Here is a 144,179-nt window from a genome sequence, read left to right as displayed (position 1 = left end):
GGCTTTGAACTTGAGATCCTCCTGCCTCAGCCTCTTGCACTGCTGGGGTTATAGGCCTGCACCACTGCACCCTGCTGGTATAACAACTTAATCAAATTACCTATACATAAAGTACTAAACCCATACAATTGACATCCAGTAAACACTGCAGAAACAACTCATTTAACAATCCAGCAATTGAAAATAAAATACTAATTTATACCATCAACATATTAATAGTGGCTACTGAAACAATTAGTAGCAATAAACATTACTTATTGTATTTATTATTACCATCTAGAGGAGTGTTGTATCCCTAATGCAGGACAATCCACAGTAAGTTAGTCAGCTTACTCATCCTTATTTATAAACTGGATATGTTGATGGTTTTCTAGATTTTTATGCAAGCTGGTGATAAGAGCTGTATGTAAAAAGCATTTTGATATGGGTTATTATTTTTATTCCATGAAAGCAGCACCACTCAGAACCTTTAGTGAACCAAAGTATCACTTTGTTTTGCCTCAAACAGCAAGCGGTTCTAAATTACAACCCTGGGAAATAAAGATGATAGTAAATTATCGGGGCCATCCCCTGGCCTGGGGGACGCAGGGTTAGGGTTCAGGTAGTAAGTCCTGGTGTAAGTGGACGTTCAGCCTGGCTGCAGATTGATGAGTGCTGAGAGGAGCTGGTTATTTGATCCCCAGGAAATGTTTCTGGGCTCGGGTCACTGTTGCCAGCTTTTGAATCAATAAGGCAGCACCTCTCAGACCAGAAAGTTCAGTTCTATTTATCAAGGGAGAGAAGCAACATGTCTAATGAAAGCAGGGCACCCGCTGCTCCTACCGTCCTCCAGTGTAAAGGGAGGGACCAAGGCAAACCGCTACAGGCTCCAAGGGTCTTCCTCCTCCAGGCCTCCCTCCTCATTCAAGAGCTCCACCACTCAAACTCTCCAGGAGAGCCACAGGCACTAGCTTATTCCATAAACCTTAACTAAACACGTGCCAGCACCAAGCACTGTCCTAGGCATAGGGACTATTCATCCAGGCATCTGTTCAACAAATAAATATGGAACACTTACTCTGCCAGACCCTTGGATAAGTGCAACAAAAATGAAAAAGACACTGCCCTTCACCAGTGTTCCAGTCTAGAATAAACTCAGCAATTTTAGCATGATAAACAGTATAAAGGGAAGAAAGCCCAGAGAAGTCTGTCATCCAAGTCTGGACCAATCTAGGGTGGCTTCCGGAGGAGGCAAGACTTCAGCCAGGAATTTAGAAATGAGAAGTCAGCCATGTGTAAAGGGAGGAGGGGTCTTCAAGCTGAGGGAGCAGTAGGCGAAATCCATGATTGTTTTAGTCAATCTATGATTGTTGCTGCTGTCCCGACCAGAACAACTGCAGAGGGGGAAAAGTTTTTTTAAGGACTCAGTCCACGGATAGCAGGCTTCATTCCTCAGGGCTCAGATTGAAGCTGAACATTATGGTGGAATGTGTGGTAGAGGGTAGCAACTCACATGGTGATCAGGAAGGGGAGAGGGGGAGACAGGGAGACAGGGAAAGAGGGACAGGGGAGAGTGGGGGAGGGGGAGAGAAGAGAGAGGGAGAGAGAGGGACAGAGGGACAGAGGGACAGAGAAAGAGACTCTGTTTTCCATGTACAAAATAAATACCCCACAGCCATGTCCCCAATGAACCACTTCCTCCAGCCATACCTCACCTGCCTCCAGTTACCACTCAGTTAATCCCATCAGGGACTAATTCACTGAGTAGGTTATGGCTGTAGCCCAATCATTTCTCCTCCAAACCTTCTTGCATTGTCTCCCACCTGAGCTTTTGGGGGATATCACATCTAAACCATAACAATGATATTTTTGCAAAATGAAAAATAGTTCTAAAATGTATATGATGGGAATTGGCCAGAAAACATGGTTAAAAAGGTTGACTGGAACCTTGTATCACTCACATGCTCAAACTACCCTGTGATGTTCCCAAAATACCTTCAAGAATACTGGCATATGGTTGTGGGGAAAAGAAGACTTGTTGGGAATAGGACCTGTAACATGCCATATGTTCTAGGATTTTAGAGTCAAGAAATGGCAGAGGCTCAGTCCTGGATCCCTGCTACTGGGCAACCCATTTCTCCTTCCAAAGGCCTGACTTGGCTAGTTTCGGTCCTCTAAATCTAGAACAGGAATGCACAGTAAATAATGAGAAAGAAACAATCATCTCCAAACAGCTTCTCTCAGTAAACTGTACAACCCCAGCGTGAAATTCCCACACCCTTTCCACCCTCTCCCTCCTCTCATGTCCAGCAAGTGGACTTGGCTTTGAAGACACCACGAAGCCCCCTGAGGGGAAGGCCCCTAGAAGCAGGTTGACCCCATACCAAGAAAATGAATCAAGCTTTCACTTTTTTGTTATGCCTCATATCTTTGGAGTAACTTTCCCCATTTGCATGTCATTTGGCATCCGATGCTTTCCCTGGGTTCTCATCTAAGCTACTCCCTTGAGTCATTTCCAGTAAACTATTACCGAGATTTTTGAACAAGAGAGTACTTGTCATTCGCTGGGTCTGGGGCAGAGGGGAGGATACTCAGCATGCCAAGCAACATGGCATCCGAGGAGGGGTCCCAGATAGAGGCCCCTGCTCTCCCTTAGGAAGTGAGAAAGACCAGGGAAGAGGAGAAAGACACAGAGGAGCTGGCTTACAAGACTCTCCTGGGGAAACACATACTTATTTATATCTCGCTCCTTGACTGAGTGGTGCAGAACAATGCTTCTCAGATTCCTTCCACTGAACCACCTGGGGAGCTTGCTCAAAAGCACCATCTGATTTGGTGCACATGAGATGAGACTTGACATCTGCATTTCTAAGATGTTCACAGGTGTTGCTGTGTTTGTATCTATTGCGGCCTACCAAACTACTCCCAAACTTAGTAGTATAAACCAACAAATATGTATTAACTGACACAGTGTCTGAAGCAGCATAGCTGGAAGATTCTGGCCCTGGCTTTCTCATGAATTGACAGAAGTTGTCAGTCGGGCTCTGGTCTCTGAATAGGCTGGACTCTCCAGGCTCACTTAGGCCACCAAGGGCAGGAGGCTTCAGTGACTCACCTTTGGGCCTCTACAGGGGGCTTGGTAGGACATGGGTTTCCCTAAGATGAGAGCCATTGTCTTTTTTACACTGAGTGCCAGAAGTGACATGCCATCACTTCTGCCGGATTCTACTGGTAAGAAGGGAGGCATTAACTCCAACCCACAGAAGGAGAGAGAAATTAGGCTCCACCCTTTGAAAGGAGGACAATGAACAAATCTGTGTAAGTATTTTTAAAACCATCAAAGAGCCAGGTGCTGTGGTGCACACCTGTAATCCCAGCAACTCAGGAGGCTGAGACAGGAGGATCCCAAGTTCAAAGCCAGCAACTCAGGGAGCCCCTAAGCCACTTAGCAAGACCCTGTCTCAAAACAAAAATAAAAGGGATTGGGGATATAACTCAGTGGTAGAGTGACTCCGAGTTTAATCCCCAATACCAAGAAACAAAATAAAAAAGCCATCACACATGCCATTGCTCATGGTCCTCAGCTCACTGACACTTGCTACAAAGACACTTAACCTCTCAGAACTGTACCTAAGAACAGGAGGAACAATGACCCTCTTGTTCGTGTTGTAGCCTTATGAGATGCTACACTACTCCGATCAGCACAGTTCCTCACATACAGAACTACTCGAATTATTGTAACCATCATTATCATTATCTGTAATGGTATCACTTGAGAGGCTGGCCTGCTTCTCAGTGGCAGGCTCAGGGGGTTCCAGGATCTGCCCTTTTGCTACTTAGACCACGTCCTGCTCAGTGCAGGCTGCCTTCTGTTCCCTAAATCAGTAAAGTATGTTCTGAATTGCACCAGAATCCAGAGACACCCTACCTTTCCACTGCTCTCCAGTCTCCCACACAAGAGCTGGGCAGGTGGGTGGAGGTGAGAGGAGCAATGGCTAAACACCGTGGAACCAATGTTGGAGGGAGCAGAGACAGATTCAAAGTTATTGAAGGGTCATCTTGGAACAAGGTCCATGAATTAGAATCTCTGGAGATGGAGTCTAATTAGCTGCATTTATAACACACCCTCTACGATAATTCTTATGCACACTAGAGTTTGGGAAGCATTGCAGGCAGATGCGAGAGATTTATTTATTCACCTACCTCCCCCTTCCACCCCCAAAAGAATGGGAAGGCTTGACTTTGAGTTCCTGAGAACAATAATGAGCTGTCCTCCTGGGGCCCTGTCTGAGTCCGGAGCTGGCCTGGCCCTGGGGTTGACCCGGTGCAGAACTTCTGTCCTGGTGACTAATGAGCCAGCACGGCCCAGCCTGGCTGCGGTTTGTCTACAGGCCCCTTGACAGGCCCATCCACCCAGATAACCACAATCTTGCTTTGTGGGATCAAATACTGGCTCAGGATTTATGAGTCCAAGAAACGACATGGCTGTTCTGGGGCAAAGGGGGGGCTCTTCTCCCCAGAGCCTTGGCTGCCTTACCTAGCTTCAGACTGCAGGACAGGCCAAGAGGACAGGCTGCTGCCTATTTGGGGTAGGAACAGGGTCAGGGTACCGAAGAACAGCGTAGCAGCTGCTTCATGTCTCCACTCAACTTCTTCCACTGTGTCAGAGGGTAAAATCACTGCATGGTACATGCTGGTGCATTCTGTCATCCTAAAACTCAGGACGAAGTTAAAAAAAAAAAAAAAAATTTAAAAAAAAAAAAAAACAGCATTCTTACATTCTGTAATCAAGGAATGGAAAAGACGTTTGTCATTGTTATCCCCTTAACAACTGGAGTTAATGACTCGCTTAGGGCTGAGATGCTGCAGGCCTGAGTTGTAACTTCCAAATAGGCATCTTCCTGGATCTGTCCTTCCTTTAGGATCTTGAGCCTGCAGCTCATGGTAAGCTGTAGCCTTGAGAAATCAGAAAGCATGGGCAAACTCCAATCCAAGTTTCCAGGTGTTCAGGACAGCATGCACTTGTTATTTAACTGATTTTAATTAAGTGTTGGCCATGCACCTTTTAGATTACTGAGAATATAGCAACAGCCAGGGCCAATGATGAAGCTTACATTCCAAGAGGTGCTTGTGGAGACAAATAATAAACACAACAACACAAATCAAGATAATGTATAGTTGTGTTGAGGTAGGGTTGGAGAATTGCTAGCAGCATTTTTAAAAAAATCATTAAACTTTGCTATGGTTGGAGGAAGCAAAAAATTAGAAACTGATTAACAACGCAGACTTTAAGATCTTTTTATCCCTTTTCTCCTTCTAAAATGGTTTCCTGACAAAGGACTATCTTTTGCTCTATTTTCACTTTCTACTTTGTTTGATGGAACAGCATGCAGTCTTACAGCCCGGGGACCCCAGGAATAGCATGGTTGTTACTACAGAGATTTGTCCAGGTCAGATTTTATTGCTTTTGGCCCAAGGCTGCTGCAAAATTTACAGAGCAAAGAGAGGTACAATGTGGTCTACTGAGCAAGTTACTGAGTTTCTACGCTTGAAGATACTTAGCATTTAAAGGCAATTTCATAAAAGTCATCATTACGCTAATATATCACCATGGTAATTCAACAAGGATGTCTAAAAGTTTGCACTGTGATTTCAGAGCAGTAAGTACAAAAAAAAACCTTGCATACAAGGTTAGGGTGTTTTAGGTTATACATTTTGGGGGCGATGGAGTCCTCTGAGACCTGCAGAATGCTGTGAACCCTGGGAAACACACACATGTGCATTCACATAAAATTTCTGGGTCCATGAACTCCTGAAGTCCATCCATAGGTTCCCCTGGGAATCCATGGACCCCAGTTTCCTGCTCTAAAATTTATATTCATGAAAGTTATCCAAGTTAGTTTTAAGGGGAAAAAATAAATTGCAGGTAGTATACAGAGCATGATTCCATTTATCTTTTAAATGTTATGTATATGTATATATAAATGAACATTTGGTATCAGAGGGGAGTAAGATCAAGTGAAAGGATTACTTTTACCTTCTATTTTGTATACTTCACTTAGAACTATTTTATGTAGCAAATATTACTTTTATAATAATACTTTTCTTAAAAATTAAAATTTTAGCTAAGTAGGGTGATGCTTGCCTGTAATACCAGCAACTCCAAAGCCTGAGGTAGGATTGCAAATTCAAGGGCAGCATGGGCAAATTAGTGAAACCCTGTCTCAAAGATAAAAAGGGCTGGGGGTGTGGCTCAGTGGTAGAGTACTTATGTAGCATACATGAGGTCCTGGGTTCAATCCCCAGCATCACAAATTTTTTTTTAAAATAAGCCTTCAAAAAATCATGATAATGTGTGGATTAGAGGGTGGATTTATCATTTCTGGGCAACTACTCGACTTCAAGGAGGATGTGGTGTGGGTCAGAAACTGAGGGGCAGAATAGGAGATCATGTGGAAAACCTATCTCAGGGTGCTTTAGGTGTTTGTAGGGTTACTGGATTGAGAAGAATTCAAGTGAATAGTTGTGAAATACTTTGGAAATATATTTCTGACAGCATTTGTCTAAAATGAGAAAAGAAGGCAACAGCTTCAAAGAATGGTCTCTGTGAATAACTTTACATTAAATTGGAATCCCTGGAGGTGATAACTTTCAAATAGCTATTCTCCTGGATCTATCCCTCCTTTAGGAACCTTGGCCCATAGCTCATGTTAAGCCACAGCTTTTGGAAATCAAAACATAAAGCAAACATCTCTGTTCTTAGTGGTTGGTGCCAGAAGTAAACCAAGATGAGTTTCTGAAACAGGACGTAGTAGTGATCAGCCCATCCCCTACAGTTCTATACCTGGATATGGCTCACAGGGAAGTCTTGTATTTGGAGATTTTCAACCATGTACACATGAATCCTAGTAGAAAGGTGTATAAATCAAATATATCATATTCCAAAGCTTGACCCCCTTCCCACCTGACCCAGAGCTACTCCCCACTAAGATGGTAACTAGACCTTGTGAAATTACTAAATAAGGCACTTTGCATTCAGAAGTAATTTATCACTTTAGAGGTGAATTTTTGCAAAAAACTATACAGCTCAGCACATCACAGAGTATATTAAAGAGGGATCAGCTGTGCAAGGAAGAAAGCAACCATCTCTCCTCTGAATTAAGTCCTGGCCTGTCTCTGCTGCTTTCTTCCCACCATGAAGCCCAGAGCTGCTGAGAGGCAGACTAAGCCAGCTTTGCTCTGTTTCCCTCTGAACTTGGGAAATGGAGGTCAGTTACATGTACAGGAGTCATCCACCTCTGTGCACTTGGCCTGTCTTACTGAGCTTGAGTTGGACAGGGGTTAATCACCACACTCCAAAATGGCTACTCTGGAGGAGGCAAGACAATGATGTAATAAAGTTAATTACTACCAATGTGACCGTGGTGATGTAGGCAGAACTGTCCAAGACAAGGTTATCCCTTCAAAGATCTACCTGTCACCTGTGAGTTAGGGTGATGCTTCTGTGGCACTACCAGGGAGTAAAAGACATTAATGGGCTTAGGATCATTTGGATCTTTCCTAGCTTTCATTCCTAGTTCCTCCTTGGGATCAAGGCTGTTAGAAGGTATGGGGACAACTCATGAGAGCCAGAGTCCTCATGATTTAATTATCGGCAGCTATAAGTGCCACTACTTTACATAGACATACTGAACTCATGACATTTTGATTTTATGATGGTACAAAAGGACTCAGTAGAAACCATTCTTTGAATTTGGAATTTGGACCTTTTCCAGGCTGGTGATGCTGGGCTCTTGTCACATGATCATGAGGGGCAACAACAGATCCTCTACTGTGTGTTGTGTTGTTAAGCTATGAGGTTCGGCATGGTAGTATATTAAATGCATTATTGACTTAATGATATTTTCAACTTATGATGGGTTTTTCAGGATGTAATCCCCTCCTAAGTCAAGAAGCATCTATATGCATAAAGTCCTTTCCAGCCTACAGGGTGCAGACACATGTGTCATGAATAACTTACCTAACTTGATCCTCAGGAGACATTAGTGTGGTCTTGATGAGCATCTCCACTTGATAGATTAGGAAACTAAGGCTTAAGGAGGATAAGGGGTTTTTCCCAAGTCCACTAACCACATGGTGGAAGAGAAGGTACTTGAGATCAGGTCTTCTGACCCACGTCCAGTGCTCTTTCTTCTCCACTAGCTAGGAAGAGGCAAGTGACACAAGCAAAGCATGGTCTGACATCAAACCAGAAAGCGTCCCCGGGCATGATTCTGTGTTTATCTTGCACAGAGCCAGGAAAGCACTCCTTTATCCCAAAACAAAGATGCCAGCAGCCAGCTAACATTCTCTTGGTGCTTACTCTGTGCCAGGCGCTGCTCTAGATGCTTCACAACTTTATCCCTCCTGATCCTCACAACTACCCTAAATAAAAACTACCATTTTTGTCTTCTCATTATGTATGAGGAAGTTGGGGCTCAGAGACTTCTAGTAACTTATCCCAATCACAGACAAAAAGTGGAAGTGCCAGGATTTCATCCCGGCTGTGGGACTGCGGATGCAGAGGTCCTGACTCTTAACCACCACACACCTCCTTCTCCCAGTGGGCTTGTTCGTCATTCATTTATCAGCCAACCCCGCTGCAGGTCCCAAGGCCCTCAGGAGCTTGGCTTGGTAGCAGGTTACTTGATTGAGTCAAGCCGAATACTTCCACCTCATCCATTAACACGCCTTCAGCAATGGTGCATTAGGGGCCTAAGAGCCCTTAAACCAGCCTCACAAAATCCCCTCTTTCTGCAAAATTGCTCTTTCAGATGGCGGTCAAACTCCACGAGGACACAGAGACAGATTCCTCAAACCGAGTCTCACTCGGCAGCATAATTAATAAATGTCCTGAAGAGGGTCAGGGGAAAAGATTTGCTGCCGTTTCGTTGGGCATCTGGGGAGTGAAACACAAGCATTTCAAATACATTTTTTATTTCCACTTATTGCCTTTGTCAAGAACCTCCATATTCCTTAGGCCAGATGGATTAGTCGGGGTTTTTTTTCTTTTTTAAATAGTTCTGTTCCAGTGACATAAGACTCCCCCTTCTACCTCTACTAAATTAAGAGGAAAATCACATACAGAGGAAAAGAAGAGGTAAAAATCTAAACCTTTCTCTTGACAAACGCCAGGGAAGAAAATCCTTTTGTCCAATATAAATCTCGTTATCATGTTTCAGCAATTTTCCCCCTAAAGGAACTCAGCACAAAGTTAATACACTTTGGTGGAGCAAAACAAACTTGCAGTGGTTTGCCCCCACAAAAATGTGCTGATAATGAAGGCAGGATTTCAGATTTTGGAGGTGGTTCGTGCCAAAAAAGAGAAAGCAAACCCCCATTGCCTGTGACCTGGAAGTCTCAACCTTTCAAGCACCAGAGTTCAGCTTCGGGTTTTGGCCTTCCTCGTGGTGACTCCGGTTGATAGCCGGTGTCTCTGCGGATACAATTTGAGCTAATTCCCAGGATAATGACCCAGCCTCCCATGATTTACTAACCTCACCGCTCTGCAGTCGCTCTGTCAGGGCCGGTTAATCCTTTAATGGTCCCTGCAGTGTGTCCAGGGCTGCTCCAAAAATTCCACAGCCCTCCCTGGAACACTGAGGGGCATTGAATGCCCCTCTCCCCTCCCCCCTCTCCCCATCCCCCACCCCTTATCTTATCAGGTAGCTAATTCCCACAAATTATTGTGTGGTTCAGACAGAAAAAAATGAAATTGCTCTCAAATCATAAATTTGTCACTTTCTGGACAACTGCTAAGTCAAGAAAATCTGGACCAAAGTGGGGCTTAGTCACTGTTCTGAACAATTAAGACCCATAAGTGCAGTTGGCTCTCCCTCAAAGCAATATTTATCAATAGGAGGGAAGAAAACAGTTTACGTAGAGATTTAACATGCTATCCACTCTTAAGTGGAGCGTAATCCTTCATCGGGAGAATGTGGTTCCCAATGTACTCTCCCCGGCAAAATGTCTTTGTGGCCCATGGCACCCCATTCACTGTGGCCATCATCCTTGGGCTCAGCAGTTGCCTTAAAACAGGGAAATCCCAGGATTCCTAAATCCAGTCCTACTTGGAGCTGAGAGTATCTACTGGGGCTGCAGAAGGTTCATGGGGTCCCAAGAGTGCTGAGACTGGAAGAGGACAGAGGATTTCATTCCTCTCTTTCAGATTATATATCCAGAATCCGCCTACCTTCTCACCACCTCCACCACTATCAGCCTGATCAAGCCATCACTGCACCTTCTCAATACAGTCCTTTTAATTTCTTCTATTGAGGTAAGATTTACATAACACAGAATTGGACATTTAAAAGTGGCCTTTAGTGCATTTATAATGTGCAACCATTCCTTCCATCTAAACATTTTCATCTCCCCAAAAGGAAATCTGCACCCAGCAAGCAGTCATTTCTCAGCTTCCCCTTCCCTCATCCCTTGACAACCACTAATCTGCTTTTTCTCTCTGGGTTTTTTGATTCTGGGTGTTTCCTTTAAATGAAATCGTATGGCATGTGACCTTTGTGTCCAGCTTCTTTCACTTGGTGCATTTTTGAATTTCACCCAGAATAGCATATGATTCCTATATATGGCTGAATAATATTCTACTGTGTCACTATTTCACATTTTGTAATGGATATTGAATTGTTTCCAACTTTTGGCAATGGTGCACCGTGCTACTGGGAACATTTTTATTTCAATACCTGCTTTCAGTTCTTTTAGATATATAACTAAAAGGGGAATTGCTGGACCTTGATCTTCTTAATTTTTAACTTCAACATTGTTATTCTTCTGTTCAAAATTCTCCAATGGTTTCCCATCCAGAGTTCAAATAAAATACCTTATAACTCCCTACAAGATCAGTCTCTCATGATTTGGTTTCTGAAACCTCTTGAACTTCTCCATTATCATTCACTTGGCTTCCACCAACAGGCCTCCTTACTGGTCCTAAGGCATGCGGAGATGCCACCCCCAGACCTCAGCACTTGGCTCCTCTGCCTGAATGCTCTTCCATCCTCCCTTACTTCCTTCTGGTCTCTGCCCAAACGACAATTCCATTTAAAACAGAACACCACCCCATCCTCCCACCTCATTGTTTTTCACCTGACCTGATTAAATATTCATTTTATTTCATTGTTTTTGCTTTTGTCTATTTCTTCCAATAGAATGTAATCTCATGAAAGAATTTTTTTTCTATTTTGTTCATTAACATTTCCAATACCCAGAACAGAACATGTACAAAGTAATGACAACTAACACATAAGTACCTGACCCAACAGGGGTGCTTTTTATACCAAGTTATCACCTCTGTTATCTCCAATTACTATGGCAAGGGATGTTCATTTCATTGTACGTATACATAAGGCTTAAATAAAACAATTTAACAAAAAGTAAATTAGGTAGCAATCCAAACAGAACTATTCTACATATATTAACTTGAATAATCTTTATAGGAAGGCTTGATTTAAATATATAACACATAAACTTCTTGTAGAAAGGTTCAGTGACTTGCCCAATATTTCTCTCTTTTAGATTATGTATTAAGAGAGCAAATGACAGAGCAAGGATTTAAACCTAGTACAGTACTCTCTAGCAAGCACTGTGTTATTCAACCTTGCTGGCTGAGGGCATTGAACAAATGAGTGGACATACAAAAATATTAGACCATGAGATCTGAATTTCATTCCAAAAACCAAAGATATTCAACTTAAAGCGTTTGCAGTGGTTGGATTACTAAAACATGATTTCTTCACTTCAACAGCTAAGAAAGAGCTTTGAGTTGTGGCCAGATTTACTGATGTTGTAGCAGAGTTGACTTTTGCAGGTATGAGAAGGCAACAAGCTCAGAGAGCAAGCCCTGGGATCACTCCCCCATTCCACCAGTACAGGTGGGGGCTTCCATTTCAACCCATATGCTCAAGAGCATAAGGAATATCACTTTATTTTCCTAGAATGAAACTTAATTCCTATGTCAAATTCCCATGTCACTGAGGCCGAATCTCAGTCAAAGGTTCCAGTGAGTTTCAGGACAGTCACATATTGCCAAAGCCTAGAAAGTGGTCCTTCCCGTACTCCAGAGATCAGGTATTCGCTGAGATGCTTGTTAACCCTGGGCCATGCTGAGCATTAGTGGGGTCACCTACAACATCACCTAAGACATCACTCAGCCACCCCCTTCTGAGTCTTGCTGTCCCCACCCTATTTTCTTTTCACACCTTCTTCTGCCTGGAGGAATCTTCTGGTCTTCAGGAGAAATCCCTTCGTCTTTTAAATCTCAGGTGACTTCTCAGAGGCATTTCCTCTATGATTTATTTATTTTCATTTTTATTTATTTCCTTTTATTTTTTTGCTCAGTGGCAAATGCAAACACAGTCACACATCGCTTAACAGGGATATCTTCTGAGAAACGTGTCGGCAATTTCACCATTGTGTGAACGTCGCAGAATGCACTCACGCAAGCCTAGACTGTCTAGCTCAATCGTCCAAACGAGATGCAGAGAATACAAGATGCATGAGGCCCTGACAACATAACACACCATGCTGTTTACAGTGAGCACTTTTTTATATACAAGCAGAAGGACTACCTTCTAAAATAATGTAAAATGTATAGTAAATACATAAACTAGTAACATAATCATTTATTACCAAGTATTATGTGCTGTACTTTTATATGACTGGTAGTGCAGTGGGCTTATGGTGACCAGCGTCACTACAAATTTAGGACTAAGGTGCTATGTATCCCATATCATTAGGATGGCTATGACATAACTAGGCAATAGGAATATTTTTAGGTTCATTTATAATCTTATGACACCAATGTCATATATGCAGCATATCATTGATCACAATGTGTTATGTGATACATGACCGTACAAAAATGCATAAATAAAGAGGGAACAGCTGTCATTTCTTACCGTTTCTCTCCTCTGAGGAAAGAAATCAAGGGACTCAGTGCTAGAGTAAGAATGTGGAGAAGAGACTACTAGGAGAAAAACAGGTTCGTATTTCAAGAATAGTATCTTACTACATATTATTGAGCACATACTACAAGCCGGTCACTGTCCCGGTGCTAAGGATATAGAAAAGAGCAAAATTGACAAAGAGGATGTATTTGTTTCCTGTTGCTGCTATAACAAATTACCACATGGTTTAAAACAACAAAAATGCGTTGTGTTACAATTTGGGAGATGAGCAGTCCAATAAATTATAGTCCAGTGAAAAAATATACCGTCTTCTTATTAGATTCGGACTCTTGCTTCCCTCTTTTCCTCATAAGGACCCTCATTACATTTAGAATTCACCTCCCATTTTAAAATCTACCTAGCTTAATCACAGCAGCAAAGTCCCTTCTGCCTTGTAAGGTAGCATACTCCCAGGTTCTAGGGATCAGGACTGGAATTCTCTGGGGGTCATCATTCTCCCTGCCGTGGGGAGCTGGTCGAGAGCTGCGGCAGTGTTTTCACAGGAGAAATGCGGGTTGCAAGGGAGGTCACAGGAATATCAGATTTGGGGATCAGGAAAGGCTTCTCTGTTCAGGCTGAGATCTAGAAGATGAAAAAGGAGAATTTGGGAGAGGTGAGGAAGAGGAGGAAGGGATTCAGGTGAAATCTAGAACAAAGACTGAATGGTGACTGAGGATGAGAGACATCCTTGGAATCGTGAGCACTTGAGCAAGGCCGCAGGTAGAGGCTGAGTGTCAAGGGCCTGGTGAACCCCAGGAAACTTAGGCCTTGTCTTCAGGGGAAAATGAGTGGGGACAGTGAGTGGGAAGATATGGGGAAAAGTCTCAGGATGAGTCTCAGGATTAAAACCTGGAAGTTAATGGAGAAGACAACAATAGGCTCCATTTTGAACATGTTGGTACCTACGAGAGAGCCAAGTGGAGAGGCCTGGGAAGTAGTTGGCTCTGTCAGCCATGTCTGAGGATGAAATCCATGGGAAATATGTTGTCCAGTGGCTGAGACATAGTAAAGAGCTTAATAAATATGAGGTATTATTATTCTTTATTAGTTTTGTATTCGGGTCTGTGCTGTGTTTCATTCAATCATCCTGAGGGTCATTTGGGAAAAAAATTTAAAAAGGCAAATAATTGAGTGAGAGCAAGAATAAAAGCAGCTCCATAGCTGTGCATGTGTTCAGCTTCTCACTGAGTCCTCTGGTAACAGGGAAGGAGGGGACGATTTGCCTGCTGAACTGGGGGCATCAACTAGAATTAACCAAATTGAGTGGGGTCAGGCAGAAGCACCCTGAGTACACTTGCTTCTATAAACCAGGAAGAATCAGATGGTCCTGGGAAAGAAGTCTCCAAACCTCCCTGTAAAGTCAGGAGGGAAACTTGGGTTGATTTCTGGGATCACCTCCAGGCTAGTTTATTTTTCATGATTTTATTAGTGCATTATAGTTATAAATAATAGAGGGATTCATTTTGACATAATCATACATGCATGGAATTTCTATTTGCTCCATTTCAGTCCCCAGTACTTTCTCCTTCTCTCCCCTCCTTCCTTCTCTTGTTCCCCTTTTGCCACACCACTGGTCTTTCTTCTATTTAATTACCTTTTTTTTAATCAACTTTTGCTGATACATGGATAGAACCAGAGAACACCATGCTAAATGAAAGAAGCCAAACTCAGAAAGTCTTTATAGATCTATACAAAGATGGAATTCACTACAGTACATTCATGTATGGACATAGTATAATTCAGTTAATTTCATTTCACAGTTCCTCCATTTTCCCATCCCTCCTCCTTCCTCTTTAATCTCCTTCCTTTACTCCATTTATATCCATTCTGTTTTCATGGAATCCCCCCCCCCCCACACACACACACATTTTATCACCCTTTGTTTTTCTGCTAGCTTCCACATATGGTAGAAAACATTCAACCCTGGACTTTCTGAGTCTGGCTTATTTCACTTAGCCTGATTTCTCCAGTTCCATCCATTTACTAGCAAATGTCATGATTTCACTCTTATTTATGCATGAGTAAAACTCCATTGTGTATACATACCATATTTTCTATATCCATTCATCTGTTGATGAGCACCTGCGCTGATTCCATAACTTGGTTATTGTGAATTGTGCTGCTATAATCATTGATGTGCCTGTATCACTGTAACATACTGCTTTTAGTTCTTCTGGATAAAAACCAAGGAGTAGAATCGTTGGGTAATATGGTGGTTCCTTTCCTTTTGAGGAATATCCATACTGTTTTCCAAAGTGGTTGTGCTAATTTGCAGTCCACCAACAATGTAGAAGATGGAAAGACCTCAAGTGTTCTTGGACAGGCAGAATAAAGATTGTCAAAATGGCCATATTATATGGATTCAATGCAATTCTCATCAAAATACCAATGACATTCTTAACAGAGCTAGAAAAACCAGTCCTAAAACTCATTTGGAAGAATAAAAGACCCAGAGTAGCCAAAGTGAGACTCAGCAAGAAGAGCAATGTGGAAGTCATTACAATACCTGATCTCAAATTATACTGCAGAGCCACAGTAACCAAAACATGTTCTACTGGCATCAAAACAGACATGAAGAGCAATGAAATAGAAGACACAGACAGACCCACGTAGTTACAGTCATCTGCTACTCTACGAAGTGCCAGAAACATATTGAAGAAAAGATAGCCTTTCTAATATATGGTGGTGGGAAAACTGAATATATGTATGTAGAAAAATGGAGCTAAATCTTTATCTTTCACTCTGTACAAAAGTCAACTAAAGTGAATCAATGGCCTAGGAATTAGACCAGAAACTTTGCAACTGTTAGAAGCAAAGGTAGGTTCAAAACTCCAAAACATGGTGAGGATGTGGGGGAAAAGGTACACTTGTACATTGCTGGTGGGACTGCAAATTAGTGCAATCACTATGGAAAGCAGTATGGAAATTCCTCAAAACATTGGAATAGAATCATCATTTGACCCACTTATCCCACTCCTCAGCTTATACCCAAAGGACTTAAAATCAGTATACTATAGTGATGCGGCCACATCAATATTTATAGCAGCTCAATTCACAATAGCTAAGCTATGGAACAAACCTAGGTACCCTTCAACAGATGAATGGATAAAGAAAATGTGGTACATATGCACAAGGGAATATTACTCAGTCATAAAGAAGAATGAAATTGTGGCATATGCCAATAAATGAATGGAACTGGAGACTATTATACTAAGGGAAATAAGTCAATCCTCAAAAAACCAAAGGCTGAATGTTCTCTCCGATATATGGATGCTGACTTACAGTAGGTTGGAAGGAGTGGAGAGCCACTGAATTGGACATGGAGGAGTGGGAGGAAAGGAGGAGATATGGGAAAGGGAAAGATAGTAGAATGAATTGGACATCACTTTCCTATGTTCATATGTGAACACACAACCAGTGAAACTCCACATCATGTACAACCACAAGAATGGGAAGTTATAATCCATATATGTATAATATGTCAAAATACATTCTGCTGTCATGTATAACTAAAAAGAACAAATTAAAAATTTTTAAAAATCTTCAACACATTGGTGCAGGTACCAACTTTCTTAACAAGACCCATAAAACTCAAGAAATAAAACCAAGACTCAATAAGCAGGACAGCATCAAATTAAAAGTCTTCTGCAAAGCAAAGGAAATAATTAAGAGCAGAAAGTAAGAGCCTATAGAATGGAAGAAAATTTTTACCAGTTACTCCTCTGAGAGGGGATTAATGTCCAGAATGTATGAAGAACTCAAAAAACTTAACACTAGAAATAAACACACAATCAATACATGGGCAAAGGACTAAACAGACATTTCTCCAAAGAAGAAACACAAATGGCCAACGAATACATGAAAAAATGTTTAACATCCCTGGTAAATCAGGGAATTACAGACTGGTTTGTTTTTAAAGGGAGGCTGGGAGGTGTGATGGGTAAGGGAAGCCCTTTCTCAACATCAGCTATCCTTTGACTATTCTCTTCATTCTGATTTCTATCCCAGTATTATCATCAAAGAGAGTTCTTTGTCTACACAGCTGGGAACATAGGCACTTAGAAGAAGGGGGGGGGCAATTTCTCCTAGTTTAATATTAGTACTTGCCCCTCAGAGAAGAATTAATTTTCCTGGGCAAAAGTGCCATTTGGTAGAAAGGAAAGTTTTATGATTTATGAAGCTCCAGAGACAATTTATTTCCTTTAAATATTATCATTATGAAGAACAGAAACTTCGTAAGAGAAAAATGGAATTCAAGGAACATTAACTTCTAAATATTTACGGATTTCAAATCCCCATCCAGTCTTCACTGACAATAGATAACTTTGGAAGTTGTCAGCATATGGTCAGACAATGCAACAAGAACCCTCCAGAATCCAGTTGGTGTTGGGTTGGTTTAATATTGTTAATGTGTTGTGGGACTTCAAGACTAGAAAACATGAAAAGAATGTAGGATGCCATGAAATTTAAAGGTCCTTCAAAGGAGACCAGAGACATTTAAATATCTTTTAAAACAACACAGGACTGGGGTTGTGGCTCAATGATAGAGTGTTCGCCTAGCACATGTCGGGCACTGGGTTTGATCCTCAGCACCACATAAATAAATAAATAAAAAACAAACAAATAGAGGTATTGAGTCCATCTACAACAAAAAAAAATTAAATTAAATAGTTTTTAAAAATCTGCAAAATCCATTGAAGTGAAGTAGCAGATTGGGAGGTTGTAAAGACTTGGCTGTAAGACCACCCCCATTTGTAGGGGTTGAGATATAGAACCATAAATAGAACTCAGTGGGTCCCCTCAGTCTCAGGGACAGCTTTGTACCAGCACTCAGAACTAACCACCCAAAGGTAGGCCCAAAAGCTCCTGGGATACTGAATGCTTTCTCAGAGAGTGAAAGTGTCCTTGAATCTGGAACCTGGAGGACTTTTTAATGTAGAAGTATAGAAACAGCAAGAAAATTAGACAGAAATGTTAACATTTTTGTGTCATAATATGTGTAGCTTTAGGTATTTTAAGTGTAATGCTTAAAGAATTTAGTTTATTAGAGTTGATAGGTCAGTTTTGCAATTCTATTTTAAAATATAATGATAATGTATAATATTTAAATTGATTAAATTTCAATGAGTCGCTCTTCATAGAAGAATTAATTTTCCTGGGCAAAGAACTTGAGAAACACCTTTTTCATTACTTTAATTTACTATATTTAAAAGAGTTGATTAGGTTATTTGCTGAATCAGATAAAGTATTAAATATGTTAAATGTATAAATGCACTTTTAAATGTTAGGAAGAAAATCAATTTTTAAAATGAAATCAAACATTAATCAAAGAGTTATACATTGTTCTAATCTAGTAAATAAAATAGTAAGAGTTGGAAACAGAACTTAGACGCTCACGGAAGAACTAGATTTTTGTAACTTTACTAAATTAAACGTTTGTTTTCAAAAGAACAAAGTAAACTTTGGGGAAAACATGCCCTTGAAGTTACAAAAGCTAGGTCTAGGGATGCGACTCAGTGGTAGAATGCTTGCCAAGTATGCCTGAATCCTTGGGTTCTATGTTCAGCAATGCGAAAAGAAGGAGGAAAAGATATAAAAGATAATAACAGATTTATTTATTAGTGTGAATGAACATATTTCTCTATCACTATATGCAGTTTTAGCTTTTTTCACTTTCCATTATTTTATGTATGTATGTGTGTGTGTGTGTGTGTATATATATATATATATATATATATCCATTGTATCTGTTAAAATGGAAACTATAAACCTTAGCACATGAAATTCATATATGCATATGTGTATATAGTATTTCAGACACAATATACAAACACTATCCATGCTGATGAATTTTCTTATATGGGATTCATTTTCCCTAAGTCATTCTTGGGCACTTTCCTTAGATCAACTAGCTGTATACTTATGCAACCTACAAATAAGTGATACTCTAGATATAATTTCCCATTTATCTCCTTTGATGAAATGTTTGTTCAAAACTTTGGAATTTTTGTATTTTGTATTATGCTTTTATCTCTGGTTTCTCTCTCTCTCTCTCTCTCTCTCTCTCTCTCTCTCTCTCTCTCTCTCTCTCTCTCTCTCTCGTAAGGCATAAGACTTTATTGATAAATGCTTACAGGGAAGGTCCAATGGCAACAGGGTGAGCAGATAGCACATCTGTCCCTCAGTGCCTCCTCTCCCTTTTGGTATTATGTCTAGTGGGGGCTGGCTGACTGAGTGACATGTATCCTTTCCACAGTACCCTCAGTTCCATGCCTGTTCCCACTGAGAGAGGAGTTTTACATATTAGACTGCAGAAGCAATGACATCATCAACATTAGCTTGCTTAGTTTGCTTATAGGATGAGCATCCCAAGGAACAACCACCCTGGGTACACGCAGGAAACTAGTTTTCAACAGGAACACTAACCTTCCCTGGTTCCCAGTATACATAAAAGAAAGCCAGTGTCCTTCAAGATAACATGGATCTGGACTTTCAGGTTTGCCCTCATTGTTCCCTTAACTTGGCTAGGTTTTTGAGTAACAAAAGGGGGTATTCATGGAAAGGGTGTTTTACTGTTCTCCTTCGGTTTAAGGATGATACAACACAAAGCTGTATCCATCCCTATTCTTAGAGCTTGAAGTACATAGCATCTATTTACACAGCAGGTACCCTCCTCTGTCCTGTCTCTCCATAATTCCTATCACTGAAGGCTGATACCGAGCTCTTTCCTTCCGTCCTATTTTATCTGATGTCATTTTGGCAGACTGACTATTGACTCCCAAATGTATCCACAACCTAATATTTGGAACATATGAATCTGTCACCTTTCAAGTAAAAGGGGCTCTGCAGGTATCATTCAAAGATCTTGAGATGGGAACTTGTCCCTGATTATCTTGGTGAACCCAATGTCATCACAAGAGTCTTTAGAAGCAGAAGGTGAGAGAGTCTGTATGCTGTTATCCAATGATAGAAAAGATAGAGAAAATAAACCCTAGCATATTTCTTTTGCATTTTGTCCTTACTGTAACATGAAAAAAAAAAGATTTAGATATCCTTGAAGTTTCTATACAAGGCAAAACCCAAATGACTGACTCTTTGTCACAAATGAATTCCATATCGTCTGCAAATTTGAATTGTTCTTTAATCTGGTACAAACAGGAATATGCATCTCTCCTTGAATTAACCATATTTTCAGGGCCCCCATGAATTAATCTTCAGTACCAAAAGTTGCTGAGCAATGTCAACCATTTCTCTGTTTTAGGTGATTTTTCTCTCTTCTGCACTTTGGTTTTATAGGTTCCATCCATGGTCAGCTGATTTCATAGCTTTAGGTCCAAGGTGAGGCAAAACATCATGGCGGAAGGGTATAGTGGAGGAGTGCTGCCCACCTCAAGGTGGCCATGGTGTAAACAAAGCTTTTCTCTTGTTTCTATTTTCCTTGAGTAGTTTTTGCCAGCATTTTTAATCCCTATTAAATAGCAATGGGGACAACTAACAACCTCATTGCCTCCATTTGGAAGAATTGCTTTGGTTCTTCTACATTATTGAATGCTATTGGCTTTTTCATTTGACTCTCAAAAACTTTTTTTATAGAAATTGTCAACATTTATAAAGGTAGAGAGAACAGTGCACTAAACCCCATGTACTTAACACGTAGGCTTAATAATTTTTTAACATTTCTTCGTCCTTACTCTATTTATTAATTGAACTCCAAATTTTTTTCCCACCTCCTCCTCCTTTGTTTTTTGGCTTGGGTTGGTGATGAGACAGATTATTATTTTTTAACTGAGGAAAAGTTCAATAAAGTGTATAGATTTTAAGTGTCTAGTTTTGACTTCTGAGAAATGTATACACCCGAGTAAACAACACCCTAGTCAAGACACAGGACAATTCTGTTCCCTTAGAAAATTCTCCTGTATCCTCTTCCAATCCATCCCGTCTCCACGGCAACCACTCTACTTATTTCTATCATCATAGAAATTATGCCTTTTCTTGAACTTCACATAAAAGGCATCATGTTCTCCTTTTTATACATTCTTCTGGCAATAGACATTTGAGGTTTTCCCATTTTTAGCTCTTATGAATATAAAACATATTTTTTGTGCAATCCTATTATGAATGTACATTTTCATTTATCTTGATAAGATAATAAGGAGTGGAATTACTGGGTCCTGGGGTGCATAGATCTTTATCTTTATAAGAAACTGTCAAACAGTTTTCCAAAAGCGACTTTCCCATGGTACCCTCCCATCAGCAGTGTATGAGAACTCCAGGTGCTTCACATCCTTGCTGGTATTTGGGGTCATCGGTCCTTTCCATTATAGTCATTCTGATAAATATGAAATGCTATGTCATTGTTGTTTTCATTTTCCAGTTGAAATGGTCTAAATGTTTGCAACCCCCACCTCCAAATTCATATGTTGGAAGCCTCACCTTCAAATTGGGAGGTAGGACCCTTGGGGACAGAGTTCTCAGGAATGGGATTTGTGCTCTTATAGAAGAGGCCCAAGGGAGCTCATGCATCATTTCAGCCATGTGAAAACAGCAACCCATGAACCAGTGAGCAGGCTCTTACCAGGCACCAAAGCTGCTTGCATCTCGACCTTGGACTTCCCAGCCTCTAGAACTGTGAGGAATAAACTTGTAGTGCATACAAATCACCCAATATGTTGTTTTGTTATAGCAGCCTGAAGAGACTAAGACACAAGTATGATTGTGTGTGTCAAGAAATTCTATCAAAATTTGAAGAGTTTGATCAAGGAAAATGAGAAGATTGGTTTGTTGAAGGTGTTTTATGTGTATAAAGATCATTATTTTTTCCTGCTAAATAGGAAATTATTAATACTTCTGCAAATTACACCTTATAGTTCCAGAATAAACCCACATTCTCCTAATGGATATGTGTTTACTACGTTGTTTTTCTTCAATTTATGTAATCAGTTATGTGGTTTTTATTTCTTTTCCCATGTATGAATGGTTTAAATTAGATGGTGGTGGGAGAAGCATGGTGAATGTAGTACTGGGGCCTCGTCAGAGGTAAGGGTTAAAACCAAATTTGATTCCCATGGTACCTTCAATTGACAGGTCATTCCTCACTCCCAAACATTTTGGAAGAATTTATGTAATAAAAGGATCACTTATGATTTCAGAGCAGCAATCAGTCAACCATTCAGCAGTCTTAGGACCTGGCAAATTATTTCCTCTCTCTCGGGGCTTCACTGAGCAAATGAAAGGACACAGAGGACAGATAACTGATGAATCTGACTTCATATCAAAATTTCCATGAACTGAACCAAGCAACTGTGGGTGCACACCAGGCTTAGTATCTCCTGACTAACTGAATCATCGGGCATTTGTCTTTTCACGTTATGTGAGTTTCCCACAACTGGATAGCTTAAAACAATAGAAATGTATTCTCTTCCACTACCAGAGGCCAGATGTTCCCAAATCAACACATTGGCAGGATTAGATCTTTCTAGAGGGTTCAGAGAAAGAATCTGTTTATGCCCCTTTTGTAGCTTCTGGCAGTTACCAGCAATCCTTGGCATCCCTCGGCTTGCAGATGTATCCCTCTGATTCCTGCGTCCATCTTCCCACAGCATTCTCTGCGTCTTTATGCCTGTGTCTACTCTCCTCTTGTAAGGATACCGGGCTTGTTGTACTATGGACCCTCCCTGCTCCAGTATGACCTCATTCTTAACTAATTGCATCTGCAATGACCTAATTCCCAAATAAAGCCACACTTAAGGTTCTGGGCAGGACACAAAATTCTTTTGTGGGGAGACACTATCCAAACCAGTACATGCATCTATATGTGCACTTATCTTTGGAAACTTAATTTCAGGTTATAGAACATCTACCTCACTTGTTTGCAGACAGTTGATGTACTCAGAAGACCTGAATTCTAGTCCTTGTCCTACCTTGGATAGTCTACTTCACTTTCCTGGGTGTCATCTGAAGACTGGAAGTGGGACAGGTAGCCTTAAAGGACTCTTTGAATTTAGCCGTTCTTAATATTTTGGGATCCAGTGAAATGTCTTTCATGCGGGGAAATGTGGGAATGAATGATCAGGAAACAAGGGCAGGGACTGGGGAGAGGGTATCAATGGACACAAGTGGATGAGGGGTAGGACATTACTATGCTGTCAGAACAGCCCAGGCTGCAGCTCCCCAGAAAGCATTCCTAAAAGTGCTACTTGTTCATTGTCACGAGACAGAGAATCATACAAATGCATGTGGGATTGCTTTCATCTGTAGCTCTTTCAGGACATTCAGACTGTTCTTCAGAGCCAGTTTCTCATTGAACAGTGGGATTTACTGCCACATAAGTTAAAGACCCTAGTACACATTTTGAGAAATATGGATTGATAGCCCTACAGAAATCAGGAGAGCAGATTCCATTCGCTGGGATATTATCAGGCATTGTGCTAAGGGCCCTGCATGGCCTCTTTCATGTAATTCTCCAAACAACTCCAAGAAGTCACCTGTTAGTTAATGACCTTATTGCCTCTCTGCTCCAAGTTCACCCTTCAGTACCTGCTTTGCCATAATAGACTGGATTCTAAGCTAATCTATCCTTTATGGTGAGCACAATGCTAAACTTTTGTCAGTAGAGTGCGCTGGAGTGATGTCATGGAGGAAGACACCTCTTCCAGGTTCTCCGGTCAGCTGTTTTTCTTGCCCCTACTGCCTTAAACATCCTCTTCGGCATGCCCGTGGATGTCAGGTTGCACTCTGCCCTCCCACCCCGGGCTCACAGAGTGCCCAGTCCCCAGGCTACCTCACAGCTGTTCCTGGAGCCCTGGGGCGACCTTGCTGTGGCCTCCCTGCACACTCCAGGCCTTCCTGACAGGCCCCTAACCCACCCACCAGCTTCAACTTGCCTGTCCCCTGGAGGAATGTTTCCCATGGCCCTCCTAACACCAATACCATGATCTTAGGCCAGTGTCACCCTGCCAGGAAGCAGCCTGAACATCCTGACCCTCAGCCCACTCACCTTGCCCTCCGCCCCCCACTCTCCATACCTGACAACTGTGAACCAGGTATGGCTCTGCAACCCAGCAAACTTCTCTACCCTCTGTTGGGCTGCAGTCATGCCTTCCAAGGCCTCCGCATTCCAAGTTTGTCCTTCCCTGGGTACTTTCCCTGGGCCCTGAATTCCCCTTTAGAGTTCTTTTCACAACTTCATAGATAACTAATACAGTTCAATACATCTTTAGATTGCACTATCCCTGTTCAGATCCTGATTGGATCCAGACCAATACAGGAAGGTACTACTATTATTTCTATTTTCATATGAGATCTCAAGAAGCCAGGTGACTTACTGGAGATCTCATGAGTGTGGCAGAACTGGACACAAACCAGGGCAGCCTGGCTCTGAAGCTGTTCCTTTCCACCACTTGGTTATATTAACTAAAAGTTACTGTAGAGATACCATATAAGACAGAGGGGTTGGAGAGCCTTCTCCTGCCCCTCCTTTCTCAGGCTTATATGTGTCCTGGATGTTTCTGATTAAAACATGGGTTTAAAAAAAAATGCACAAAGGAGGCCAGCTCCCAAAGGAAGATTTGTAGTGGTCAAGAATGTCAATAGTCATCTCAAGACAAAGGCCAAAATAAATATACAGGAAAAGAAGAAGGGAGAAAAACACCCCACATATTTAAAAATTGTTTTTATATACTTTACATATGGTCAATATTCTGTTCCAAATACATTTATTTTGGAGCTATTTGATTTTTGCCAATTTCCCCAGCTTTGTCTTATCTGCTAAAATGCCTCTTTTTTGCTATAGAGAGAGCTGAAATCCCAGCTTTGGGTCTTGCCTGTTCTTGTATTTGGCTCAAGGCATCCAGATTTCTGGATGATGTATGTCCCATCAGCTCTAAGGGGCTCTGGTCCCCTTGGAGTTGCAATTGAGGCAGCATGTAACAGCTTCCATATTCCTGGAAATAAAGCCCCAGCCTCCTCTTACAGCTTATCCCCAGGGAAAAGCAGCAATGTGAGTCCTAATTAGCCTCAAAACAGCAAGCACCAATATTAATGATCTTTCTGAAGGACTGTTCTGGTTTTCCAGATTTCATAGGAGAGGAAGGAATCCAATATGAGGATTCACCATATCCTGCTGATTAGAACCAGTAAACTCTGAGCTAGGAGACCTGGATTTGAGTCCTGGCTTTACCACTAATTGTGTGGTCCTTGTGTCTCTGTGAACAAGAGGACTGGACACAGTTCAGTTCTAGTTCTGCAGTCCTTTGACTCTCAGGATCCTCTATTTAATTACAGCTAGGGAATCAGTAGTGGGTCCATCACTGAGAGCACACATTGTGCCAAGCAAATTGCTCGACACCTTCAATGTATTATCTCATCCGATTCTTACTACAAACCTATGAGGTAAGCACTAATCTTATCCATATTTTACATATTCAGAGAGCTTAGAGGATAGTGATAATAAAGTCAGACTGAGAGTCGCCTCCCGAGACGGGTTACTGACTAATTGCCCTAACCTGAAAAATATGCTCCAAAGGGATCTAATAAGAGAAAGGTAGGTATGTGCTATGATTTTATTGTCCCCACCAAAATTCATGCTGAAATTTAACCCCATTGTGAAATTGATATATGGTAGAAGCTTATTTTGACTGTTTTGGGAAGTGGGACCTCTGGGAGAATATCAAGGTTAAATGAGGACTTGAGTGTGGGTCCCTAATGAATGGCACTGTGGCATGGTAAGAGGAGGAAGAGGGACCTGAGCTGGGCTGTTGTCTTATCAAGTAATATCCTGTGCCACCTCAAGACTCTGCAGAGTCCCCATTAGCAAAAAGGACCTCACCAGATGCCGTCATCTGATGTGGAACTTCCCAACCTTCAGAACTGTAGACCAAATAAACCTTTGTTCTTTATAAATTCATCAGTCTTTGACAATCAGTTATAGCAGCAGAAAACAGACTAAAGCAGTAAATCCAAGATTGATTTTTTTTTTTTTTCAAGTCAGCATCTGCTGCTGCTAGTGGTAAGCAAAGATGAGAAATCGGTGGAAGTAGTCAGGGGTTGGATAGAGCTGAAGGGAAGGAAAGGATGTTAACTAGTAGAGTCACACGCTTTGTACACACAGACCTCTTAAATCCTTCCAGGGGTGATCCTCACCCTATAAAATGAGCTTATTATCCCATTACACAGACAAATGAAAGGAGATGCTGAGATAAGAGACTTCTCCACTCACCACCACTGGTCAACAGCCAAGCTGAGATTTGCACATTGCCTCCTCCTTTCACACTGCATTGGGACAACTGACTGCGTGTGGCCAGAGATTTCAGGGTCTGGGCAGCCACATACATTTATTAAGGCTGACTGGTTGAAGAACCATTTCTTTAGAGATGTTATGGTTTGGATATGCAGTTTCCCCCAAAAGCTCCTATTAATGTAGGAATATTCAGAGGTGAACTGATTAAATTATGAGAGCTGTAACGTAATCAGTCTATCCTGGTTTAAATGGACTAACTGGGTAGTAACTGTAGGTAGGTTGGGTGTGGCTCAGGAGATGGGTCACGGGGGTGTGCCCTGGAAGGAATGTATCTTCCATGTGGCACCTTCCCTCCCACCTCTCTCTGCTTCCTGGCCTCACCATGATGAGCGTCTTCCCTCTGCTGGGCCCTTCCCCCAGGATGTGCTGCCTCATCTTGGGCCCAGTGCAATGGAGTCAACCATCTATGGAGTGAGACCTCTGAGATCTTGAGTCCTAAATAAACTCTTCCTCCTCTAAGTTGTTCTTGTCAGATGTTTTGGTCACAGTGACACAAAAGCTGACTAAATGGAAGGACTAGCTTCTGTCCTGGGGGAGCTCTTCCTGCACAAGGACTATCCCCTACCCACCCTCTGGAAAAGAAGAACTTGAAGCCTGATCTCAACAAGAACTGACTGGTAGGTTGGGGTCCAAGGAGGATTCAGAGCAGCCTATTAGAGGAAGCACAGAACACACTGTGAAGTAGGAGCTAGACCTGCATCAGCCAAGCATCTTCAAAGATGGAAAGAATTGAGTGCTTTTTCTATTTCTCGTTTTGACTCCATCTTTGAAGACTACATGCTTAAGAAGAACCACATAGCTGGACCTTCCTAACAGAAGGAAATAATTACTTGAAGTACAAAGAGGCTTTGGAGCAGTAACAACACACCCACCAGCCCCAGGGCAGCCTCTCCTGCTATGCTGGTGAACTGGCTCTCTGGAATCAAAAGCAATCCTGCCTTGTAGCACTTGCCAATTTCCATGGTGTAAACTCTTCCACTTCAGGCTACTAATAGTTAAACTGGCTCTCAGGAGCCAACTGTTAAATATTCATAAGGTTGTGAGTCAGTTGTTAATGTTGATAACTTGACTACTATTTCAAACCAGTGGAAGCTGGCTCCATATAGCACCAGGGAGCCAGTACTGAGGGTAGATCATTGTCTTTTTGGACAATGGCCCAGTGTTCCTTCCCCAGTACAACTCCTGGCAGACCACAACAATATTCTCTGTACTTGTAATTTCTGTAGATCCTTATACCTGGAATGTTCTTCCCCTCCTTTTCCTTCTGAAAAACTCCTATACATCCTTCAAAACCCAGGATGGAAACATACTCTGTTACATCTTCCCTAGCCTCTTTAGGCAAGCCTCATTCTTTATCCTTTGCCCATGCCTGTATTGTCTATTTAAGTTTCTGATTCTCCCACTAGACTGTGAAACCCTCAGGAAGAGGGAAATCCCTGATTCATCTCTTGAATGAGGAGCCAGACTCTTAGGAATTTCACAATAAATGTCTGTTAAATGAATGAAATTAGAGACTTACCTCTGATCTCAAGTTAGGAAGTGAAGGCCATGGCTCCCTAACCATGTTTAAATAAGGTCAATAGAAGCAATTCCAATGGCAGTACTTGGGCAACGATGGCTAATGGGGTGTCTGCTATCCGACCATGATAGTTGACAACAGCAAGGGCCCGAGCTCCTCCTGGCCATTCACAGCTCTGGAAGGATGTCCTGGGAACACTTGGGGCACTACCATTGGTATTAACCTTCCTGGTGACCCAGAAAGGAGAGGGGCAGGGTCTAAGGCCAGAATCTGATCCAGCTCCTAAGTTCCCAGGACACCTGTGTGCACTTCACAGGGGAGCACGGAAGCAAGTCCTCCAGGGTGTCCCCTCGAGTCCTGCCATCAGAACCTGAGCATCAGCAGAAAGGCCGGACCAATTGCCTCCAAGAGACAAATGGTGGGATGGAAGGAAAAGGAGGGAAAGTGAGAAGGGAGCAAGAACGAGTGACTGCAGAGAGCAGTGACACTCTCCATAAACAGGTGATATTCCTCTTCTAATACTATAGCTTATATTTCAAGCTTCTGCTTGAAAACAAGTACAAGGTATAATATAATAAGATAATCCTAAAAAAAAAGGTGATAAAAGCTGATCACAGAAGTGACCAAATTCAGAAAATAAAAACACCACTCTGTAGATTTATAGATGAGCTAATATGGAGCTAAATGGGCAATAATGGGGGCTGATAAGATGCAACAGGGCCTCAGCCACATAAACACCCCAGCCACTTCCAGGCTTCCATGTATATTATAATGACACTGGTTGGTTGACACTACACCACCATCCTGACCCCAGGCACCCAGAGCAGTGCCTGATGCACAGGGAGGGGAGGGGGCTTGTGCAGGGTCAAGGCAGACAGGCAGCTTTTTCAGAAAGACAAGTTATCCTTGACTGGATGCAGATGGCCCAGTAAAAAATGGAATCTGCCAGCAGACGCTGCCTTTATCAGCTGCAGAAGTTCAGCAGGGACGAGACTTCCCCATCCCTGGCCCGCAGAGCGAGCCTCTGGTTTCAGCACCGTATCACAGACTGTCCTAATGAATGCTTCTGGGGTTGGAACCTACACATATCTTCTGGGAGTGCACCCTGGGAGTTTGGGGCATGGTACAGGGAGTGCCTGGGGTTTGCATGCTGCCCTATAGGGTTGGCAGGGAATGCAGGCAGTAGGGAAAGGAGGGTCAGCCCCACCAGGGCTACGTGCCTTCCTTCACAGGACCATCTTGCCAAATCCTGGGACACCCTCTTGGCTTGCAGCTGGGAGGTGCCCAGGAAAGGCCAAGGTTCCTCATAGCATGCCAAGCCAGATAACCAGTGGGTGTCCATGGTGTCAAATACAGCAGTCACAAGAGTGTTTCTGTTTACTAGCTTTCTTCTATCTGCCAAGCACTATACCAGGCACCTGGCCTCATTTAACCCACACAACTGCCCAATGAGATCAGTGCTGCAACCCCATCTTATAGATGAGCGAACTGAGCATTACATAAACCTGTCTGGAGTAATGATGCTGGTGTTTTCTGTTACTGTAACAAAATACCTGAGACTGGATATTGCATAAAGAAAATAAGTTCATTTGGTTCTTGGTTCTAGAGGCTGGGAGGTCTAAGATCATGGCTCTGGTATTTGCTTGGTATCTGTTGAGGGTCTTTCTGCTACATCATAACACAGCAGAGGGTATCACATGGCAATTTGGATCTCTCCTCCTCTTGTTATAAAGTCACTAACGCCATCATGGGGGACCCTCCCTCCTGACCTCGTCTAATCCTAATTATGTCACAAAGGCCCTAGCTCCAAATACCATTAACATGAATTTGGAGATTTGGTTTCCAAAACATGAACTTTGGGGGATACTATAATTTGGATCTTGAGTGTCTCCCAAAGGCTCATGTGTGGAAGGCTTGGTCCCCAGCCAGCAGCACTCAGGAGCCAGTGGAACCCTTAAGAGGCGGGATCTCGTGGGAGGAAGTTAGGTCATTAAGAGAATACCCTTGGAGGGGATAAGGGACCCTAGCCCCTTCCTGTTTCTCTCTGCTTCCTGGCCTCCATGAAATGAACAGTCCTTCTCTATCACTGGCTCCCACCATGATATTCTGTGCTGCCAAAGCAATCGGGCCAAGTAACCATGAACTGAAATCTCTGATATGATGAGCTAAAACAAACCTTCTTTTGTTTATTACCTCAGGTATTTTGTCATAGTGACAGAAAGCTGACTAACACAGGGGAACATATTTGAGCCATAGCAATTGGTAAGTGACAGATCCAGCTTCATCTATCTCCAGAGCCTATAATCTTCAAAGGACAAATATGGAGGAAAAATAGGCAAAGTAAAATTAAATATCTGGAGATTTGACATTAGATGGTGTACTGCGTCTGTTTTCTGCTGCTATGACGAGTACCTGAGACTGGATAATTTATAAAGAATATAAATTTTTGGGGTGCTGGGAAGTCCAAGATCAAGGGCTACATTGGTGAGGGCCTGCTTGCTGCATCACAATAGGGTAGAAGGCACCATGAGGCAAGAAAGAGCAAGAGAGTGAACTCAGTCTTGCCCTGTTATAGTCAGCATTAAACCATTCAGAGACCCCACCATCTATTCACCTCTCAGAGGTACCACTTCTTAACACTGCTACAATGGGGGTTAAGTTTCTAACATATGCTTCTGGGGGACACATTCAAACCATGGCAGATGGTCAGATAAATAAGACACTTCTCAGTTTTAGATATGATGCAGCAACATTGTGAAGATCACTATAAATTGAAAGATGACTCTACTATTGTGGATTTTTTTCTAAATCACTATACATTCATTTTGGAACCCAGTCCGGAAGTTTTTAATTACCACTGCCTTGGGTAATTCTGCTGGAACCAGCAATTTAAGAAGTCTCCCAGACTCCGAATCAGGCCATGAACTCATCCTAATTCCTTTATACCATCCCTTTTGCCAACTCAGTGCAGGTGGAAAGGTGTGCCTGTGCCAAGTCTTTCTTCATCACTTCCTATCTGCAAACTTGATAGCAGCGGAAGGCATATTGATGGGTTCCAGGAAGACCTTTATATGAAGAATTCTATAGGACCTTCAGGGCCTGAGCCTAACATCTGATGAGGGTGGATCCTAGCTGCTCCCACCTGACAGCACTGCCCACCTCTATTCTCGGCAGTGAAGGCAAAGTGAACATTCACTGGTAGGAGCAGCCCAGGGCCAGCACAGCCCAGGGCCAGGGGCCAGGTTCTACCTCAGTCCTTTCTCAGCAGTTGAGCCCTGCTCTGCACACGTGCCTGTGACCCAGAATAGGTGAGTTGAGCTCATGTGGCTTAATGGCTGTGTCATCCTCGCTGAATCTCTGAGGCTCTTTCTTGGGAGTGAATGACAGAGACTTGCAGGGACCTTCGTGCTTCCTGGAGGACATGCCACCCCATTGACTCAACAACTCTCATCCTTGGCTGCCCCTGGCAGAGGTGTGAGCAGAGGGACTGGTCAGAAGTTGGATCAGCGAACAAACCTTTTGTGTCTTGTTACTACTTGTTGGACCTTACTAGACACTGTGAGTTTTTGTTTTGCTTTTTTCCAAAATTCTCCTCAGCTGCTTCTCTCAGGGCCTGATAATCCCTGCTAAAAATGGTGGCAGCTTGTTTCCAGGTGACAACCTCAGAATCTCTCTCAGAACACACTTTGCATTGTCCACCCAGTGAATTCACAGGCATGTATTTCAGCAGGAAGTTCAAGAGACCTAAACTGCTTCAACCTGGTTTGGGGACAAAGGCAGATGCTGATCCCTTTAGCCCCTTTTGCTTTCTTCTTCTTCACCAGTCCCCCAGGTCTCCATAAGCTCTGACCTGGATCACTTGGCTTCTCCTTCTATGCTAGGGCAGAGGTTTCCTGGGGTCAAGGCTGGAAGACATGTTAAGCCCACATTGAGTGCTAAAGGCCACTGACGTGGGTGATTATATTTTTAGGGTACAGAAGACATCTCTGAAGACTCCCTGGCCTTCTTTGGATGATAAGGACTCCAACATGTCTTACAAAAATGGAGGCTGTTTGCTGAGAAGAGGGACAATCCTATCCACGAGGGGCACATCCACCCACCAGCACCAGGAACGGCTTCCTCCTGGGCCAGCTCCTTCTGACACAGAGCTCCTTGGGAAAGCAGGATGCTGCTTTTAAAAAGGAATCATTGACCTTGAACTTTTCAAATGTGTTTCTCAATTTTCCCCTTTTATCACTGTCCTGCTCATATTATGCTATGTCATCTCTGAGTTCCGGTATTTAATATAAAATACTGAATGAAAACATATTTTGCAAACAGGCTGTACAGCTGGATGTGGGGGAGGGAACATTTTGCCCGTGGTGCCTATCCTGTCTCTGGGCACTTAGCAGATGTCCCTAGTTTTCTAGCAGTGAGTGGCCAGGTCTGGCTGTGGCATTCTGGGTGGTCCCGTTCCTAGGATTTGGGGGCCAACAAGCCCTGGGATGGGGATAGTGTGGTACAGCGCAGGGGTTCAGAGTGTGGGCTCTAAGTCAGAGTTGGGTTAAAATCTCAGCTGTTGTGCCATCACACCAGCTGTATGGCCCTGGGCGAGGTGCTTCTGAGAGCCTCAGTTTCTTCACCTGTAAAATGGGCATCGCTCAGCAAGAGAATGCATGTATAATGGCACAGGTCTGCACACAGAGGCTTAATAAACGCCTTTTATCACTTGAGCATCTCCCACTTGGGGAAGTCCCACTGGGCGGGTGTGAACAGCGCCGGTGCAGGTTCACGCGGGGGTCAGGCCCTGACAGACAGAAGCCCCCTCTTCCTGTCAGACCTCCCTGACACCCGCACTTCATTCCTCATCTCGCTGGTCTTTGTTCCCCGACTTGCCTTCCTCTCTCCACCCCTCCTTCTTTCTGGTGGAGTCCAACCGCCCTTTCCGTGGGCCTCGGAGTCCCCCGCGTCAGGCCATCCTTCTCACCCACTGTCAGCATGGCCCGTGTCCTGGGACCTTGGGAGCGGGGAAGCCACTCATTCCGACCAGTGGCCTGCCTCCATTCATTTCAGCCCCATCCCCCACACCATCCTTCAAGCCTCCCCTGCTCCAGAAAACTCGCTCTCTCTTCAGCTCACATTGGCTAGTTCAGTCTGCTTTAGCTGCTCACATCTGCCATCTCTGCTGGAAGCTTCCGCTGTAAGTGCTGTGGACTGAACGTGCAGGTGTGGTCCCGCCACACTCCATCTTACCTGGTAAAGTCTCCCCTGCTTGTAAAAGTCACTGACGCAAAATGGGCTGTGTCTGAAAACTACTCTCCTCACAAATGGCTTCACCAGGGTAGTGCAGAGTTTCACTGACCAAATTCCACAGGAACATCCTGACCCATAACCACCGCAGGGCCACCTTCACGGCCATTCTCAAGGGCTAGCAGTGTTCCGCACCAACCCAAAGTTGTCAAGTGCAAATCTCATTTGTCACCTTTTAGTCAACAAGTATTTATTGAGCCCATCCTGTAGCTCCTTGCTACATAAGTGCTGTCCACAGCCCAGAATGGTGGGAATGTCGTGGAAGAGGGTCAGTAAGCAGATACTCAGGCCCTGCTTCAGAACTTCTGAATCAGAGTCTGCACCTTAGCAAACTCCCCAGGTGAGATCTACAGACATTGAAGTTGAGAAATGCTGAAGTAAATAACCCAGGAAAGGGACAAGATCTAGAAGCTTGTCCTACCTAGAAGCTTCCATGCTGGTTAGGAAGATGTAACATATCGTCAAAGGAACGAAATATAAGTCTACATCAAGCAAGTTTGGGCAGGAAACTTGGATAAAGAAGAACAAGACCAAGACCAGCCTCAATATCTTACTTCCCTTGAGCCTCAATGTCCTTATCTATAAAGTGGGCATAACATTCACCCCGTCTACTTTACAGGATTGTCCTAAGATTTAAAAAGATGGGCAAACACTACACAGACATAAAGCACTGTTATTAATCATATACATTCTGAATGCTTGAGAAATTCATATGAGAGAATAACTGGAAGTCTAAATGGGAAGAGCCAGCAGAGGGAACTGGAGAGGTTGGAAGTACAGAACCAGACACTGGAGTAAATCAAGAAGGAAAAACACACATTCTGACCGCCCCCGGTGCACCTTCCAACCGAGGCCACAGCAGGCTCCCACTGACCAATGCCCACCCACTGACTCCTGACAGTCTATGCAAGGCCCATCCCATGGGTCACAGAAACACACTCAGTGTTCATAGGGTGCTTTACAAATAACACAGAGCAAGCAGAGCTGGTCTCTGTGTGAGGCAGGCCAGGCTCCCAATTGCTGTAAATTTTCACTCTGGTTTGGGGGCTGGGGGCAGACTCTTTGTCATTTTGCAGAGCTACCCTGTGAAGATGATCCTAGACATTGCAAGCAGGGAGAGGGCGGAAAAAGAAGTTAGCAGGTAAATCAATGGCTAATAGTTTCCCTAGATAATTCTTACACAAGCCTTTGCTATGAACTAGATGTTTTCATACTTTTTCATTGAATCCTCAGGTGACCCTACCAATCAGGGGCTCCTGTCCCCACTTCATGAATGAGAAAACTGGGGACTTGGGATTTGAACCTCGCTTGCTCTCCTTTCCAAAGTCCATGACCTTCACTGCAAGGGTAGTCGGAATCTCTGGTCTCCCCAGAGTAGTGAAAGCAATGTGGCTGTACTTTTGTTGTGAAATCTCTCTGACTTGCTGACGTCTGCAGTGCTTCTCCTGAGCTTCTCCAGAGAAATGCTGTCTTCTGGCGGAAAAAGATAAAAACGGTTGATATACATGAGTCACCACACTCACTATAATTAACAGTGATGCAAGAGCGAGATGTACAATAAGAGGAGACTCTAGACCGGGCTTTCAGGTGGCCCGAACGTTGAACTGCATTTCAATGCTGTGAAAGGAGCATCCGTGGCTGAGCTCCTGTCTGCTCAAGACACATTTTAAACAAAGAAACGAAACTTGGAATACACGTAAGTGCTAAGATAATAGAGTCGAGAGGGGCCCACCAAATTAATCTTCTTGTTTACAACTGGAAAACCACACACCAGAACCATGAAGAGTTTATAGTTTATAGATAATACAGACCTTTGCTTTCACACTCAGCTGCCCAGGAATATCTAAGCAGTTTTACCTGCTGAGCTGATTTATAGCAACTACAGTTGTAAATTCAGTTGTACTCTGTGTTCAGCTTATGTCCTCCTGATCTCGGGAATGTCTCTGTGAACTTTTCAAAAAGATCAGTTATCATTAGCGCCTCTCTGTTTTCTTCTGCTGATCTGGAACAAGAAAGGGTGCAAAGAACTGGGTGCAGTGGCACACACCTGTAATCTCAGCTTCTGAGAGGGCTGAGGCAGGAGGATCACAAGTTTGAGGCCAGCCTGGGCAACTTAGTAAAATTTCTGTCTCAAAATAAAATGATATAATGGCTAGGAATATAGCTCAATGGTAGAGCGCTTCCTTAGCACGTGTGAGGCCCTGGGTTCTACACACCACCCACCCCAATAAAAAGCAATGATGATAATCTCAGTAAAATAAACCCTAAACCAAATTCCCACTACACTATCCACAGACCCAGCCAACCACAACACCAACACAATCACGTCACCATACAAGGTGAAGGTGACACCCTACTGCTTCTAGTACAAAAAAATTCCCTCTTTAAGTCTGACAGAGAGAGAAAAAAAAAATTGTGGTCAGGACCTGGATAGGCTTACTGGTAGCCATGGATGCTGGTGGCATCCTACCTGTTTAAAAGAGGCTGAATTGGTCTCGAGATTTAAACACGACACAGTTAATACAATCTTGTCACTCTTTTTGAACAGACTTTAATTGAGAGCAAAGTGAAAAATGCAGGTTACAGTTTTAGTGTTATCATTAATATGCTGCAAGATCAACACCCAGTGATGCACCTAACATTTATACATTTCCTAACTTTAGTTGTCAAAGAGCAAATCATTATCAGATATATATTTACACAATAATTTCAAGCAACAGTAAATAATAAACTCCCTCCCTTAAAAAACAAAACATACATACACACTCACACACACACACACCCAACCACCTTTAAACAATGGATTTTCTCCACACTAGTAAATCTCATTTTTTTTTTTTTTCACATATACTTGTAGATCCAAAGTTACTTAAGTTACTTAAGAACAGTCTTATCTGAAGATCCTGGACCAGCCCCTATTTTCTTTTAAAATCACTTTTAATTTATACAACTTGAAGCCCTATGGCCAGTGTGATCTGTACACTCTAAGGACACCCCAATGATGAACATGAATTCCATTTTCTTTGTGTGAAGACATGGGTACATCTCTGAAGATGCATTTGATTACAATTCAGAAAAAGTCAAAAACACAAAACTCTCCCATCTTCGGACACAGTTTCTTAAGAGCATTGTGCTAACACTAATGCTGATTAACTGAGCTGTTAGATTCTTCTAGATTTCTATACAGAGGTACTGGTTAGTTCAGATTCTTTTTTCAGTTGCTTGAAACACATGTAAAAGTCGCCTGGTGGAACTACATCCTGTCTTCCAGGTTAGCAGCCCGCCTGACCTCCAGAATGCTGGATGAGCCTCACCCCAGTGCCGTGTTCTCTCTGATTTATTTCTTGCCGTTGCTGTTAGTAAATGGAACCCATGACAAAGTTTACATTAGCAGACACAAACGCATGCCCTGGCCCATAAATATTCCATGATGGGAAAATGGTATCATCACTCCATTCCTAGTGAAAATGGGTGTAAAAGGAGAAGGGGAGGGTGGGGGACATGATCAACAACGGCTCTTCTTACAGTGGAAAATCCAGACCAAATGGCGATGGGCTTTTAACTAACCAGACACCATTAGCCGCTTCTCCAGGCCTGTGAGTCAACTAAAAGTTGGCAGAGGCAAACCTGATAGGATCCCGTGTACAGGTGTCTTGTCTTGGAAGTTGGATGAAGATCATCAACGGCCATATCCTTAGAGAGGTGAGTGAAGAATTTCAAAATTGGATTTGAAAGTAGTTCACACACTGTCCTGCCTGGGACACAGACGTGTGCCCGTGTTGGACCCCTCAAAGCGCCAGCTGGAGTTTGGTCATGTTTCTCTGGTGCATGTTGTGATGGCGGACTAATTCATCCGACCGGGCAAACTTTTTCTGACAACTGGGCCACCGACAGCTGAAGGGCTTTTCACCTGTTGATACAATTGCCGGTCAGAGACACTCGCTTTGGCAAGACTGGCACAAGTTCAATTACCAACAGCCCGAGTTAACTCATCACAGCCACCTGCCCCTGACTCTTTCCCTAAGCTAACGAACTGGCTCACTTAATGGCAGCACCTCTGGGGGCTAAGTAATGATCAAAATAATGTAAAAATTATGAAATATTCTTCAATCAAGATTAGGGAAATAGGAGAGAAGGGATGAATCTAATTAATGGAAATATCTGGGCAATTCATATCTAATTAAGGGGGAAAGCATCTGTTTCAGTCTACTGTTGGAATGATTTGTGCACTATGTCAATGTTTCCCTGTTGCTGAGCAGGGAACTGAGCTTAACCCAGCTGCAAGGGTCTCTGGATCATCACACCCTCGATGTTCTTGACTGACTGCTATCCAGAGCTGGATCTATAGCTTTAATATCTCTATATAGATATTATAAAATAAATCACAGACACGAGTTGCAGGGTATTTGCTTCTTTTATCATGAAGGTTCACTTAAAGCATCATATAGAAGATTGTCAGTGAGGCATGGTTCTGTCAAAAGATCAAGCCTCATTCTCATTAGGGACAATAACTAACTTTTATTTAATGCTTGATAGATGCCAAGACTTGTCCTGCGCTAGGCACTGTATACATATATATCGCCTGTGTATTCTTTACAACAGTCCCATAAGGGAAACGTTATCCCCATCCTACAGATGAGGTTGGACATCTGGCAAGAAGAGACCCAGGCAGGCCTACAATCTGGCCTTGTCTAATTCCAAAACCCAGACTCTTTCCTGTATTGCACCTTCTAGGCCTTTCTAAGGAGAAGGCCACAGGAGCCAACCCTGTACCACCTGGGAGATCTTCTCAGGATATTGCTAGTCCCTCTTTGCTTTTCCTGAACTAGATCCCAGAAATGTCCCAGGAGATATGATGTCCCAGGGTCAGAATAGGGGATGAGCAAATATAGTACCAGTCTGCTGGTGACACAGGTCACTTGGAACACATGCAGGGGGGTGGGTGCACAAGGGACAACTCTTTCCCACCACCTTGTGAGCTCAGGACTAAGTTAAGGAAGCGGCATCAAAAGCACCCGAGGAGGGGGAGCAAGCGCCCATCATGCCCACTCTGTTACATGGGCGCCTCGACTCTGTCTTTAAGTGCAGCCTGTTTGGGCTGAGAATCTGGGACTGTGGGGGCCTTGGGATGTGGTTTTCCTTCACCTCCTGCTCACTGTCCCTCTGCTCTTCCTGACATGGCTCCTGCTCCCACCTTTGCCTCTTGCTGGACAAATCCCGACCCCTTCTCCCATCACCATCAATCTTCATTAATCCAGCCTCAATGGCATCAACTTTGCTGGCTTTGGCTCTCTTCTTATTTCTCTGTCCTCCTTGGATGCTGCATGAATTCATGCTCTTTCTTCAAGAAGACAGTGGGTAAAGGGGGGCTGGGAACAGTCAGACTGAATTTGTCACTTACTAGGTTTGTGACTTTAAGCAAGTCCTTTACTCACTACGTGCCTCTGCCTCCTCATCTGTAAACTGGGGATAAACCATGCCTACCCTACTCTTCTTACATGAATATTAGGAAGATAAAATGAGATCACCTAATCAATGGCCCTCCTTCCAAAGGTAGGAAATATGCCACACAGTGGTGCTAATTCCATTATAAATCATACCAGCCCTGTGGACAAGCAAAAATCCTTCAATGGCCAGTGGATATGTAAAAGCCCTATTCCCTCTACACTAGGACCAAGAAAATAATACACACACTGAAGTCAGTCTAGCAGAAACTAAGACTGCTCTTGGGGCATTAGAATGGGTTCTCCAAACAGGGTCCTGAAATATGAACTCTCAGGAGAATAAATGTTTGGCTTGCTAAATTTTTTCCCCCTATAAGGTTGATTATTATTGTGTCAAACCAAGTGAACAAAAATGTGATTGGACAAATTGGGAACAGTAGGGACCTAGCTTATCTCTCCATTTTCATTCTGGACACACTGAATGTTACTACCACATCTCTCCTGTTCCATATTTCCTCTTCTCCCCTTCTTGAAGAAACATTATTTATCATTTAAAGATAGCCACACACTGTTCTTTCTCTCAATTGAGTATCTAATTCTAATCTCTCTCATCATAAACAAGCTCAATCAACAGTAGTTTTTAAAAAAAAAATAATGAAAAATAAATGTGAAGAAAAGTTTACGCACTTGTTTTACCTGTATGAGTCCTGGTGTGGGTCTTCAGGTGGTCGGACCGGGAGAACTTTCGCTGACAAGTTTTACACTGGAATGGTTTCACACCTAAACGGACAGAGAAGTTCTAGCCTCGGCCCTGAAAATGTGGGGCACAGCAAGGCCCACAAGGCTGGCTTGGTGGCAGCTGGAGAAGCCCGGTATTTCCATCCACACTTGCAATGTCTATCTGGCCCTCACATTTCCCCAATCCCCCAAGCCCGGCAGGAATCACCTGATTCTGCACAGAAGAATCCGCCTGGCTCTGCACAGTAAGCATCAAGGACCTGCTTCAAGTCCTGGAAGCAACCATTCCTTAACCACAAAGTCCAGTTTCTCATCAGAGGGAATGTCTCGGCCGGGTCAGAGACTAAAAAGATGAATTATGCTGCAGCCCTAATCTGCTGTCCACCACCCATGTTCTTGACCGATACTCTGTATCACCAGACCATGGCTGTGAGATCTCACTGTGCTATGGTCTACAGAAGAAGTGGGATGTTTCCTTTTCTTTCCTTTCTTTTTCTTCAAGAAAAGGAAAGTCTCCAGATTTAGGGGGATGGGGGAATTCTTGGAAAAAAACAAACAGATGGCTGACCCTCTCATCCATATTCAATACAGAAGAGAATCACAAAATCAGTCCTAACCCAAGGGATGTGACTGCTGGCAATGAGAAGGAACCTACAAACCTGTGTGTCTCCTTTGGTGCCTTTTGAGTTGATCTGAACGAGAAAACCTTCTCTCACAGTCCTTGAAGTCACACTGGTATGGTTTCTCACCTTGGGGAAGACACATATTCTATTTGAAAACAACATTGGAAATGCAATCTCATTAGAGGTAACCTCGCCTATTTGGACTGAAGGGATCCCAAAATGCCTAAGGCACTTCAGGGGAACCTGTAGCGATGCCAGCTTCCATAGGAGATCAAAGGCCCACCTGTGTGCACTCTCAGACACTGGACTAGGTGAACGAGGGGAGTCCCTCAGCAGCTCGGCTGTTTACAGTTCTGGGTGAAGCACAGTTCTTCATTGTGAAATTGGACCAATAATCTGACACCTTCAAAGAACTTGTGAACAGATTAGATCAGACTATCCACATGAAAGGCTCAGGCCCAGCCTAGCACAAAAGCAATGCTCAAAAAATAACAGCAGGGGACACTTAAGCAAATACAAACCAAAGGTGTTTGAACTCATAGGCTGAGTGTGGGGCGGAACTCTGGAATGGATGTGCCTTGAGGCTGGCCCCAGGAAATAAGTGTTTCATGTTTTATCGCCTGAAGATCTGGTGTTCTCTGCTACCAACTTCACATTTTTTGAGTCAAAAATCAACCGATCCATGGTTGTGAGATGCTCATGTTCAACCAAGAGCCAAAGCACTTTGGAAATTTGTAGCATCCTGTTCTAAGAGAAAAGTCAGTAGTGGGGTTGCACAATCCCCTGCCTCAGAGCTGAGAGGCCCACCCCATCCTCCACAGAGAAAGCGCAGCCAAATGCCAGGAGGCGAGTGCTCTGAGCAACTGTGGGCCTTCCCTCCTCCTCAGAATTCTGAGTCACTGGCATTCTGGGATGGAGAACAAGCCACCCGAGGGTCTGGTAGGTCTTTTCCATTGATGGCAGCCCCAGTTCCCTTTCCTGCCTCTTGACCTCTGACATTTCCCTGACCTATCTGCACCCCGACTACAGCAGACTTGACCATTCCCAAAGTCCTCCTTGTACTTCGCTCACACTAGACACTCTCCATTCCTACATCCACATTTTTACCCAGCCAAGAGTCCCCCACATGTCCCTCACAGCTGCCATTCACTTCCTCTGTGACACCTGCTTGGAAACTCCATGGTCAGATGGAAATCCCTTCCCTGCCTCATCACAGAATTTATTCCAGCACATCTAATGAGGTGAGCTGTTTGTGTCTGCCTCCTCCATAGGCTAGAATATCTGGAGAGCTTTCCTTGGCTTGTATTTATACCCAGCCTGGTGACTTCTGTGGCAGCTCTACAACCAGGAGGAGATGGCGTCCCTTTTCAATCTGATTTCCTTGCCCTGCAGTTGACCTTCTGCTCATCCTTCACATCCTCTGCCTGACCTCACCAGTCTTCAATGGCGAACTCAAGATCTTCCTGCTCCAAGAAAACTTCCCCACTGCCCCTAGCCCAAATCCCTTCCCTCTCAACTTCACAGCTGTTCCAGGATTTAATTTAGTATGTAATCATATATTTTCTCAGTTCCTTTTTGTTAGTGTATACCTTGCTCCAAAATGGACCATGTACTCCTTGAAAAGGGGGTTGTGATTTGGGGTTAAAAGGTCAATGTTGGAGTCCTACTTCTACTATGTCCTACCCTTTTGATAACTGTGAGGCTTAAATGAAGTAATACACGAAGGCAGATCAGCACATAAAAATTCTCAATACATGAGTCTCTACTGTTACTCTGAATACATAAGCATTTACTGCACTCTTTTGAAGAAGAGGGGCTGCAGGGTTGGTAAATACCAACCTGACTGCTTGTCTTCTGCAAGGAGGAGCTTCTTGAAGGCTCAGGGGCCTGGGGCTCCTGGCTGTCTTGTTCGCTGCCTTCATTCCACAGCCCTCGAACCCTCACTTCGTTCTCAGTGCCGTTTCCCCAATAAAAGTTTCTGCAAACCATATAGCCTTCCATACATTTTTCCAGGCAGAACTGTATCATTTTTCTTATTACCTTGATGGGTGTGTTTCAAATGATCCCATTTGGGAGAATATGTTAAAAATATAACATGCCGCAGATGCTCCCATCAAAGTCTGTGGCCCACTGAGTGCAAGCTCAAGTTTATGTCAGAATCGCATCCTCCAGATGCAAAGCCCAATGGGCTAAAGGGATCTGAATGCAGCTTGCTTTCTTCTCCAGTTACCCCACAGCGAAGTCAGCAGGAATAACAAAATAATGAGAGTAGTCACAGCATGAAGCTATCCCTTACTTGTGGAAAGACCAGCACCAGCTTCTCTGCAGGAAAGCCTGGGTTTCACACATTCCCTGTAGGGGAGACTCAGACACATTCCCATTCTGTGCTCACAGGCCAAGAGTGAGCATGTGTGAAATGCCTGTTCATATTCAAGGTGGCCAACAACCAGACAAGGCCAACTCAGTCCCAGACACAGACTTCTTGTCCAGAGGGTGAAGGGTGTGCCCAGTTTCCAGTTTTCCTTGACATATCATCAAGAAACATCACTCCTTTGTTTCTTAAAGACTGATAACAAAAATCCAACTACAGGCCATTTTCCCTTTCCTTGCTGGCTGTTTATTACTAACCCAAGTGATTCAGGTTCTTCTTTGGACCATTCCTTCAAAGTTTTAAGATGACCTTGTCCATCTCTCTGAGAGTCATCAGATTATCCTAGTCCCAGGCTTGCTCCTCTCTCCTTAGTGATGGTAAGTGTATTCTATCACTATCATTTATTCAGATCTATAGACATAGGGTCCTATGCTAGGCGTTTTAAACCCACAATGCCTTTAAATTTTAGTCTATGCTTAACAACTCTATAAGTAGGCACTGTCATCTCTACGTTCCACTGAAGCAAATGATGTTCAGCAAGTAACTTGCTCAAGGTCTCACCCCTTGGTGAAGTTCACATTCAAGCATGGTTCTCTTTGATTCTATTGACATTCTCTTTCTACCACTCTGTTCTGCTCTTCCTGAAGACAGATTACTGACTTCTTAAATAAAGGATGGACAATCAGGATGCAAATGCCTGACCTTCCAAAGCAGTGCCTACTTTCCATTCCAGAAGTCACCTACATGAGAGCCCAGAGCAGAAGCTCTTGAACTACCTGTGCCCAAGGCTGGACCATGGGCACACTTACCAGTGTGCTTCCGGCTATGCATCTGTAAATGGGACAGCTTAAAATATCTCTTATTGCAGCCTGGGTAAGCACACATGAAGGGGCGTTTCTCACTGGTCTCAGATGCTGACCGGACGAGAGTCGGGGCTACTCCAGGCACACGCCGCACATCCTGCAGGCAAAGAGGAACAGAGACTTTAAGCCACGTATGAACATTCATGTCAGTCCCAAGGAAAAATGAGCACTGGAATATACCCAAGGAAAGGATGGCAGGTACATGAGATCTGAAACCATTTCCCTCCACACCCCAACTGCCTGTGGCAGACATAACTAATGGATGATAGATCAGAATACTCTACAGAGTAGTACTCTATGTTATCACTACTGGTCAACCAGAACTTGAAATGAAGTTGATTCAGGTTCACTGACACAGAGCCTCTGGAGAAGAAATGCTGGTGCCTAAAAGAGCTCCCAATCCATCCTGCCTTTGAGCTCCTCCCCATGAGGCAGTGAGGTCTCAAAGTCCAAAGTTCAGATCCTATCTATTCCCTCACACTCAGACACCATGATGTGGGACCCAATCCGGAATGGACGTTGAAGTTCTTATCAGAGAATAATGTGAGCTTGTGGATGAGCCCCAAAGTGACCAGAATACCCATGTGTAAATAAATGACCAGAAAGAAAGAGCACCTGGATTTGGGGGTTCTATCTGTGAAGGGGAATTGAACCCACCAGAAGCCCATGGCAGAGCCAGTACAAGCTTTAATACTGTCACCAGAAAAGCCTGGAATCTATCTGCCGTCTCTGCTCTTTACATGTCCTTCCAAGGCATCTGCTCCTCCCCTTTATCTGGTGGAAAAGGGACTCCCCTTCCTGCTGTCAGGTTCAGAGTCTAAATGGGGCAGGAGCCTGAGGAGCCACTGATTCCGCCCTGTTCAGTGTCAGATGTGCAAGTCGAGGCCAAAGGGTGAGAGTCGCTGACACAGAGCACACCCAGCTTAATCAACACCCCGCCCTGTGTTTCCCACTCTCCCCCAAGCTTCAGATCTCATTCCTGTTTCACACCACCTTGCACTGAGAGGGCACCATCTTTTTTGGAATTAAAAGTGTACAATGACTTACAATGGTGGTGCCTCAAGGTAAATGGTGGCATGAAACTAAATGGTGAGCCAGTAGTGTGGTATGCTCGAGTTCAAAATGAGTAGGTAGTGAAACAACACCCATCCAGGGTGGAGATTGCTGGAGGCCATGACAGTGAGTCTGACAAATGGGGGTCTAATGAGGAGGAAGACAAATGCTGAATGACTTTTTCTAAATCTCCATTGGATCTCTGTATTTCTGTGACCTTTGCATTTATTTCTCACCATGGGAAGGCTTGGGATGAGGGAGCACACTGTTCTACATCCACGACACTTCTGGAAAACAATCAACATCCTGAAGCTACTTGCCCCACATATTACACAGGGCCCTGGACCACACACAACTTATCTCTCGATTCTGGTAGGAGGATGACAGCTGTTACTCTTGTTGTAGCCACTGAGTCACAAGTATAAGTCACCAGTATGATCCCTCGGTTACTGTGTGGTTCTGACTGCCCCAAAGAGGCTCTGTGAAAGTGGCCTTCCACCAAGCACACTGAATTCTCCAAAACTTTTACCTTTCTACTTTATTTTCACTATTCTCCTTGGAGACTTCCTCCTCTAGACTTCACAATCCTCTGTCTCCCCAACAAGCTGTATTATGTAGTGGTTAAAAACAGGTGTTCTTGCTGGGTGTAGTAGTAATCCCAGCTACTCAGGAGGCTGAGACAGGAGGACCCCAATTTTGAGGGCAGCCTGGGCAACTTAGTGAGAATATGCGGCAAAATAAAAGTATAAAAGGGCTGGGGATGTAGCTCAGAAGTAGAGCTTTGCCTAGCATGTACAAGGTCTTAGGTTCAATCCCCAATACTACAAAAATAAAGAGGGTTCTGGAATAAAGCAAACCTGAGTTATAGGTCTCAGCTCCACTGCTTACTAGCTATGTGATTTGGGACAAGTCACTCACCTTCCCTGGGCTTCGGTTCCCCATCCAGTAAAATGGAAACAAATAATAGTACCTACCTGATGTGTGCTGAGGATTAAATGAGGGAAGGAAGACTATGTTTAGACATGTAGGAAATGCACAGGGATAATTCAAAGAAGTCAGTCTGAAAGGGCTACCCAGAGTACCATTCCAACTGTATGACATTCTGAGAGAAGATCAGTGGGTGCTGGGGAAGGTGGAATGGAGGAGGGGAGAGATGAATGGGTGGATAGAGCATTTTTAAGGCTCTATAAGTATATCATAGTATTACATCTGCTGCTACCATCATAGATACATGGCACTATGTATTTATCAAAACCCACAGAACTACACAACATGAAAAGGGAACCCTAATGTAAACTATAGATTTGGTTAGCCATAACTTATCAATATTGGCTCATCAATTGTAACACATACACCACACCAACACAAGATGTTAATAATAAGGGAAACTGAGGATGTTGAGAAAGGAGGATAGGGGAACTTTGTGTACATTCCGGACAATTTTTATGTAAACCTAAAATTTCTCTAAAAGATGAAGTTCTTTTTTGACCATTTGAAGTTCTTTGACCATTTTTTATGGTCCATGTACATAGTACACAGAAAATGTCCGAGCATAGGTGGTACGGCTGTCATTGCTATTACCAACCAGGGACAAGACAGCTCATCTTTGGGTCCTTTCCTATGCAAATCGCATCTTGTGAGAGTCCAGGCTGTTGATTCAAGCCCAGCTGACCCAAACCCAAGAGCTGCACCATTTGCTCGGGAGGAAGGAAGAAAGGACAAGACTCTGCAGGAAGCATCGTGGTCTGAGTCAGGCAGAAGGCAGCATTTCTGGAAGAGGAAGAGGTGGGGTCCCTGCTAGCAAAGTCTTTCCAGGGCCACATGGTCAATCAGCAAGGAACCGAAGGACAGCGGAGTAGGGAAAAAGGCAGGGAGCAGCTTCCAGGGAGCTCGTTGAGTACTCACCTGAATGCCTCTGAAGACGCCGTGGGTGTGTATTCTGTACTGGGCACCGCAGAGGATGGGTGTCGTGTGGTTCTCACTCTCATACCCTGTGCCGTGGCTGCAAACACAGAAAAGGGAAGCCAAAGCTCAGGTAGGTGCACAGCCGCCTTTTGGAAAAGCTCATCTCCAGCCAGGAGGGAGAGATCTTTTTTAAGTTCATGAGACGAACACAAGTTGGTTTTTGCCTCCCTCCGTGGGGCGCCTCTGGAAGCAGAGCCCTGTGAAAGCTGAGGCCACTCAATCTTCATGTCACCACCACACAGCCCTCCCTCACCCTTAGATTCTTGCATGCGCACCGTCTGGGTCTGCGCCTTGCTCAGACGAGCCAGGAAAAGCCACAGTGGCAGGACTTCATCCCCAGCAAGTTGTTTACCATCTAAATGGCGGCTGACAGCCGCGGATATCTCAGGAATGAGCAGAATGCTCCTAGCTCCACATGAAGTGTACTGGATTCTTGTTGACACCTCATGACTCAGTTTTTACCAGATAGCACCAAGAAAGTGACAACACTTACCAGAAGAGATATCACGTCCCCAAAAGTGGGATTACACATCTGTGGCTCTATTCCACTTAACCTACAGATTTGTCTTCCAGATCAGCTTAACTCTTCGTAGCCAACCTGTGCTATCCCTGGGCCCTAGACAATCTTCCAGCATCAGACAGACTAGTCCTCTGGTTGGTGTTCAGGGTAACCTGGGACTACTAGTGAGACCCAAGGGACATGGAGTGTTAAAAAGAACAACTTGGAAGACATAAATGTTCTGTTCCAAAAATACTCTCTTCTTCAGGTAGTGCTGAATTCTGTTTTGATCTGATTTGATTTCCAAACAAGGCAGAGAAAGGATTCTTATCCACACGGGCAGTACATTAGAATTACATCAAGAAGCACCATGGATGTGATGATGAAATCTCTTTTATGAAACATCTCTGTAAAATGGTGCAGCTGCTTTGGAAAATGTCTGGCAGTCCCTCAAAATATTAGACATACAGTTACCATGTGACCCAGAAATTCTGCCTGTGTTCCCAAGAGAAAGGAAAACAGATGTCCACACACAAAAAAATGTTGTATACGTTGTTCAGAAGCCACACCATTTGTAAGACCAAAACACAGAATCAACCCAAATGTCAATCAACCGATGGATGATAAGCAAAATATAGAATAGTCATATAATGGAATACTATAGGACAATAAAAAGGAATGGAGTACTGACACTTGCTATGACATGGACAAACTTTGAAAACATCATGCTAAGTGGAAGAAGTCAAAAAAAAAAAAAAAAAAAAAAAAAAAAAAAACAGAGATTGTGTGATTCCAGAACAGGAAAATCTATGGGAAATAGATTGGTGATTAGTCGCCTAGGGCAGAGGGACTTGGGGGGATATGAAGAGTGATGGTTGAAAATGTCCTAAAATTGTGGGAATGGTCAAACTATATAGTTTTGGACAAAGAAGTATCCTCCAAAGATTTATATGTTGAAGTTTGGTCCCCAGTGCAACAACATTCAGAAGTAGGGACCTGGGGAAGTAATTGGATCATGAGGGCTCTGATCTCATCTATGGACTAATCTATGGAGGCATTAATATTTGACAGCATTAACAGAAAGAGGTGGAAACTGTAGGTGGTGGGGACCAGCTGGAGGAAGCAGGTCACAGGGGCGTGCTCTGGAAGGGTATATCTTCTCTTTCTCTACTTCCTGGCTACCATGACAGGGCAGCTTTGCCCTATCACTCTTCCACCATGATGTTTCTGCCTTGGAGCCAGTCAACCATGAAATGAAACCTCTGAAACTGTGAGCCAAAATAAATCTTTCCTCCTCTAAGTTGTTTTTCCCAGGTATTTTGTCCCAGCAATGAAAAGCAACCACACCATACATATCTATGAGTATACTAAAACTCACTGTATTATAAATGGGTGAACTTTGTGGTATGCAAACTCAATGAAGTTGTTTTATAAAAATTGTGCATCAGCATTTTTTTAAGCCTCCAGGTAAGATTAATGAACTATTTGAGGCTCAGAACCTCCATTTCTCTGCCTCTGTTACTCCAGGTGTTCCAGAGGTTCCAGGGCAGCAGGCAGGTGACTTGGTGGCTCAGCCCAGTCCATCTCATGGAGTATGGGGAAGACCATGGGCTGACTTAACTCTCATTCAACCAGGGGAGAGAATTCCTGGAAGGAAAGAGTGTCTGCCAGGATGACTGCAGTGTTCGCACAGCCTGGGGACACAGCAGCTGTGGGGTTTCACATTTACTTCTGGCTTCGAGCATTTTAGAAAGAATTGCCTGTCTCCTTTGCAGAGAGGCAGAAATAATCCTCCCCCAATCTACTGTGTCTTTTCTCTATATCCTGCTACAAGTGATTTTTAACACATCATGGGGGTAGGAAATGTCTCAAAGAGCTAAAGCAGGGTGAAACATTCAAAAATCAGAGAGATACACCAAGTCCAGAAAGCGTCTGCTTTTCTGACTCGTAGACCGTGTTTGCAAGGAAAGCAAGGCCGTGTCTGTCTCCCATACCATTACAGTTCACAAACAGCAGACGTTGAGAGCGAATGACATGGCCATGTGACAGCAGAAAGAGGACAGAGCCAAAATGGTGCTGCCAGAATCCTGTGTCTCAAAGGCTGAAAGGAGAAGCTGGTTTTGCATGGTTCCAAATTCTGCATGGAGCCAAAGTGCAGCTTAAACATTTTCTCAGGCTAAGGGACTTCTAGGGATACAACATCAGTAGAAATCTGAATTATTTGCAAGCTCTGCCATCAAAGGGGAAGTATTAGTAATATATCTTGACAGTTGAACTCTGGGTGTTATTTGGATTTGGGAGGATGTGGGGAGTCAGAATTTCCTCAAGATACTAGTCCCCTAACTCAAAGTGTTCTGTCACTCAAAGGGAATAACATTGATCCTCACAGCCAGATGCAAACCAACAAAGATAAGAAGCAATAAGACTACACCTGAGACTGAACCAAGTATGCCACCATCTAGTAGATTCTTCTACCAGATCCACGAATGAGTAAACAGCTGGCCCCTGCTTATTGGTTCTTATATCTTCATAAGACAAACACCAATGCAATCCCATGCTCTGGAAACCCTGTAAGCCAACATGCCTTCCCAAGTGGTCGTCTCAGAAGACCAAGCTTAACTCATGAGCATTCAATTGGTAGCAAGTCACTCCAAAGAAATAAAGGAAAGCAAGTTGGTAGGCTTGGGAGACATAGACTACAGAGGCAGAAAGGGCCTAGAAGAGTCATGTGCTCCAATCCCATTTGAAGCAGGAATGTCTTCTAACTCACTGTCAATAGTTGGACAACATGATGGGTAAATTTTCAAGGTATCCCATTCTATTAGAGGAGAATTCAATTGTTAGGAAAGGTCTTTCCAAACCAAGCTGAATCTATATCCTCGTTGCTGCCTGGTGGGGAGTTATACACGTATACAGACATCTCTACATATCTACCCTACTTGATGGTAAACTTGGCACCAAGTAGAGAGTCTCCTCATCCCTCTCTGCATTGTTTAACTTTAGTGACTAAAGGAGGGGCATGTCCACAAATGGGTCCCAAGATGGACTGAGTCTAACTCCTCCTCCACATTACAGCTCTTCAGATGTTGAAAGATAGAGTTCTCCAGGCTACAGAGCTCTTTTCTCTCAACTATGACAAGGTGAACAGGTATTCTGATTCCTTTATCACCCTGATTGTCCTCTTCCTCATACTCCTCATTTTGTTACGTCCTTCTCAAAGTGGTCACTTAGGATGGATTGCCAATGCTGAAGAAGTGTTTCTATACAGGAGTGGGAAGGAAAGCTCATCCACAAACAGACGTTTTTAGATCTGAATGGTAACACGAATGCATGATAGAGAGTACATGCCTTACCTGAAGAGATTCCATTCCAAGTCTTTCAAAATCCATCCACTAGTCAAACACAGTACTATGGATTAGGCCAACAGGCTGCCAGGGCTCAAATCTGGGGCACAATACTTGAGCCTCTTGTCTCAGTGTGGACATAGTACTATGATTATCACATGTAAGAGCACATAATTCGCCCTTATTCAGGTCACAGTGACCTTCCTCAGTATTGTAGTTTGGATATGAGGTGTCCACCAAAAGCTTCTATGTTAATACGGGAATATTTGGAGTTGAAATGACTAGATTATGAGTGCTAAAACTAATCAGTCATCCTAGTTTGAATGGACTAACTGTGTGGTAACTGCAGGCAGGTGGGGCATGGTTGGAGGAGGTGGGTCATTTCATGGGGAAACCTGAGGGACCATCAGAGAGAATTCAGTAGTTTGGGTGGGGTCCAGTCCACCACGGCATGAATCATCAACAGAAGTTAACCTGAGACAGAAAGGCTAAGGAAGATGATGGCTGCCAATGGGACAACAGCCACTGTTAAGACCCAGCTACTAGCTTAGATGATCAGGTAAATTTACCCTCCAGAGAACCACCCTTCAGCATACCTGATGACTATGCTGTGGATGAACCAAATAAGAATGACAGTAGGACTCCAAGAGGTCTGGAACCACAAGACTTTCCAAGAATGGCAAGGAGCTGCCAGCCTAGTGGGGATACTTCTAGGGTCAAAGATGCATATCCAAATAAAAGAATCATAGAGCCCTGGGCAGTTGTGGGGTGAAAAGAATCAGAATCAACCCAGAGACAAAGAGTGTTATCATTCATGGAGTAGGGTCTACAGTACAAACTGCACCAAGTCCACTAACAGAAAGGCCCAAATCTCCATTAGGGTAGAAATGCATGCAATGACTTCAACTACCTTTCAACTCAGATAATGAAAAGGAACATAAAGGAAAACCTGGCACTATGCATGGCAAGGAGCATGATCCCAGTTTGAGTAAGACTGGAAAACTTTTTTAGGGTAAGAACTTGGTGCTTTATAAGAGGTATTCATGTTTTGTTACCTAGGAAACTTCCCTTAGAAAGATATTTAATTCAGCTGGATGACAGAGAAAAAGGATTAGATGACTCTTTGACCAAGATGATCAGGGAGACCCCAGGGACTTATAATGAAGTATGACAGGACTTCTATGGCTCCAGGTGCAGACAGTGAAGATACGGAGGCTCAGCAGAACGTGACTGTGCCTGCTACAGAGGCTCCCCTGCTAGAGACCACCCTTTAGCTTGACAGAGACACTTCAGACATTGCGTCTGGTTTTACTGTTCTACTAGGCACAAAGCATCCATTCAGAGCCCACGGGAACATCAAAAATAACTGTCAAATATCTGTTTGCAATAAATATTCATCATATTAGTGACTCTCCACTATCAGATTGATAATTTTACTTCAAAAGAACAGACTTGGGCACAAGACTTATATATGTCTAACCAACTCTGGTTGTTAATGATCTGTTTTCTTCCCTGCATGTGCCCAAAGATCTGGTTTAGTAACTTTCCTAAAATTCAGGGCATCCTCACTGCTCTGTGGTTTCCAGAATCCACTGAGTTTTTTTCCTACTTGAAAATAAGAACATTTATCTGTCTCAACTCTTCTGTCACCTCTCTTATTCTCCATGAATTTCCAGATTATTATCCAATAGAACAACTATTTTACAAAAGAATATGGATTTGATTCTTTTTTATTTAAAGCAGAGCCATAAATTCAAATATTCTGACAGGGTCAGAGTAAATGAGAGAAATAAATGAAGAGGGCTCTGGAGAGTAAGGTGGCACTGACCTGGCAGGGACAGTCACCCAGGCTATACTGTCCTCTGCCTAAGACAGGAAGCCACAGTTTAATCCACTGGCCACCACCTATTGTTAATGATAGGAACCCAGTGTTTTCACATCTTTCTGTTCCTCAAGAAAGTCATAAATCTCATTTTTTCTGAGATTGTTTGAATTTTATATTCTTGCAAATAATTGAAATCTCAAAGAACCACAGCTGGGTGAGATAAAACATACATCTGCCCTAAGGGTCAGCAATTTACAACTTCTGCTTTCAAGGCTGAGTAATGAAGTTTAAGCTATAAAGTGGAAAATTCTATTGATTCGGCTGTGTCTTCCCACAGAACAAAACAGAGGTGAGGATGTGCCTGGCTCTTTGAAAACTGGGTGTTAAGAATCTCCCATACCCTGAAAGTTTGAAAGGAAAACATACTTATTATACAGCAGGAATGGTCAGAGCAAAATCTAGAAGTTTCCATCTAGAAGTTTCCTGTGAATGGTAAGGCTCTAATTTCAGTGGCCCTCTTGAAAACAGGTGTCAGTACTGAGGATACAGACATGCACTGCCAATTCAAGTGCATGATTTTCTTATGATACATTACCACAAATTTGGTGGCTTAAAAAAAAAAAAATCACCAAGTTACTCTCTTACAACTATGGAGATCAGAAGTGCAAAATCAGCATCGCCAGGCTGAAACCAAGGTGCCAGCAGTGTTGCTTTCTTCCAATGGCTCCAAGGGGAGAGCTGCTTTCCTTGGCTTCCTCAGTTTCTAGAACTTGCCTGCATTCCGTGGTCCCTTCTTTGCATCGCCCCAACCTCTTGTTGTCTCCTTCCCATCTTCTGTAGTCAAGTCTCCTCCCTCTGCCTCCCTCTTATAAGGATACTTGTTATCACATTTGGATAATTCCACCCACCCAGATAATTCAGGAAAATCTCCTCATCTCAAGATCTGTAACTGAATCATGTCTGGAAAATCCCTTTTGCCACGTGAGGGAACATTTACAGGTTCCAGGAATTAGGACTTGGGTATCTTTGGGGGTCATTATTCAGCTTACCATACCAAAGATTTATTACATTTCTTGCAGACGCATTTTTTTAAAAAACTTAATTAATCTGTATCCTTTATCTACGGATTCGTCTGAGAACACATGATTCTGCATCTGAAGACCTGTGTTCCAGGCCCAGTGCTACTATTTATTTCCTCATTGGTCATGAGTTAGTCATCTAATTCTGGCTACATCTGAGATTCACCATTTGTAAAATGAAGCAAATAACCTATACTAAGGAGTCATTCAAAGATCAAAGAAGTGAGCTATGTTGGGAGCAAAAGCTAACCATCACCAAGTAACTTTATCCCAACTAAATATTCAGGAAGTTCATGATTATATGCAATCAATAACTAACAACCATAAAAATTATTTATTGTACGCTTTGTGTAAGTCTGGTGATGGCAATCAATAAAATTTGTATTTTTGATGCTTAGTACAACCCAGGAGTCATTAAAGTGTACTGACTTAGCAAATGACTTAGCCTTCTTGGAACAGCTTCATGTACAATGAAAACAACAGCACCTGCCCTATCAGCCTATTTATTGAAGAATCAATGAGATCAGGTAAGTACTGCACAATACCTGGTTACATGTATGCATGTATGTACTATTGTTTACATAGCATCGGCCCCATTTCACAGAGAAGTATACTGAAGTTTAAGGAGAAGTTGAGCTTATTTGCCCCAAATCAGGCAGATGGCAAGTGGCAGAGCTTGAGGTCTGTGTCGAGGTCAGTGCAACCCCATCCTAAAGGGTTCCATTCTATCCTGACACGTGAATGATTCCAGTTCTTGTCTTCAAGGCATGAATGAAATCAAGCACACTGGAGTTTAATAAATGTAGTGATGTAGAGGGGAAGGATAAGAGAGTGGGCAGAGAGGAGAGGTAAGTTCAAAACATTCCTCCTCAGCACACTTCAGTTTCTGCTGTGACACACGATCTTTATTTTGGTATAAAGAAGGCACAAGGCTAAGGGACAGAAATGTCATGTGTGACAGAGCAGTCTAAACTGTGCATATTTTTTACAAAATAACAATAACAATAATGATAATCTCTTTTTACCTAACTAAGCAGAAATGATTATCAGCAGAGCATACACCTTGTGACTTCATTTCTGGCAGTGGCCTAGACCAAACACTTTCCTAAGCAGTTTTAACAGCACAAACTGTATCCTGAGAAAATTTGCCTTTCCTTTCATAGACAGCCTTAAAGTGCATCAACATATGTCCTCAGAAAGTCTGCAGAAAGAGAAAAATGTCCCTCATCGAACACAAATTATGAGTCCTCTTCTTGCTAAAAACCTGTACATTGAGGCTTGGCTCAGAAAAAAAAAAGTAACTTTTGAAGAGTAGCTTCTTTAGAAATGATTAATTTTGATATTCCACAGGCACAAGAAGATTAATAAAAAGGAATTGAGGTTTTACAGATGAGAAAAACCAGAGCTGCCCTGAAATCCCTTATCAACAGAAGAGGAAAAAAGAAGGAGGAGAAGAAAGGGGAAAAAAAATAAAAGAAAAGAGAAAAAGATTTTCAAAGGCCATTTTCACTGAATATGACTATTCAGAAAGGAGAAACTTCAGTCTGTGATTTCTCTCTCCCACCTCTACTTATTGGCCAGGTGGGCGTCCCCCATCTTCACCTCTGTCTTCTCACCTCTGCAGAGTTAATCAGACTGCAGGGAAGCACCTGGGGAAATCTCAAACACTTGTGCACCAGAACCCAGAATCTACCTGTCAAGCTCTCTCCATCCTTGATGCTTGGGGCTTACATATGAGATACTTAAGTGCCTGATTCCTTTTGGCGTTGACAATAAACTTTGCTACAAGCCTTCAGGCCCATCATCCCCTTCTCGAGGGTGCCAATTTCTCAGAGAAGAGAATAAATGAAGAACTGCACTAAGAAACTGGGCTTCCTTAAAGGTTAAACATGAGATGAGGCTGAACTCAGCAGCACTCATCAATTATACTCACCTTAAAAAGAGAGAGAAAGAGAGAGGAAAAGATACCCAAGTCTAAACCAAGATTCTAGAACTAACTACCTGCCTACAGGAAATACCCGAGATAGAAACCCAAAGTGAAAATACTGTTAAGAGCCAGCCAGCTGCCTAATCCAAATCATGGTACATTCTACTGAACAAGTGTTCTGGGCATATAAAGGGAAAGGGGGAAAGATGGAGCTTAATCTTCTAAGCCAGGACAGAAAGTAAAAACCTGAAAATAAAACAGGTTAAACTTGACCGAGTTTAAACACCACCCCCCCCCGACATACAAAAAAAAGTCTGCTATCTGATAACTCATAGGTATCAAATTTCCTCAAATATAGTCTACAAAAGAATCTGCTTTTTTTTTTCCTTTTTAAATTGGGACAGTTTACCCTCATTCTGTCCCCAGGTGTTTCATTTCACTTTAGACCTTGAGAAAAAGATGCATTAAAAACTAAACTACAGTGACACTTCTGTTTTGCTTTTTACTAGCATTTCCCCCAGGAACCTGGGAAGGCAGACTCCCTAACATGATGCTCTTCTTTTCCATTCTCTCCATGTCTCATGCACCCCTATGGCACCCAGAGCTACAAAATATCTGGAAGGGAAGAGTACTTTCACTAACTCTGACTTTTAAAAATTCTCCATTTCTTGTTATGCCTGCCCACATCCATCCCACCTTCCTTGGTAACAAAAGCCCTCTGTTCCTTTTAGGGAAGTTCCCTTCTTTGACCCAATCCCAGCTCTAGGAGAGACCATAAGACTAAGTCCTGGCCAATCAGACCACTACATTCTTCAGTCACATGACCCAACCAAGCCAATCAAAGGCCTTTCCCTAGGTCTTTTGTTGGAAAAGAACCAATAGGAAGGCATTCTCCTCCTCAGGCTGTAGGTGCTAAAACCAAAGCTGCTTTTGCCACAGTTGAGCAATGTTGCCTGAGAAGGCAACCAGCACAGAGGAAAACCAACAAGAGACCATGAAACAGTGTTCTTATGACACTGAATCCTTGAATCCAGACAAGGATTTTAAAACATAATACCCACAACCTACTAAATTGCCCCTTTGACCCACAACATTTACAACTGGAATTCTGCTACCCATCGCACAAAAAGTTCTGATTAATAATGCACAATCCAATAGCCAACTAAAGATAAATATATTTACTTTTCAAAGATATATCAGAACATGACACCTGCAAATGAATTACCCTTTGAATTACCCTTTTGGAGCATGCCCATGTCTTCCAACCATGTAGTATTGCTAAAGTCTTATTTGTATTCCTCTTTTGAAACTTTCTTTAAGTCACAGCTCATTTGTCTTCACTTCCCTTGCAGCCTAGTCCTCGGCCACTATTTCACAGGAGCCACATCTGAATGGGTTAAGAGCCAGACAGCACACCTGTATAAATCAGTCTTATGAGCCATCAAGCCTTCCTCACCACGTGCAATGATACAAACCTGCCCCAACTGACCTTTTCCCTTCTATTTCACACTCAGAGCGGAGCCGAGATATACTCTTAGATCTAGTTTCCCACAACAGTTTTGAGGGAACAGAGTCCAAATTAAAACCTATGCTGTTTTCTGGCCCTCAATGCTCACAAGACTTTTAGACATGACTTTCTTTGTTGCATCAATACACGCAGACACAGGAACTCACAAACCCAAGACCCCATCATTAGATCATACAAGAAATATCTGGATGTCTTACTGGAAATGGGGTCCAATCCATCAGATTCCTGATCTCATCTAACTCACTGAGTTCTGGATTTTCAGTGCTTTTACTCTATAGCCAGAGATCGCTGCTGGCTCCACCCCAAGAACTGTGACAGATGAACCCTACATCTCACGCAGGAAAGATGAAGCAGGATCTTTGAAGCCTGGTTTTAAGAGGTTCCCACTCAGGTTGCTCACACCCTCTTCTATCTGAGAAAATTTACTCCAACTATTCAATTACATAAAAAAATGTTCCTTCCTAAACCCCAGGATCAAGCACAGTGTTCTGAAGACTCAGCCATCTCCTGCTTCCCCAGTTGAAATGGAGCTTGTAGGTGTGAGGAATCTGTGCAGATTCATCACTTCTGTGGGCCCCACACTCCGAACTCTGACTTCCAACAACACAAGTGGGCTGGAGACGTAGCTCTGTGGTAGAGAGTTTGCCTAGCATGCTCGAGGCCCTAGGTTGGATCCCCAGCACAAAGAGGAAAAAGAAAATGAATTCCAGGTGAACAAACAAAGGAAAAATTTTGTAAAAAATTCAAATGAATCACGCTCATTCTCAAAGGGATTTTGAGGCCAGAGGCATTACTGTTAAATTCTTGGAGGAAATTCGACATATGGACATCTAAAAGAATAAGACATTAAAAAATGTTGGGAACTGGGCTGGGGCTGTAGCTCAGTGGCAGAAGGCTTTCCTAGCATGTGTGAGGCAGTGGGTTCAATCCTTATTTAGCACCAAATAAAAATAAACAAAATTAAGGCATTCTGTCTATCTACAACTACATTTTTTTTTTTTTAATGTTGGGAACTGTTTTGTTCTTAAAGAAAGGATTCAAAATTTTTCAACATCAACCTACTTCAAAATCAATTTTTTGTACTGGTATTAAACCCACGGTCACTTAACCACTGAGCCACATCTCCAGTCCTTTTTTTATATTTTATTTAAAGACAGGGCTTCATTGAGTTGCTGAGGCTGCCTCTGATCTCACAATCCTCCTGCCTCAGCCTCCCAAGTCACTGGGGTTATAGGCATACCCACCATACCTGGCCTTCCAAAATTAATTTTAGAGTTCCTGTTATTCAGAAGGCTGAGGCAAAAAAATCACTTAAGTCCAGGAGTTGGAAACTAGTCTGTGCTACATAAAGTGACCCCATCTCAAATAGCAGTAGCAATGATGATGACACTGGTGATGATAATAATAATAATAACCTCAAAAACTAACAGCTAGAAATATTTTGAAAAGAGCTACAATGTTGGGGGAACTTTTGTGTCAGACATTAAAATAGACTATGAAATTATAGCAAAGAAAACAGCTTGATACTTGGCAGAAAAAGTCAGACTGATCAAAAGAAGAAAATAAAGAGTCTAGAAATGAATCCAAGGAATTTAGTGTTTGGTAAAGGTAATATCTGAAAGCAAAGAGGGAAGAAAGGATAATGCAAAATGGTTTGAGTATACTGGCTAGTTACTTAGAGATAAATCAAATTGGAATCCAATAGTCAAATAAATTCAGGATGCATTAAATGTTTAAGTGTTAAAAGTTAATTTTTTTAAATATCAAAATTAAATAAGCTAATGCTAAAAAGAAAAAAAAAAACTGGAGTAGGACAATCTTTTCAAGTATGATACAAAAGCCAAAAACTTGCAACTATGAAATAAAACATAAATTTTACTGTAAGTTTTTTAAAGATTCTGACAGAAAAAAAAAAAAAAACATTGTCAAAGCTAAAATACAAACTAGAGAAAAAATTTCAAGTACATATGACAAGCAAAAGAACTCTTATAAACAAAGACTGCTCACAAACTAATACGGCTGTTGGATGAACTACCTCAGCCTCTAGCAAAAGCCAGCCCCCTTGCCTTCTGAGAGGCTTCCTTCTCACCTTGTTGTGTTCCAGAAATTCTATCCCTTCCCAGCATCAATTTTCCCCTTTTTGATCATTCCCACCAGCAAACAAACATGCAAACATCTCTTTCTAAATACAAATAATAATAATAAGTGAAAGCAAACAATAAAAAATTCCACCATCTCCTGATCTTTTCTCCTCAACCAATCAGAACCTTATTTCTTTGCTCCCCTTTGCTGCAGAACTCCATGAAAGAATTGTCTCTATATGGTGCCTCCGGGTCACCTCCTCCCATTCCTCTCTCTCTCTCTCTCTCTGTCTCTCTCTCTCTCTCTCTCTCTCTCTCTCTCTCTCTCTCGGTACCAGAGATTGAACCCAGTGGCACCTAACCACTGAGTCACATCCCCAGTCTTTTTTATACTTTATTTAGAAGCAGGGTCCCACTAAGTTGCTGAGGCTGGGTTTTTTTGAACTTACAATCCTCCTGCCTCAGCCTCCCAAGTCACCCACTTCAGTCTTTTGTCCTTCCCTTTAATTCATCCAGAGGTAACTGCAGTTAACAGTCAGATAAATGGATCATGCATTTTTTTCTCTGCAGATTCAAGACACACCAAAATGTGTTAAAAAACAAAAAAGTTATCTCTGGGTAGTGAGATGTCTGATAACTTTTCTTTTCTTCTCTATAATGTTTTGTGCTGTCTGAATTTTTTTTAAATGATAATCTTGTGTTACATTTCTAATCAAAGGGGAGAAAAGCTGTTTTTATTTTGGATAAAGTCACCATCTTAGTCTACAAAGCACTCCCTCAGTGACTTTGTGTTAAAAATTAAGAGTTGGAAATAATGCTAGAATAAATGAACTTGTTCCCTTTCAGTAGAAAAACTCTTACTAAACTAGGCAGTAGCCTCTAGTTGCTGTGAAACATCTGGATGACTTTTTATTAGTCTGAATTCTAAATCACTATTTTTCTAACTAGAGGATATGGTCTGTTCTTATAAATGGTGAGTAGATAGTCTCACAAGGGCCCAGGAGGGGGCTGCAGATAAAAGAGGTCCAAAGCATTCCTTTGGGTGATGAAGATATCCTCCCTCATCTGATGTCCCCAAGACAAACACGCCCCTTTATCCACCATTCATAGTTTCATCCGGGTTAAATGGTGGGGAGGGGGGTTGTGTAATTTTCTTCTCTGTATAATTGTATTTTCTAAATGTTCTATAATTTATATACCTCATTTGCATAATAAAAAATTAAATACATTCGTTGAATATATGCCCAAAGGGGAAGGAAAGACCCATAGCCGGGGAAGGTGAAAGTAGCAGCAGGAAAGTAAGACCTAAGAGCCAAGAAGCACCTGAATTAGTCCTCCCTAAGAGGGGTGGGGGGCATAGTACTAGGTCATCAGTCTCCATCACCAAGGAACACAGGAGTCCGTTATTCCTTTTGGCAATAAGTCCGAAGCAAGGCAATAATAAAGAAAGCTGTTTCAACGACATACATATTGCCGTTGCAAAGGGAGAAATGCACGGCCTTCTCTGGGGGTGGAGATGGAAGAGTGCGTTCAGGAATGCGCCTCTTCGCAGAACTGCTGATATTCCCAGAACTGAGGCTCTCCACCTTTGCTTCGCATCTCAAGCTCACGGCCACTTAAAAGCAGGCTATCTGCTTTCAAGAAGTAAATCTCCCGGACGGGTACCTTATGTTCACAAGCCCGCAAGGGAAGGTACGGGGCGGTGTTTGGAGCTCCCGGCCAGAGGCTCCGCTATCTCTTTTGGCACAGGTTCTCAGGGATGAGACCATGTCTAGCGGGGATTTTCTCCAGATTCGACAGCCTTGGCCCTACCAAAAGGCACAGCTTTGTTTGCACCATACATCACTCATCGGGAGTCTTCTCGTTTTTCCTTTCGAGCATCCACAGGTCAAAAGCTGTGTGTTCCCAACACTTTGTGGAACTTCTTGGACCAGCAAAGGGACATTCGTTTTGCTCAGCACTCCTTTCACGTTTCTATTGTGTTCGATTTCCCACTCCCCCTACCCCAGTCCCCACAGAGTAACTTCCTCCTCACTTTAATAACTTGGACCACAGTCAAGGTTGATGTGTTTCTCCATTTTGCAGGATATTTTCTTCAGAAGAGACAAAACAGAGGCCAACAGGGTAGCCAAGGCTTATTAGCAGCCTGAGGAAATCAGCAACCCTTAAGAATACACATAGAAAATGTTTTCAAAGAAATAAAAAGCATCGTGAATAGGATTCACAAAGGCAGACTAATCCTAGAAAAATTCCCGAGCAATTTCCCCCACCAGGGACCTGCTTTTAAAATCCAATTTCATTTGTTTATGGGTGATTGAAAGTGGCTTCATGAAGTACCTTCTTTCTGACATAAATTGAAACATGGGATTCTCCCATTTGAGACCATAAATGTAGCTTTGATCCCAACAGACATGCAGAAATTAGAAAAGGAGAAAGGCAGGGTGGAGATGTGGCTCAGTGGCAGAGCACTTGCCTAGTGTGCACTGAGGCCCTGGGTTCAATCCCCAGCACCAAAGGAGGAAAGAAAAAGAGAAAGAGAGAGTGAGGGAGGGGAATTAGTCATCCAGCAAGAGTGACTCCCCACCATATCCTCTTCTACTTAAAAATCCCATCCTCTCCCATTCCAGAACTGTTGCTGATATCTGATAAAGGTATCTTCACGGACTTGCTTAGGACACAGGGAAACAAGCCTATTCTTCTTGGAGTTACTTTTTAAAAAAATAACTTTCAGGAAAGAAGACATGAGCAAGTGTTTAGAGGGATTTCATCTGAGGTATGTGATCTTTCATTTAAAAAATTACTAATGCCTTATTTTTAAAAGTGACATGGAAATAATGTCTTTTTAAAATTATGCAAAACCTGGCATGGTGGCAAATGCCTGTAACTGCAGTCACTCAGGAGGCTGAGACAGGAGGATCACAAGTTCAAGACCAGCCTCAGCAACTTAGTCAGGCCCTAAGCAACTTAGTGAGAACGTGACTAAAAAAAAAAAAAAAAAAAAAAAAAAAAAAAAAAAATTAAGACTTGGGTTATAACTGACTGGTTAAGCATCCCTGGTTTCAATAATCCCTGGTACCTACCCCTCCCCACCAAAAATCTAGTTTTAGTGCTATAGATCTAGCTTGCCATCATGATTTTTCTCATCAACGACTTCAGATCATGTCAAGATGCTACTAGTTAAGGATGAAAGCAAAAAGTTGTCTTTCTATACTTCATGGAATATCCTTTCTTTTCCCAAACCTATTTTCCATATTAACAATGTTTTTGTATCATGGCAAAAGAAAGTAAATCTAGTATCAGAGAGAACAATGACTCCACCCTGGATTGTGTCTCTTCTGGGGTGAAGCCAATTTTTCTACTGGAATTTGAGATCCACCCAAATCCAGTTCTCAGTTCGGAGGAAAGAGCCAAGGAGTCACCATCTTTGAGAGTGAAAAGGGAGGCAAAAAGGGGTCGTGACACATCAGTGCATTGTAAAGTCAATCTAGTATGTCACAGCAGGTATTTTTTAAAATAATGTGGAATAGGGTAGAAAATATCAGCATGCAAAAACACATTATAAGGGTAAGTATTTTTTAGTGAAAATTTGTGCTTTGTGTGTGTGCACATGTGTGTATATTAGAGTTCAGTGTATTTCTAACTGTGGTCATAATCTTAAGATTATTAAAGTCTAAGAAACTCTACGGCCAGTCCCATAGTCAGAAAGACTAATTCAACATGGCTCTCCCACTTATTCCATGGACTGGGTTAGGACGATTAATCTTTCCAGCCTCATCTGGACATGGTCATAGCATTGGGGTGGGCAGAGGATGATGATAATAGTAAGGTCATAAGAGAAAACAGGTAAAGCCTCTATACCCGACCAGATAGTGTTGACATGCATCCTTAAATAAATGTGTAACTCACAAAATGGAAGCAGAAATCAACTGACTTAAATATGTTCTAAGGGATAAATCTACCATGTGAGAGATGTCAGAAAAATATAATTGTTGCCAGGTGCAGTGGTGCACACCTATAATCCCAGCAACTCAGGAAGCTGAGGCAGAAGGATTGCAAGTTTAAAGCCAGCTCCAGCAATTCAGTGAGGCCCTCAACAACTTGTGAGATCCTGTTTCAAAATTAAATATAAAAAGGGCTGCAGGTGTGTCTCAGGGGTTAAGAGCCCTGGGTTCAATCCCTGGTACCAAAAAAAAAAAAAAAGAAAAGAAAAGAAAAGAAAATTAGACAATTGTAATTTTCTGTTCTTTATAAGTTGTTCCTAGGTGGGACTATATGTTGGGGCTATGGATCCTTGTTATATAGCTCTCTGAACAGAGTATATTCAAGGAAAACATTTTTACTTCAGAAATTCTTTTTTTTTTTTTTTTTTTTTTTTGCGGTGCTGGGGATTGAACCCAGAGCTTTGTGCTTGCGAGGCAAGCACTCTACCAACTGAGCTATCTCCCCAGCCCCAGAAATTCTCTTTCCAGATATAAATAACAGATCAATGAAAACTTCTAGTTTTTTTTTTTTCTCTTACGTAAGATTGAACGAAAACTATTTGCACTTTGGGCTTCATCCTTAAACATTACAATTTCTGACTCCCTGGCTAGTGACTAATATCACATATCTGAAGACCTTTAAAAGTATCAAAATTATCTCAGCTATGGAAAGATCTGGATTCAAACACATGCCAAGAGTCCTTATCTGTAATTTTTGTAATTAATCAAACCAACCAACCCTGTATGCCAGCATGCAGAAATTCTAAAAATTGAAACAAAATTCTCACTTCACAATCATGTTCTCTCTGTTCTTGGCATTTAATATGAGGAGCGTTACTAAGTTCTGAGTAGAGAAGAGAGAAGGAAAGGAAAGGATCCAGAAATACAGGGTGGGACCAAAAAGCCAAGAAATGTAAGAGAAGCTGGCCGCAAGGAGGGAGACAGAAGCCTAAAACTGTCAGCTGCCCCTTGGATGGAAGTTGGAAGAGAAAACTCCGAAACACCAGAAAGCTTTCAACTTTGGAATCCAGAGAGAGGAAGTGGAGATTTGGATAAAATAGCAGAAAAATTGTAGGTAGGAGTGGGGAAAAAAAAATCTAAGAGTAAGTCTCAGAAATTGATCGCTGAAGGATGATTCAAAAACAGAACTGAGCCAATGAAAGAAGGAAGAAAGATGCAGCCTGGTGTGGTATTTCAGCAGAGAGAAAATAAAACTAAATGAAATGGCCACAGAAATGCTCCAGAGCACAGGTATAAAGCTGGGGAAGATAAAATGCTTAAGAATGAAAAAAAAAAAAAAAAAAAAGTCTTCATAAAGCCTGGCCGCAGACTTAGGGTAAAAACTAAGTTCTCCTTGGGAGATTTAAAGGTAAATAGAGAAAAACAAGTCTATGTAAGTTACGACTGAAAGACTTGACTAAGCATACAGGACCTGTGCAATGCCACAAATCTGGTGTTTTGTGAAATATTCACAAGGAAACAAGCAGGGTTCCTGCTGCCTGATTTTAAAAAATTGTTTTCCAAGCTGTGCACAGTGGTGCACACCTGTAAACCCAGTGGGTTGGGAGGCTGAAGCAGGAGGACTGTAAGTTCAAAGACAGCCTCAGCAATTTATCGAGCCCTTGCCTCTAAATAAAAAATAAAAAGGGCTGGGAATGTGGCTTAGAGGTTAAGAACCCCTGGGTTCAATCCCTGTACCAAAAAAAAAAAAAAAAAAAAAGAAAGAAAGAAAGAAATGTTTTCTAGGGGTATGCCAATGAGAAACATCTCCACCTCCATTTGGCCTGTATTAAGTCAACAATAAACAAGAAGAGGTAGGGGGGCAGGGATAGACTTACCCACCCCGCAACTGCTCCCTGATTACCCATGTCAGTGCTAACTCCTGCCCCAGACGTCAGTCAACAAGGCCATTAATCACTCACTTGCTCTGCCCTTCTGTCCATTTCACTGAGTTGGAGCTCCCAGTAGCAACTCTAGAAGAGAAGAAGAGGTGGGAATGGGGAATGGAGCATGGGGGTTCTGGAAAGCCCCCTGGTCCCAGAATCTAATGAGAAACCATGGAATACACAGAGACATGATGCTAGCTGACTCATCAAGAATGCTGAACTAAGTCCCCACTGGGGCCAGTGGTGTGGTTTGGGAGGCACTACAGAGAAGCTGGACAGAGCCTGGGCTTTGGAATCAGATCTGGGCTTGGAATTCCAGCACTACCACTTAGTAGGATGTAAACCTGGGAAGTTACATGACTCCCAGAGCTTGATGTACTCATCTATAAAACAGGTAACAACAGTATCTAGACCTCATGAGGCTGTTAGGAGAGAAGCCAAGGTAACCTAGAAAAGTACCTGCTACATGAGTGTGATATCCTACTGCCACCTTCTCAGACTTAGAAAACAAAATGAGTTATTTCATAGTTGAAAGCCAGTCCCACCCACCTGCTTGCCTGCCTTCATTTTTAGGTGCAAGGAGAAGCTCATATGTTCGGCAACTGTACTCTCCCTATGGTGGTTGTATATTGTGTGTGAGCAAAACCTGTTGGTGCAACCAGGTATGAGCACATCTGACTTTGGCTTTTCCATATCATCCTCATGCAAATACAAATTTTGAGCCTGGATTTTTTACATGCAAAGCATTTCTTGGATAAGATAGCATAATGGTTAACACCTGTGATATTGCTAGCCAAAAATTAACATTAAACAAGGCTGCATGGACACCACCTTGCAGAATTTTAAAACAGTCAACAAGGAAAGGTCATATTAAATGTTCCCAATATTCTCAATTCCCTTAGTCCAGACAAAACATCCCTTTTGTGTTTTTGAAAATTTAATGCTCAACACAGCCCACCAATTGGGGGACAGAGGAAAGCATTTTAACACTATAAAGAATTTATGCCCATTTTTTCTAAAACTGTACTCCCTTTGTAAATTATAACCACCTTTAAAATGATTTGAACAGGTAGAAGTCACTGTTGAAAAGCAATGGAATAAAAACCTTACCCCTTTAAGGTCGCTCCTAAGTTCATCTGATTCCAGGTCATGCATTCAAGCTGGGAGGTCATCTGATATAAATTATCACTGTTGGAAAACATCCAGGGTTAGAAACACATAACCGCATGCACGCACACGCGCGCACACACATATGCATTCATGTACACAAATACAATTATCTTCAAAAGCAATGGAATTTTAACTTGTCTTTACAGTGCAAACCTCTGCATTTTCCAGAATGACAGAATAGGTGCATCTGAAATTATTTTCATTCCATCCCACTGATCTCTGAACAGTTATTCACTTCGCACACAGCAGAAAGGATATGAGAGTAATTTGGAAGCTTTTTACAAAACCTTAGTACAGCACACACTGGCGTTTCGAAGGAGATATTAAGCCCTGGAGGGGAAGCGACTGAAGGGAGTGAAACTTTGAAAGGCAACACAGGCTGGATAACTCAACATTAAAGTTAAAAGCCTGGAGCTGAGGGTAAAAAGACAGCAGATTAATTATTCGTGAAAAGGCCATTAAGTTGTTTTAATCAAAAGGATAAGTATCATGTGGATTATGAGGGCCTGAGAAGTCAGAGTGATGGGTGATGGATGGCCTAATACACAAGGATGTGACAAGTCAAAGAAAGTGGATGATAAACTCTGTGCCCAGCTGAAGGAATTATTCTCTATAAGTTTTATAATCCTAGTGAGTCAAATGGAGTTTAAAAAAAAAAAAAAAAAAAAAAGGCAGCCAATGATTTACATTAAGATCCCAAAAGGAAAAAAACACACCAATTAAACCAAGCAAACCAATTAAAACCCTTTCTTTCTCCTTTATGTTTATCTTATTCCTAAGAAAATCAGCACATAAATCAATTACCAGAAATCGACATTACTAAGTCCTATTGAGAATAAATTGAAGCCTGAACTGAAATGGTTAATTATGAAATCTGAGACCCTAGAGATTAATGGTTTGTCTGGAAACCTCATGTCTAAACACATTACAGAAGAAAATGTTCACTCTACCTTCATGGCAGAAGTGAAAGAAGATAAGCAGCATTCAATATCTACCGTGTGATATCAGATCCCAAATCCTGGACAATCTCCGTCTTGTCATGGCATTCCTTTCCATTGCAACACTAATTTTTAATTCAGAGGGTTTTCTCAGGCCAACTGAACTGGGAACTTGTGGAGGGGTAAGAGAAATCACAGCAACTCGGAATAAATGAATACTGTGCTCTCTCTGCATAGCTTGATAAATCATGGTAGAGTCCATCTGACTTACATGTAATCACTCTGCAAATTATTTGGAACTCCTTGGTGTCGGGCACATGGGATAAGGAGGAAATCAGATTGCAGGAGGGAACTTTGCATATGAAAAGTGAAGTGACTTCAAACTCCAAGTATGCGTAATTTCATTAGTCAGCGTATATCTGGACCCCATCATTCATCCCCATGTCTGACTGGCTATTATGCTACTACAATATCCTACATATCAATGAAAAAAATGATTAGTTTCTCCTGCAGCTTCCCTGTTTGCAGCAACAGCCCGTGCTGGTCTGTGCCACTACATTTCGCAATTCCACAAATTCTTGCTGTAAGACTGGTGTAATTAATTCCTGAAGGACCCCAACTTTTATTAGAAGTGCCAGGCTGCCGCATTTACCACAGGAGAGTTTCTTGAACTTTCTTTGGGCTGACAGTTCATTAATAAGCGGCCTCCTCCACAATCTTTCCACTGGTTTTTGTTCTCCTGCACCTTTTCATCAAGCAATCCATTTATTAATCTTGCCATTAATCTCAGCCAACAGGCATTGTATTCCCCAGGTAGCTCTATATTTTTGTCACTAATTTTTAAAAAATTGTTCACAAACTAAAATCACTCAGCCCCAGCTGACAATTCTTCTAGGCCCTGTGGGGATGTGGGATCTCTCTGAAATTATTTAATCTTTGCATAAGATAAAGAATATGATGGGAAAAAATGAGTGACAGAGGTTTATGCATAAGGATGAATGAATCCCAAACATCTAACTTTATGATTTAGTAATTTTCTCAGACTTAAAGCACAGTCCCACTGATTGATTCCAAAGGGTCTCTACATAGGGGGAATCAAAAAGAGAAAATATTTTAAAGGGCATTTCCTTGGTCCCCAGAATGCAAACTTTCTCAAATACAGGGTCTATGTCTTAAATATATATTTATCTTCCTAGCGGTTGCTTAATATATACTCTGTTCTGCATTGCCCAATAGGGTAGCCACCAGCCACATGAGGTTACTGAGCACTGGAAATATGGTCAGTGCCATACACTGAAATAAGATTTGGACTATATTGGGTAAACTACAACATTTCAAAATTAATTTCATTTGTTCTTATTTTAATGTGATTTTAAGATGCATACTGGCAAATTTCAAACTACATGTATGGCTTACATTATGTTCCTATTGGATAGTGGTACCTTATAATTTTGGGGACATCAAGCAAAGCACAGTTCAGCTCTCTGAACCTCAGTATTCTGATCCATCAAATGGGAATAATGATCTCAGTCCGTCTAACTTTTACAGGGATATTTTGAGGCTCAAAGAAAGTAACAGATCTTTGAAGATGATACAGATAATTAATATATTTGAATTTTTTCTAACCTATCAAATTTTGCATAGCACTCTCATACATCCTCAGTACCACTCATAACAATTTTGTGAGGTCAGTATAATTACGACCTCCATTTATGAGATGAGGACTGGAACTCAGAGAGGTGCCTAGTGCTGGCATGCCTAATGTCCCATAGGCATTATTTGGTCTCTGAGCCTAGTTCTCTCACTCCTGTTTAAATAATACAGGCAAGAATCTGGAGGTGAAAGAGAACATGTTACAGGGAATGTCCTGAACAACTCTGTCTCCAGGAAGGCACAATGATGGAAGAGGCCCAGGCATCCTCTTCAGTTAACTAAGGTCCCAAGAGGAACCCCACTTTGTCCCGTAAGCTCAGCCTGCAAACCCTCAGGAGGGGACTGGAGGTGGGGATAGCGGATGGGAGAGAAGGACTTCCAGAAAATCCCCAAGCTACTAATAGGTTTCCTGAGATAGGATCAGAGCACAGTTTTAACCACATCCTGCCTTCTGCTGGCTGGGGCTCAGCAGTGGCTCGGTCAGTCGGCCTGGCTGGCACAACCTTTCCTCTGGAAGTCAATGACAGCAGTAACAATAACTGCTGCCGGAGAGAGGACAGAATGTGAACTTGGGCTAAAAATACGGGGCCTAAGCATGCTCAGGCTCTGATCTCTTTGGGCAATCGGTCAACACCCAGTTCTCATCATGGAAGTCCACAGAGAGAGACAGCACTGTTCAGGGAATTTATGGCCTCTGGCAAATAAAACATCTAATTATTAAATAACCACCGTAGGTGTCGACTATCTCATTCCCAGGGGAGATCAGATAAGCAGGTAGTTTGGCTCACCGCGACCACAGTGGTCACGTAGGCATTTCAGCTCAAACTCTGCCTGTTTGGAAGTGAATTTTGAAACTGCAGGCTGCCAAAATATATTCCAAAGTCATGATATCCTTTATATTTTTAAAGTAGATCTTTAAAAAAAAAAAATCACTTGTTTCCTATGTTAAAAAAAAATGTTTGAAGTTAGAAGCAAGGGAGAGAGGAAAGAAACTTCTATAACTGGGATTAATGCAAGTTGGAGTAAAATAAAAGGAAGTCAGTCCCAGCAAAAAAGGGAACTTAAAAGGAAACCAGTAGTACATCATATAGAGTTTGTTTTGGCCTGGACTGCAGTATTACTGAGTTCTCGACCTCTCCACAAAAAGAAAGGAAGGAAAAAAACCTCAGCCATTATCTAGACCAGGACTCCCCCACTCTTCAAATGCACGTGTGATCTAAGCACATTTGTATCTGAAGTGTTTACTATATTGGGAAGGATAAGAAAGAAAGGTTTATGTCTCTATTGGAACAGAATCTCTTAGCCTGGTTGAGATTACGGTTCTTTTGCCACATGATTACTGACTATTTGCAAAGTAGCATCTTGGTACTAGTAAAAAGTTTCCCCCACCAGATTAAAAAAAAAAAAAAAACAATGCCAAACAAGAAAAAGAAAAAACTGAGATAACTGGCTTCTGTGATCAGAATTCGTGATGTCTTCAGTTTCTGCTGTAATGGCCCAATCCCAAACTAAGGGAGAGGCCTCTGCTGGTTCACCTCTACCTACTAGCCAAGGCTCATGCTGAGGCTGCACGAAGACCTCTACATGGCCCTTTTCCTGCTGTCTTCCCTCCAAAGCATCCTGGAAACTGCCTGCCTGAACTTACTGCCCAGCAGGCAACAGTGAATACTTATTTCATAGTCACTTTCTTGGTATTGTAATTTCTCTCAAGCTCACCAGCTATCCAGAAAAAAACCCACTGGGGATATGATTTTTATTAATAAACACTTGGTCAGCACAAAAATTAGCAGAAATATTTGGAACTGATTTTTCCCTGTCCCTGGAGACAAGCTCAATTCAAGCCTGTGGCTTTGATAACACTATCTACCACTAGGCAAAGCATTTGAGACCTTGCATTCTGCCCACCTGAGTGGAAAGCAAAGAGTAGTACTTTACTAAATGAAAACACCAAGTAAAATACTGGTAGGTACACAACTAAAAAGAGGCATTATTAATTATGATGTTATTTTCTTAAGCACTGGTTGTCACCTGATTTATGTCTATGTCGGAGGTCAGCCCCAATGGTGAGTGGTGCGCTTCCCATTGACCTGCAGATGCTGAGATTCCACAGAACCCGTATGGCTGCTATGGAGGTTTTTCGCATATGAAAGGCAATATACTTCCAGAGTTGAAGCAGTATTAACTAAGAAAGGGCCAAAGTAGGGGAAACAGAAATATCCTCATTTACCCTCATTTACATTGGCAGCACAGCAGCTAAAGAATGGTACACAAAGCTAATAAAGGGACAAAGAAGAGGAAAAAAAAAAAAAAAAACAGAATGTCTTTTTTAAAAATCAATGTGAATGGGAGTATGTTTCAAACAGTGCCCAGAACTTTTCAAACTAGCTCTGAGGATTGACTCATGAAGCAGGCACAGCTAGGGCTTAGGGGCTCCAAGGTCAGCAAGCAGGAGAGACAGAAGGGGAATGGGAGAAGATGGAGCATGGGAAGAGGAGGGAAGGTCCAGCTGGCTGCCCTTTCTTAGTGAGGTAATACTTAGTGAGGCTGGACTTCACTATCAGTCCCCCACCTCAGGAGATCAATGGGGTCTGCCCTTCCTGGGACCTTGCTTCTGGACAAGAACAAAGCAGTCAGTCCTCCTGGGTCAGATGAATGGAAGGAAAGGTCTCTGCCTTGGAATTTTTTAGGTGCCCATACTGAGCTTCACCCCAGTAGTTCATGCCCACTGAAGAGGGGCATGACAGAGCTGGAGTGGTCTAGAGTTTGAAAGACAGCTATTTTGTGAGAAAGCTCAAGTCTGCTTCTGACAGTATTTATCAAGGAAAAGGCTGCCCCTAAGGCACTAAGAGCTTTCTATGGACAGTAAAAGAATTTCACAACTGTGGGTAATAAAGTCCACCCTCCAGTAAGACCAAGGACAAATGCCATCTTCAGAAAAAGAATAGCACTTATCCACATGGGTGCAGAGGGCAGGAGTATGGGTTCTGGAACCTCACTACCTGAATCTGAACACCAATTCTATCCCTTACTGTCACACTGGGGAAGTTCACCTCTCAGGGCTCAGCTTCTTCCTCTGTAAAATGGGGGTGATAACCCATTGACGACATCGATGTGTTTTTATGGGGATTAAGGAAGTCAGGATTTGTAAGGTGCTTACAATGGGACCTTGGCACACAGTAAGTCTACATAAGCATTTGCTCTTATTACTTACCAGCAAAAGGTGCTGGCATGGCTGTGTAAGGGAATAATCCAGATAAGGAACACTGAGTGGTCCAGCATCACTTGGTGATTCAGAGCATAGATGGGCTTTGAAGTTAGAAAGACCGAGAATCAAATCCTGAATCCAACTCTCACTTACTGTATAACCTTGAGCAAGTCAACGTGAGTCTCTGAACTAATTTTCACATCAGTAAAATGAAGATTATAGTACCTACTTTGTAGTCAGAAAAACTAAATGAGGGTACTGAAGGAAGCACTTAGCAGAGTGCCCAATAGCACAGAGAGAGCATGTGACAAATTCCCCTTGTATAAGGAATCATGTTTTCATCCAGTTGTGGTCACTGGATTCCATAAAGGCCAGCACCTGGTTTCAGAAGCTTTTTGTGACTTTCAGACAAAATTGCCCACCTTCAATATTTGGGGGCAAGGAGCCTAGGATAGATGGATAAAGGAAATCACCTCCAATCATTTCCTGTAAGTTGAGTGGGGCCATTTTCTATTCATTGCTGCTGATCATATTCACATAAGAATGTGAGCAGCTGTAACTTCTCAGATCTATTACCTGAGAGAGGGGAGGGAATTATGCAGGGGACAAGCAAAGAGTGGGAATTTTGAGACTTTTCTCAAAGCAAATTCACAGTGTACACTGCTTATTTTATTGTATTAGATATATACCATTACCACCATTTCAGGATGGGAAGAAACACTAGAGTTCAAAACTGAGGAGACCAAAGCTTCCTATGGGGGAGGGCAGAGGAAATGGGGGGAAAAGCTGAGCAATCTGCCTCAGGGAGTCAAATGCAACAAAGCAAACAAGGTACAAGCACATCTTTCCCAACAGGTCCCAATTTTAGAGAGAAAAAGGAACAGACCCAGGGACAAATGAATGTATAAAATTCAAAAGTTAAGCCACTGAACAATGAAAATTTCATCCTATTTTCTATGCTTTTCAAACATGTCATTCACAAAAGCATTTAAATACCCTTCAAACATGTTTTTAGGAATACGAAAGAATACCATATAACTTGATAATGTTGTGTGCACAGGCCCAATTTTCAAACATCCCTTTACCTACCCGTTCATCATTAGTACATGGGCAGGACACGAATTGGCAAAGTGATTGCCAATGCTGTGAATTTAGGATGGCCAAAACATCAAAGACTCAAAAGCACATACTTTAAAGGAGCCAACTTTTCCTACAGGGGTTGCAAATTATTTTTTAAGATGTTTCTACTGAGGAAATTTCTGTAACAGAAGAAAACTGTATTTTGATGAAAATCATGTAAAAACATGACCAAAGAAAGTTTCATAATTACATAGAAGGAAGGACATCTTCTTCGACTGTTCTTCAAATATTTCTGAAAGATGAATCTGACAAAATTGATGTCTATAGTGACTAATTAGAAGCTGAATTAGAAAAAGTGAAAATTTGCTGGACACAAGGTGCACAACTGTAATCCCTGTGGCTCCAGAGCCAAGGCAGGAGGATCACAAGTTCAAAGCCAGCCTCAGTAATTTAGTGAGGCCATAAGAAACTTAGCAAGACTCTGTCTTGAGAAAGAGAGAAACTTGTATATATAAAATATAATCAGGGGTTGGGGATGTGCTTAGTGGTAGAGCCTGTGCTTAATATGATCAGGGTTCTGGGTTCAATCTCCAGCACCAAAAAAACGTTAAAAAATATCTGAATAACTTCTCCTACTTCCATAGTAGTCACAAATTCAGTCCTAAATCAAAATCCATCACAGGGATGTGGTTTGGAAAACTACTAGTAAACCAGAGGTTGTGATCACTATATCCTGGAACTCTTCTGTTCACAGCTGCTCAGCTTCTCTGATGGGCTCCTTCCTAGTGTCCCACAGAGTCCAAGCTTGGCAGAGAGAAGAGCAAGGTATATGCATGTAGCAGATCATCACTACTGCAAAAGACCACACCACCTCCTAGTCTCCATAGCCCAAGGAGATATGGAGCTTATGTCAACAATGCCATACCACGGTCTTCCTCTTGCCTGGTGTGTGACGGTGAGTCCACGAGGCGCCAAGGAGAGAGAGGTGGGCCAAGGTATATTCCCATGGGGAACCTGTCCAAATGGTCCCCTTACAGCTACTAGAATAACAGGAATGACACCGCGGCAATAGGCAGGAGCAAGCTGCTTAAGAAGGAGGTCAATGGCCCAGTTGCCACAGTTCTGCTAAAGCAAGGCGTTTCAGCAGACAATGGATGCGAATTCTGCAACCATTCCGTGACTTGACCACCGAGAGGAGGCCTAGATGGCGGGTTTGGGGTAGAAGGCGGGTCTGCTGGTCTGCAGTGCCAGAACAGAAATGGTTTCTAGGTACGGAAGGAACAAAAGGAAGGTGTGCAGGTGTAACTTTTGCCTCTATCTGTGTGACCTGCGTCCATTTCTCTGCCTCTCCCAACACTCCCCGCAGGAAAGATCCGATTAGATATGTCGAATTTTCAGATCAAAAGGAAAGGTTTCCAAAGTCCGCGCGCCTAAGGCGTCAGAAACAGAAGAAGCGCGACCTACTACCTCTCTCGAAACTCTTGGGAAACAATGTCCGGGGTGGGAGAGTCAGACCAGTCCCAGGCTCAATCTCACAAGCGCAGCCGGGACACTGGATGCGCTGCTGCGTACTCAATAAAAAGGACGCTCCCCTCCTCCACCTGCGGGACGGGAGGTCCCCAGGCGCAGCCATTCCCCCACCCAATCTCCCAAGGCAGGCGCTTTTCCTTCCTTCATTACCTCACTACCTCCTTCCCTTGACGTCAGCCCCGGGTCTCCGCGTGGAGGGGCGGGAGGATGGGGATGGGTTTGGGGGCAGTCGGTGTCAGGATCCCCGCAGCAGCCGGGGAGGGGAGGCTATGAGGTAATGCTCGCCCAATCCCCGGCCACAAGGACCGTGCGCGGTCACTTTTCTGCCCCCGCCCCACCTTCCCGCCCAGCGCAGGCCCGGGTGTGCGCCACAGTTACTAGGCAACCCTATCAGAGACGCGGGATGCCGGCCAAGTTCACCCAAAGTTGAAAAATAAATTTGGGGGAGAGAAGGAAAAAGCGCCTCGGGGGCGGAGCTTAGAAGCGGGGGAAGCTGGTCTTTTCCCTCCGGTGAAGAGCAAGAGGGTGCGGGCGGGCTGCAGCAGTACACCCGCAAGGCCCCTGTGCGACCCGACGGCCCTGCGGCACCCACGCTGGCAAGACGGTTAATGCAAGCCAGAAGTCTAGTTGGTTGGGGTGGAGAGGATGTGGACCACCGTTAGCGCTGTCCAAGTATTCTGGCCAGTGTGGCCTGTGGGCGAAGAGGAAGAACACAAAGGGATGGACTCCCTGTTTAATCTTTGATACCGAGGAAGTTAAAAGCCTCCCAGGAAAGAGCTTTAAAAAAATAACTTCTCTGGAAGTGGCGTCCCTTTCTTCTTTAGCTCCATACAGTAATTGCCCTCATTTATATCCAAAAAAAAAAAAAAAAAAAAAAACAATCAGAGATGAGGGAGATTTGTTTTAAGTGGCCAGGTAGGTAGGTAAACGGGTCTTTTGACTCCAGAACCCTGCATGCTTGCAGTCAATGCTGCCCGGTGTCTGATGTTCCCGCGATCGCCTGCTTGGCGGCCACCTCGTGAGTTCCGGAGACGCAGGACACTGCTCACTCTTACCTGCTGTAGGGCGTCCTCAGCAGCAGGGCCTGGCTCCCTGTGCAGCTGTCGGTTGGGGTGTGGCAGCCGTAAACTGGGGGTGGCACGGAGTACTGCTGCTCCCCTGACGAGAGAGCCAAAGACAGCCGAGTGAGCGCGCGCCCGGGTGCTATGGACAGCAGGTGGGGGACAGGGCATGGTGAGCTGAGGGCACTGGGGCCTGCATGCTGGGGCGTGTTTATTGAGGTCACCAGATCGTAGCAAGCTAAAAGCTTTACACTCCCAAAGCAGTCAACGCATGGCCCTAAAAAACCCTCGGGACAAACGTAGACTTGGTTGAGTGGCGCTTTACTTAACTTACTTGGAATGTAAGGAGACTCAATTGTCTAAATGATAAAATTTGCCCTAATTATTCCTAAGAGTCCTTTGGTTGCCCTCTTCTCTCTTCCCCAACTTGCTTTGGGTTGAAAATTCGGGGACAGGGCAATTGTCTAGAAAAGCGTGTAAAGATAGACACATCACTGCCACCAGCTTACCCAGCGATCCCTGCTGGCCCATAGGGTCCTCGTGCTTGAAGGAATGATTGGGGAACTGCGCGGCATGGTGCGAGGGCGTGTGACCATAGCTGGGCGTCCCGTCGAAGGTGACTGTGCTGTATCCTGCAAGAGAGGCGAAGAAGAGAAGCTCAGCGTCAGCAAGAGTCTTGGGAAGATAGGGACCCTGGGTCTGAACCAGACTCAGGGCCGAGGGATGCCTGACCACTGAATTCGGGTTCACAACAGAGGATAATTCCGCTCCACCTGCCTAAGACTTCGGGCGGGAAGCCGAGGCCCAAGTCCCGAAGTAAAACCTCGCAACAGGCTCTCCATCCGTTCCCAGCCCGAACCCTGAGCTCCCTGCTGTTTCCGAACCTGTTTTTGCCTTTTTCTTCCGCAGTGGCTGTTGCTTCTAAACCGAACCTCCAGCGGCAAGTCAGGTATAAAAGCCGTCGCCCGCTGGGCGGAGAAAGTTGTTCTCCCCCAAAAACAAACCGCGGCTCTCGCGCAGGGGCAGCACGGGCGAGCGAAACGAATCTGCTGGGCTGACCCCACACTGACTCTGAGCTGTAAATCAGGGGCCCGCGCACCAACTTTCATTAATTACTCGGAGCCAGTTAAACGGTCTGCGTTTTAAATGGAGAGAGTAATTACCGAGTAATGTTATCTGTCTGGGGCTGCATAACCGACACCACAACACCCAGGGCCCTAGGGAAAGTGAGAGGGGGAAAGTCGGGTCCGCACACCTCAACCCGGACCCTCCTCCTCCTCCTCCCTTAGATCCACCTGACGCCCAGCGGGGCCGAACTCTAGTATGGCCAACTCCCTCCACCCACCGAAAGACCGGGTTCTTTCAAAGTGTGCCTGGTACTGTATCTCCCTTTCCCTCCATGGCAGTGCCCAGGCTTTCTACCTCAGTGTGCCCGCCAAGGAACCGAGGCCGCGTTCTTCCTTGTACCTCAAAGATGAGAAAAGGAATGTGGTGTCTGGGTTGGAAAATGTAGGCTCATTGTTGTTAAATTGCTTTAAACACATAGGCTCCACCAGATTTTTGAAATTGTTGGTGCCCCTAGGGAGGAAAGTATCCTCGCTAAAGATCACTCCTGGGATCCTGGAACTACGGGAGAGATCCCCTCAATCTACGCTCCAAGCTCTTAAATCTGTGACCTGAGGTTCAGACCAAGCGGCAAATAAGAGTGGCAGGTCGTTCACATTAGGGATCCCTCCCTGCAAGGCCACCACAGCCAGCCCCAGTTCTTTTCGACTGCGCTGGATCTTCAAACCTCATAAAATTTCCGGGACTGAGGCGGGGCAAACTCTTAGCCCGGGATGATCAAAATTCTGCAACAAGTGTCCAAGAAGACTTGTTCAGGACAGGGACAGGAGGTCAATTACCCCTATCTTTGCAACTCGGTCGTCCACCATCCCACCCCACACCCGCCCCACCAATCTAGTCTCTTGTTCACTCCAGGACAATAAAATCTCAGCTTCCCATCGTAGTGTTTCAGAGAGGGATGGAAGAAGGGTACAAATTGGAATCACCCGGATGGTACAGGTCAGCCATCTCCTGGCGCCAAAAAGATTGGTTTTTTTAAGAAACCCCAGCTTTTATAATCTTCACGACCCCAGAAAGCCTCCATTTCTGCCTGCTAAGTAAGGGCACCTAACCCCCTCCCAGTTAGCTCTCGGGCGCGGGTGAGCACTCTTAGGCTTCCAGGGACTTCTTTTTGGGAGCGCAGTCCTGGCCGTTTGAGGCCTACAAATCAGCTGACAAACGAAATTTGGCTCCGGGTACCCAATTTTGCCCGGCGGGAAGACCGAATTTCTGAAAGGGCATTTTTTAAAAAAATAAGTAGGAGGTGGAAATAAAAGGGACCAAGAAATTTTCTATAGACAAACCCTTCTCCATTCCTGAGCCGATGAGCAGGCAGTGACCCGAGGCCCACGCGGTCTGGAAGACCCGCTCCTCAACAGTTCGTGCGCTGCAAGAGCTGCGGGTCCTGGGTGCAGCTTCCGCACCGACTCCGCGGTCCAGAATCGCACCGGCCCAAGGATGCCGGTGTCCCGTGAGACTTCCTAGTCCCCCTCCCGGATAGGACACAGACCTCGCGGAGCAGGGACCGGTCTCGAACCACCCCCCTCAGGTTTCCCGGGAGGGGCAGTGATGAAAGCGCCTGCTGAGCCGAGGGAGGGCTGTTTTAATTAGAAGCTTATCGGACGCGGGGCTGATTAGAGCGCACAGTGCCCGGGCCCTGCGCTGGGGAGGGCGCGGAGAGAGCGGGGGCAGGGGCTGGAGGAGGGACAGCTGCCGCCGGGAAGGAGCAGTGTGTTCAAAGACTCCTTGTACAGGCCTTGGAGGGAGAGGCCCCAAGCAGCCAAGGTAGCGCCTTTCCCACGGTTAGTCCTGGCCCGGGAGGGGAGTGCAACCTTGACCGCCAGGAGAGGCGAAACACACTCTGAACGCCCCTCTCCCCCGCCCACGGCTGCAGAGGATCCCGGGAACTGCCTCGCCCGCGGAGCCCTAGGGTAGCTAAGGGATGGAATCGACAGCCAGGAAGGTGCTCAGAAGGCTGAAAGTGATGATCACAGCGGTAGTGGGATCGGGAAGCATCTCTTCCCCAATGAAATACCCTCCCTCTCCTGTGTGACCAGAGGGGGGCGCCTTTACCCTCGGGCGTAGTTGTTCTGACCATGTGCCGGTGGAGTGGCCTGGAGATCCCAAGGCCTAAGCAGGAACTTGTTCTGCGGGATCAGGAGCTGCCTGGAAGCAACATTTCTCTCTTTTTCTTCCCCCCTCTTCCTTCCTCCTCTTTCTCCCTCCCCTCCCAAGCCCTGCATTTGGGCTGGAGTTAGAAAAGTCCTCACTCCCACTTCTGCTCTGATAGACTTTTCAACCGTCACCCACATTACAAGTAGTTCAGTGCTTGTCCAACTAGGCAGAAGAAATCCAACTCAACACTGAAGCCAAGATCTCTGGGAAAGAACCCTAGAATGGTCTCACTTCAACCTCCAGTTCTGCCACAATCTGAGAGACCTCTTGCACACCTAATCTCTTAACACCTGAATTTTCTTATCCAGAAATAAACATGTCCTTCAGTATCAGACTGTGAGTTCTTGCAAAGGTTCCTGAGGCCATCAATTGTCTTAACGTTCAGTCTCCAGTGCCTGACATGACATAGGCAGTTGATATTTGCTAAATTAATATTTAGAAGAGTTGATGTCAGCTATATTTATGAAATGCAAGAAAAATAAAGTGCTTATAAGAAGCGTGGGGTGGGGGTGAGCAGGTGCCAGCAATAGCAATTGCCCTTGCCTGTGGGACTGTGTCCTGCTTGAGGGCAGGTAACCAAAGCCAGAGGGCCTGGAGTTTGTTCTTGGGAGTTCTGATCACTATTCTAACCCTTTCTGGAGAGAGCTGACACCTTTGCTTTCCCTAGCCCAAGCCTCAGGTTAGGCCCCACATTCCTGGCAGGAGCCACAGGAACCCTGAAAAACCAAAGGAATAAATGCCGAGAGTCTTAAGGGCCCATCCTTGTTGCCCACCCAGAGTAGCAGCTTCTCATATACCAACCCAGCTTCTACCTGTCAAAGTGAGCCCCAAGGGATAGGCATACCGGATTCATTTGGTTTTACTAGGAGCAAAAACTAGTAAATTCAGGGGCAGAAACTGGTCATATGTCCCTTGTCTGGGGATATCTTTCTTCATCCAGCTTTCCCTGGAGTTATAATGAGGGTGGAAGGTCACATTCACCTGCTTCTTCTGGTCCTCAGCTCCCAAGTGTTTTTTTTTTGTTTTGTTTTGTTTTTTTTTTTTTTTTTGTTTTTGTTTTTTTTTGGATAGTGGTAGCTGGGCCCGTCTAGAGGAATCCGGATTTTTCCCAGATGTGTAGTGAGCAATCCCTGCTCCCCATGCCAGATTGATGGGATCAGGGAACCAGATATGCCCTGCAGAAGGCTGGACCCAAACAAAAGCAACAGAGCCCAGATTTCGAAAGTCTGCATCCAACCTGGATGACTCAAGTACAAGATATTGACACAATAGTATTTTGCATCCCAGGAGGTTAGATCCCAATTGCTTCTCCAGCCTCTCCGAATAGCTAGCACACACATCTTCATGGCTCACAGCATACACCTGCCTGCCAGTGGAGCTGCTTCTGACCCAGCAATGTTTAGGTGGGCTGCCACATTCTGTATTTTGAGCCCCAAACAGTGGGAAGGGCAAGGTTTCTAAACCTCTGGCATATGACTCTTGGCCAGACCCAAGCTCAAGGCTGTCCATCTCTGTTCTCCTCTCACAGATGAAGAAACCGCTCTGGAGATTTGCAGAAAGGAAAACCTGTATGCTAAACAAAGGTGGCTCCATTCAAGAATATGAACCTCTGTGATCAACACTAAGCTGTCCCATTATCTGTTGAGTACAAAATACTAATTTCATTTATGAAAGATCTACAGTGGAGGTACCCCTTGGGTGTGTTCAGGGTTGCTCTGCAGAACACGGATCCCAGATTCTCCGGACCAAAACGGCAGTTTCGGTTTCACTAGGGGTTTTGGGTTGGCCAGGTGCTCCAGGCTGGACTAAAGTAGAAATGGCCTCAAGACACTTTTAGAAGGCAGGGACAACGGGCAGTAAGAACAGCTTTCCTTCTGCTACTTGGGAGCGTAGCACCTTTTGCAAACGGTTCACACTCTGCTCTCCCATCCCACCCATTTCAGAAAAAGCCCAGTCCCTAAACCCACACATAATTTTGCTCCAGGAAAAGCATCCGCCATTGTGTTAGAAAAGCATTTCCTAAAACATTAAACCAAACCAAATTAGTTCAGGTTCTCAACAGTAAAGAAATCAAATGAGAATGAAGAGACCAAACTCCCAGTGCACAGTAAGATTGGGTCTGCGCTGGCCCAGATGAAAGGCCGGGAGCCTCCAGCGCGGGATGAGAAAACATACTTATTGTGTGCAAAGGCCCTTGCACAGTGACCGAAGATGACGAATAAACCTTTGTTCTAGCCCCAGGTCTTTCAAAACAAATTTGTCCCCAGCTGAATCCCGCAAACCCACGACGAAAAAGCACCCGAGTAGTGCTAAAAAGAAGGCCTATGTACGGGCCTTATTTCACCGCCTACAGTTAGTTAAGACCTGGTTCCCAAACAGCACGGAATCGAATAAACCGGGTCTCTTCTATTCCCGCAGCTTGCGTGACCTCCGTCTTTGCAAAACCCTGGAGAGATTTCCGTTGTACTAACAGTAGCCTAGAGCTATGCGTGGACACGAACGAAGTTCCAAAAAGTCAACTAGGTAGTGGCCCATTTATCCCCTCATTCTAGTATTCCCCAATACTTGCGCACCAAATGCTGGCCAACACTGTATTAAGAGTTGGTGATGTTCTTTGCCATTTTGCAGAAGCGAAGCCGCACAAGCTGAGCATCCCGCATGTGTCCGCCTCCTAAACCAGTCTGGATGTCTAAAACCCCAATGCTTAACGACAATTTGGTGGTGCCTTTGGCAACAAGATCTCTTTCCTGGGCAGAGCCAGACACTGTACTAGTCTCTTCCCATTTTGGTCCTGGAATCTCCAGGGATCCAAGAGGTCCCGGACCGCCTCCCCCGGCTTAAGCGAACTGCCTAGTTCCCAACTATGCTCGGCTGTAGAGGATGTCTAGAGCCGATGCCGACGTGCACAACCTCTCTCTCCCGCCGCCGCTAAGGCTACTCTCGCCGCCTTTGGAAAGACAGCCGGCTAAGAGCTAGAGTGGGGTAGGAAAAGGGAGAGGCTGCGGGTGACCAGAGCCCCCGTGCCGCTGCCCCGCGTGTAGGGGGCGCTCCCCAGCCTACTTACCCTGGTTGCGGATAGCGGGCTGGCTCTCGAGGCAGCTGGGCAGGTAGGGAGCATTGGGGAACATCCTGGCCTGCCCAGAGGATGCCTGGCTCGGCGGGGGAGGACCAAAGGGTCCGTAGCGACAAGCTCCAGCTGTACCGGTGAACTGACCGGAGAAGTGGACAGTGAAGGCGCTCAGGCACTGCTCCTCATGCGGCTCCGCGCCCCCCCAGCTCGGCTCCTGTTTGATGAAGGAGTGAGGCGGAGGCGGCGGCGGGGGTGGCGGCGGAGCCGGCGGTGGCGCAGGGCCGCCCAACGAACCGTAAGCCGAAGCACCCGGGGGCGCAAAGTCCAACACCGGCGCCCACTGCGCGGCGCCGCTCACCGGCAAAGCACAGCCACCGCCGCCACCCAAAGAGGGTACCGCCGGGAGCAGCGCATTCAAGTCCCGCACGTCGGAGCCCATTTGCTGCGGCTCAGTTCCGGACACCCCGCGGCTCCTCCGGCCCTGCGGATGCTCGGCGCTGGACTCGGCTGCGACTAACTTGGTCCAGATGCCGCCAGGACCTCGGTCCCCCGGGTGCTCCGGCTGCTGAAGGCACCCGGGTTCCGAGCGGAGTGTGTGCTGAGACGCCGGCTCCGGGGCACACGTGGAAGCCGGCTCCTGCGGCAGGAGGAAGTCCAGGATCGCGGCGAGGAGGCGGCGGGGCCCTGGCCCCTGGGCTGCCGTCCCGGGTCTGGGTGGGTGGGTGAATGAGTGGGAGGGAGGGAGGGAAGGGGGGAGCCGACAGGCGGTCGGGTTGCGGAGAGCCCCCGGGTGTGGGCGCTGCCTTGAACTCCTTACCCCAGCTGCCTGGCTGCCCCCAGCTTCTCAAAGCTCAAATAAGAGGGGCCGGCGCCGGGAGAGGAGGAGGAGCCAAGGAGGATCGGCCGCTCCATTCACACAGCAGCCCTACCCGGGCCAGGCAGCGCACGCCGCTCCTTGGCGGCGCCCTCGCAGCGGGGGTGGGGGCGGGCCTGAAGAAGTGTCCCTTTCAGAAGCACTCTCCTATCCTACCCGCCACGCGCTTCAAACTGGCCTATATGGCACAACCCTCCCCCTGCGTCCCCTACTGGGCCTTGGAGAGTGTGGGCGCCTGGCGGCACTGGCAAGTCCTTCCAGGTAAGCAATGTGTGTCCTCAGCATCTGGATGCGGTGGGAGTACAGATGGGTCGTTAATCTGAGAGGGCGGGTTGGAGGGAGGAGCAGGTGGGCTCCAAGAGGGCGGGAACTTAAAAAGCACAGAGAACTCTCAGGGGTTCAAAGACGGAAACCCTTTCTCTGCGTCCAGCTCTTGTTTCGAGAGCTTTAATCAACCGGTTACTGGGAAGGGGCCAGTCCCTATGAGTTCCAGAGGTCGGGTCTCAAGGCGAAAATACCCCGGCTAGATGACGAGTGGGGGAGGCATTAGTCACAAGAGAGACGTTTTCAGTGGTGTGATAGTTGGTTACTTGGTGAGGTTTGAGCCCAGCGGATGACGGTTGCCGCCTGCCTGAAATCCGTGTCCGAGGCATCTAATTTCCCTTTTTAGGGAAAAGTATCTATTTCTTCTACGGTAAAACCGGGAAAACAGCGGCTAGTTTGAGGGGAAAGAAACTCCTTGGGGAAACGCCCAGAGCCAGCGCCTTTTCCGGCTGGAGCATCCTGGCGCCCAGTTGGGGGAGGAAGGGAACTGGGAAGGATTTGGGCACCACGCCGGTGGGGATAGACTGACTTCTGAAGTTGCTTTTCCAAGTGCTGCTTCTGCTTCTGATCCCCGGGGAAACCGTTCTGGGTGCGCAGTGATTAACCAGAAGTTACAAGCCAGTTAGGCTGACGAGAAATGGAGCAAGGAGAGCCTCCATTGGCCCACGGTCGGTGGCAGTGTTCGCACCATTGGGAGCTCGGAACTCGGAATTCGTGGTTTCGATAAAACAAACTCTTGTCTCCACCTAGCAACTGGTTGGGAGCCCCGTACCCGAGAGCAGGTGTTTAGAGGTAGGTTTGGTTCGGTTCTTCTAAAGTAGTCAAAATCTGTTGGGGATCAGCACATAGGCAAGGAGAAGCGCGGGGAGCCCGGAGTTAAGTGCGTTTCTGGTGCACGAGGAAACGCCCAGGAACGCCAGGAGTCAGCGGCGATGGCGCAGCCTGGGACCAACAGGCGCGCCCGGCGGGAAGCGGCCGGTCGCAGTCAGGCCTCCCGCATCAGGCTTTCCAGACAACCCTATGCGAAGCAACAATCGAGGTAGACGCAGTTTCACAACAGAGCATTTCGATGACCTTGATTTACTCCATTTGTTACACTCTGGTTTTAAGTTGCATGGATGTAAATACAATCGCCATAAATTCTAGCTGTGGACTCAAAGTATATGTGGGCTCAGAAAGTACGTGTGCGCAATTACTTCTTCCTTTGGGGTTTGCGCATTCTCTGGGCTCAAGAGACCCTGAGGATAAAGGTTGGGAACGTGAGCGATCCTCCTTTCCTCTTTTGCGCGGATGGACCTCTCCCTGTCCAAACAATCGATGTTTGATTTTGTTTACTTTGCTTCCTCTTTACTAAGATTTTCTTTTGCGCGATCTCTCTCTTTCCTTTTCTTCTCTTTTCCTCAGTGTAAAGCTCTTGAGGCCAGCTCCTTCCCGCTCCTTTTTGCCATCTCTCATCCCTCACTCCCCATTCTAAACCTGTAGAGCGTCTCGTGGTCTGGGCACGGCCACGTGCGTTTTGGTCTTTTTGGTGGAGACAGACCTTAGAGCCCAAACTTCTAAAGCCAAATTACCTCTGGAATGCCCCCAGATCCCTGACTCTCCTTTTATCTTCCCTACCTCCTGTTTCCACTTCGAAGTCGTTTTTCCCCCCTTAACAAGCACTATGAGAAGAGGAGCCTTTGATGAAAAGCCAGAGTTCCATTTCCAAACGAAAAGACCAAGATTGTTCTTTTACTTTCCTTTATAAGTGTCTTTTGGACGGGGAAGTGATAAAATGGAGAAAGGCTGACTTGAAATGTGAGCTCCTGTGTTTTGGGATCCCAGGTACGGCAGAGACACTTAAATCTCTACCTCCGTATTGAATAAATAAGTTTTGGTCCGGTGCTGAGATGAGGCACAGCGGTGGGTGGGAAGGGGCACCCAGCAACTTAGGAATCATCTCTCTTTGTCACTCATTTTCTCAGAGTCCTTGAGGGGAAACGGAGGAAATGCGACCCCCATTTCAGCACCCGGGTGTCCGTTGCCCTGACTTCACAGTGCGAAGCGGTGGGAGGAGTTCCCTGCAGTCCGCTGGGCAGAGAAAAGTGCAGTACGCCAGTCGCCGCCCTCAAAACGGCTTCTGAATGTTCATTACCCATCCCTATGCCCGGGAGCCCAGGTATCCATAGGCCCGGGCTGAAAAACCCGCAAACCTCTTGGGTCACAGGGCGCCCATGCCTCCCACCTCATCTCCCTTCTCTGCATAACGTTCTTTGCGGGAGTCCTACGGTAATCCCAGTGAACTCAACAGTTATGCTGGCTTACGCGTCCTAAACTGGTCCGTTGGGAGCGAACAGGATGGTGCACCTTACCCACCCTGCACCTCCTTCAGCTGGTGAGGCCCTCCCCGGATCCCAGGGATAAGAAGTTTGCAGAGAATTGGATGCACCCTACTCTCACCTTCCGGCAGACAAGAGGATCCCTGTCTGAATTCCCGATGAGCAAAGCTGGAGTTCAAACTCCCTCTTCTACAGAGAAGGAAACTGAGGCCCAGAAAGGCGAACAGTGGAGTGCAGAGGTTAAGAGCAAGGGATTGATGCCTTGAGAATGGGATCTTGACTCTGCCAGTCAGCCAATAGCTATGTGGCTCTAGATGAGTTCTGTAGCCTTTCTGAGCCTCAGTTTCCTCGTAGGTCAGAGAAAGAGTGCGACAGTAGCGCCAACCTCATGGGATTGTCGTGTAGATTAGGAGGGTAGTGATTTACGCACTTGATAAACTACGATTTTTGCTACAGTTGGTGTTCAAGGGCACGTAGCAAGGTAGTGGCAAAGCTGAGATGAAACCTAGGTCTCTGAACGTCCAGTTCATCCAGCAAATGGCTTCAACCATCAGTCCTCTGCCTCTATAGAACTAGAGAAATGAGGAGAAACAGGAGAGACCCTGAAACTCATGTGGCTTCAGTACTTGGGCGAAATGCTTTTCTTCCCGGCCTAGAAGGTGCGTTGAGTATTGCAAAATGAAAAAGAAATCACAACTAAGTGGGAGGAGGTAGTGAGGACCTCAACCCCCTCACTTTTACTCCAGCACTGTTAACTGCATATGACCTAGCGCGGAGCCGGGCAGCTGCAGCCTCGGGCCCCAGGGACCAACGCGCACGCCGCCGGGGCCGCGCTCAGGCGGTCACCCGGCGGCTGCTGACAACTGAATAAACACGCCAAAGCACTGCGATCTGTCAAGGGCTGGGGCCTCCAGCCCGTGCCCCCGGCCGCAGATTGGCGTGAAGAGTGGCTCGACCTCCCGGCCGCGCGTCGCCTGAGAGGAACAGGGCTCTCGATTAGCGGCACTCCGGAGGGCCGACTCCGGAGCCCTTAAGCGCTGGACGAACAGCTCAACCGCTGCTCCTCCCCTCCCAGCCCACTCCGGCTCTTAGGAATCTGCCCACACTGGGCTGCTGCGTAGGCACTTCAGTTGCTTTCCAGCGCGACACTGGCGGCAAAAATCACAGTTTCATTTCTAAAACTAAAATAAGTTACAAAGCAAAAGAGGGGATTTTGTGATATAGCCCACCCCCGGCTTTCTCTATTCATTTAAAAATTATATCGCTCTCTGATCAATCTCCCGTCTAGGGTTCCAACTCTCCTCTCTGACCCGGTTTAGGGGCCCACAATCATTAAGCCCTGCCACGGTACTCGGTGCAAAAATTTCCCCTCGCCCCCAACTCTCAGTGCCAGGAGCCGCCCGGGTTACCCGTGTCTGTTCTGATGCCACCGCGAGATGGTCCCCAAGAGTTCCCAGTGAAAGGATTCCGCAGTGCTGCCTCTATTATTATACCGTAAATCTTTTTAAATTCTGGAACTAATTATATAGAGGATATGTCTCAATTTGTTCTGCATTAATGCCACAGTGGGGATAGAGGCCAGGCCGTGGCCAGAGCAGATACGTAGGCCCATGAAATTGATGAACTGAGAGTTGCTTCCAGTCCTGAGTGCACCATCTGGAATTCCAGTCTGAGGTTACAATTAGAACTCCTGACCCCAGATTCAACTTTGCAAACAACAGGGGGAAAATGGGGGAAAGAAAAAAAAACCAAGAGAAACAAAACAAATTTATTCAGTACCTGTAAAAAACAAACAAACAAAAAAATCCCACAGAATCTTAAAATGTTTCCATCTTAGAAAAATCTTTTCAAATATTTCTTTTGTGTTTTTTAACCTGCAAAAGATGATGGAATATATTTTATAGACTGAATTTTATCTCATCCCCTTCCACTCTCCCAACTTCAGTTTAATAGTTGTCAGTTTTCCCTAGCATTGGATTTAATTATGTAGGACCAAAATACTCCTCAGTAAATTAGTTTGCTAACTACTCTGTCACTTTTGTGATTTCACCTTTGAGAAATAACTTAATTACAGAAATCTACCTGAATCTGGGAACTTCCCCCCTCCCTTTTTTTGACTGCTACTACAGCTTAACTGTAATCGGAGATTTTGTGTTTTAAATCCGTTGGATCAATTACTTCCTTCATTCTTTAGTAACACACTCCTTTACTTTCCTCTCACTTTAACCCTCTAAAGAAACGAAGGACCAGACAGTACTGGGGAATCTGTTAAATTTATTAGCATAAATGCTTAGACAAAACGAGATCTAAATCATCCAGATGTATTAAGCCAGATAGTAACCCATTGAAGTCAGCCCCTTTCGAGAATGCTGGTGTATAAATGTCCACATAAAATGAGGTATCAGTATTCTCTTTCAAACTGAATGTGTGTTGAAAGAATATTCAAACGTTGGGTTAGGAATAAGGGAGGGCCAGAGGGGGATATTCTTTAGAGCAGCCTGTTACCATTGTGGTGGTTCCAAACTGATGACAGGAAGGGAAAACAGTTTGCATTCGGAGTCTCAGAGTTTTTTTTTTTTTTAAAGAAAAGCATACAGGATATATATGATGGGCAGCAAAGGAAAAGGGAAAAAAGATAGATAGTGGGCAAATGGCAATGCTTTATCTAGAAGGAATTTCCCCCCCTAAGGTCAGTACCACAACCATCTAGTCAGAAAAGGCAGAGGTTCTTCATACAGCTAACAGATTAACCATTACTGAAGAGCCACCTGGGCCTCTGTCTGCGAACCCGGATATGCAGCTGTTCAGCAGGAGAAGGATGTGTGTTCAGTGGAGGTGGATGGGAAGGAGAGTACTGGGGGAGTGAGGAAGGGGGAATTCCTGGCAGAGGTTTACCAAGGCGAAAATCAGAAAAAATATTTAAGGAGCAATTGCTCCTGAAGCTCATAATCATGGCTATGTGTACATCCTGGCAAATCGGGACATTCTTAGCAGTTTGGACTGTTCTCTAGCTTTCTGTTTCTTTTTTAAAAATCAAGCTGTCACCAGAAAAAGGAATACCCCCACTTTTTAAAATGAGGGTGTCCTCCTCCTCTTCAATGCCACACACTCACTCACCATGCACAGACCATTTGAGGGCACGTGCCATGTGGCAGCACTGTTGCAGTGACTGGGAGTACAGCAGTGACCGACTGCTCCACCCTGCTCTCAGGGAGCTTTCATTCCAGTAGGGTTGACAGTCAGATTGTAAGGAAACACACTAGATACTCTGAGACAGTCACAATGGCTATCTAGGAACAAGGGGATCGGCTGGATGGAGAAATGACTGAGGAGGAGATGGGGTGGGACACTACATTGAGCCCTTATCTCTTTTCGCTAATACCATACTACCCTGGTTTATGGCATTTAGTAAATATTCCAACCTACTGCCCAGATCCCAGATGGGTTTGAAGGATTTGGAATGCTTGGTCTGGATAAATCTCTGCCTATGACACGGGACGTTATAGAATCTGCAAGGCCATTGTTTAGATAGAGCTGAGTTAAAATCACCACTGCCAGGTGAGTGACTAAAAGTTACTTAACCTTGGAAAAACTCAGTTTTCCCTTCTTCAAGGTAAAAGTAACACCACCTATTCAAGTTGTGAGAACTAGACAAGATAAGGTAAGCGAAATTCTTAGCCCATGAGAAGCAGTGGCACTCCCCTATAATCCCAGCTACTTAGGAGGCTGAGGCAGGAGGATCCCAAGTTTGAGGCAGCCTGGGGAATTTAGACCCTGTCTCAGAATAAAAAATAAAAGAACTGATGACCTATCTTAGTGGTAAAGAGCCCCTGAATTTTATCCCCAGTACCAAAAGAAAAGTTTGGGAACACATTGCTCCTTATAGTATGTTTCAGGTGTGAAGCCTTGTCCAGAAAAATAATCCTGGAATAGGTATAAAAATACCTGGGTTCAAGTCCCACCCCTGCCAGTGTCTGACCTTGTAGAAATAACTTAAGCACCTGATTGTCAGTGTCCTTATCTGTAAAATAAGATGATTATAAAATGAAATGAAGCATCTGGAAGTGATTTAAAAACTGTAAAGTGCTGGACAATGCAGAGGATCATCATGACATGCTCTGCATGCAAAAATGTGGAAAGGAAGCTGCATCTTGACAGCATTAGGGCCATTGCTCTTGCTGCCTGTTTCTTCATTTGTAAGTTGACATAGTGACTTTCTCATAGGGTGAGAAGTAAATGAGATTATATATGTAAGTTTTTAGAACAACACCTACCATAAAGTATGCATTAGTAAGTGTCACTGTTACTATAATCGTGAGCCCTCCATGACCACCTTCTTGGGCCATGGCTTAGAACTTTTACACTGATATCTTCTTACTGTAGAAGTGCAGAAAAGTGTAAAGAACAAGGCTTTGGAATCAGATGCCCAGGATTTAAAGTCTTTCTGTGCTGCTCTTTTCTGTGGCTTCTTTTTCCTCTCAAAACCTGAATTTTCCTAATTGTGAAAAGGGACTAATGATACCATTACTTCAGGGTCATTTTGAGAACATATTAAAACAATGTGTAAAATGTTTGTGTGGTACCTCACATGTAATAGAAAATCAGTAACTGGTAGTTGTTAAACTTTCAGTTCATCTAATCAAACAATATTAACCTTGACTTCAAAAACCAGATCAGTCAACAGAAGCCTAAATTACAGCATGATTCTTGCACAGAAATCTTTTAAGCTTACCTGGGCCACACTGAATTCTCTTTTATATATGAAGAATTCTGCAGTCAAGGCACTGACAATGAGTTTTCCCACTTTTGATTATGAGCCCTATAGGTTAAAATTTTGAATCTCATTTCTTTCATTGGAGGTCTTTGCAGAATTCTCAGCATATATAGAGGATTTTGGTGATCCCATGTTTTTCAAAATAAGCAGGAAATTGTTTTCAGCCAATAGAGAGAAAAGCAGCTTGACCCTCTTCCTGGAGTTACCACATAACATTTATTAATAGCTGTGTAAACAGACTTGAATGTAGTATCAGCTTGCTGTTCAAGATATTACAAAAGTTTATGAGAAGTTGCTTAGGAAAAACAAGATAGAGTCATTAGAAATCTGATACTAGTCATTAGTACATTTATTCCAAGTCACCATAAATCACAAACAAATGAAACTTCTATTGTGATCACTGTTCCAGATCTAAAGGACCCTCCCCTTTGGTAGAAATTAAATACATTTCAAAAAGCCCAATATTTTTTCCTCTACCAATACTGAGGCTAATTACAAAATTTCCCAGGGGATAATAAATATTAAATTCTAATCAACACGTGTGACACAAGATAAACAAGAAGCATATAACTTAACCTTGATTCCCTACTTAGAGCACATGTTTATCTTTAATTATCCCCCACTTCAAATAGAATAAATATTATCGGTTATGTTTATTATTTATACTTGGAGGTACCATCACATTTTAATTTTTCCTGGGATAGTCTTTTTAAGTTGCTATCCCAACTTAATTATTAATTGTTCTCTGTTTATTCCCAAAGTATCTTGGTTTTGAGAGTAAGTGATACTTCACAAGGTTAAAATTTTATCTTATGAAAAAGATTTAAGAAAACCATTAGAGCAAGGGTTGAAGAGAAAGTTAAGCAGGGCTAGTGAGAGGCAAAGGTTGAATTAATATTGGAAATCAAAAGTTGAAAATAATTACTGTAATTTAATTGAGCATAAGATTTAGTTCTGTGCTTCATGACAGCCAAGTCAAAAAAGGCAAATAACACTAGTTACATATCTCTCATTTTTTAATAGAAGTGAGAAACCTGTTTTTCAATAAAGACAAATTTTTCTGGCATTAAACTCAAAGAGGAGCTTGTATACAGGTTTTTCTGTATGGTCATCAGACAATGGTTAGCAACTTTAATAATGATGTTTCAGAAGATGCGGAGACATTCTCTGATGGTGGTTTCTCATGTCAACCCAATGGTCTCAGTATTAAAGTTACAGCTCTGTAAACTCTTTCTAAGAGGAGAGAGGGAATAATACAGTCCCTTTTTATAGTTTCTGGAAGACTCTGATCTGATTCAAATGAACCTAATCTGTTAATTTTCAGAAATTCCCTACTGGTAATTTTTAAAAAGCATCTTTTATTCATTAATCATCAAATAACTTTGAAAGTAAACCAAAATAGAGCTAAGGAACAGATCCTTGTTCTCTAGAATCTGTGGATTGAGGAGAGTTGGAGGGCAGAGGTTCTCAACTGAGGGCATTTGCTTCCCAAGGGACATCTGGCATTGTCTAGTGACTTGTGGACTGGAGGTGCTACCTTCTCTAGTGGGGAGAGGCCAGGGATGCTGATGAACACTGTATACTGCACAGGACAGAATAAAGAACTATCCAGTCTAAAATGTCAGTAGTGCTGAGGTTGAGAAAGCTACCCTAGGGGACTCTTAGTAGAAGGATAGAGATATCAATTTCTAACTGGAATTAAAAAAAAAAAAAAAGACCCTTATGGAGGAGGGGACCTTGGACTAGACCTCCTGCCCCACCTCAGTGGAGCTGGAAGATGTCTCTCCCCAAAAATGCTTGGGGAAAGAAACAGGGAGGTGAGAAGAGGTGAGGCATGTGGTTGGGATGCAGTTCACAAAGGGAATTGTGGATAAACTAGTTTAACTAGAAAAGGAGGATAATCCACGTGGAACAATAAGAGAGAAAGCCAGACAGTACATGTAAATTTAGGGCAAAGAGTTTCTGTCCTGATGTTGTGCTCCAAGATCTCTAAATTTTGCTAGCATGTTTTGAAACCACACAAATCAAAGGCAGCATAAACTTTTATGTTCCCAAAGATTGTCTTTCAAATACCAGCTTGTGGGGTATATATGGATACGCACATAGTTGGCTTCCTCTCCCCCACATCATTTTTTACCCCTTACACAATGGGGATTCATCGGAACTCAGTGTTATATCACATTAAATTTAAAAATGGGTGCCTACTTTAAAATATAACCTATCAAGGCACAGAAAATTCTGACCCACTGCTGGTAATTATACAACGCTGTAGGAATCTCCATTAAGAAATATTATTCTGACCTAGTTCTCTGTGTCATGCTGCAGATTGTCCTTCTCTTGAGTCATGGAACGCTTTGTGAGGAAGGACTACAAAGCCGAGTCCCTCGATATTAGCCATCTCACCCCTCAGAGTTCAGCCAGGAGTGGGACAAAACCCTCGTCACCATGTCGACATGTTTACTTCTGGCGTAGGAAAATATTGCGATTGCCCAATTCAGCTTCCCAGTCCATTCACTTGCCTGGAGACATATATTTTATGTTTTCCTTTGATGATTTACAAATAAATTAGCATGATCCACTAAGGTCTGCCAACATATATGCATTACTGGAGAAATCTGAGATGTTGAAAAATGACCATAATTTATGGCATCCCAATACTTTCTTCTTAAGAACCAAATAAATATCATCAGCTAGTTTATATACCTGACATGTTTATTGCTGTATTCCCGTTGAGCACTTCCCCGTTGTCGTGTGTTCTCACACATTGTTTTCACAAATTGTGTTTTGAAAGATGTGGAGGGAGATTCAGGCCAGAGAAGCAAGATGTTATCTTTTGGAAAGGATGAACCCACTCTAATGGAAGAGGATAATCCATTCAGAGATTTGGAAAGCCAGTGTCCTCCGGTGGGTGTGATAAATCCACACGCTCTGAATCCAGGATTTTGCACTGGGACCTTGAAGTCAGCATGAACAATTTAGTCATGTTCCAAATAAACACAGTGTACGCATATTATTATTGGACAGGCATGAACATCTGTTAGGGTCAAGTTTGCAGTTTCCTTAAAGGCAACTGGATGCACTGAACCCCTGTTCTAATTATGTCTATCACAAAGGGATCTGAGATGAGTGTATAAGGCCAAGCTTGTTCCTTGATCATCTCTGGGTTTGGGAATCCGATTTTAAAAAGAGAAAAATACACCTGCTCTTCTCAGGCAGCTCACACACACAGAAAGCTCCACAGAGACTGTGGTTCCCTTCTGAATTCCATCCACTGAGCTGTTTTCAAAAGATGAGAATATTTGAGGCAGCTGGCTGCCTTTGTTTTTAAAGAAATATTGCCCACGTCTTAAGTAATCACGTGGGTGAGAGGGATCTAAGCATTACTCACTAAGAAGCTCTTCACCATCCCTCCCTCTCCACTGCCCCCACCACACTGGGGATTGAACCCCTGGTCACCTTACCTCTGAGACACATCCCCAGCCCTTTTTATTCCATTTTTAAATTTTGAGATGAGTATTCTACCACTGAACCACATCCCTAGCCCTTTTTATTTTTAATTTTGAGACAGGGTCAAAAGTCACCCAGAACTTGTGATCCTTCCACCTCAGCTTTCAGAGTAGCTGAGATTACAGGCAAGCACTGCCACGCCTGATACCATCCCCCTTTTCTAACTTGTACTGGCACCTTCTCCATCACTCTGGTTGGCACCAGATAATCAAGATAATTTTTTGCCTGGTTAAATCATAAGTTTTCAGTAGGTTATAGCCACAAGGGACTTTAGAGAGCCTCTGGTCCTACATCTCTGTTTTTAGATAAGACATTATGAGTTGCCTCAAGTCTCATACCTAGTCAGGGGCACTCTGCTCCCCAAAACTTGGCCCGTAGGTAATGGGAGCTGGCTTTCTGTAACACCATTCATTCCCTTATGCCTGAGTTTCTTTTACAGCAACCTAATTGGGGCTACACAATCTTGGCACTCAGATTTCTTACAGTCTAGCTACACTAGAATTTGGTCATAATCACGGCAGGATGTGGAAGTTCTTCCATAAGAAGTATCCATGAAATAACCCTGTCTTCTACCAGATCCAAGAATTCTCTTCAGTTTGTCCCTGTGGTATTAAAGGAGACTAAAACCAACTTGGTTAAGTTTGACAAGAGGGATTCCAGTGGGCATGTAAATAATTAGCTAATCTCAATATTATTCAAATTGGGAAAGCATCATTATACTTCACCAGGATACAACCTGTGAAGATACCTAACATGCTGACAGCAACTTCTTGCTTGACTGGATCAATGACAACTGGTAGTTTAGCAACCAGGATGCCTGAAGGGGGAGCTCTTCAGGTTTGGAATTGAATTGGAAGAACTGGCCAATGAAACCCCAAGGCAAGGTCTTTTAAAGCAGCTCTTAGTAGCATAGTTAGAGGAAGATAACCAGAAAGCCACAAAGTGATTTTTAATCCTCTCCACCCTGTATTTTTGTTGCCTATTTGATGCTGATGAAATCCTGACAGCATTTAGGGGGTGGGGTTGCATTGAGTGTTACACAATGTGCAAAACTCACAGACATTTACCAAAGATTACATTCCAAGATGCAAAACAAAATACAGGAAAAAAAAAAAAAAAACAAAAAGAATTTCTCCTAGGTTGACTTCTGAAGGACCTGAAAAGCATTTCAAACATGTCCAATAAGGGCATTAAAAATAATTATCCCAAGGAATAATCACTCCTTTGGTTTCTTTAATGTATTTTTGTCTACAAGCAAGAGCCATTTGCTAAACCTCTGCCTTGGCCTACTTTGAAAGCTCTCTAGAACAAATGTACTTGGGTGACCCCAGGATTACTGGGCAACAGGACATGGATGAGGCTGAGAAAGATAAAACTGACAAGGCACTTTTTGATGTCAGATTCAAAATAGTGTATAATTAGAACATTATAGTGCTGAACCTTAAAAACAAAAGAAAGAATCCTATCAGGAAAATTAGTGGACATATTTAAGAAAATGTTAGATAAGATTTTTTTAAAGCATATTATAAAATCACTCTTAAACTGCCCAGATGGCTCCTTGGAGTGACTTCTTAGTGTTATTAGAATGTGCTCTCCTCCTCCTCTGTCCTTCCCCTTCTCTTCTTTCACAGTTATAATTAGCCGTCACTTACTGAGTATCTAGGTTCCCTCATTCTTTCTCTCAGCCACCATTTCAATTAACAGTTATTATCACGTCGTAAATGAGAAAGTAGAAGCTGGGAAGATTGGATTGGCCACTTTAGCCATCTAGAATGCAGTATAGACAGAACAGCAGTCATGGGCTTGAATAGGATAGCTTCAGAATTTCAGAAGGAAGGGAATTGGAGATTACTAAATGTTGGGGATCCACTTTAGAATAAACCCTTGACATAACTTAATCTCAGCATCCAACCTACTGCCCAGCCAGATCATACCAAGATCCACAGACCAAAGAGAAATTAAACTGCTTTGCCACAGAACTTTTCTACCATATAATATCAACTGAAGTGAGACCCACCCACTTCCTGTTTGTATCAAATTCTAGCATACCCTGTGCTGGGTCCTTCAAATTATTTGGTTGTTGTTAATTATAATAGATAGCAGTGTCAATGCACTGTGTGGGAGTTACAAAAAGAATTTGCTATTTCAAGGTAATTTTTCCTCCCTCTGAGTCATTCTTCTTTCTCCAAACTTGAATTTTCATGGGATGTGTTTGAACAGAGAGGGGGTGGAATTATGAGCACACCAACATTGTATCTAAAGCAAGAGGTTGCCTCCATTGAAGCATCCCCTCAGGTTTTGAACAAGCTGTCTCAAAAAAATCTCAAAACTAAGCCATTTTTGATTTTCACAGGAAGAAGAAAATACAACTCTATAAACTGAAAAGCCCTTGAGTGTGTACAGATGTGAGAAAATGAACATGTGCATGCACACACACAGACACACACACATTTCCAAATCATGGTTGTTGTGTTGTGTGTTGCTGAAATCTCCATCTTTTCCTTGTCTACCCTTCACACGAATCTTGTTTCTGCTCTTTCCTTTCACAGTGACCTCTCATTTATTGAGTTGGGGCTCCTCACTTCACAGTCTCAGTATCCCCATCCTGAAGTCTTGAGCTAATGGAAGAAGGAAGGAAGGAAGGCTGGCTGGCTTCATAGGTGCAAAGTGGCATTTAACACCTGCACTAGAGAACAGAATTCCATCTGAGGTCAACTTTCTGGGGCTACTCATGCATCTAGTAAGAGAGGGGTTTTATAGACCAGGGAGCAAGTCAATGTCCAAAAGCTGAACCAACTCTGCCTGAGTGCCTTAGAAAGAGAGCCATGGATCTTAGTCAGGTTTTTGGGATCCCAGCTCTTCTGAGAAATGTGTCTTAATTCCAGTTACACTTTTTTCTTTGGCAGAGAGCACCACAATCACGAACTAAGGTCTGTGTGCCGAGCTAGGAGTCAGCTGTCAGAAGACACTCTGCCCTTCCTGCCAGGGTTTGACCCAGAAAGCAAAAGCAGCACTGTCAACTCAAGCTTTCTTCTGTGCTCCTTTAGGATACAAAAATAAAACTTTAGGGCTTCACTTGGGTCACTTGGCCCCTTTGTAGAGCAGACAGCTCTTAGCACCTAGCAATAGCACAGAATAATAATAATAAACAATAAGTGACCAGCACTGTTATATGTTTTCTTAGCTTATTTCATCTCATCTTTACAGATATGCTGGGCCAAAAGTTATAAAACATCCCCTTTTTATTTATGGGGCATGGACTTTGTCCAAAGTCCCACAACTGAAAAATGGCAGAACTCAGGAGGATGTGATTCTAAAGCCTTTGATCTAAACTACCACACTGAGACTTTGAGAAATGAGTGAAGCCATCTACTGGTCATCCAGACATCTGTGCGGGCCAGGGTCCTACAAGACATAAAGACACACTCAAATAGGCCAACCAAGGAACATTTAACATGGGACCCATTTAAAAAATGTAGACAGAACTAAGGGAAGCCAACAGGGGTGTTGGAGTCTACTGGTGCAGCCACTGCAGGAAGCCTGTCACCATCCCTGTGGTTGAAAGAGGGAACAGGAGGAGGAGTGGCTCCCAGAACCCAAACAGAGGATCTGAAGTTGCTGGAGAGAGTAAAGAGGCCTATCTTAGAGGAAACTGACCTTCTGGGAGGGATATGGTCAACTTACGCTGACTTGGCAGAGAAGGAAGCCAGAGAACAAACAAAATGACCTCATTCTTCTTTCTCCCCACAATCTCTGCCCGTATTTCCCATTGGCCAAAGCCTACTGGAAGTGGAAGGCCAGGGAACCCACAGATGCAATCCATGTCTGGCAGCCTCCCAGGGCCTAGCATAGGGTAGGGGGAGATGGACTTGGAGGGGCTTCGTGTGTCTGAAAATGACATTACGCTAGCCTTTTATTGATTGGTATTAGCTATTTTATAATTATAGATTGGAAATAATTTTCCTTTGGATTTTGAGGACATCGTTCTTTACTTTTCAGCTTCTGGAATTGCTTTTTAGAAATTCAAGCCAATCTGTGTTTTGAGCCCCTATATGAAACTGGCATTTTCTTTTTGAAAGTTGTTAGGGTCTTCTGTTCAGGAGTCCCTTCAACTGCTGGATTCCCAATTATTCTTGCTCAAAGAATTCACCTACTTAATAAATGATTCCAAAAAATTTTTGAATGACAGAGTCAGAAAAAGGAATTACTTAACGTTTGAAGAAATCACTTTTACCTTAAGCAGCATTTGGAACACACTTAATATAGGAATCAAATGTTAAATTCTGTTTTAAAATACATTTCTTAGGTAGATAATGTTAAACGTTGGGATAAAACAATTCACCATTAAGAATGTCTTAGCTATGCTATCCTCAAGTGAAAATCACTGCCAAGGTTCCTGAACAACATGGATCCAGGTTAGCATTAAACAGTATGTCTTTTCAGTAATAACTTAGATCTGCCAGATATTTCTTTTTTTAAATGATGTGTTTTATTCTCAATAACTTCTTATAATTAAGAAATAAGCTTCTTATATTAAAAATATTGGGAGAAGAAATTGCCCTGTTGTAGGAAGCCACCGTCCAGTATGTTGTGGCCCTGGAACAGAACAATCTGTGACAGGAACCTTTGTGAGTTGTAGTCTTCTGATGGGGCCACAGTTGGTTGGCAGGAGATGATTTCCACAGTCTGCTGAACACTAAAGGTGAGACTGGCTGATGGCCACAAACTAGACTACACAGTGAATAAGCTCTGTTTCCATCCACCCAAGGCTGCTCTGACTTTTGATTTTTTGAACAATTGAAATGAAGCTGCCACAGGAAAGAGAGAGAACAATGGTGTTTTGAGAGGTAGAGCTTGATTGACTGTTCAGATCAGGAAAAAAAATTACTGTACAGACTTATGTTGGTCTGTCTCCTTGCCAAGAAGCAAATGCTTGTAGGAAGTTTCCAGCAATATAGTGGACTGACTTGATGGTGGCCATGTGGATTCAACAATGTTGAATATTTTCCGCAAAAGGCACTTTTTCTAGAACTTCAAACACAATGCATTATGGCCACATATAGCCACAGCATCCTTGGGATATAGAAAGGGGCAACTGGAGACAGATTGCAACACACTATAGAAAAATGCTTCCCTTTGTTTCCCTGGAGATCTGCAAGGATGATTCAGATAGAGTTATGATCAGTGGAAGCCAGCAGGCTAAGAAACCTCCCTGTAGTTGCCCTTTCTAGACTTGTAATTCTCTAAAAATGAAAGTTAGGAAGCACTCATTCATGACCTTGAAATATCGTTTATAAAAGTATATTATAACATCAGAAAAATGAGCTGGAAAGAGGGTTTATGTGAAAGTTCATGTAAGAAATGCAGCTATTAGCATGCATGCCATTCCCCACCTTGACCCTAGCAGGAATGTGTAAATTGTAACATATGGAATGTAAGCCTCTGTTGAGATGTTTCATAAATCTGCCTGGCAATGAGCATCACATGACCCTGTGTGAGAACAGGCCCCAGAGAGGAAGAGACAGTGAATAACATGCCCGACAATGTCTAACTTTAAGCTGTTGATCAGCCCAGAAACTGGCAATCAAAAATCACCAATGTTCTTTAATAATATTGATTATTCCTGACAAGGGGGCACTTTTTCTTGGCACTGAGCCCAGGAATAGTAATAGGTTCATTCATCCATTCATCTCCCCATCCATCTATTGAGGGGCTAAAACACAGCAGGCAGTGGGCTAAGCACTCCAGGTACAGTGGAGGACAAGAGAGATACTGTGTTGCCTCTGTAGGATTTACTAAGTAGAGAAAAGCATTAAATAAGAACAAAAATGGTTTTATCTTGATGATTTTGATAAATGCTATAAAGAAAAATATTAGCATATACTAATAGGGCAGTCACTCTTCCAAACATTCTGTGGATTATCTCCTTGAATCCTTGAGGCAATCCTCTATAGTAGATGCTAATATTAGCACCATCTTGGAAATGAGGAAATAGAAGCATGAGGGCTACATGTCTTACCCAAGGTCACACAGCTACTGAGTGGTGGAATCAGGATACAAAGTCAACCAGTGAATCCACATTCCATGTTCTTGACACTGGGCCATTTCTATAACCTGGAAAGGAAGGGAGCATGATTTAGATATGAGCGTTAACATGCGCTCAGGATATGATATATGATTTCGAGTTGAACCTCAAAGGTAAGTAGGAGCTGGGTATGGTGGCATATGCCTGTAATCCCAGGGACGCAGGAGGATAGTAGGTAGGTTCGAATCCAGCTTCAGCAACTTAGCAAGGCCGTAAGCATCCTTGTGAGACCTTGTCTCAAACTGAAAAATAAAAAAGACTGGGGATATGGCTCAGTGGTTAAGCGCCCTTGGGTTCAATCCCCAGTACCCCTCCCCCCAGAAAAAGTAAGTAGGAATTATTGGGCAAAAGAAGGTAGAGAGGTATTTCAGAATTGGAGAATCACATGTCAGAAGACCCTGGGGCCGGTAGGGAGTTGGCCTGGAGGTTCTAGGGGAGGTCGGTGTGACTGGAAGGGGAAGGTGAGGGGTAAAGCTGGAGAGGCAGATGGGAGATGGTAAGGCCTAAGATTCTTGAACTCAATTCTGAGCAGAGCAGAAGCTTCTGGAGGAGCTGACTTTACCTGGAACTGAGTGGTACTGCTTTAGGAACAACGGCTACATCCAAGAGTGGTATGGTTCTCCTGAAGGAAGCTTGAGTCTCTTACTCACCCTGCCTTCCTGCCATCTTTTATAGGAAGTGAACTCTGCATACTTCTGCTTTAACGAGCCTCTATTCTCTAATGCAGTTAAAAGACAAAGATGTCAAGAATAGACTGGCAAATTCCAAATTTCCTTCAGCACTCAAATCTGCTTAACAGTAACCTCAGTTGCCACCATTAATTTTGACATTGACCAAATTGTGAGACCCCATTAAGATTTTTAAAAAAATTATTCTCCTCAAATTTGCATGTTAAATATGGCAGCATGTTCTTACACTCCTAGATGGAAACCCTGTTATCCTGTATAATTGTTTTGTCAGTTCTTTCATTTATTCATTCATCAAACATTTACATGTGCATTGTGTAGCAGATGTGAAAGCCACTCATGGGGCTGGTTCCAGAGCAGAGATCACACCACCCCAAGATGCCATCACCCCCTGTGGTAGACAGAATGATGGCCTCCCAAGGATGTCCCTGTTCCAATCCCCGGAATCTGTGAATATGTTACCTTGAGTAGTGAAAGATGTTGCAGATGTAGTTAAATTGAGGATTTTGCATTGTGTAGATTATCTTGGATCATCTGGGTGAACATGAAAAAATCACAAGAATCTTTATAAAAGTGACTCTTTTAAAAGAGTCAGAGAAGGAGCTGTGAGGGCAGAAGCAGAGTGTGTGTGACTGTACTGTGATAGTACTGCAGGGGCCCAGCAGCTGAGGAGTGTAGGTATCTCCTGGAGCTAGGGAGGCCAGACCAGGCTCTCCAGTGGAGCCCCAGAGTGGAGTACAGAGGGATCAGTGCCTTGACTGTAGCCTAAAAAGACCCAGGGGGGACTTCTGATCTCCCTAACTATAAAATGATAACTTTGTGTTGTTTTAAACCACTACATTTACAGCAATTTGTTGTATCAGCAATAGAAAACAATGACCCTGCTTCAACCAGGACAAGGCTCAGGATAGACATCTTTAATCCCTCCCAGTTTCCCACTGAGCCCAGAAGCAGCCTCAGTTCTTCTCAACGCAAGATGCTTACTTGGAATTAATCAGTGAGAAGCAACTCACTTGCCATCTTGTAGTATCTCTACAGCAGTTATACCTGACCATGGTGTACACTAGCATTGCCAGATAGAGAGATATTAATTACTTGGGCCTTTTTTGGAGATTTGGGTCCTAAAGTAGTTCACTTAAATTGCTGTGTGATGCACACCTGTAATCCCAGCAGTTCAGGAGGCTGAGGCAGGAGGTTCCCAAGTACAAAGCCAGCCTCAGCAACTTAGCAAGGCTCTAAACAACTCAGTGACACTCTGCCTCTAGATAAAAAATAAAAAGGCTTGAGATGTGTCTCAGTGGTTAAGCACCCCTGGGTTCAATCCTGGTATATTAAAAAAAAAAAAAAAGATAATAAAGATTTCCTTAAAAAATTGCTGTGTGTCTTTGTTTAAAACACATACATCTCCGTCTTTTAGAGATGTCTTCATCTCTAAAATGAGAGCAATGATAATACCCACCTCTAGGGTTATTGTGAGGATTCAATGAATTAGATATGAAAGCATTAACAAAGTGCTTGGCAGCAGGAGGTGTTCAAAGATCTTAATGATGGTGATGATGTTTGTTATTATTCTCTGCAGAGTTTAGCATAAGCCTAAAGGTCCTTTCTGATCACTCTGTCTACAATGGGAAACAGGCAGGAGGAGCAAGAGTGGGTGTAAGTTGACAGGAGCCAATTGGGGGAAGATTGAATTGGGGTGATGGTTGAAACAGAAAGGAGTTGGTAGACTTGAGAGAAACTTGAGAGGTGAAATCAACAAGACCAGTTGATGGATAGCACACGTGGTACAAGGACGTGCTCGGATGACATCGTAGAAGCCTAACAGTGACATGTTAATACAGTGGGAAATCAATCCTTATTTGCTTCTTTGCTTTCTTCCCTTCCATCTTTTCCTACTGCGATGCCTCTTTTCTTTCTTGCCAGAATTAAGACACATCAGAAAAATAAAAAGAAGGACCAACAGGAGACACCAGGCATAGGAGCATGAAGTATCTGGCAATGTGCCACAAAAATAGGAGACTTTTCTTCTACTGAATTTTGGATTGTTGGTGCCAATATGTGAAGAAGGAATGGTAGTTGGGTGGAAAAAGAATGTAAGACAAGAGAAAGAAAAGGAAATAGAATTAAAAGATCTAATCTTTTAATTTTTCCTACATCCCCAATCCTTTTTAAATTTTTTTTTTTTTTTTTTAATTTTGAGACAAGGTCTTGCTCAGTTGCTTAAGGCCCTGTTAAGTTGAACTTGTGATCTTCCTGCCTCAACCTCCTGAGTCGCTGGGATTCTAGCACCCGAATTGATTTTTTTAAATAATAAATGAATGTGTAGCATAAGCAAAATATTTAAGGTACTTCTAATGAACCTGAGCTGGGGATATGGGCAGTAAGGTGAAGAACATAGGAACCAGGCCCGTTGGGGCTGTGGAGGGCATAAGATGGGGCCAGAGACTGATGGGGAGGAGGAAAATGTTCTGCAGATGGAGACAGTTTCTAGTGCTGGCTTTACCAGCAGTGAACATGTGGTCATAGAAGTCTCCATAATCTCCCTATTCATCCTGTCCCGCTGGGATTGATTCTGTGAGCTTCTGCCCTTGTCCACTCCATGGACCTGGTAAATTTCTAGCGAATCATAGGAGGAAGCTGGGGCAGAAGTCCACCTTGTTGGCATGTGAGATACCTCTATTTTCTCCAGCCCCCGCTAGCCTGAGAGTTGGTAAAAGGAATCACCTTCCCCCAAGAAGGGCCTTTTGTCTTTCCAAAGTTAAGTTGTATTAGGGCAAAAGGGGTCTGAGCTGGCCTACTGAGAATTGCTGAATGGTGCAGTGTATTTCTTCATGCAGCAAAATGCCTTTTTTTTTTTTTTTTTTTTTTTTTTTTTCTTCCGCCTTGGTCTGTGACTTGGCTGTGCTCAGCAGAAGGGAGGCAGGAAGGCACACTTTGAAATTGTAGCAAGCCTCTGAGCAGATTGAATTCAATTTGGATACAAATGTCAAGGAAAATCTCCCTTGGCTTTGTGCTCCTTGCTCACTGGGGTGCAGCCTGATGCTTCATTGAAAGGCCAGCTGATCTCGCTGGTGGGACTAATAATGATCCAGGGCTGGCGAGGGGTAGCCCCCGAGCAGGAGGAAGGATGACCTTCCTAAGGATGCTTTGGAAAGACTGCCAGACTCCTGTTCTCGCTGGACAGAGGACAAGAGAGAGCTGCATAGCCTCTTCCCTCCGATTGGGCTTGATTCTCCAGATCTCTAAAATAAAAGGACTGTCATAGATGAGCTCTAAGGCCCTTTCTCTCCATTGTTTTATGATTCTGGTGTCTGGAGCATCTACAGATGCTGGAAAAGAACACCAGAGGATGAAGTGTCTGATAAAAGCAGCACAACCATTTGGGAGGGGAATTTATTATTAGCTCTCACTTTTTTAAATGCATACATCCTTTGGCCCAAAAGTGTCAATTCTTGGGCTGTACTCTAATTTGGATGTTTAGAACAGCACACCATCAAAAGCAACTTATATGCCCCATGGTAGGGAAGTGGTTAAATAAATCTATTACACAATTATCAGAAAGAACGAAAATCCATACGTATGGAAAAGAAAAAAATCCAAAATATAAGTAGGTGGAAAAAAATGGGTTGTTGAGTAAAATACATAGTATGATTTGCATTTTTTTCTGAAATGAAATTTAGATATGTATATTACATTGTGTAATAACAAATTATTTGTTTGATGATATATTCATGTTTATATGGATAAATATGAATATAGTGAAAAGACTCATATCTTTATGGATATAGAGAAAAAACTAAGGATATTCCACACCAAACTAAAAACAGTATTTTTCTCTAAAGCTTCATAGTCTAATATGGTAGTCAGAAGCCACATGTGGCTACTGAGTACTCAAAATATGACTGGTATAATTGGAAGAAATGAAAATTTAATTTATTTAATTTTAACTACTTGAAATTTAATTTAAAAATTGGTTTTGAGGCTGGACATAGTGGCACACACCTATAATCCCAGCCACTCTAGAGGCTGAGGCAGGAGAATCACAAACTTGAGGCCAGCCTCAGGAACTTAGCAAAATTCTCAAAATAAAATATGAAAAGGGCTGGGGACGTGACTCAGTTGTAGAATGCCCTTGGGTTCAATCCCCAGTATCACAACAAACAAAAACAAAACCCTGGCACCTGATTCAGTTATTGGAAAGCTTTTAAGTATGTTTGCAACAACTTGGATACATGCGTCTACTTTTCCATTGGCTCTGCTTTTCAACTGTATGCTTTATGAAATCTAAGTACAGATCAAGTATTTCCAACAAGAATTTAGCATCCAAATGTAGGTGTGATACAAGTGTAAAATACAACCAGATGTAGAAGACTAAGTACAAAAAAAAAGAAAAAATCAATACAAATGTTATCTCACTAATAATTTGATCATGCTGGTTATATATTGAAATAATTATTTGGATACATTGGCTTAAATAAAATATATGACTACTTTTTTTTTTTTTTTTTTTCAGTACTGGGGATTGAACCCAGGAGTGCTTTACCACTGAGCTAGAAACCCAGCCCTTTTTTAATCTTTTTGCTTTGAGACAGGGTCTCACTAAGTTGCTCAGGCTGGCCTCGAACTTACCTTCAGTCTTCCAAGTCACTGGGCTTACAAGAATGTTCCGCTGCTCTGGACTCTTTTTACTTTTTTAATGTGGCCACTAAAAATATTTAAATCACCTAGGAGGCTGTCATATCACCACTGGCTGTCTGCTTTTAGGACTGGGATAGAGGAAGGGCTGGACTTCAACTTTTTTACTTTATGTACTTTTGAATTGTTTTATGTTGTTACTGTAACCATGGGTTCCTTTCATAATTTTCATAATGTACATAGAACAACAAAGGGTTTTAAAGATGTTTTAAATTGTTGAAACAAAAAGTAAATTTCTATGAGGAAGAGAAAATTACTGAGAGACTGCTCCCTCTAATTTGTTTCTTTTGTGACAGTGTGTCAGTGTCTGAAATAAATGTTTTGCCATCAGGTGATGATAAAATATAACTCTGGTGGTATCTCTGTGATTTACCAGCAGTTTCTAATTGCCTGACCCTTTATTTTTTTTTCTGATTACTGCCGTTCTTAAAAAGGTACTTCTGCTGACAGCCATCCCAGCTGTGTTGGAAAAGGACTGTTTCTTAGAGAGTAGGAGTTAAGCCCTGGAGAGTTAGGGGGGACAAAAAGATAAATAACCCATAAAGAAATCTCCCCTCTTCTTGCTAGTTCCCCCCTTACCCTGTATCACGATTCCCCAAAGCTTTAGGGATCTGGAGCTGAACTTCCTACCTTACTAAATGACAAGGCCAGAATGCTGACGTTCCCCACCCAGACACGTCTGCATTATACATAAAGATGTCTGTGTTACACATAAACACGTTATGGCTGTAACAATATCACTTTCAAAGAAGCGCTAATCCGCTGAAGTCATCTAGTCAGAAAACATTTGCTTCTCCGTGTCTTGTGTCTGAACTGTGTGTGTGTGTGTGTGTGTGTGTGTGTGTGTGTGTGTGTGTGAGAGAGAGAGAGAGAGAGAGAGAGAGAGAGAGAGAGAGAAGGGAAAGGGGGGTCGGGGGAGAACAGAAAGAAGGAGGAGAAAAGAGTGAGAGATGGCATTTTATAAAAGCTGACTTTGCAGAGATAAAGTCTTTATTCTGCTGGTTTCTCGTTAGTTATGTGTCAATCTCTTACACTAAATATGTTTACGCTCTTCTTTAAAAAGTGTATTATAATCTTTCCATACAAACTTACAGATATCTCCCATCAGCATTTGGGTCTGGAGTGGTTGGGCTTGAGTAAATGACACAGAGTGACTGGTGGAGAAACATCAGCTGCAGCTCTCATAAAGCTCAGGAAATAGCCGACTCATTGCTCCACCAACACTCTGTACTGCCCATACCACAGCCCACGTCTTCCTAGATCTTATTCACCTGTTTTATTTGTTTTCCTTGATAGGCTGAGCACTTCCTGAAGGGCCACTATCCCCATCACCTAGCACAGGGTCTGGCAAACAGGGGGCACTTAATAAAAGTTTGATGATTACGCCATGAAAAAAATAAAAAATAAATGGACCTGCCCTTCAAGGTTCAGTCAATATCAAAAACGTTAACACGGTTTCACTTCAAAGATGGACTTGTGAAATTTTTCATCTTGATAGTATTATCATTCATTCGACAGATATTGACTAAATAACTATTGTGAACTATAAAGTGGCTCAACAGAAATTAATTTAAACACATATGTATCCCTATTCTTTTGAAGTTTACAATCTGGGGAGAGAAAGAAGACAGGGACCAGACATAAATAAATCAACTGAGAAATAACAATAACTTCTCCCAAGGATCTGATCAGGAAATGGTGATAGAGAAGAAGAAAGGGGCTTTACCAATTTGTCCCTTCTCTGAGGAGGTGACATCTAAACTGATGTATGGAGGATGAGAAGGAGTCAACTTTTTTCCCTTCCTTGGTCCTGGAAATCAAACCCCCAAACTCCTACATGCTGGATAAACTCTCTACCACTGAGTCACATCCTCAGCTCAGGAGTCAACTATTTAACTCCTTTAGCAAATGCAGGAAGAAGGCAGCACAAGAGAAAGAGCCAGCCTTCTGTGTACCCAGGAGCGTGTCCACAGTACCTTTCGACCGTTGAGTCATGCCTCTTCACGTTAGCATCCATATTCTGATCTGTGCCCACTGTTCAATTTCTGCTTTATCTATACATTTTTTGGGGGGGACATTAATTACATGTGGAAGAGCTTCTGGGGAGTTCAAGGAGTGGATGCAAAATTGACATATGAACATCTATATTGACCAAATAAAATTCAGGACTGTTTCTTAACTTCATAAAACAAATTAAATAGCAAATTTTAATTGATTATCAGCTTTCTGGAAGCTTGAGGGTGGGAGGTGGGGAGAAATTTCTGAAATTTCTAATGCGTCATTTATTAATTGAGTGTGTGTGTGTGTGTGTGTGTGTGTGTGTGTGTGTTGCCTGGAATGGGTCTCAAGGCCTAGTGCACATGCTCTCTACCCCTGAGCTACACCCCCAGCCCTGCTAATACTTCCTTTTAAGACCAACTTGGAGCACTTATCTCCAAAATTTATAAAGAACTTACAAAACTTTACACCAGAAATACAAAGAACCCAATCAATAAATGGGCCAAGGAACTGGACAGACACTTTATAGAACAAGACATACAGGCAATTAATAAATATATGAAAAAGTGTTCAACATCTCTAGTAATTAGAGAAATGCAAATTAAACAACTCTAAGATTTCATGTTACTCCAATTAGAATGGCTATTATCAAGAACACAAACAATAATAGATGTTGGCATGGATGTGGGGAAATGGCACACTTTTGCATTGCTGGTGGAGTTGCAAATTGGTGCAGCCACTCTGGAAAGCAGTGTGGAGAATCCTCAGAAAACTTGGAATGGACCCACCTTTTGACCCAGTTATCCCACTTCTAGCTTTATACCCAAAGGACTTAAAATTAGCATACTATAGTAACGCAGCCACATCAATATTTATAGCAGCTCAATTCACAATAGGTAGATTGGGGAACCAACCTAGATGTCCTTCAACAGATGAATGGATAAAGAAAGTGTGGTATATATACACAATGGACTATTACTCAACCATAAAAAATAATAATATTATGGCATTTGCAAATAAATGGATGGCATTAGAGAATATCATCCTAAGTGAAATAAGCCAATTCCAAAAAACCAAAGGCCAAATGTTTTCCCTGATAAGTGGATGATGATAGATAAGGGTCAGGGGTGGGGAAAGAGAGAAGAATGGAGGAACTTTGAATCACGCAGAAAGAAATGAGAGGGGCGGGTATGAAAAATGGTGGAACAAGACAGACATCATTACCCTAGGTACGTGTATGATTACACGAATGGTATGAATCTACATCGTGCACAACCATAGAAACAAAATGATGTACCCCATTTGTGTTCAATGATTCAAAATGCAGTCTGTAAAAACTAAAAAAAAGAACAGCTTGTTGTTGGGGGTAGGATTGCTGTTGGGTTATAGATGCTATCATGCCATGCCACCATATCAGTCAGTTAGAGGAGTGGGCCAAAAGCAGAGTTCCAGGTGTCCAGGAATCAGAAGTGGATAGAATGGAAAGGATGCTTCCTGTCAGAAGACCCCACATTCCAGAGCTGGAAAAAGAGAACCTCAATAAATACTCTCCAACAAAATAAGTTTGCTTTTTTCATGCTGGGGCTTGAACCCAGGGCCTTAGCTTAATGGAGGGCAAGTGTTCTAACACTGAGCTACATTCTCAACCCCAACAAAACAGAACAGGAGCCAAGACTTGTTCATCTTCATGCTGGATCAGTCTCTGTCCCAAGCCACCAAACACGCACAGACCTAGTCCACCCCCACTAGTGACAATCCGTGACTTCCAACATGGCTATATTCTGTTTCTTTTCGGCTGTAGCAACCTGTGCTTTTAAATAGCTTCTTTATCTAGTGGGGTAATTACAGTCTGTGACTAATAGGTGTGGTTCAGAAACATGAGTTTTAACCATTTAGGTCAGTAGTTCTTGGTCTTTTCTGAATGGCAACACTCCCAGCTGACCTCAGCATTCAGAGAAGCACCCCTCATTCAGCCCCCAGCTGGGTCTCCATGGTGCAGTTTACCATTGGAGGGTCCTGTTTTTCCAACAGCAAAGAGGTCATGTTTTTATTAAAATTGCAAGTCTAATACCAAAACATATTTATGGGTGTTGGTATTACTAGTTATTTTAATTTTCTCTTTAGCTTTTTTCACTGTTCCAAATGGTCTAAAATGGTCTTCTGTGTTTAGAAAAAAAAAAATGCCTTTTCAAAAAGTAATTCATAACTATAAAATACAGGAGAAGAAAACATAGGAGACAATCTGCTGGGTCTAAACTTGAGGAAGAAAGAGTTCTAGACAACATCAAAAGCACAAAGCAGGGTTGGGGATTTAGCTCAGTGGTAGAGCATAAGCTCAAGGCCCTGGGTTCGATCCCCAGCACACACACACACACACACACACACACACACACACACACACGCACGCACACACACAACACCAAAAACCCACAATCCATAAAAAGATCTCTAAATTAGACTTCATCAAGATTTTTTGAAAAAGCACTTTTGCTCTGGGAAAGACATAGTTAAGAGAATGAAGGGACAAGTTGCAAAAGGAAAGAACATTTCTGCAAACTCTTTTCACAATATATAAAGAACTCAAGATTCAACAGCGGAAACGAAGTAGAAATGGGCAAAAGATAGGAAGAGATTTCACCAAAGAGTACATATGGATAACGAATAGGCACGTGAAAAAGATCTTCAACATCACTATCATTACGGAAATGCAAATTAAGATCACCAGGAGATAAGGCTACACACCCATTAGGACAGCTAAGGTCAAAAATCCTGGTGGCAAGGATGTAAAGAAACTGGATCACTCCTGGGTTGCTGGCAGAGTGGAAAATGGTGCAGCCACTCTAGAAGCTGGTTTGACAGTCTCTTAAATAACTAAACACACATATACTTAGGATTTCACTCAGCAGTCGTATTTCTGGGCATTTTTCCCAGAGGAATGCAAACTTACATCTCCACCAGCACCTGCTGTTTCTAACAGTTTTATTTGTAAGAGTCCAAATCCAGCAACAGTCTGATAGTTAAATAGACAAACTGGGGTACATCTATGCCGTAAAGTACTCCTCAGGAATAGAAAAAGAGCAACCGATTGACATCTACAACACCTGGATGGACCTCCAGGGACTGATGCTGAGTGAAAAAACAAAAACAAACACAAAAAAACAAAGCTGATCTCAAAAGGGGAAGTGCTGGGCCTGAATTAGAACAGATTATATTCCAGGCCTTTATAATTATATCAAAATGAATCTAATGTCATGTATAACTAAAAAGAACCAATAAAAAGATTAATTTTAAAGTCATAATAATAATGAGCTATTTATATTAGTGTTCTATTAATGCATTGTTATTGTATAATACTTTATTAAATATACAAAATATTTCACTTAAAGAAAGGGCACCCCTGTAATCCCAGCAGCTCAGGAGGCTGAGGCAGGAGGATGGCAAGTTCAAAGCCAGCCTCAGCAAAAGGGAGGTGCTAAGCAACTCAGTAGACCCTGTCTCTAAGTAAAAAAATATGAAATAGGGCTGGGGATGTGAATCAGAGGTTGAGTGCCCCTGAGTTCAATCCCCGGTTACACCCTACCCCCCCAAAAAAGGGCACATACTCTAAGACTTTGTTTATATAATATTCTTGAAATGAAGAACAGAAGAGCAGTTGCCAAGGGTTAGGACTGGTGGAGGGGAGAGACACAGGACTAGAACTTTGTGGTGGTAAAATAGTTCCCTTTTTCCCCCTGCAGAGCTGGGGATAGAGCCCAGGCCTCACGCAGTTTAGACACGTGTGTACCACTGAGCTACACCCCTGGCCCCCAGTTTGACCGTCTCTATTGCAGTAGTAGTTACACAAACACACGTGACAGAGAACTATACGTACACACTGTGCACTGGGCACTCCCAGCTTCCACGTGTGCCATGGTGTGTCAGAGTGTAACCACTGGGGGCAAACTGAGGGTACGCAGGGCCTCTATACTATCTTTGTAACTTCCTGTGGATCTATAATTATTTCAAAAAGGGCTTTTTTAAAAAAACAAAAAGCAATTCATGCTTATGTAGAAAATTTTAGAATATGCAAAATATAAAGATTGCTAGTTTTTAAAATTAATGACCTTTTGATTGTTTTAGAACGCCAAAACTTATTGCTTAATTTTTAATTTTTTTTCTAAAAGAAAAAAATCTCTAAGTATTTTGGAAGAACAATTCAAATAGTTTTGGTATACTCACAATACCATGCAGCCATCCCTGCTGTATCCCCGGAATATCTTCATCATCCCAATGAAAAACCATGTGCCCATTACTCTTTTTTAAAAATATTTTTAGCTATAGATGGTTATAACACCTTATTTTATTTATTCATTTTTTACATGGTGCTGAAGATCAAACCCACTACTTCAGGCATGCTAGGCAAGGGTTTACCACTGAGCCACACTCTGCCAGTAACTCTTCATTGCCCACTCCCTCTGGCCCTTGCCAACCACGGTTCTGCCTTCTGTCTCTAGGCCTCTTCTGGACATTCAATGGAATCATACAGTAGATGGTCATACGTGATGTCCACTTCTTTCACTTAGCATATTGTTTTCAAGGTTCATCCATGCTATAATATGTATCAGCACACCATTCCATTTTGTAGTTAAACAATACTCCATGTGTAGGTATGCTACAGATATGCTTAATCATGGTTTCAATAATTTTTTTTTCTTCATTGTCTTCCTGCAGGGTCTCTTTTACATCTGTTAGTTTAGTGAACTGTCTTCAGCCGAGGCTGGTGACCTGTGACCTTTCACCACTCACACCAAAGTTGACGTGTGGGCATGTGGTGTTCTTCGCCTTCAGTTCCCCCTGTATACGGTATCACCTGGTGAAGGGAAGATGCTTCATCAGGTGGGTCGTTAATGGGATGCACAGGATTTGTATCCAGGCTACTCCTCAGAGATGATAAACCAGGCTTGAATGATTCTGGAGTGGGAGAAGGAGAGACTAGCCCCAAGTGTGCTGAGCCACAGAGCAATTTCCATGGCCTCCTCCTATTGACAGGCTTGACCCACTTCTACAATAATAAGCACTAAATACCTTTCCCAAAGCAACATTTTTCTAACCTCTTTTGGAAAACTGAACACTTTCCCTCAACTCCACGTTGTAATCCTGAGTCCAGGGATGTCCCACAGTATCGCAGGCATGAGGAGCCAACCATCTTTCTGTTCTCTCCCAGTACCAGAGCTGGGCCAAGATGGCCGATGGCACCTGCAACCAGCTGGCCTCTCTCTGGTTGTAAGAGCCACTTACTGAGCCCTCAGGATATGCCAGGCAACACACTGAAGCCTTTGTACTTGTCGTCCCACCTAAATCTCACAGCAACCCTATCGGGGCATGCTTTTATCATTCTCACAAATGATCTTAGATTCAGAAGCAGAGGCTCAGAGCATTTCAGGGTCCAGTCCAAGATCAGACCACCAGTGAATGACGGGGCCAGGATCCAATAAAGGCCTGTTCAACAGCCAAGTCCTTTCAGAGCGTAGACTCTGGAGCCAGACTTCCCGGGCTCAAATCCTGATTCCTTCCTTGTTAACTGTTTAATTTTGACTTTGGTTTCCCTATCTGTAAAACGGGCTAATAATAAAAATCTGCTTCGTAAGGTTATTGCAAAGATTGAAAAAATGAATTGGTGCCTGGCACATAGGAAAGTCCCTGTCAGTGTTTGCTGTTTTTTGGTTGTTATTACTATACTGCCTCTCAAGAATGGAATAGAGAGGCAGGAAAAGTCAATGACCAGAGACACCATTTCTCTTTGCTCAAGAGACTTCTCCTGGCCAAGAAACAAGCCTGCTGTCTCCAGGCTGCTGCTGGAGTTGATTTTCTTAATGTCTGTAATCTGATCATTATTGTGGGCTGAATTTGTCCCCCTAAAATTCATATGTTGAAATTCCAAATCCCGATGTGATAGTATTAGGAGATGGGGCCTTTGGTGATTAGGCCATGAGGGCGGGTTAGCGCCTTTATAAAAGACCTCAGAGGGCTCTCTCCATGGAGCCCCTTTTTCTGTCCTGGGAGGATACAAGAATTCAGCAGACTGCAACCCAAAAGGGGGCCCTCACCAGAATCCAACAATGCTGGCATCCTGATCTCTAGCCTCAAGAACTACGCAAATAAGTGTCTGTTGTTTATAAACCACACATAAGTCTGTGGAGTTTTGTTACAGAAGGTCAAATAAACTAAGACAGCCACAATCAATAAGCAAATGATGGCTTTTGTCAGGACATAGTACATGCAGCTAGAGACCCCTTTCAACAGCCCTGTGAAGGGCTTTCCTTCCATGTACCCTGAAGTTGACTTTGAGATGGCACTAAGGGAAGATTGGCCAAGCTTAGCTGCTTGGAGTGGGCCTCACAGTGCTCAGGAGGGCTAGAAAAAAGGACTTATTGGAGAGAGCAGGAAGAATGGTATTGCTGATAGGACCACGAGACTAGGCTCATACCTCTGAGTCCCTGATAGAAATCCCAGGTCCTCAAAGCCTTCAGAAGGGCAAAGCTTACCATTGAATCTAGTTTAAGAAGGAGCGGCTCTTACCAGAATTCCAAGGACAAGAGATGCCTGATTTGGTGGCAAAAGAAATCCACACCTAAGACTCATGTCCAAAAGACATGCTCCTAGAGTCCTTGGGAATTTTTTAAAAAACCTATATGAACAGTCATATGTCTTTAGGATTATGGAGTCTCAATTTAGTTTTATCAACATTCTTTATTGGGTACACTAGTAAGGGTTCTCTTCTGTACGCCAATGTTATCCACTTGAACTCTTTAGTTTGCAATGGAGAAAATGAAGCTCAGAGCCACGCAGCAAAGCCATAATAAAGACCTGCAACCCCGGCTCCCTGACTTCACGCTAGTTCTCTACCATCCGAGACAAAAGATGATGTTTGTAAAGTCTTCCCAAGCAAGTCACTCCTCTTTATTACCAGGACAGTGGGTCTCCTCCCTGCAGATAATTCTATCTACAGATTAATTCAGAACACTCTGGAGCACGTGTTCTCATGAGCTAGAGCTCTGCTGGGATGGGGACAGGGAATTCAGGATGAGTTTGGGGTCTGAACTTGATTAAAAAAATAAAACAAGCTCAAACCAGCCTGCTGATTCAGAATGATCAGGGAATGGTCTTTCTGAATTATCTAGTGCTTCTGCTCATGTTTGGAACAATGTAATTATTGATGTTTGGAACATTTAAACAGTATACCAGAAAAACTACTAAATTTGATTCAATCTTTCTTCCTACAGTGCCTCAAGGTCATCATACTGAGTATGGACTGCCACTCTGGAGGATTTAGACGTTACCATCTTCCCTTTGGCATTTTGCTTGGTAATTTGCAGGCCCTGATATAGAAATTAAGGGCAACTAAACTAGCTTTTCTTTCCTTCTTTTTTTTTAAAATTATTTTGCCATTTATTTTTTATTAGTTCATTATACATAATACTGGGGTTTATTTTGACATAATTATGCAAGCATGGAATTTAATTTGTGCCAATTCAGTCCCCAGTCTAACCCTAACCCTAACCCCTTTCCCTCCCCTCCTCCCTGTTCCTGTTCCCTTCCCTCTACTGATCTTTCTTCTGTTGATTTACAGTATTTTTGATTAGTGCATTGTGAATATACATAAAGATGAAATTCACTGTGATATATTTTTATATGTACATAAATAAATCCCTCATATCCATTTGCTTGTCTTCACTGTTCTATACAAATACCTTGAGAAAAAGACACAACCACAAGTCTACTTATATATGATGCTTTGGTTGACTGGACAGTAGTTACCCTGGTAAGGACAAGACATCACAGGGTCTTATGAATTGTGCCCTGAAATCTGTCAGTAAGGCTAAGGACATGTCATGGCCACTTGGTTCTTGTTACTTCATTTAAATGAATGAATGCTGAGGACCAGAGGCAGAAGCCAACAAGTGGATCGATTCAACAGACAGCCAGACACAAAGCCACTTGCTTCTGAGTTCAAGAAAAATAAAATAATTTTTTAAAATTCAACAGCCAGTTATATCTTAAATGGTTACATTTTTTGAATAAACAATGAAATAAAACACTGCTAATTACCTAGAAAAACATGCTCAGAAAAGCATAAAAGGCTTTGGTGAAAAAAAATTTTTTTAATTTTTTTTATTTTTTTATTTTTTACAGACTGCATTTTGATTCATTGTACACAAATGGGGTACTGGTGAAAACATTTTGAACTTACTGCTTTTAAACCTAGGTTTAGTGCTCTTAAATTTCTCACTTATTTTTAAAGATACAAATTAAGATTTTTCTACATTCAGGCTGGTTCTGCTGGCCCCTGTTCAACAGTCTTAGTCTTCTTGTCCTCTTAATAATAATAATCTGCTTTTATTCCAAGTACTTATTGACACCAAATTTTTCTTTAACAGGAATTATGCCAGATATAGAGGTGACAAGGTGGAATAAGAATTGGCCCCTGTCCTTTGGGGACAGACACTGAGACTGAACTCTCAAACATGTTGTATCCTGGCTGGTCACGTCCCTTCTTATGGTGTCACCAGTCTAAGTTTTGTAGATGATCTTCCTTACACGTCATAAGGACTCTGCACATGCGATGATGATCCCTACTAAGCTCTTTGGAAGATGTACCAAACCCTCGAAACTCCTTCTGGGCTTGTTTTCGTTAGCTGGTTCTTTTTCTTGGGTTTTTTCCTGGGTGCTAGTTATCAGTCTGGCATCGCCAGGAGCTCAAGCAAGAAGGATCAGCTCATCCTGGATGCCCCGGGCTGCACTCGGCGGACAGGGTTCTGTTGTGGATCGTTTTCCCTAAATCTGTTCTAGTCCATTTATCCCTAGATTGTTTTCTTCCACATTAATAAATCATCATTATTATCCACTGAAGCATTATTTTTTAATAATTAAATAACAGAAATGTAATCTGTATCTACATCTGAAGGGAGTTAAATAAATCATGGTATATCCAGACAGGGGAACCCTCACCAGCCTTTAGGAAGAAGGAGATCCAAATGAGCACATGTCTATGGCACATTGTCAAGTTAAACCAACAAACAAGTTGCTGAACAACATATATTATATGATCTCATTTTTAAAATGCACATGTGAATCTGTATAACATATGTATCTGAATATATGTATTTACATATGTGTGTGTATATATATACATATATTACATATGTATATGTGTCTCTCAGAGCAATGCTATTACATAAGAGTACATAATTTTTTGTATGTCATAAAGCACTAAATATTCAATAGGAGGACGAACAATCAGGAAATCAAGAATTAATACTTGTTATGTGGTGGCTGCTATATAACCAGATTTTTGCTTACACACACACACACACACACACACACACACACACACACACACAAGAAGTTTATTGTATCTGAGTGAAATATACTGAGTGAACATATCTGAGTGAAAAAGTCTTAGGAGAAACTAAGAATGGGGAAACTATCAAGTAAGTTGAGGAAGGGGCAGAAATTCACTCCAACTCTATGTTTTTGACTATTTTGACCATAATATATCCTCCTTTTTAAATGAAGGAATGAATAGACAAAAGAGATGTATAATTATTTTCTTAGACATTTCAAGACAAAAAGTGTAGAATTACACAGATACTGACTTTTCATTAGTTTTGTTGATAAACTTATCAATGAAGTTTTACTGCTTCAGAGTATTAAGGCCCCAGACTAATAAGCATGTGCTGCTTCTTCCCTATCAGTTTTCCAAGGTCCCCAAGCCCCTGGGGATAATGAAATGTTCCAGTTACTTATAGCTTCCAGGCTACCTGCCAGCTTCAGAACCATTGTGTGCTTATCTTTCATAAACTGTGATTTAAAGACATCTACAACCACCAGGCCCAGTGGTCCCTGCCTGTAATCCCAGTAACTCAGGAGGCTGAGGCAAGAGGATCACAAGTTCAAGACCAACCTCAGCCACTTTATTAAAAAATAAATAAATAAAAGGACTGGGGATGTAACTCAGTGATAGAGCACCCCTGGGTTCAATCCCCAGGACCAAAAATGAATAAATAAACAACAAACAAAAAGCATCTTTTGTCACTGATGGGGTATTAGCAGTATATCCTTGGCCTCTGCAAAGTGTTGTTTTATGCAAGCTGTTCCTGGAAATCTTGGTCACATGAGAGACTTGGCCCTGGAAAATGTATTTACTAACAAATAAATAAATACATACTGAAAGGAAGCCAGAGAGGCATCATCTAATCTCACAGACTGGGAAACTGAGGCTCCAAAGGTTGATCAGGCATGCTCAGGTCACCTGGAGGATTAAAGGTGATGAGGTAGTGTGGATAAGTGAGTATCAAAGGTTCAAGCTCTTACCAAGTTACTGGTTTTTTATTGATCTTTTCAAAATTTCCTGAGCTTCAGTTTCCCTGTCAGTACAATAAGTATTACAATATATGTCTCTCAGAGCAGTGCTATTACATGAGAGTGCATTATTTTTTGTATGTCATAAAGCACTAAATATTCAATAGGAGGACAAACAATCAGGAAATAAAGAATTAATACTTGTTATGTAGTGGCTGCTATACAACCAGATTTTTGCTTTTTTATTTTTCTTATGCTTCAAACAAAAATTTTAAAATGTCTTTCTAGTCTTTTAGAAGCTATCCCTTCACTCTGAATGGTCTTGTTCTTTGCGATCAACCTCAATTTTTTAATGTATCCTAAATATTTCTGCAAATGGGCTTAAAATGAGGCACAAAAGTATCAGTTCCATGGAGAAGGCAACAATGGTTTACCAGAATGCCATGCCAAATTGACTAGCACTCTGAAAGCAGATTAAAGTTGTTTGAAATGTTCAAAGAAGAAGAAAAATCTAATCCCCCGAGGCTTCCTTTAAATCCATATTCCTTAATTTCAGAAAAATTCCCAAGTCTTTGAAAAGTCCCAAATATCATTTTACAGTTTGGAAGTCGTAATGGAGAACATTTCCAAATTTTTTTTAGCACATTCTTCCTTTCTTAAAGAGCTCAGTAAAGCTGGGTCTCCTTCACAAAGCCTAAGAGGACCATGGCCTTCCTGACTTGGGGGATGGGGGGTGGGCAGCCATCCCTGGGGCTCTGAGCCTGGAGTTTAAGGCTAATGACTACCTGGAGAATTCCTTAAAGAAGCAGAGTCAGGCATTTTCCCTGTTATTTCTGGGCGAGATTCGCATGTCTGTCATTGTGTGGAAGAACGCCCAGTCCCTCCACTATGCAACACTGAAGAAAGAAAGTTTCCAAGTAAGAAGCAAAACAAGGCCAGTTGCAATAGCAGCAAATGAGACCATTTTCACTGCTTCAGATAACAATTCTTGTGAAGCTGCTTTCATCTGCTCAGAGAAGCAAACTCTTCCCCCATTCTTCTCCCGCTATCTTTGGAGATGCTTAGTGATAACTAACTGCCCCGATGATCACAGTGAATATTTATGGAGACTGTTCTGACGATCCCTCACTGTACTAGAAGAATCTACCTGCAGTGTCTCTTTAAATCTTCCCAGTAGCCTGGAGGCACATAACTGTTTATTATATTAGCCCTGTTTTACAGATGAGAAGGTTGAGGTGGAGACTGGTTCATTGAACTGCCTGGTGTCATAGCTGGATTCAAACCCAGATCTTTCTGACTGAAATCTGTGCTTAACCAGAATGATGCAGAATTGAGATTCAATCCCGAGGCAGTGAAGGGAGAAAGCCCAAGTCAAACTTGTAGGTTGTACCTCAGTTGCGGAATTGCATTATAATTAACAATAACTCCTGAGTCCCAGCTAAATGGTTTACATGCATGGCCTCATTTAACGTTTCCCAAAAGATTTCAATGGTATAAGCTATCCTGACCTTGAAAACACTCTGTCTTCTCCATCACACGCTTCTTTTCCCCCTTCCTCCTCCCTCCGCAGCTTGCAGGCAATGAGTGAATTCTGACTGCATTTCACCATCAGCCTGGCCTAGGATGCAAACTATAGTCAAGGAAGATCGGAGTGTCTTTTAGGTGTCTCCTGTGTTGGTGTGAGAAGTTACAAGTGTCCCTCTCTGCTCTCCATCTTCAGGACATCTCCCTGTGCACACAGTGCCAGAACAGTGACCTCAGGCCACAGCTCCAATGCTGATTACAAGTAATCCTACTCCAGAGGTGACAGAGTGTCCTTTCTTTCAAAAAAGGAGATAAAAATAGCAAAGAAACAACACTTTCCTTAGTTCTCTGAAAGGTTGGCATCCTTCCAGGATAGACTTATGTACTTTTTGTACTTGGAGGAAAAAAAGAGATGGGATTTGGTCCAAGAATAGTCCTACAAACGAGAGAAATATAGAGCAGGCAGCTGGAGCAGAGCAGCCAAGTGGTACCACCAGCTACAGGCCCATTAATTAACGTTCCCTGGTATGTAGCGGTTCCCGTGACCTCGATTCTTGTTGAATTCACAGAGATAATTTTTACAGAGCCTCTACTTTTCTCACTGCAGTATATTTATCCAAGGAGTACCTCGCATATTTCCCCTCATCTCTCCAAGCAGTAAATTTATTCTAATTGCAAAGAGATATAGTAAAAGCCTGATTGAACACTTGGCAGTTTATACAGATTTATTCCTGGGGCTTAAGGGGGTTTTTAGAGTGTGTGACTAGAGTAGGGTTGAGGGGAGCTGGGGAAAGGAGCCCAAGAGAAAATGCAGATTTAATGGATCTATAAAATGACCCTGCCATAGATAAATGCTTGTTCCAAAGAAGTTTAAACAGCCTGACCCCAATGAGGGTCTGTGACAGCTAGTCCGACACGAGGTATCTGTAGCATTGCATATTTCTCTTTGGGTTTTCAGGTTTCCATATGAAATTTGTTATTCCCCAGGCGGCGGGAGGGTGTGGAATCTGTTTTCCAGAGGGAGGGAAGCATATTTAACTGCACATTTGCAAGCACTAAAAGCTAGGAACAGAGGCAAAAAGTAAACTTTCAGCACCTGCCCTGAAAATCACCGCTGTCTCGTTAACTCCCCAAAGGCTGAAGGCTGAATTTTAAGCCCAGGATCCTGGAAAACGGGTCACAAGAACCTGTCCTTGGTCCCAGAGAATTCTGAACAAGAATGGAGAGTCTTCTGAAGCCCAGTTATTCCAGGCACTTCCAGCGGATAATGAGACAGACGGACACTCAAACCCCTAATAGGGCTCCACTCAGAATAAGCTACGTATGCGCACGCTACTGAACTTTTCCCTGAAAACCTTCTAGGCTTTTGATCCCAGGAGTGACATTCATCATTTTTGCAGCTGCTTTGCAAGTTCTGCTGAGGATGAATTTTAGGACTTTCAACTGTTAAATTGGTTATATTGTAAATCTAATCAGGCACTAAAATTGGAGACACTTGTTCTGGAGAAAGAGGCAAAATAGAAAAGGGTCCCTAAGTGGTGGGGAGGAAGGCCAGAGGGTAAATGCCCTGTTCTCTTTGGTTAAAGGCTAATAGGGGATCGGGTCAGCAGTTTGTGGATTCCCTCGCTTTTGTTTTTTTCAGGAATTGGCAGGAGACCTTGGTGGGGGGAGATGTGAAACTTTTTGATTATGCAATAAAACACTCATACAGAAAAAATGCAGTTTAACAGGTTGTGATAAAGTTAACAACCATGTCAGGAAGTATAATGTTGGAACTGGGCATGGTGGCTCACACCTGTAATCCCAGCTCCTTGAGAGGTTGAGGCAGGAGAATCACAAGTTCAAGGCCAATCTGGGCAAGTTAGCGAGATTCTATCTCAAAATAAAAATAGAATCGTGGGGGTGGGGGCTCAGTGACAGAGAACTTGCCTAGCAAGTGTGAGGCCTTGGGTTCAATTGCTAGTATGCACCTCCCACAACCACAAGGTATAATGTGCAGAACCATTATCACAACTCTTAGAGATATCAATTCCTTGCTTTTAAAAAACCATTATTTAGCACCTCACCATGCATCTAGATAGATTATGGCTTAATATTACCTGTTTTTGAACTTTTTATAATTGGCACTAATGCACTGTTCTTTTGTGTCTGGCTCCTCTTGTTGCACTTTGTGAGAGTCTCCCATTTTGTCTGTGACCATAACTCACATTCATTTCAGCCTGGTATTTTTTGATTTGCCCATGTATTGCTGATGGACATTCAGGTGATTTCGACAATGATCTATGTTGCTAATAAAGCTGGTAGGAGCATTCTCGTGCATGCACGTCAGTGCCTATGAGATTTTGCTCAACCTGCCTGGTTGAAGCCATGAAATCCTATTTGAATTAAGGCTAGTCCTAAATTTAAGAGAAATATCAGAAAAATTTTTTACTTGTTCACTCATTCAATAATAAACACAAGCCACACTTCAGATTTGATGTGAGTCAGTTTCTTTTTTTTAAAAAAAATCTCTCTCTCTCTCCACTTGTTGGATCTATTTTCCTGCAGAGCCCTGACTCATACAGGTGACATAAAAGCTTGTCTGGTAGCACAGAAAGAAAGAGCCTCTCAAGCTAATTTAAGTAAAGGGGAAACTTTTTAAGGAAATACTTTAAATCTTCAATATTAATTTCCTTGATACTAAGTCTTTATAGCACTATCTGTGTTTCAGATATTTTTCCAAGATAAAAATCCTCAGGGTGGGTGCACAGTTTCTTCTGTTTCAGAGGTTGGCACTCTCAGACAATGAAAGCTTGATGTGGTTTGGAGACGGTTGACCCCCCAAATTTATGTGTGGGCGGCTTGGTCCTCGGTTGGGCAGTGTTGTGGTGGTAGAACCTTTAAGGGATGGCACCTAATAGGAGGTCCTTAGTTCATTTGGAGGGATGCCTGCAGAAGGGATTGTGGAACTCCAACATTTCTAGCTTCCTGGAAAAGTTTGGTGATGTGATCTCACTCTCTTGAACATGCTCCCGCCATCCACCATGAGGTCCTCAATAGAGCCAAACATACGGGCATCATGCCCTGGAGTCTCCAGAACCGTGAGCTAAATAAACCTCCTTATTTTTCAAAGTCAGTCCGGCCTAGGTGTTTTCTTATAGTTATGCAGAATGGACTCACAAAAAAGCTAAAAGCAAAGAAACCATACTGACTGTTCTCACCCAGTGAGCATTGGTGGACAGTACTGCAGCCACTCCCAACCAATGAGCTGAACTCTTTACTACACTGCTTGAGTTGAATGTGTCCTGAGATGCACTGTTTATTCTTCTCTGCCCTCCTTTTCTACTATCAGTTTGTGTTCTGAAAAACAGTTTTAACCTAGACTAGCTGACTAGAAGGGTGTGAGTGATAAAAACGGAATTACTGTAAAGAAATAAAAGGAAACGTGTCATGTTGGATGTTAGAACACAGGCCTTCCAGAAGTTCTAGGTCCTCCAAGGCACTGAATGAAGAAGCAGAGGGTCGAGCTCCAAAGCAAATAGGGAGAGGGGAGAGTCCTTTGACCTTCTATAAGGTTTAAGTCTGGTCAAAATAGTTTAGAAGGATTGACCAACAATTGTATGAACAGGATCTGGAAGAATTTATGACCAGAGGATGGAAGAGTCATTGCAGTGTACAAATCCTGGGTCATCCTCTATGGTGACTGTGGTGACTGTGCCAGGTAGGCTTCTTCAGGTGGCTGCTAAATACAGTGATATGATGTCCAGGCCTTTGATCTGTCTCCGAGTCTGTGGCTTATCCTCCCTGATTCTCCACTGCATTTTCTTCTCTGCGGATCAACCTCCTTTGCAAGGGCCTTGGCCTGTCCCTGATAACTTGGGTTTTCTTTTGGCATTGGGTTATTACATCAGACCTTGTCCATGTCCTGCTCAGATTCTCTGGCTCAACTTGGAATTCGCCTGCAGTAGTGTTAGACATTTTCCCTCAGGCTGGCAGCTCTCCACCCAAAGCATCCACATCTCTGCTTCTCTACCAACTTTCTCCTGCACTGTGGGAGCTTGCTGTGCCATAGGCAAGTACAGCTACAACCAGTGCAGGTTGGGAATCATTGCATGAATGCCCCAGCCTTCCTTGCTCCCAGTGTGTGACCATTCTGAGGTGTATTTCACAAGGTTTCTCCAAGAGTCACAAGAGGGATGCAGTGACAATTTCCTGTGGCAGTAACCTGCCCACCATGCATCTTTTGTTCACTTTTCTCCTTTCTCTGCCTCGTTTTCCCCATCCTCGTGGTACCTGGGACCACCTCCCCAATAAAATTCCTGCATCCACATCCTATTTCAAGGTCAGCTTTTCTGTGTGATCTTCCAGTGGCCATACTTTCTGACTCTTAGTCCCTATGACTCTCAGCTCAAAATTTTGTTTGGAAATCTGACTTGTCCAAATGAAGGGCATATGTGCATCTCTGGTTCACTTAGCTGTTCCCTGGGGGTGAACTTAATGTTAGGTAGGACGTGATAGACATTTCCAGCACAACTGACCTCTTTGCCAGGTGTCATGCTGGGCAATGAGGCACACAGGGGACAAACACATTTCCTGTCCCTAAGGGAAATAGACTTGTAAATAATATGCATGTTACAAAACGAATGTTTCATTTTGTACACATGTATAATAAGAAGCAACATAACTGTTGGTTGGGATATTGAAGGGTGGACATATGCTTACCCAGGGAAAGGGTATAGAGAGGACATTCCAGGCAAACGATGGGAAAATGTATGGGGAAATGAAAGAGCTCCGGCCTCTCCTTGGCTGCCTCGTTGTGTCTTAGCTCAGCTTCTTTCCCTGGTGTTTGGTTTTCTTCCAAGGAGGGACAGTGAGGCGCTGCAACAGAACCTCAGCTCTTCCAGGCCCAAGCTTCCTATTCTTATTTTCCCACTGATGAGAAAGGTGGCCACATGTTTCTTGAAGCCAAGGAACATATTACTTTACAGGCAAGGTATAAAAGGTTCAAAGGAAACTAGAAAATGGAAAATGGGAGCACAGAGCCAGTGATAAGAGATTAGTTTTATATTGCACACAGCCATTGCTCCTGGGGTCATCTGGAGAATATTTATAATCAGGAGAGAGCAGTGCTTTGGATGAATTCCTGTGATTCTTCTGTTTCTGAAAAGCCAGATTCCCTCTGTCTTCTGAAAACCTGTGAAGACTCACCCTCACTCGGAAGAAACCTGAGAGTAAGGCTAATATTCAAAACATTTGACCACTGTACTTGAAGATGCCTGACCAATCAGAAATGACACAGCCTGGAGACACTGAGGATGGCCCGGGCATGTACACAGGTGGAATCCCAAACCTGTCTTACACAATGCTGAATTCAGTCCCTTGTTCTGCAGAAGAGACTCCAAGTCTCCTGTGTTGGCCCTCCAACCCTCTCTACCACCCCATGGCTCAAAGCTCACCTTAGGCAAGTGTAGGACTCTACTGGGCTCACCCCAGATGTGACTCATCCCTAAGGCAATCTCTGGGGAGGGCGTCTGATTCTTCAAGCATCTCTGGATTCTTGGCTGCCACAAATCCAGAGAGCTCTCAAGGGAACAAGCTCTTGTACCTCCACTAAGAATTACAGCTCTTACCCTGTTCATGAGCTAGTGTTGAAAACATCTTATCCACTGGTAAATAAGTAATGTCTACTATTTGTTTGTAAGACTGAATTATAAAACATATAGATGGGCATGGTGTCACACACCTGTAATCCCAGCAGCCTGGGAATCTGAGGCAGGAGGATCGCAGGTTTGAAGCCAGCCTCAGAAACTTAGTGAGGATCTAAGCAACTTAGTGAAAAAGGTCTCAAAATAAAAAATAAGGGCTAGGATGCGTCTCAGAGGTTAAGGGCCCCTTGGATTCAATCCCTGATACAACAAAACATCAGAAGACCAGATGCAGTGGCACACTCCTGTAATCCCAGCAACTTGGGAGGCTGAGGCAGGAGGATCACAAGTTCAAAGCCAACCTCAGCAAATCTGAGGTGCTAAGCAACTCAGTGAGACCCTGTCTCTAAATAATATAAAAAATAGGGCTGGGGATGTGGCTTAGTGATTGAGTGCCCCTGAGTTCAATCCCTGGTACCAAACCAAACAAAACAAAACAAATAAAGGATGTAGGGAAATCATTAGTTTAAAAAAATACATTATATTCCATAAGTCAAAGTAAGTCTGACTCCCAAGTCCTCATTCTCATAGGCTTGTGAGAAAATTAATTAGCCACCTCCCTTTTCTCCAACCCATAAGCTGACATCCAGAGGCTTTATGCTACATCAAGGTCCTGCCTTATCATTGTCATTCATTTATTTAACAAATATTTATTGACTTACCACATAGCGTGCCCTGCTCCCAGAACTGATTGTTAGTGACATACAAGAAGAAGCAAATGCCTGCCCTCTGTTCCAGGTTGAGCAGAGACCTCAGGTGGGACTCAGTGGTGACACTGAGATCAGGACCTCCTGGGAGCATGTGCAGCCCTCCCTGCTAGACACTGCCATGCAGGTACCTCAGAAGCCAGGACAGATCTCATCTAGAAGATTCTGCCTTCCTCCTTGACAGGACATCTCTTCTCCTATTCATTATTTCTCAAAGGCATCCTCCCTCAGACCTCCCTCTCCACAACACCCTTCATGGTACCTCAAGGTATAAAACTAAAAAATATAACAATAATAACAATATAAATTATATCTTCAATTCTTATTAGAACATACACATATTAGCATACTCAGAATAAAATGATTTTTTATTCAATTTATTTTCCTGTTGGTAAAATATACATAACAAAAATTTATCATATAAAACTTTTCCCTTTATTTCTTCTTTTCCTCCTCTCCCCCTCCTCCCTCCCTCCCTCCCCCCCCCCCCCCTCTCTCTCTCTCTCTCTCTCTCTCTCTCTCTCTCTCTCTCTCTCTCCTTACCAGGAATCAAACACAGGACCTCATGCATGCTAAGCAAACACTATCACTGAGCTACATCCCTAGCCCTTTTTATTTTTTGAGACAGGGTCTCACTATATTGTCCAGACCAGGTTTGAACTTGTGATCCTCCTATTGCAGCCTTCTGAGTCACTGGGGATTACAGACATGTGCCTTTGTGTCCAGTCTCCGTCTGAACCATTCATAAGTGTTCAGTGGCATTAAGTAAGTATCAAGGAGCAACACTTACCAGGTTAGCCTACCAACTTTTTACCTCACCTAAATTTTCTGGGCAAAGTTTGGATACCTGTTTGAAATGAAAGGAAAGGGAATCATGTAAAATTTCAGTCAACCAATCTTCCAAATGAACATCATAATTGTCAAGACAAGTAAAATGGCTAATATGTTCATGCTGATCTTTTTATTCCAAATTACCACTATGTATATTTAAAGACCTTGGTGTATGCAGGTGTTCTGTGACTGGGACTTAAGAGGCCTTCAAAGGCCCCAGTGGTTTTTGTCTGGTACCAGAACACTTACTGATGCCAGTCTGTTCCCTTTTCCTGATCTCCTGAATAACCCTCAACCCCACCACACTTCAGCCTGCCCCCTGCTTGGGATACCACCTCCATCAGTGAGTGAGGAAATTCCCAAAGCCCTTGATGGGTGAGGTATTTTCTAATCCTAGATAAAGGATTATTCTGGGTGGTATTTATAATTGGGGACACTGGAGATTAAAAGCCTTAAGGACAACAAAGGACAAATCTGTAATAATGGAATTTCTTTCATAGTGGCAGGATAAGACTTTCAGAGTAGTTTGTGCTCTACTCTAAAAGGTCTAAGGGTCTCATGTTGGTATATTCCCCTGTCTCCCAACAGAAATGGATATACATCCCCACAGTAAATAAGCCATAAGAGTCACCAAGTTTGAGTGCCAATCAAAGATCACCAAGTACATAGGAGGCATATGAGAGAGAGAGAGAAAGAGAGAGAGAGAGAGAAAGAACTAACATCCAGTTTGGACTCCAAGAGGAGAGAGAGAAAGAACTAGCATCCAATTTAGATTCCAGGGAGTTTGATGTTATAATTCTCAGATAGAAAATTATTTACAAGAATGTATAAGCAATTATTATGTGCTAAGCACCATTGTGAAGATTTTTCCAATTTTAATTTATTTGATGCTCACAACAACTCCATGAAGTGAGTACTGCTGTTGTCCCACTATATAAATGGAAAGACTGAGGCACAGAGAGATGAAGTAATTTGACTCCATCAAATTGTCTTAAGTGGTAGAGATAAAATGTGAATTTGGCAGTTTGGTTCTAGAGTCTGCACTCTTCATTACTATACTTTGCTGCCTTTCTAACAGAGAATGGCAAAATATTTAAAGAAATGAGGAGTGAAATCCTAAAGATAGGCAAGCAATGAGAGAGATAGAGAGAAAGAGAGAAGGAGAGAGAGGGAGAGAGAGAGAGAAGTCCTGTAATTGGAAAATAAAATTGACAAGAGTAATTTAATGAATATGTTAAATATCTGAAGAGATAATGAATTGAAGAACTATCTGAAGAACTATCTGGAATGTGGGAAAGGAAAAAAAGGGGGAAATGGAAATTATAAAAACAAACTAAAAAGGGTTAAAGATATGAAAGATGGAGTTTTCTAATAATATTTAATTGGAGTTTTGTGAAAGGATGATAGAATGTAGGAAACATATTTGAAGCAATCATAGCTGAAAGTTTTTTCTGAACTCATGATAGACCTAAGTCCACAGATTTAGAAATACAACATATTCCTAATAGAATTTTTAAAAAAGGAAGTTTATGTCTTATACATATTAATTTTAAAAAAAGTTGGAGAATGGCCAAGATAGTGAGAACATCTTCAAAGAAGCCTGAGAAAATAAGATCATCTACATAGAACTGATAATTAGACTGTCGACAGACCTCTCAAGGCAACAATGGATGCCACCCAACAATGGAACAGCATATTAAAATTTTGGAAGGTAAATGACTGTTGATTGCATATCTGTGAAATGTATATTTTGTGAAGGAGAGTAAAATGAAGACATTTTAAGATAAACATATACTAGAATACTCAAAGATACTCACACCCATTCTTTAAGATTCATCTCAAGTGTTAATTCTCCAAAGGAACTCTGATTAGATTCTTCTCTTTGGAACCCCAGTAAGATTTTATTAAGGTCTCTCTTACAGCACTAACCAAATTTATTCAAAAATTTATTCATCCTGTGTGCCTGTTATTTACACCCTCTGCCTCCACCACTGCTCATTAAAGGCCCCAGACACTTTGCTACCTCATCTGAACTTCTTGCACAATTTTTATCACAATACTTGCACAAAATAGGTGTTTAATAAGTATTTGTTACAGCCAACTACTCAGTCTTCTTTTCTGTGTTTCATAGACCAGAAGTCCCAAAAGATGCTGACTCCAAAAGGAATTTCGTGGTCACACTCTGTTCAGAAACACTGTATTCATTGCTATCCCCTTTGTGGAGTTCCACTGTTTTGTTTAACTCTGCATTTCCCAAAATTACTTGACTACAGAACAACTCCTTGTACCCATTTTTCCATGGCCTTTTTAAGAGACTGGAGTTTCTAAGAACATATTTTAGAAAAAATACTATGGGAGAAAATTTCTTATTTGAAAGGAGTCAATGTCTTGTTTCTAAACACAAACTTTCTTCCTTCCTTCTTTCCCTCCCTCCCTTCCTTCCTTTCTTTCTTTCTTTTTTTTCCTTTCTTTCTTTTCCCGCTTCCAAAAAAAGTTGAAGTTATTTAACCCCAGGTTCTTTATTTGCAATGTCATAAGCATAGCTTTCCAACTCTAAATTGTATGCATTAAAGGATCTTGCCTCTTGTATTCACTCAGTCATTTCACAAATACTAATTCCTGCCATGTGGCCACTGTTTCTCCAGAGCTTCCAGTTGAGGATGATTTTCTAGAGCTCACCATCAGAACACTGTTCTTTGATTCTAGAACCAAATTTCTTCTGGTTAAAAATTGGGAATTTACTATCTCATTCTTTATGTATCAGGTTGTGGAGAGAATCTATAGGATCTAAACCTATGTTCTATCTAGGCCTATGATTCTATTTTATCAGAATTCCATTATAAGAATAATTTAACATGATCACTTAGGCACATCTAGTTTTAAAATGTCCATCTTTAACTTTGTAGAAGTTCAGTCCTTTATGGTATAAAAAGCAAATTCTAATGAAATGAAATCACTGAGCACTACTGCATGCAGGCACTGTTCCAAGCATTTTGCATTCATTCCCTCATTTAATCCTTACAATAATCACAAAAGCCAAGTGCTAACACCTATTCCCACTTAGAGGTCAAATAACTTGCCCAATAACCTTCACCTAGCTGGCAAAGCTGGACTCTGACCCAGGCAGCACGGCTCTCAGGTCTGTGCTCTGAACTCCAATATTAAGCTGCCACTGTTCTTAATAGTTAGATTGTCCAGTAGATTTTCTCCTGGGAATTTATGAGTTAACTTCTCTGAAGAGCTGAACAATCATATGGGATTTTTAAATGTCTAACTCTAGCCAGGTAATGTACTAAGGAGATAATAAAAAATTAAAGCTTCCCCCCTCCTTTTTTTTTTTTTTTTTGTTGAGTACTAATCTGGTTTAGGATACACGAATAGGCCAGAGAGCTGCACTTTAGATAATAAGTTAACATAAAAATTGGTGGTACTGTTTTAAGCCCTGCAGCTCCATATGATATGTTTTCTGAAACTATTTTAAAGATAAGACTTACTCTCAAGTCTAAAATATGTTCTTTAAAGATTTCTCACATCACACAATATTTATGTAATTGTATCAATTTTATGGTGGAAAACTATAATATTAGGAGTGGAAGAGCATTTTAATCATAACTATTGTATTTTTAGGAAAGAAACAAGAACCACACCATGTCAGTGAGAATTCTTGGCATTTAGTTTTAGAAGCCATGTTGCATGGAAATGAATAGAATATAAACACAGTACTTTATCTTGGATATGACAAGAAACTCTGAGACTGTAATGTGCATTAAGATAACATTCCAAACCTATCCTTTCAAGTTTTCAGCCAAGAATTTGTTTTTATAATTTCTTTGCAGTTGGCAAACTGCTAACCTCTATTTGAGATATCAATTTTCACGCTCACGGTCCCAATCCCATGGTGTAACTATTAACTTGCTGTGTGACCTGGACTAAATCACTCCCCTCCACTCTCACCCAGATGAAGGGGCTGGATCTCTCAGGCTCCTCTCAGTTTTAGCATTCTGTGATTTTAGCTTGTGAATTGTGTCAGACACCATAAAGGGTACTTATAAAGAAATTGGATTTGTAAAATGTGGGCCCTTTGAGTGTCTCATAAGTGATCAGTCCTATGACTGGTTATAAAGAGCACATAAGCTGTGGTAGCCAGTGCCTGTGGGTGACTTGCTTGTTTTGGGCCTTGGTTAGCAGTTGCTGTACTAGTTTCAAGTCACCAAGTACTGTTTGGAGTCCAGAAACAGCAGTCTATTCATGTGCTTCCTGGACTCCTGGCCACAAGGGGAGTCTGAGAGATTTTGAACAAAAATAGCAGAAATCACTCCCATGGTCCACAGATGACTTGGAGCACCTTCCCACCTAAGCTGCAGGGAGGTGGGCCCCTGAAATATCTCACCCAGATTCCCCCTGGAGTCTGAAGTGCTTATTCTCCCAGAAGGGTGTGGCTACTGCCAGTTCTCAGCTGAGACCCTCTTTAGAGCTCACCCTTGGTTGAAAGAGGCTACTTTACCTAAAGCCACATACCCTCCTGGGCAGCCTACACCTAAGACCTGGAGACTGTGGAAGAGACGGGTAATGCCCAGCCCTTTGCCCCAGCGGGTCATTCTCTGCAGTGTGGGACCAGTGTCAGAGTCCCTGCAGGATGAAGGGGGCTTTGCTGTAGCCACAATGACTGCATCCCATGTTGGCTTCTCCCCAGCCCATACATTACACCCCTGGGCTCTTCCCAGTAAAATCCCTGCACACAGCTAGCTCTGTCCTGGAGTCTGCTTTCCGGGGATTCAGACCTGCTACAGGGACATACTGACCTGAATTCCAAATTGGGCTTTGTTTCTTTCTAGCTGACACCTGGAGTAAGTTTTCTCTTTGAAAGAATGGGAATAGCAATCACTGCCTCAGAAGATTGTTCATATATATATATATATGGTAATGAGCAAATGAATCCAAAGTACATGGTACATGATTAGTAACAGTGAGTTAAGACATATGAAACACAGCATAGGCCAGGTTTTATTTTATATACTTCACCTCACAAGACCTCTTTGAGGACAAAAATATCCTTATTTTTACAGATGAGAAAATTGAAACACAGAGAAGTTAAGGAACTCTTATGACATCAAAGAACTCCTAAGACATAGTCAAGAAAGCAAACCCAGGAAGCCAGACTGTAGAACCAGCATTGTTAGCTAAAACTCTACTGCCTCCCATTGATGAAAGAATTTTTTTGAAAATAAATTTTGCATGTTGATAAACAAAAACCTAATAATGTCACCTGTTTCCAGGAGCAGATTTAAAATAAGGTAGCTGTAAAAATGTGTTTTACAAAGAATGTCTGCACTCCTACAACTTCTATTTTTATAGTCATAACTTCTGCTTATTTTTGCAGATCAATCCTTTTTCGCCAAAAGAGTGAAATAGTGGAAGGTTATTTGGAGCCCTAATCAAACGTGATAGTGTTTGGTCAGTGCATTAGATTATTTACCTTTTGCTGTTTCTTTCTATGTTAATGAAACTCAGACTGGGTTTCTTTCTTCATGAAACATATTAAACATGAGGTCAATAAATAAAATAATGACATTTTTCACAGCTTATACAGTAATTTTGTCTTCTAGCAGGTTCTACACTATATCATATACTTCCCTCTTACACTCTCCCCAGGGTCATTGGGAAGTTCACAAAAAACGGGACTGAGGCAGGGAGGGGGGTGACAAAGGACCCTTCTGTGTCCCTCCTACTGGAAAGGGTTTGTTTTTGTGTTTCTTGGTTGTCTATCAGCATCAGAAAGAACACTCATGTTTCTGGTTCTATTTCCCATGTAATTGGGTTTACATCACAATTTTTCTCTTAGGGGAAACAATGCTTGTTTGAGTCCCTGTTATACTTTTAAAGCCAGAGAGTCCTCTTCCTCTTTAAGGCACAAGTCTGTTAAAGTTTTTATGACTTGCCAACGAAGTGGTTTTTCATCTTCTGCTATTAGACAGCTGAAGTATAAGAGAGAGCCTTCTACATCAAATAAATTAAGCATCGAAGTAATTTACAGTCCCAGGTACGTTTGCCAGACTAGCATAACTGAATAAAGTCAACAGATTAAACGTTCCCTTGGCAGTCGGCGGGCATGAGATACAGCACCTGCACTGCCCCCTTGGGTCTCCGCACTAAATCACAGGCAGGAGCTCAGAAGCCCAGGGGCCCCAGTGACAGGCAGGAGCCCATCTCAGAGGATGGAGCTTTCCTGCTCTTCTAGGTGTCCTTGTAGTCACTGCCCTGAATGGAAGGAGCAGAAATATCTCCGAACAATGGAGGCGGGGGGGGGGGGGGGGGGGGGGGGGGGGGGGCGGAGAGAGAAACAGAGAAGGAATGACACAAAGACAGGTGGGGAGAGCTTCCTTCAATATGGAAAGACATTATTTATCTCTCACTAAGTTGGGAATTCATCAATATAACCATATATATTTTCCCCATCTCAATAGAGGGAAGATTCTGTATACGGAGTCACTATCCTTGCAAAGGTCAGAACAAAAACAAACCAGAAAAAACAGCAAATATTTCTCTCTTCCCGATTTCTAGCTTTTGATCCACACATGCTTTTATTTTTGACTTTTTTTTTTTGGGGGTGGGTGGTGCTGGGGATCAAACCCAGGGCCTTATGCTTGCAAGGCAAGCACTCTACTGACTGAGCTATATCCTCTGCCCCTTTATTTTTGCCTTTAATCACTACTGTTCTTTACTTCAATTACACATAAACATATGTACATATATATTACAGATGTAAACATGTATAACCTAAAACATTATTGCTATGATTGTTTGAGGTTTTATTTTATTATTTTTAATTAAAAATTTTATTAGTGCATATTTAATTATACAGAATAGTGGATTTTAGTGTGGCATATTCATACATGCACATAACATAATTTGATTAATTTCTTTCCCCTGCATCTCCCCTTCCCTCCTCTCCTCCCTCCCCTGATCCTCTTCCTCTGCCCTGACAGTCTTCTTTCTATTTTCACGAGAACTCTTTCTTTTCCCTTTTTTCTCTCTAGCTTCCACATGTCAGAGCAAACATACAACACTTGTCTTTGAGTCTGGCTCACTTGGTTCACCATGACCAGCGTCTGCTTTTGCCTGGAGAAGGAAAGCGTGGTGGGTGGAGCTGACAGTAACAACACAAGAGCATCCATGGCAGGTTCCAGGGGCTTCTGGGAAATACACAGTCCACTTCTTGGGCAGGTTTTAGGTGCCAGAAACCAGTCATCTGCTCTTTAATGAATGGAATTTTAAAATTTGAATGTGGTTTTAAATTTTCCCATTTAATGATGGGAGGGTTCAGATGATCAGTGGAAAGCTGGGGTACAGAGAGGGCAGATATATATATTTAATCAGTGGGAAATCCCCTCTGGGATCATTTCATGGCAGCCACCAGACACAAGGCCCTCTCTCCACTCCCTCAAGGTCTCATAGGAATCTCAGTGCTAGAGGGGAAATGTGGAAAGGCAAAACTAGGCCTATACTTAGTAACCATTGTTGGTACAGCTTCTCAGAAGGTTGACCAGGATAGGCAAGACAAAGAAACAAAGCAAGCAAACAAAAACCCTTAAGCCCAGTGTATTAGATCCTGACACCTCTAGTAATTACTACACTCTGGTACTAGGGAGGAGGGAAGGGATGGGGGTGGTGATGTCCCCCTGACAGCGTCTGACTCATAAAGCATCTGAATTTAAGATCAAACCTCTGGGTTGAGTTCGTTGCTGAATTCTTACTGGGCACACAACGTTTTCATCTTCGTTTAGAAAGAAAGGGGGAGAGCGGCTTCCCATGGCTGGTTTATGAACGTGGCCTTGAAAATGTCAACAGACTCATTGTTGTCTTGTTGAGTCTGCAGCCAGGAAGGCAGAAATCAACGGCAGCAAGGCAGGTGTGACTGTCCCCCTACTTCAGAAGCAGTTCGCTTTGAAGCTGGAAAATCAAGGACGCTGGTACCTTCAAGGAAACAAGGATATAATTATCACAACACCCAATTTGCCAGTGACCTTCCATTCCTCAGGCCTGCCCTACTCCCTTCTCTGGCATCAACCCAGGTCCTCACAGACGGAGCTCTGCGTCCCAGACGGCTCAGATGGAGGATCGACCCCCTCAAGCACCCTTTGAAACCCTTCTTAATCTCTTTCTACTACGCCGCTCTTGCTGACATAAATCCACCAGCCCAAGGGGCCTCAGACCTCTCCACCGAGGGAGGTCCATTCAGGCCAAGTGACGTCTGAGCGACTCTGGTGTAGAATTTATGCACCCTCTCACCTGCAACGTCTGTCTGTGACCTCAGCTCCAGTCTGTTTGTGAAGGTTCCAACATGACCGCCCAGCTCCTTGCCAAGTCTGCCATCATCACCTCCGTCCTGGAAGCAGACTTCTCAAGGCCATGGGAAAGCAAAAGCGGTGACTCTGAACTTCATTATTATATTTGAAATGTTGAAAGCAGGAGCCTAATAAAATGAGTTCAGGAAAACAAAAAGAGCTATAAATTATCATTTGAAAAGAGTGGCTAAAGAATTCATCTACGCAAAATGCCTGGGGACTCTTTCTCAGTTAACAGCAGTAATCTTGTATTTGGTTTCCTTTCCTTCACAGGGCAAAAGAAGTCTGGGCTGTGTTCACTTAGCACATCGTCTTTTCTGCTCTACGAGTCAAGAGTCCAGAATCAAGAGTTACACAACACTCCCTACCATACTCCTTCACACACAAACACAATACACACCCACACACAGATACACACACACCGACTGTGCCCGTGAAGGATCCACTGATTATAGGAATTCTTTTAAACACAAGGAGCCTTTATTCTACATCACCGCTAATCAATACGTATTGCAGCTTAATATTTTCTTTTAAAAAGGAGGAAAATTCAATTTCTAGAACGATATAAAGACTATCTATGCTAAATTGATACATTTAATTTTAAAACACCAGAAGTATCCTTCCCTGAAAAATTAGAAACAAATGAGGAATGGCCATATCGCTATTAAATTATTTTATAATGTTTTGAAAATTCTAAAGCATTGAGTCTCAATGAGTAGAAACTTTGCTTTCCACACTTGGCAATGTCTGGAGTCATTTTTGTTTGTGCCAGCCTTGGGGATGAGGGTGCTGTTGTCGTAGTGAGTAGAGGTCAGGACAGACCCCACGGTCCACAGAATTATCCAGTCCAAAATACCAATAATGCTGAGCTTGAAAAACCCCATTCTGTACAATGAAACAAAACACAAACATAAATAAGAGAAACGATGTTTAGAAAATAACTAATTTTCATTGTCATTAATTGCAAATGACTTTCATTGCTCAGAAAACAAAACCATTAAATAAACATTATTAAAATTCATAAAATAAGGTGCACACCTGTAATCTCAACAACTTGGGAGGCTGAGGCAGGAGGATCACAAGTTCAAAGTCATCCTCAGCAACTTAGTGAGGACCTGAGCAACTTAGTGAGATCCTGTAGCTAAATAAAATATTAAAAAGGCTGAGGATGTAGCTCCGTGGTTAAGTGTCCCTGGGTTCAATCCCTGGTACCAAAAAAAAAAAAAAAAAAAAAAAAAATCATAAAATAGTAAGTAGAGTAGTTGGATAAAATATGTACCATTAAAGATACATACAATACTGTGCTTGAAATGTTATATTATATTTGAAAGTTATTTTGAAAAATTCTTTGTACAGTTGTATCAATTTGATATACAGTTAGGTTCATTTATTTCTGTTTCACTTCAATGTTAGAGTTTGCTTGTAACAGACTGAGTCTTTAAATTTTCCAAAGGGGTTGTCTATTCTATAAAAAAATTCAGAAAACAAAAGGATTAGTTTCACAAAAGAAAACTTAGGCCGTTATAAGATTACAGTTATAAAGTTATACATTTAGTTATAAGAAGGGTTTAATGCATTTCAAAACTATGGAAGCAATTAAAAAATTTTAATGATCTGAACAATAACACTGTAATCTAAAACATATAGGGAACCCCAACAGACATCCCTTCCCAAAACAGAAGCTGGATTTTTTCACAGAAAGATTATTTAAAGCACCAAAAATATTATCTGGGGGAAGTGAATGTGTGTGTACAAATGTGTGTACGTGTGTGTGTGTCCATATGTGTATACACACACAGGGACACATACAGGCTTCATGCAGATCATCGTTCTTCCAGTATTTCTTCTGTGGGGCTAACTTTCTAATGCATCACTGGAAATCAATAGATAGTCTCCAGCCATAGATCATTATGGTCCAGGAGATGTAAGCTTCTTGGTGACAGGCACGATTTATTCCTCTTTCTAAATCCATGTTTAACATGTATCTGGAACTCAATATATGTCTGAGAACTGATGAAATAAGAATACATTCATAGCGAGAGGTGACCTTTTGCCTGACTAGTCGGCAGTCAACTCGTCACCTTAGCAATGATCATTCAGCCTCTGAGAACCGGCTCTGGAAGGCTGAATGGAGAGCTTGCAGCCAGCATGTCACAGGGACTCTGTAGCCTCCACAATCATGTAAGTCAGTTCCAACGATTCATCGATCTCTATCCTATTAGTTCTGCTTCTCTGGAGAATTCTGGCTAATAGGAAGCGGGAGGCAATCTTAGAAGGGGTGGCCAGCCAGGGAAGGCGTCCCTGAGAAAGTAGCAAGTGAGCAGGATATGAAGGAGAACCTGCGGCATGTGCACAGGGACCCTGGGCATCTGAGCACGTGGCCACACGTCTTGAGAAGTCAGATCGGCTTGTCATCCCAAAACGACAGTGTTCCATTTCTGGACACCAGTTCTGTGGCTTAAGCTTTGTAGGGGGAAAAAAATGTTTTGAATCCAAGGGTCTTAAAATTAAAAAAAAAAAAAAAAAATCAAATCAATCATTTTTCAAAACAAAGAATTTCCTGGCTTTTGTGGGTGGCAGTGAGCGCGCCTTGCAGGCCTCGCACGCTTCCAGAGTCACACCCCACCTCTCCACCGAACGCAAATCTTTGCACCTATTCATGTCCCGGAGTCCCGCTTCTGGTATTTTGTATCTCAGCTAAAGAAGATGAAGAAGCCTTCGGGGGAAATTGTCTACTGTGGACAGGTGTGTGAGAAGTCCCCCAAGCGGGGGAGGGACTTCAGCTGTGGCACCCACAGCATGCACCGTGCGCAGTCACCCAGTGCTACCGAGATCTGCGCGCCCCGCACCGCGCCCGGCCCGCTCCATCCAGATCATGGAGGTGGAGGAGATTGCAGCCAGCAAGTGCCGGCCAGCAGTTCCCCGACTCAAAGATCAAGTTCCCGCTGCTCCGTAGGGCCTGCGTCGCCAGCACAAGCCACACTTCACCACCAGGAGGACCAACAGCTTCATCTAGTTTCAGGACCCCCCTCCACAGGGTACCCAAATAAACTCCTTGGGAGCACCCTGATTTAAAAAAAATAATAATTCACAAACTACTTTCATGAATTTTTAAATCCCTTTGGAAACATAATATTATACCAGACACACGCCAGTGTTTGTCAGTTCTGGAATACAGGCACTTTACCACTCATGGTAAGAATGGGGGTTTATACAACCAGCTTGGGTGCAACCTGCTCAGTAATAGAATTTGTCATTTTTATTAGATATTTAATTTCTTCATGTGATGTCATGAAAATGCACATACCGCAGTGTGGATTTTTTGTTTCGTTTTTTAAACTTTTAGTGTTTGCATTCTGCAGTGGATTTGAATATATGAGGAAAAAAATGCCTTGTCCAAAAAAAAAAAAAAAGACAGACATGAAGGAGGGCCCTCCAGATGTGCATCTGTGGAGCACATCTTCCAGGCAGAGGCGCAGAGGCTCAGAGGCAGGTGTGCGCCTGCTAAGGTGTAGGAGGAAGAGCAGAGTAAAGAGCCCAGTGTGGCAGAAGTGGGGTGAATGAGGTTAGACTGAAGAACAGCAGGCAGGGAATGGGGTCCAGGCACCTGTGTCTCAAAAGCTTTCGTGATGATGCTTCTCAGGGAGCTGGGAAGCAGCTGGAGGGTCCTGCCATGGTCTGACCTGAGAGGGCCCCCTGCCTGCTGTGCTGAGGAGACACTGAAGGGGCAGCAATGGAGTAAGGAAGGTCAGGTAAGAGGAGCTGACTGAGATCAAGGGATGGCCAGGAAAGTGGTTTAGGAAGGTTCTAGAAGGGGCTGGGGTCTCACTCAATGTGGAACATGCACTTAGCACACATGTGGCCCCAGGTTTGATCAAGCAAGCAGAAAAGGTCACATTGACTTGGATATAATTCGATGGTATAGTTGATAGAATTTTCCAGCAGATTTGATGGGGGTATGAGAAAGAAAGAAAGAAAGGAAAAACAAAATCAAACCAGGAGCCAAGAGGAGCCCCAAGGAATTTGGCTCCAGTAAGGGCACAAGGGGCGTTGTCACCAGCAGAGACGGAGGGTTTGAGATGCCCGTTGGACATCCAGGAAGGGTGGAAGGATCCTGACTGTAGGTGTCAGCAAGTCTCAGGGCCCATGATCTAGCCAGTGTCTTCAAAACTTGGAATGTGGGGATTCGTACCTGTTCATGGAAGTGTGAAATTAGGTTTCCAGAAGTAACAAAAATAAAAATATATTAGAAATTTTGAAATCTCATTTGACTTATGACTTTTAAACTCCTGACACTCCCAAGTTTTTCTGATCATCTGACCCTTTTCCTACCCTACCTGCTCCCCTTCCGCAGTCCAAGTAAAATCAACCCAAACCCAAGCTGACTCTGGCGTGATAACAGCAAGGCCATCCCACCCCATGAGACTGAAAGCCCCTTTTCACAGTAGACATCACAGCAACAGTGGTTCCCTGTTTGCTGACGGACAGTTTCTGAGGTCCACCATGAACTCAGGCACTTCTTCTGCTCCTGGGTTTGTTGGGCTACTGGCTGTCATGGAACTCTTGGACACTACAGAGTTCCTGTAGGTTGGCGAAGGACGAAGACTAGGAGTCAGCCCAATTATTCACATGACCTTGCAATGTGTCAAGAGATTCATGAGTGTCCTTATCGCTTGTGTTTTCTTAACTTGGTTATGAGTCAGGGCCACTGTGAGTTTTTTAGACAGCATATGAAAGGTGAGAAGCAATTGATCATTGCAGGAATAAACGACTGAGCTATACCCCAAAGCAGATGTCTTTTCTCATTAATGTAGGAAGTTTTATGGGCCCACTACTCATTGCTTGGAAAGGTGGGTCAGAAAATTGGGTTCGATGATATTTATTGATCTCCTGCATAGCAGAGTTCAAGTACTCTGGTTTATGTTAATTTCATTTAATCCTCACAACCACACTGATAGGTGCTGTTATCTTAGTTTACAGTAGGGAAAAAGGAAGCTCAAAGAGTGTGAGCAACTTGTCTAAGACCACACAGTCTGAGAGTGGCAAGACAGCCTTCAAATCCTGAACTTCAGGGCTTTTACTTCCATGTCCCATTTTAGGCTCATAACATGAACAAATAAGGAAAGATTTAAGTGTAAAACAGACAGTTGCTAAGCCTAGTGTTAGCCAAAGGTGACCGGTCTTTTCTTCAGAGAGAAAATATCCTTGTGGGAGAAGTTTTACTTTTGAGTATGGAGATTACACGCTCAGTTGCCAGGAGAAGGTAGGTAAACACTTCATTTGATGTCTAAAAGATGTGATAATGGAGACAGGAATCGCCTTTTTTCCATTTGGTGTAAGGGAGCGTCCAAATCCACACCCTTATGACACACAGAGAAAAATACAGGAGAGAGCAAACTACAACTAACATTCACTAAAGGCCTCTTCTGGGCAGATGCCACATCCTGTGCTTTCCACACATGATTTCTCTTGCTACTTGCATCCATCCTGTAAGGCAAATGCTATTATCTTCTTTATTTTGCAGATGGGGAAACAGAGTCCTAAAGGGTATCTTACCTGAAGTACACAAGCTTATGAGGGACAGACCCAAGAGTCCAACCCCCGTGGGCCTGAGTAGCATCCTGTTTTCTCTAAAGACCAATCCACACGCTTGAATACAATGCTCCTGATGAAGTAGCTGCTCTCAGAGGTTGCTCGGGATGCGGAGATTGGTGGATTTCAGTCTGACACCTTGGCACTTTGATCCCGTCATAAAACCAGGCGTATTCTTTTGACCCAGCAATTTCACTTGCAGGAGACTTCCTAAGGGACGTGTGTGCAAAGCCTAATGTGCCAGTAAGTTCTAGCCATTGTTATTTAAGTAACTTATTACTATCTTATTAGTAATGTTTATACTAATATTGTTTTAATATTATCACTAAGTTATCATTTATCAAATGTCTAACGAGGGGCTATACCCATCATGCCACCTCCATCCTGGAATTTTTATGAAGTCATGAAAAACCACTGTGTAGAAGAATATTTGATAGCATGGTGACACTCATATGTGACACAGAAAATGAACACAAGCAGAGGCCATCCATCCAGGTGACATCCTACAAAGTATGTCACAGGCATTGAAAAGGTATTGAAAGAAACACACTTTCCCAAGAGACTTGACTGTGTTTAATGAGGCTCAAGTCCAACAAGAGCCTACTTGTCTGCAGTAGGAGGTCAGTGTGAGGATCTGTAAGGATCAACGCATTTCCTACTGCTCATGGAACCATGTCCAGGCTTCTTTTTTGGGGGGTTAGGGGGATACCAGGGATTGAATTCAGGAGCACTCACCACTGTGCCACATCCCAGCCCTATTTTATATTTTATTTAAAGACAGGGTCTCACTGAGTAGATTAGAGGTATGTGCCACCACACCTGGCCAGACTTCTCAGCACACGCTGCCAGGCCCTAAGTGACTCTGGTCTTCTGACCATTTTTGCACTGCTCACTATGCTCCATCGTTACCCAGGGCCCTTCTGTAGCTCCTGAATTGTACTCACTCAGCCCTCCTCCTACACAGGACCTTTGCATATGCTGTGCTTTCTGCCTAGAATAATTGGTCCTGTTCCTCTCATGGTCTCCTCCTTTTTTCAGGTCTCAGTTTGAATGTTACCTCCTCAGAAAGCCTCCCCTGACCACCGGCGTAATGCAGGCAGCTCCTTTTATCCTCACACACAACAGATTAGGTGTGCCTTTTCTCCTTTTTCTTACACATCAGTTCTCAATGGCATCCATCTATGTTTCCCTTGTTCCATATCATTTCCCCCATGAATCTAAGCCCCACGAGGGTGAGATCCACATCTGTTTATTCATGACTACGTATCAAGTATCCACTGAGAGGCTATTTGTGGCAGATGCTCAATAAATACTCGTTGGTTGAAGGAACGCATTAAGGACAAAAGATTATATGAAGTGATTAGGCCTTGGCTGTCCCAGCAGAGTGCCATGGAAGGTGAAAATCTTGTTGGACAAGGACATCAGACAATAGACGGCAGCATACTCAGAATCACACAGGCTATGACAAGTTGTGCAAAGAAAACTTCACTGATTTCTAGCTCATCTCCTAAGTCTGACTCCCTGGGTTCGACCTGTGTCCTGCATCCTACAAGTAATATGAATGGGAAAGAAATATCCCCGTGGAGATCTGTTGTTCTACAAGCTCCTCAGGTCAAGTGCACAGGTGGCTGTGGGGCCAGCCTGCACTGCTTTGCTCGTGCTTACGGCTTTTGTCCCCCTTGGTCCCTCTAAACCCCACTCCCTTCTTGGGGTGAGGGGGAAAGAAAAAGTTCTACTCTTGTCCCAGGACTTTTCCAAAATCTCTAGACCCGTCGAAGTCATCAGGTCCCTCAAAGAACCACATGAAAAAAGAAAATGGCGGGAAAAAAAAGAACAAATCGCTTTTGTGCTGAAAGAGCAAACTTCACGTGTAAAATCCTGTCGCAGCTTTAAGAACATGGGAAGCAGCTTTAAGAATTATGGGAAGAAATGAAGCAGATAATAATACAGATTAGGTTAACATTTTCTCCCATGCAGATTAGAAACTGGCAATCTCTATCTGACTCTGGGAGGGAAGATGAGGGGCCCACTAGGGCCCCTGGGTGTTCCTAGGAATGCTGTCACCGGCCTGAAATTGGGTGTGTGGTGGGGGCTGGGTGGCTGGGCATGGCATAAATATTTTTCAAGCTCTCTTCAAACAGCAACTTCTGTCTCCTACCATGTACTCTATGCTGCTATCAATTTTTCCAACAGTTGATGGCAAATTCACCTCATAAATCAATCTGTACAAGAGGTCAGAGGCCAACCACAGCCAATTAAAACCTCTTTGCAATAATTTACCCAAGATCTGAGTAAGGATTTTTTTTTTCTCAAGTCCTAGGAGGCTCTTGTTTAATCAGATCAGTAAAGGAAGAACTAAATTGGGTAGAAGCCACATTTTTCTCTTATCCTAGAACACAAACTCAGATATTTTTATAAAAGAAGGAAGAGGAACGTGGGTGGAAGAAATAGGGGCACTTTGTCTGCTTACAGTCGTATCACGCAGACCCTCCTTCCTCTGAGGAAAGACCTGCTGCTAACGGCTTCATGGTGGGTTCCAGTCCAGCGGCTGACGGTCTGAGTCCTGTTGGGGCTGCCTCCAACAAATATGACTACTGTTTAGTGTGTGCCTGTGACACCCAGGACACCATGGAAGAGGGAAATGAGTCTAGTGCATTTATTGCTTTTCAGAAGATTTTAGACTAGAGCAGGTTAGCCAGGTGTGAGAAAGTGCTGGAAAAACTAGGGGGCTATGTAGCATATAGAATGTAAACAGAACTGTACATACACCCATTACTCAAAGGGGCCCGTGTGCCCCAACACACTCCCAACTGATCAGCATGACTCTGATTTAATCTCCCTCTCAGACAGCCTTGGACACACAGCAGAACCTCCAGCTACTTTTTAAAAACAAAATGCTTTCTTTTGCCCCTAATTGCATGTGTCATATACACACACAACATCTATCCATATGACTGTGATGTATTTTTCCATTGACTTACATGGACCATGAGCTTTCTGAACTGTTTTTCTCATCTCTAACAATAACAGTAGCAACACATAAGCCTTTGGGAGGTTAAACAAGATGTCTGAAAAGTCCTGGCATGTTCTCTGCCCCCAAAGTGCCCAGTCTATTACTCTACGCTGACTATAACTTAAAGCGGTAGGTACTGGACCCTGCTGCAGGCTCTCTGGTTATCAGCTCAATCTGTTCAGGTTCCTCCCCATCCAGTCCCACATCTTAGCCAGACTCTTGAGTGAGGGATCATTCCTGTGCCTCCAATGACATCTGAGGGAGGTCAACTCCTGACTGCAGGATCGCTCTTGTGAGCCATCTGTCAACAGCTGGCCTCAACCTCCTTGTAGCAATGCACCCATGGCAGCTTCTGCCAGGGCCAAGGGCTCCCTAAGGCCCAGCACATTCCCACTTAGCAAGATTCTGATTTGCTCCCCTTCCCAGACAGCCCTGGAAACCTAAGCAGACCTTCTGGTTACTTTTTAAAGCAAAACATTTATTTTTCTTCTGAATTATAAATATCTTTAAAAATTGCTGCTTTAAAATTGAAGAAGAGCTGAGAAGATGAAAAGATCTTCCAGGCTCCTGGATAGGTAGAATTAATATTGTCAAAATGGCCATACTACCAAAAGTACAGATTATACAGATTTAATGCAATTCCAATTAAAATCCCAATGGCAATCTTCATAGAACTAGAAAAAAGTCATGAAATACATTTGGGAAAAAAAAAAAAAAAAAACTAGAATAGCCAAAGCAACCCTTAGCAAGAAGAGTGAAGCAGGGGGCATCACAATACCAGACCTTAAACTATACTATAGACATAGTGACAAAAATGGCATGGTACTGGCACCAAAACAGACACATAGACCAATGGTACAAAATAGAAGATGCAGAGACAAACCCACATAAATATTGTTATCTCATACTAGACAAAGGTGCCAAAAACATTCACTAGAGAAAAGATAGCCTACTCAATAAATGGTGCTGGGAAAATTGGAAATTCACAGGTAATAAAATGAAATTAAACCCCCATCTCTCACCCTGCATGAAACTCAACGCAAAGTGGATCAAAGACTTAGACACTAGACCAGAGACCCTGTGTTTAAAAAGAATAGTCCTAAATCTTGACCATGTGGGCTTAAGCTGACTTCCTAAAGTGCAAGAAGTAAAATCAAGAATCAATAAATGGGATGGATTCAAACTAAAAAGCTTCTTCTCAGCAAAAGAAACTATCATTTATATGAAAAGAGAGCCTACAGAATGGGAGAAAATATTTACCACATGCACCTCAGATAGAGCATTAATCCCCAGGATATATAAAGAACTCAAAAAACTTAACACTAAAAAAACAAATAAGCCAATCAATAAATGGGCTAAGGAACTGAACAGACATTTCACAAAAGAAATACAATCAATCAACAAATGTTTGGGGCTGGGGAGATAGCTCAGCTGGTAGACTGCTTGCCTTGCAAGCACAAGGACCTGAGTTCGATCCCCAGTACTGAAAAAAAAAAAAAGTATGAAAAAATGTTCAACATCTTTAGCAATTAGAGAAATGCAAATCAAAACTACTCTTAGATTTCATCTCACTTCAGCCAGAATGGCAATTATCAAGAATACAAGCAACA

General features: G+C 43.0%; 1 protein-coding gene, 1 long non-coding RNA gene and 1 pseudogene across 7 annotated transcripts; 2 read left to right on the top strand and 1 right to left on the bottom strand.

Moving 5' to 3' along the window:
- Positions 1-35,597: 35,597 nt before the first annotated feature.
- WT1 (WT1 transcription factor) lies at positions 35,598-81,843 on the bottom strand. Of its 5 annotated transcripts, none has more exons than XM_079103089.1 (10): positions 81,266-81,843; positions 75,432-75,554; positions 74,917-75,019; positions 65,396-65,473; positions 64,322-64,372; positions 46,077-46,173; positions 43,065-43,215; positions 39,921-40,010; positions 39,220-39,303; positions 35,598-36,989 (listed from the first exon to the last, which is right to left on the bottom strand). In XM_079103089.1, the coding sequence occupies exons 1-10, from the start codon at positions 81,708-81,710 to the stop codon at positions 36,868-36,870; spliced, it is 1,344 nt and encodes a 447-aa protein (XP_078959215.1). In that variant the 5' UTR covers positions 81,711-81,843; the 3' UTR covers positions 35,598-36,867. The 5 variants fall into 5 exon arrangements, with proteins under 5 accessions (XP_078959215.1, XP_078959214.1, XP_078959216.1 ...); XM_079103088.1 differs by having other exon boundaries at positions 35,599-36,989; positions 39,211-39,303; XM_079103091.1 differs by lacking the exon at positions 81,266-81,843 and adding an exon at positions 77,331-79,233 and having other exon boundaries at positions 35,601-36,989; positions 39,211-39,303.
- Positions 81,844-81,986: 143 nt separating this feature from the next.
- LOC306639481 lies at positions 81,987-114,225 on the top strand. The gene is made up of 3 exons (XR_013757664.1): positions 81,987-82,406; positions 111,243-111,407; positions 113,795-114,225. It is a non-coding gene; the product is annotated as an uncharacterized lncRNA (long non-coding RNA).
- A 19,735-nt stretch (positions 114,226-133,960) lies between these two features.
- LOC306639812 (large ribosomal subunit protein eL20-like) lies at positions 133,961-137,025 on the top strand (annotated as a pseudogene). Its single transcript has 2 exons — positions 133,961-134,045; positions 136,561-137,025. The product of its transcript is annotated as a large ribosomal subunit protein eL20-like (transcript).
- Positions 137,026-144,179: the final 7,154 nt, after the last annotated feature.

This window comes from Sciurus vulgaris (genome assembly GCF_902686455.1).
Source record: "Sciurus vulgaris genome assembly, chromosome: 11".
Taxonomy (NCBI): domain Eukaryota; kingdom Metazoa; phylum Chordata; class Mammalia; order Rodentia; family Sciuridae; genus Sciurus; species Sciurus vulgaris.
This window is presented reverse-complemented; position numbering and strand designations above follow the sequence as displayed.

Excerpts from the sequence above, each read along its gene's own strand:
- WT1 (XM_079103088.1), bottom strand. The coding sequence starts at position 81,710 with ATGGGCTCCGACGTGCGGGACTTGAATGCGCTGCTCCCGGCGGTACCC. Across the intron at positions 64,373-65,395 it reads TTAGGAGCGACCTTAAAGGG|AGTTGCTACTGGGAGCTCCA; the intron begins GTAAGGTTTTTA and ends CTTCTCTTCTAG. Across the intron at positions 40,011-43,064 it reads GCATAGCCGGAAGCACACTG|GTGAGAAACCATACCAGTGT; the intron begins GTAAGTGTGCCC and ends GTCTTCCCCAAG.